This window comes from Gopherus evgoodei, chromosome 1, assembly GCF_007399415.2.
Source record: "Gopherus evgoodei ecotype Sinaloan lineage chromosome 1, rGopEvg1_v1.p, whole genome shotgun sequence".
In the NCBI taxonomy this organism is placed as follows: domain Eukaryota; kingdom Metazoa; phylum Chordata; order Testudines; family Testudinidae; genus Gopherus; species Gopherus evgoodei.
The window spans coordinates 174386781-174530959 of record NC_044322.1 but is presented as its reverse complement, the minus strand read 5'-3'; positions in this window follow the sequence as shown (position 1 = coordinate 174530959).

Here is a 144179-nt window from a genome sequence, read left to right as displayed (position 1 = left end):
ACGCCCATATGTTTGGGGACGGCGGTTCCAACTACAAACTGACCATGCTGCACTAAAGTGGTTCCATACTGCCAAGGGGAACAACAAGAAACTTCTTCTTTGGAGTTTAGCTCTCCAAGATTTTGATTTTGAAATTCAGCACATCACAGGAGCTTCTAACATAGTAGCGGATGCACTCTCCCGTGAGAGTTTCCCGGAATCTAGTAGTTAAAAAGTGTTCTTAAAATGTAGAAGTCTGTTAGTTATATACTTAGTAGTATATGTAAAGGTGCATGTGTTGTAGTAATCTGTTTATTTTTAAGTTCTAGAAGGAAATCGCCGCCAGTGAGCTTCCCCACTGTCTGCAATTTGGGGGGCGTGTCATAAACAGATGCTAAGGGTTAATGTCTCTTTCCCCTGAAAAAAAAATAACCTGAAGCGCCTGACCAGAGGACCAATCAGGAAACCGGATTTTTTCAACTCTGGGTGGAGGGAAGGTTGTGTCTGAGTCTTTGTCTTCTGCCTGTCCCTCTCAGCTTTGGGAAGGATTTTCTATTTCCTGCTTTCTAATCTTCTGTTTCCAAGTTGTAAGTACAAAATTTAGTAAGGCAGTAAGATTTCTATTGTTTTTCTTTTGTATTTACATGAATATAGTTGCTGGAGTGCTTTGCTTTGTATTCTCTTTGAATAAGGCTGTTTATTCAATATTCTTTTAAGCAATTGACCCTGTATTTGTCACCTTAATACAGAGAGACCATTTTTATGTATTTTTCTTTCTTTTTATATAAAGCTTTCTTTTTAAGACCTGTTGGAGTTTTTCTTTTCTGGGAAACTTCAGGGAAATTGACTCTGTACTCACCAGGGAATTGGTGGGAGGAAGAAGTCAGAGGGAGATCTGTGTGTGTTAGATTTATTCGCCTCACTTTGCATTCCCTCTGGGTGAAGAGGAAAGTGCTTTTGTTTCCAGGATTGGAATTACAGAGGGTGGACTCCCTCTGTTTAGATTCACAGAGCTTGTGTCTGTGTATCTCTCCAGGAGCACCTGGAGGGGGGAAGGGAAAAGATTTATTTCCCTTTGTTGTGAGACTCAAGGGTTTGGGTCTTGGGGTCCCCAGGGAAGGGTTTTGGGGGGACCAGAGTGCCCCAAAACACTCTAATTTTTTGGGTGGTGGCAGCAAGTACCAGGTCCAAGCTGGTAACTAAGCTTGGAGGTTTTCATGCTAACCCCCATATTTTGGACGCTAAGGTCCAAATCTGCGACTAAGGTTACAGGAAGTAAATAAAAATAAGTTTTTGCCAAGAGGGTATTGACCCATCACCAACACTGACCCAAAGATGTGAACTGGGTCCAAAATGTTCAAATGTGGAGGACTAAATTAGGTGCATAAAACCATATTTAGGCATCTGAATAAGTGGCCTGCTTTTACAAAGATTCTAATTACTTCTGAACTTCATCTTACATCAGTAAGAGTTGTGGATGCTCCATACCTCTGAAAACCAAGCATCTTATATAGGTGTGTAAATATACACTTGGACTTAGGCCCAGATTTTTAAGGGCATTTAGGCATTACTCTGCTCTCTGTTGCAAAGCCTAATACAAGTGACAAAGGAGCCTAAGTCGCATTATCAGAAGTGACAGGCTCAGATCTATGGTTGTTAACTTTGTAATATTTAAAAAATGGACATTCCAGAAAAAGTCCCAGAACCTCCCCCACCCCAACTCACCTTTTTCTTTCAAGGCCCCATCCCACCTGGCCTCATCCATTGAGGCCCTGTCCCTAACATAACATTCCACACTGCCTCTTCCCATGAGGCCCTATCTGCTTTATCCTTCCCCCAAGGCAATGTGTCTGTTCTGCTTCTTTCCCCAAGGTGCCATGCCCCATTCATTCCTTCCCCCCCACTTTCCCTCACCACTTGCTGCTTTTCCCCTCTCCCCTACCTCCTCTCTGCCTAGCTTAGGAGGGACTTGCAAGAGGAGTTAGGGCTGGGAGCAGCAGCCACCCAACACAAGCAGTTGGTGCAAGTGATGACCCAGCATGTCCCCACCTCCCCCTCCCAGCAGCATACAGACTTTGGGTGTCTGGTCTGTACTACTGACACTGTCACGTCGCCTGTTGGATTGGACTTTCTGATTGAAAACAGGGCACCTGGGCACTTTACTCAGATCTTCAAAGATATTTAAGTATTTAACTCCCATTGATTTTAATTGGGCCTAATTAGACTCCTAAGTGCTACGTCACTTTTGAATATTAGACTTGGGTGCCTCAATCAGTTAAGCTTTGTAAAAATCTGGGCCTAAGTGACTAACTTTAGGCACCCAAAGGTGAAAATTTTGGCCTGGTAAGAAGGCAATGTTGTCATCCAATGAAAGCATACAACACTCTCACTTAATTCTTCTCAAATTTAACTGTATTATTATTTATGATTACCACTGTCATGGTATAATTCCCCAATCTGAACCTTAGAGTCCAAAAGATGGGGGTAACAGCATGAATTTTAAGCTTAATTACCAGCTTAGCTCTGATAAGCTGCCACCACCCAAAAATATAGTGTTTTGGGGCACTCTGGTCCCCCCAAAAACCTTCCCTGGGGACCCCAAGACCCAAATTCCTTGAATCTACAACAAAGGGGAATAAACCATTTCCCCTCCTTCTTCTTTCTTCCTCCCAGATCTTTCCAGCCCTGGGTACACTAGGAGATCACCGTGATTCAAACTTTTTGAATCACAACACAGTGAAATCAGGTTTTCCCCCCACCCCCACTCTCCCCCTCCCAGGCGTTCCCTCCCTGGGCTATCCTGGAGAGATAGACAGATTCAAGCTCCGTGAATCTAAACAAAGGTATTCCCCCTTTCCCCTCTCCCTTCTTTCTCCTTGTCTCCCACCAATTTCCCGGTAAGTACAGACTCAATTCCCTTGAGTCTCAACAAGGGGAAAAAATCAAACAGGTCTTAAAAAGCAAAACTTTTAATTAAAAGAAAGAAAAAAGTAAAAATTGTCTCTGTAATTTAGATGGTAAAAGTTACAGGGTCTTTCAGCTTATAGACGCTAGAGAGAAGCCTCCCCCCAGCAAAATACAATTTAAAATACTTCCAGCAAAATACACATTTGCAAATACAGAAAACAAGCAAAAGACTAAACTCGCCTTTTCCCTAGTACTTACTAAAATTAGAACAGAAGAGATTTTTTTCAGAAAGATTGGAGGAATCTGCTTACATGTCTGGTCCCTCTCAGAACCCAGAGAGAACACGGACAAAGAAAGAACACACAAACAAAGACTTCCCTCCACCGAGATTTTAAAGTATCTTGTCTCCTGATTGGTCCTCTGGTCAGGTATTGCAGGTTCACTGTTAACCCTTTACAGGTGAAAGAGACATTAACCCTTAACTATCTGTTTATGACAACCACACTCAAAGGTGTTCCAGAGAACACACAGATGGCAAGGTCCCTTTCCCAGAGAATTAACAATCTAAATCAGGGATCTCAAACTCAAATCACCACGAGGGCCACATGAGGACTAATATATTGGCCCAAGGGCCGCATCACTGCTTCTCCCCCATCCCTCCTGGAAAGTCCTAAGCACCGCCCAACAGCTGTTGAATGGCGGGAAGCACTGGGAGGTAGGCGGAGGAGTGGGGACACAGTGTACTGACGGGGAAAATGGGAAAGCAGGGGGTGAGGGGAGCTTGAACATAAGAATGGCCGTACCGGGTCAGACCAAAGGTCCCTCTAGCTCAGTATCTGTCTACCGACAGTGGCCAATGCCAGGTGCCCCAGAGGGAGTGAACCTAACAGGCAGTGATCAAGTGATCACTCTCCTGCCATCCATCTCCATCCTCTGACAAACAGAGGCTAGGGGCACCATTCTTTACCCATCCTGGCTAATAGCCATTTATGGACTTAACCACCTTTAATTTATCCAGTTCCCTTTTAAACGCTGTTATAGTCCTAGCCTTCACAACCTCCTCAGGTAAGGAGTTCCACAAGTTGACTGTGCACTGCGTGAAGAACTTCCTTTCATTTGTTTTAAACCTGCTGCCTATTAATTTCATTTGATGACCCCTAGTTATTGTATTATGGGAATAAGTAAATAACTTTTCCTTATCCACTTTCTCAACATCACTCATGATTTTATATACCTCTATCATATCCCCCCTTAATCTCCTCTTTTCCAAGCTGAAGAGTCCTAGCCTCTTTAATCTTTCCTCATATGGGACCCTCTTCAACCCCCTAATCATTTTAGTTGCCCTTTTCTGAACCTTTTCTAGTGCCAGTATATCTTTTTTGAGGTGAGGAGACCACATCTGTACACAGTATTTGAGATATAGGTGTACCATGGATTTATATAAGGGCAATAATATATTCTCAGCCTTATTCTCTATCCCCTTTTTAATGAGTCCTAACATCCTGTTTGCTTTTTTGACCACCTCTGCACACCGCGTGGACATCTTCAGAGAACTGTCCACGATGACTCCAAGATCTTTTTCCTGACTCTTTGTAGCTAAATTAGCCCCCATCATATTGTATGTATAGTTGGGGTTATTTTTTCCAATGTGCATTACTTTACATTTATCCACATTAAATTTCATTTGCCATTTTGTTGGCCAATCGCTTAGTTTTGTGAGATCTTTTTGAAGTTCGCCACTGTCTGCTTTGGTCTTCACTATCTTGAGCAGTTTAATAACATCTGCAAACTTTGCCACCTCATTGTTTACCCCTTTCTCCAGATCAACTACCAGTGGAGTTGGCACCTATGGCGGGCCGCAGGAAATAACTTTGCAGGCTGCATGTGGTCCGCAGGCCAAGTGTTTGAGACCCCAATCTAGACTAAGACATAACATACAAATGAGGATATTTACAACAAAAGAGGATAAATGGCTTAGAACATGACAAATTTATGAAAATACAATTAATTAAAAATATTTAGGTTCGTCATTAATGTTTCTGTACTAATTCATTTTGTTTTGTCTCCTATTATTGTCCATCCCATTGCAACCTTACTACAACTTCAAGGATTTAATCTAATGGATCTGTTATTCACTCAGTTGACCACATGTAACCCACGTGCCTAGTAGGGAGATATCTCTTTAAGAGATCTGGGGGTGAGGAGTAGGAATACATTGCATTTGGGTCATTGTTGCTAGGCTGATGTACCATTAGCACTCCACACCTAGAAGTTTCTGGAACTGGGTGTGGTAGTTTTGGTTATGCTCAATAGGTTCCCTGTAGCTCAAGTCATACTTCATAGGGGCGACTGGCAAGCAGTCAGGGCAGCTGCTTTAGAAAAGGCCATGTATCCTGTGTGGGCTAGGAGAAGCTGAGCTACAGGCTTTCCCCTCCTAGCTCTTAAGCATGTTGCAGCAGGTTAGTGATATTGTTAAACCCTCAACCAGAAAAGCCCTGGCAATGTTAATTATAGAAAGGGGAAACTGGGAGGGAAAACTAATTTATTTTATTATAATTGTATACTTAGAATGTTGTTTGATTTAAGCCAGACTGTTTTAGTTAAATTGTCTCAAGAAGTATGATTTGCCCACTTTTCTCTTATCTAAATGTGATGACGGAGAAAGAGTCATTTATATTTTGCTATTCTCGGTTTTATATTTTTTCTTGTAGCAATTTTTGAAAATCTATACATTTAATCTAGTTAGTTAATTGAGTGATTTCAGAATAGAAGTAGGAATAGTTTACATGGATTCCAGCTGAAGATTTCTATAAGCAAGTGAAAGGAAGATATTGTTGCAGTGCCTTTGACTGTATAGATTTTGGAGATCAAAGACTGTAGCTGAGACTCAGGTGAACTAAACCTAAGTTTCTGGGAACTCTGATTTTCTTCTTACTGTTTTTCTGTGGTGATTAACCTGTTCAGACTTAATTAGTTTTTTTTAATGTATGTATACTATGAAGACAGTATATGTGGATTATAAAGTAGCCATGTTATGTTGTTGAACTTTAGTTATTATTTATAATGTTGCTTTATCCTAATGTCAGTAGCTAAGAATTAAGCTCTTTTTTTTTTTTTTGGACTTGATTATGGGGAGGTGGACCTGTGCAATCCTTGATGAAAATCCTCTGTGACTGAATTCTGAGTCTTTCCTCTTCTAAGGAGGCTGGGTTTTTTTGTAGGCACTGGAGAACAGCAGTGAAGTATAATCCAGCCCACCCAAAGATTACATGTAGTCAGGAGGCAATGTGGATATACTTTCCTTTCAAATATTCTTGTTATACAATCAATGATCTGCTATCTACAGCATATCCTATAGACTGTAATTCACTTATTGACTCAGCAGTGATTGGATTTGTGTAAAATGCATTATTTTCTGGGAGTTCTGTAGTTGCAGGTCACATCATAAACTACTACAGTTAATTTCATTTACTCTATTAGTGGGCATCATTCTTCCACTCAACCACATCTTACACACAGAAATTTTCCTTGTTCTATCATTTATAAGGGGAAGAAAGACTTGTCAATTTTGCTCCATAAACTTTACTGTTTAATTCAAAATAACCCAGTGAATGACAGCTCTGAGGTTTCACTGTAATGTGTTTAGTTAGCTGAACATGGTTATGATGTTAAATATACCATAACAGTAACAATAAACTTCAACACCATCTTGCTTAGAGCAAGTACTTCCAGTTTACATCATTGAGTATCACTTTAGTTTTAAGCAGCAAAGAGTCCTGTGGCACCTTATAAACTAACAGACGTATTGGAGCATGAGCTTTCGTGGGTGAATAACCACTTCGCTGGATGCATGCATCATGCTCCAATACATCTGTTAGTCTATAAGGTGCCACAGGACTCTTTGCTGCTTTTACAGATCCAGACTCACACAGCTATCTCTCTGATACTTTAGTTTTAAGAAGTCCCATTGACCAATATCTGCATAGCTTTACAAGCTTAACTGGATTCTTTGGAAGACACAGCCACACAAGGGAAACTTTCAGCTGTTATGCTGCCCTTAGAGACAGGCACATAATGGCAGGCTAAACTTCTACTCCATCATGACCCCCAATTGCCATAACACAGAGAATGAACACACTCAGGAAATTAGCAGTAAAGGGGAAGAGTCAACAGTGGAGGTGTTTCCTCGCTTGCCTTCTTTGGGCTTCAAGTAATCTCTAGGTCAGCCTACACAGTTTGGTTACACTTTGGACCTAGTCTTCATGTTGGATCCCGGCATAGAGGATATCACAATCCAGTCCCTATTTTGGTTAGACCACCACTCTCGTTACACCAGTAGTCAATGGTCTCCAGGCAACAAGAACACTGGTTCATCCATGAAGGCCTATTGATGCCATCAAATTCAAAAGCCTGCTAAAGGACATTGTCTTAAAACTCTAGCCATGACTATTGTCTTCCTGGTTCACAAACAACCCCTCACTCCCCCATGTCCATACAGATAGCTTTGTTTTTTTTTCTAATCCCAGGGCCAGATGAAGGCAGGGATGGAAACATAATTACTGGTGATAGGAAAACAAAAGATGAAACACACAGATTGAAAAACAAAAAAAATCATCCAAAATTATGCTAATGCTATACTGCAGGCCAAGACAATCTTCCTGTCAGCCTTCACTAAAGTAGCCAAATCCCACCCTAAGAAGTCATCCATTCTTCATTGTAATCCCCAAAACCTCAAAGGCATTGTGTGGCCTAGCAGGAAAACAAAGTGTAATGGCTCCTTTAAGTAGAAAAAGATCCCTTCCCAGAAGTGGGGAGAGAGGAGTGGCTGGAGGGAGGAAAAGACATCACCTGAGCTGACAGACTGTCTGGTGGGGTTCAGATAAGCTATTTGCCCTGGCACAATCGAAGAAGGGTATAAAAGCCCTGTCCCTCCAGCCTGAGCCTGCTCTGCTGAAACAGAGGCAGGTATCTCTACTCATTGTTAATAAATAAGGGTGATTGCAGGAGTTGGCTAGGAGGGCTGGGGCATCCAGGCTTATTACTTTGCATGAACTATAAATTTCAGCTTTACACCCTGGGTTTTGCCCTTTGGATAGGCAATTTGCATGTTGTAGTCAGCTGCCTTCTCAGTCATTGCCAGGCTCAATTTTTTGTTAAGGAAAAATTAAGAGATGGTGGTTTTACTGTATGTTGGACAATCAGTGCACTAGAGTTTCCTTGAAGGGTGGATTGGATGCAAGACTTTGGATTTGAAAGTTGACTTGAATGCATTGGAGGGCATTGGTATGGGGTTTCCACCTGGACATATTGTATTTGGGAGGGGATAAGGACATAACTCTTTCCCATCCTAGTAGCACCATCTGCAAGAATGAAGTCAGGGGCAAGTGAGGTGATTCTCAATTTAAAATGTTACTTTGAGGATATTGGGCAGAATGTAAGAGTTGGTGTTTGGAGCCAATGAAGAGCATATGTGTGCACAGCTAGACTTCTAGAACCTTGGATCTTGACCAGGTTTGTCTTAGGTGCAAAACAACTAATATCTTGAAGATTCAAATGTATATTGGAGGAATACATTCAGCTTCACTTGAGGGCATGAGTGATCCCTTTCAGAATTTGACATTACAATCCATGAAGGGACAGTATCTACCAGGGCTATTAAAGGGTTCAGCAAGGAAGTGGCGCTTTGGGTGTTAGAGATCTGTAAGGGATGTGCAAAGAGAGGTGACACCTTGGCTCTGAGTATCAAAAATACAGTTGAAGGATGATGAGTGAGTTAGAATACTAAAGGAGTGTGGCAACAGAAAATACAGGCAGGGGGTGGGGTCAAGCACCTTTAGCGGTGACACAGGAAGGCATAGTTATTGATTATATTATCAGTGTCTATGTCAAACATATCTTTTTATAATGTTACTGAAAGTGACACACACAAGATAGGATTACAGTGCTCACACATTGTGCAATCAAATATTTTCTTTGTGATTAAAGGCATTAAGTTAAGAATTATGTTTAGTAGTGTCTAATGGTAACGATGAATTATTTTGTTACTGATTTTTCAAAGGGTGTACTGCATAAAATTACAAATTCTTTCTTACAGGATCCTCACATTTATAAAAGTCATTCCATTAATTAGAGATATCACCATTTCTAGTGGTACTCCCTATGTTACTATCAGGAATATCATAAATCCATAAAGTCTTTCAAATCAGAATTGACTGTTTCAAATCAGAATTGTATGTGAATACAAGTGGTCTTTACTAAATGGGACACAACATTCTGCTTTAAATTACACCCACATGCCTAAAATTCATGTTTGTGTAAATGATTTGACACAGGTGTAAATCCAAAATGGGTCTTTTTTTTCTATTTTGTCCTATTTGTGTGCATAATGTAATAGAGTCCTATTTAAGTGAAAGTTTTGTGTCTGTTACTCTGTACCAGCTTATGTAAAGCATCCTAAAGGATACATATTTGCTCTAAGTAACCAGTCAAATATATTCATTTGGATTATACTTCGTCCTTGTAAATTAGGCCAGGTTTACATTGGTGGGGTGGTCATAGTCATCTGTATGGCCACATTACAAACTGAGATTTCAATAGCACTCACATATTTAACATGTTAGTTTTGATCTCATTCAATAGTAACTGTATTTGTGTTTAGCTATATGTATGCATTTAGATTGAAAAAACGGATAAGTTTCAAAGAGCTCTTAGTGAAAACTAACAGTTGTAGAAATAATGGGAGATAAACTGTGTGCACTGAAGACAAAGGTGAATAGATACAGTGTTGGATTGAAATTGTACATTGAGAAAAGGAGACTGGAGAATTTAAAAGAACTGGGTTTTGTGAAACGAAAAGGTTGTGATGGTGGTGATAAGATAGATTGGTAAGAAGGAAGACAATGAGTTATAATATATTTAATTGGGAACATAGTAATTGGGTGCACATTTGTGAAAAATAAATGAAGATATGATCTTGGTGAGCTGTGATCATTCAGATTCCACCTACTACCAATATCAGAAGACTCAGAGGCCAGGGTTTTCCAAGGAGCATCAAAAGTAGTAGGCACAAATTCAATGTGATTTTGGGTATCTACAAGTCCCTTAGACTCCTTGAAAAATCCTGGCCAAAACTGGCATATCTACCAATACATACCTCCTAGAGTCAGATCATGAAATTTATTAAGTTTACATAAAGACTAAAATTAGAAAACTTCTAGAAAATCACATCAGTTTTGGTGATGTGCCATTAACTAGATGATGATGATGATGATTGATGATTAATAAAGTCCTCTGGTGACCATTTTTTGATCTTTCACTCACCAGATTTCAATATTTTCAGGTGACTGGAATTCTTCTAAAAGTATTAAACTAATGGTTGTTTTGATTACTTCAATGTTCTTGCAAGTTTTAACTTTTCACTTACTAATATGTGTTCTCAACTTTAACTTCAGTTTAACAAAATGGTGTATCTGTGAAATATGCATCTGACAAGTGCTGTCAATAAGCCATATTCTTAAATTCAAGGGTAGGACTTATGGTTAATATGAAATACTATATGAATTTCTTTAGATAATGGATGCATACTGTGCAAATGGGAATGACAACATGAGGGATAGATTTAAAAGGGGGACTTTGCACCACCTGTGTCAAGGTTTTTCCCCCCACTTTGAACTTTAGTGTCCAAAAAGTTACAGCAAACAGAGGTAAAAATCCTTCCAACAAAAGGAAAATCATTCACAAGCATAAGACTAATCCGCCTTGCCTTGCTATACTTACAATTTTGAAACATGAAAGACTGATTCAGAAAGATTTGGAGAGCCTAGTTGTACGTCTGGTCCCTCTTTGTCCCATGAGCGAACAACGAACAAAACAAACAACACAAACAAAGACTTCCCTCCGCCAAGATTTGAAAGTATTTTGTTCCCCCATTGGCCCTCTTGTCAGGTGTCAGCCAGGTTCACTGAGCTTCTTAACCCATTACAGGTAAAAGAGACATTAACACTTAACCATCTGTTTATGACAACCTAACTTTTAGGTGCCCTTCCACTTAGTGGAATTCACAACCCCAAGTTAAGTGCCCAGGCTCCTTATAAAATGCATACAGACAGTTATTTCTTTCTTTCCCTCAACCTCAGATGCATAAGATATCTACCTATTTCTCCCACTTATTTTGATTTTGTGTTGATCCATTTAGGCTTCTGACTGTGATGCAGATTAATTATTGATCTGTGTAATGTTTCTCTAGGTTGCCCTTTTTTGTTCTTTCCAGGTGGTGTGCATATTATCACTTGTCATGGAAGTTGTTGGTGGCATCCTTAAAGCATGTCCTAAATATGTACATCACCATCTTCTTACCATGTTTGATGCTTTAGATTGTGCTACTTAAAATTTCTGATGTTTCAAGAAACCCTTTCCAGTGGATTCTGAAGATCTTCCAAGACGTTTTCTTTGAATGAATCCATCTTCTTATCAGTTTCTGTTGTAGACTTTCATGACTCTGTTCCATAATGAAGAACAGACATGATGCTGGTGTTAAAAAAATTATTTTGTATTAGTGCCAGTCATGGTACTTCTCTAAATCTCTTATGAAACTTGTTTGCTGTTTTGATTCCCCTCAAAAGAAATGAGGTGCCTATCTCCAGGCTAGAGGGAGGCACCTACCGCCACTCTAAATTCACAGCTGTGAACTCTCTCCTCAGCCAGGTCAGTCTGGGGGAGCAGTGGTAGAACCTTTATATCTAGTGAACACATCCAATATGTGGAAGATCCATCTTTAAATCCTCCCTCTGCTGGATTTAGAGCAAGGACTAGAACTTTGATCACTCCTTTTCCAGATGAGTGTGCTAACCACTTGGCTATAGAGTCATTCTCTTGTCTAATGATTATTTATTCAAAGTTGAATGGTTTTCAACAGTAGGGATTGAGAACCCTACCCCAGCAGTTCAGGAGGGAAGAGAGCTGGGTTCATGTGTCTGCTTCAAATCCTTCAGAGAGAGGCTTTGGGTTTCCTGCATCTTTGTCAGTGCTCTAATCGCTGGTATATTAGGGGGGCACCTCCTTCTCTGCAGTCTTTTGCCCAACAGGTAAGGAAACACCTAACATGTGAATCCCTCTGGATCTTAGGCATGAGCTAGTCACCAAGCTAACTGGAAGTGTCAGAACTTGGGCTGTTGCACATATGCCCTCTTGCAGAAACATAGGTACTATGCGGGCTTTACTGCTGGCAATGTGGGAGCTGTGATGGCATATATACTCCATCCTGGCTCTGAAAGCGGGGCTGGCTCCAGGCACCAGCGCAGAAAGCTGGTGCTTGGGGCAGCCCATGGAAGGGATCGGCACATCTGGGTCTTCGGTGGCTATTTGGTGGCAGGTCCCTCAGTCCCTCTCGGAGGGAAGGACCGGCCATCGAACTGCCGCCAAAGAATGAAGTGGCGCATAGAGTAGCCGCCGAAGTGGCGCCGATCTCAGCTCTTTTTTTTTTCTCTTCACCGTTTGGGCTGGCAAAAAAGCTGAAGCCGGCCCTGTCTGAAAGTGTCTATATTGTGAGCTTGAGAGGCCAGTTAACACATCTGGCTGCATCTGAAGGGTAATCAAATAAAGGCATTTAAAGATGAAGCCCAGCTGTGAAGGAACTGAGGGTGCTGACCATAAAGAGAGGACATCTGGAGCCCAGGGTTGCTGCAGAGAGACAAGTAGGAAATTTGCAATTGCTGTCTGGGTAGAGAAATAAAAGACCAGGAGAGTAAAAGAGGAAGCTCATGGGTATAGTCACTATGGGATGCTCTCCCAAATTGACATATCTGGCAGGAGTCCAGGAGAAATGTGGTGTAGGCTTTGGTGGTGAGGAGCCCTGATAAAAGGGGAGCATATGAACTTTCAGGGAAAGAATCCTCAGAGGCGTTCAGTGGCGGAACAGAGCAAGGGAAACTCAAGAAGTATGAAAGCTCAAGACCCAGGAGGGAAGAAGTTGGTTTAAATTAATACTATTGACTTAGGATTTATTAGGGGGATTCCAGGGGACATCCTATAGGCCCCAGCCCTGAAAGACAGGAGAACTGAGAGCAGCTGTGATAGAGGTCTGCTGGAAGGCTATCATATGAAGTCCAGGAGGCAACAGCTAAGAATCTGATAGAGGAGAACTTGACTGCTGGTTATAAGGTCCCTGGACTGTAAACCAATGTAGTGAGAGGGCTGGGAAGGTGGCATGAATGCCATTAAAACGGGGATGAGGACAAATGAGTGCTCTAAGCCAATGTGCTAAAGATCATGTGGCCTGGACCTGGGGCTGAAGATTTTTTGTAAGGATATTGGACTTTGTTACCCCACAAGGGGTGGTGCAGGAGAACCTGTTACTTCATGCCTAGCTCTGAGGGAGGGGAGGCACCAGTAGTGAGTCAACCCTTCCACAGGTGCCTAATGACTTTAGGTGTCTACAGAGCTAGGTGGCTGCTGAGTGAGGGTGTTGTGGATGGATAGCAGTGGTGCCTGAATATTATACTTAGGTGCCTCAATGGGCAGATAGGCACCTATATCCCCCTTGTTAAACTAACCCATTTTTAATTCTACCACTCTCTCTCTCTTTTTTTTTTAATCAATTCAAAAATTCAAAGCCATGTGTGGTCTATATCTTCTGATTTTTAAATATCATTTCACTTAGACTGAGACAGTCATTTACTAGCCCCATTTTATCCCTTCTGTGTTATGTAGTGGAACAACGATGTAAGGTTAAGTGCCAGATTGCCTTATGTGGATGATTTAGAAATGTAACCTACTCAAACTGCTTGCTGTATGACAATGATTGCTAAAGCATGTATGAAGTTATTTTGAGCATTTATTTCAATCACATTTCAGTGTTTCAGAGCATGGTGGAGATACTTATAATAAAAGTGCTTATTCAATTAATTTTAGTGAGAGGTTGGCTTACTTGGGAAGCTGACATGCCCCTTAAAGTATGTGTGGAACAATTGTGTAGCATATGTCTAGCTCTCTGATCTTAAAAGATCTGAGCAGACCACTGGAGGATGACATTGATTTATATGTAGTTACAGTCCAGATGAGGCACTTTTGCTAGTCATTTGAAAAAAGGTGGGTTATGTGATATACTACATGCTGTTCCTTGTGCACAGAAGATTTTAAATAGGTAGCTCGTGGTTCAGGAAGACCAAGTTATCTATCATTGAATGGAACAGAAAGCTCTTCTGGGATATTCAGAATTTACTCAAAGATATTGTCTACTCTGACTTATGCTTCCTACTTGCTATGATTCCCCCCCCCCCAGTTTAGGGAACTCAGAATATCTGCAGTATAATTTTCCTTCCAAAATCATGACTACTTTTTCAGTTGTTTCAAACCCTCCCCCACCCCCTTTTTTACTTGGTCTTCAGGGAAAGGGTAGCATAGCAGCACAACTCCACTTGAACTATCTTTGTACTGCATGAGGATCTCTGAACTGTGTATTTCAATTATGGTGAACAGCTGCACCAGATTTCCAATCACTTCATATTTATGCATCTGCATCAGCTTCCCTTTGGGCTTAAAATGTAATTGTAACTTTGCAAAGTGATTATGTAAAATGTGAACCTTCTTAACTTGTCAGATCAGCTCCCTGTCTGACACATTTTGCATCTACTGCATTTTGCTCCTGTTCTCCTTGCAAACAGCTAGAAGACAGTCATCTGTTCCAATAAGTTACACCTGTGTAACCCCATTCAAAGCACTGGCATTGTACTGGTGTCAATGACAACCTAAAACAGTCGGGGGTATATGTGAATCAAACTGCCTCCGGTGATAAGTCATGAAAAGAACCCTGCCTGAGTTTCAGAACCCAGGCCGAGCTTACTGTCTAGTAATTATGGGGGGAAATGTTTAAAAATAATAAGCAAATATCTGACAGGCCCTTTGTTAAACATATTCTTTGTGCTGGCTATGGAAAGCTTAGCAGGGACAATCTAAATCAATGCAAACCTTATTCCGTTACAATGTATAACATATCAATTACTCCATGCTGACGATAATTTATTTACGAACAAACTTGATGCATCGTCTCCTAGTATCTTTCATGAATAGCAGCATTTTCATAGTATCAGAGGGGTAGCCATGTTAGTCTGGATCTGTAAAAAGTGACAAAGAGTCCTGTGGCACCCTATAGACTAACAGACATATTGGAGCATAATCTTTCCTGGGTGAATACCATGAAAGCGTATGCTCCAAAATGTCTGTTAGTCTATAAGGTGCCACAGGGCTCTTTGTAGCATTTTTATAATGTCTCTAATTTTTCAGTACAAATTCTAATACAGCAGATAGGTTATAAGATTTGCACAAGAGCTTTGTATATATTTACTACTGAATTACATTCTCCCAAATATCGTGCTGAGATATATGCATCATCCATTTTAAAATTTAAATGTATCATCCCTTGACAAACAAGATTTAAGAAGATTTTGCAAACTAGAATTTTATCCTGGTTTTCCAGATTAACTGATATTAAAGATGAATCTTCTCCCTATCTTAATTACTTTTATCAGGTCTTCTCTGTCTGAGTACCCTGGAGTTAGCTGAAAGTGCAAAGTGATTTATTAAGATTGGTTATAGTAGGGAGAAAATAATAAAATATAAACAGTACTGTATAGTATAAACAGTTCAAAAGAAAATGTATGATTATCTACCATCCCTGCAGTATCCGAATGAATCACCAGTATTGGAATAACAGAAATAACAATTAGGACTTCTAACTGCTCTTTATAAGAGGTGTAAATTGTTTTTTTGTTTTTTTAGATTATAGAATTTTTAATGTTTATGGACTTCTCTACATGCTGCATTAGTCTTCACAAGAGGGGTGTAAATTCTAGTGTGCACTAGCATTTTGCTAACTGGCTCATGGGTATCCTTTTAGTGCATGGTAAAATTTTCCAAGTGAGCATTAACCTACTACTGTTTGAAGCTGGACTTTAATGCTCAATAGGATGTATTAGTGCTTGCTGGCAAGGTGCACATTGGCTAATTATTGCTCTACATGCTAATGTAGACTAAAGGAACTATAGAGACAAGCTCTTCGTGTAAAGAATTTATTGTGAAGAAGCTAAACCAAAAAGATGTCAGGGTTTTTTTTTTAATTTGTTTTTCCATTTACTCTTTGTAATCCATGGTCCTTCTTAACTCTTGTGGGAGTGAGTTCAATTAACTTGGTCAGCTTCTGTGAGTTCTGCCTCCTGCAGTCAGAGGCTTTCCCCTATTAATTAACAGCTCTACTGATCCAGTGGATGGGCAGCTGATGTGGGAAATGATGGATTTAGTTAAGGTCAATCACACTGTAAGAAAGATAGGTCTAAAACAGACCTTAGTTAAATAACAGATTACCTGTACCAACTTTCTCAGGAGTCTTTTAATTTTGATTGCTTCATCAAAGAAAAAAGACTTGAGAGTTGATTTAGTTGTATAGAGTTTATTAAAAATCCATAACACCAACTAATAATATAAGATAGAAGATTAAAATAGAATTTTCTAACACACAAAAAAGTCATAATAACCATTTAGCTCTTCAGAATCAAATTACACAACCATAGAAAATAACACATACTTAAAGTGACTTTTAGTTTTGTTGGGTTTTTTTGACTGGGTCCCTCAGAACAGGTCCTCATTTGGGAAAAATGATTATTAACTCTGGTGTTGCTAACACAGAGGAAAAATGATCCAAAATAGATTATAATCAATTTGGTCAGTTACTTACCTGTAGTTAACTGGTCACCTTCTGAACGGATCTGAATTAGTCAACTCTTTTAACATATTTTCCAATGAATTATATTAGATAGTCCCTCCACATTCCTTGATGCTCTTAATTTAAATTTAAACAGTCCATTATACACTGCAAAGTAATTTCAAGAATCTCCACTAGGCTGGAACAGCTGTATAAATCTTCCATTTCTGTTCTCCTTGTTCTAACAACAATGGTGGAACATGGGTATATATGGCTTAGTTGAGTCTATGCAGTATCAGCCAGACCATTACATTTCTGATTGTTCCACTCTGTGATCAATGATTCTTATAAACGAGTGTTCTTAATACACTATTTATTTCAGAGCCTTTTATTTACTGCATCTTTCAGCACAGGAGTATTTCACTAACTTGATAGAATAAACATGCTTCACTACAAATATTAGTCTGACTGCTTTACTTTGTCACTTAAAGTAAATGAAATCACTGTGAACCCAACTCCTTTCTTTCTCTAACAAGATTGTTCAGGAGGTAAGCCCTGTCATTAATGCTTACAATATTTTGTCCAAAGGTGCATCATTTATAATCAACTTTCCTTTTATACACATTTTAATAATATTAGATTCCATCATATTCCCTATTTTCACTTGGTATTCAGCATATAACATCTTAATGTTTGATTAGCTTAATGTTTGTTTATTCTTAATTCATTCACAGATGGAAAAGGGGGGGAAATATCTCTTTTTGCACCAGTGATACTTTCTTGTGAAAGGCTGCAGCAATCTAAGTTTCCTCAGATTGTTGAAGAAATCTATCTGTAAATCACTCACATCAATATTGCGCATATCATCATGCGTCAACACTGTCTCTAGTGCCATACATTGCTGGTATAGGACTTCTTCAGGTATAGTGAGGAGATTTGGAATATCATACAACATCCCAAATATACTGCTGTGTTCCTTGAGCTGCATCAAATGTTCTTCAACTGACTTGTATTGCACACTCTAGCACCTGGTTAAAGAATTCAACTTTGAATTGCTGTTTGGGGTCACTTATGGGATTTGCTGTTTGGGGTCACTTATGGGATTATTCCATGCCTCGTAATCAAAATGTTGTCATCTTTGGTGACTCTTGTATTCTTGAATGGGTGAGAAAATAGCTTCAGTGTGAAGTTCCTCTGCCAACTTCTGTGCACTTTTCAGAAAGTTTTGAAATATCTCAGCTAACCGGTAAAACTATAGGTATGACTTTGTTTATCCAGTTGTTCCATTGCTCCAGATATATCAAGGTCAACACCTTGGAGTCTCTTGCTTACAACATTTATTTCAAACAGTATGTCATGCCACAACACTAAGCCACACAGAAATTTGACGTTAGACTCACAGACTCATAGGTCAGAAGGGACCAATCTGATCATCTAGTCTGACCTCCTGCACAAGGCAGGCCACAGAACCCCACCCATCCAATTTTATAACAACCCCTATCCCAGGACCGAGTTATTGAAATCCTCAAAATTGGTTTGAAGACCTCAAGCTGCAGAGAAACCACCAGCAAGCGACCCGTGCCCCACGCTGCAGGGGAAGGCGAAAAACCTCCAGGGCCCCTGCCAATCCACCCTGGAGGAAAATTCCTTCCCGACCCCAAATATGGCGATCAGCTAAACCCTGAGCATGTGGGCAAGAGTCACCAGCCAGCACCCAAGAAGGAATTCTCTGCAGTAACTCAGTTCCCATTCCATCCAACATCTCCCCGCAGACCATTGAGCAGACCTATCTGGTGGTAATCCAAGATCAATTGCCCAAATTAACGATCCTATCATAACATCCCCTCCATATACTTATCAAGCTTTGTCTTAAAGCCAGGAAAGTCTTTTGCCCCCACTACTTCCCTCGGAAGGCTGTTCCAGAACTTCGCTCCCCTAATGGTTAGAAACCTTCGTCTAATTTCAAGTCTAAACTTCCTAATATCCAGTTTATACCCATTCGTCCTCGTGCTTACATTAGCACTAAACTTAAATAATTCCTCTCCCTCCCTAACGTTAACCCCCCTGATATATTTATATAGAGCAAGCATATCCCCCCGCAGCCTTCTTTTGGCCAGGCTAAACAAGCCAAGCTCTTTGAGTCTCCTTTCATAAGGCAGTTTTTCCATTCCTCGGATCATCCTTGTAGCCCGTCTCTGAACCTGTTCCAGTTTGAATTCATCCTTCTTGAACATGGGACACCAGAACTGCACACAGTATTCCAGACGGGGTCTCACCAACGCCTTGTATAACAGTACTAACACCTCCTTATCCTTGCAGGAAATACCCCGCCTGATGCATCCCAAAATCGCATTTGCTTTTTTAACGGCCGTATCACATTGGTGACTCATAGTCATCCTGCTATCAACCAGTACCCCAAGGTCCTTCTCCTCCTCCGTCGCTTCCAACTGATGCGCCCCCAACGTATATCCAAAATTCTTATTATTAATTCCTAAATGCATAACCTTGCACTTTTCACTATTGTATTTCATCCTGTTTCTATTACTCCAGTTTACAAGGTGGTTCAGATCTTCCTGAATAGTATCCCTGTCCTTCTCCGTGTTAGCAATACCCCCCAGCTTCATGTCATCCGCAAACTTTATTAGCACATTCCCGCTCTTTGTGCCAAGGTCAGTAATAAAAAGGTTAAATAAGATCGGTCCCAAAACCGATCCTTGAGGGACTCCACTAGTGACCTCCTTCCAGCCTGACAGTTCACCTTTCAATACGACCCTCTGGAGTCTCCCCTTTAACCAGTTCCTTATCCACCTTACAACTTTCATATTCATTCCCATCTTTTCCAATTTGACTAACAGTTCCCCGTGCGGAACTGTGTCGAACGCCTTACTGAAATCTAGGTAAATTATATCTACCGCATTTCCTTTATCTTAGTAATCCGTAATCTTCTCAAAGAAGGAAATCAGATTGGTTTGACACGATCTACCTTTACTAAATCCGTGTTGCAATTCGTCCCAATTACCATTATGTTATGTATGTTTCTGGTGATTCCATTTCCCTCTGCCACTGTTCTCCCACAAACAGTTCCTGTCATAGCATTATCCTCCATAATGGCAACTATGGCATCATCTATCTTCCCAACTCGGTGTTTGATAGGCTTTATCGCCTCCACTTGACTTTCCCATTGTGTGGCACTCAGTGGTTTCAGTGTCAGAGAGGATGTTCCCAGATGTTGCTTCAAAATTTGCCATTGATGAGTTGATGAGGAGAAAAATACACAGATGCTTTGAATTATATTAAAAAATTCAGCAGGCTCACTAGATGCTGCATCACTTACCACCAAATTCAATGAATGAGAACTGCATGGGACAAAAAGCTTGAGGATTTAACTCTCAGATCCGTGTCTGCACTCCTCTGTTCTTTCCTCTCATGTTGGCACCATTATCATAGCCAGACCTCTCATGTCAGCTATCGCAATTCCTGTATCTTCCAGCTTTTTAAGAAGCACATTTGTCGTACCAGCTCCTGTAGAATCATCAATGTCAATAATTTCTAGAAAATGCTCTCTGACAGTCACCATTGCAGGGACATTTTCACTAGGTTCTGTTGTCGTTACAAAACGCACCATTAAAGTCCTTTGTTTCGTTTGGCTGATGTCAGGTGTGCAGTCCAGAGTAACAGAGTAATATCTTGCTGACTTCAGATCTGCCACAATCTTCTGTTTGACTTTTGTTGCCAGTAACTGTATGATCTCATTTTGATTTGTTTTTCCAAGGTAGTGTTGTGTGTGCACATTTCTTGGGTGGTGACTTTTCTTACACGCTCCTGGAGTACAGCATCAAACTCAGCCATCAGCTCCACAGTTTTAAGGAAGTTTCCATTGTTTGCCATATACAACTGATCTGAAGTGCCACACAGTGCTAGGTTTTGGGTAACTTGACACAATGACAATGAGCCTTTTCAGAACATTTTGCCAGTAAAAAGACTCTGATGCAATAGTCCCTGGATGCTGATCATCTATGGTGGCCTTTAACCTTAGTCTCATCTCAAGCTCTTTCCACCTATGGAATGCTCTCTGGTGGTTTGCTGCGCCTCATGGCATGCCAGATTTCTAGCCAGATTTTTCCAGTCCTTTGTTCCTGTAGAACCCAATGTGGCTGGAACATTAGACTGGAAGAATTTGCAACAAAAACAGTATGCAGCATTCTGGGTTTTTGAGTACATAAACCATGGCCTCTCCATGTTGTCACCATTGGGGATTTCATGCCAGTAATGTGTTGGATGGAAACTTCTATTTTCATTGTCTTTGGGGAACATGAAGTTTTTCACTTGCTGTAGCCCATGCAGTACAAAGAAGTCCCTCAGGCTGCTTCTCAAGTGGGTCCACAGTCCTGGATCATCTAGACTTAAGGAACTAAACTCAGCAGCAGCTGTTTCTTGAACCTCCAGCACACACTTCTCTGATCTACACTTTTCTTCAGAAATGTGCATGTTACATCCATTTGAGATGTAGATGCAGTAGCTGCCAGGTCACCTGCACTCTGACTAACTGGAAGATCAGGCATCTCCTCACCACTCACATCCTCACTGGGGCCGGAAGGCTCACCGTGAACATTTGTGTCTATGTATCTCAGGAAAGCATCTTCCTGCTTAGTTACAAAAGCTTCCTTTGCTTGCTTGCTTTTTCTGAATGCTGCCCCAGAGGGGTGTTTTCTTCTTTCACTCGTGACTGCTGTTCGGTGCCAGCTATAGTGGCTCTCAACACTCAATTGAAGGGGACAAATAAGCAGGCTGGTAGCAGGGCCTGAGTGAGGGAAGATATCAGCATCTTAAGGGCCTAACTGGCTCCTACTACTTCAGTTGACTGCCTGTTCTCCTCAGATGGGTCCAGGGAAGCAGCTGGAAACAGGAAGTTCCTTGAGAAGCTGGTGTTAATCTGTCCAGTCTCCTGGAGGTGCTCGAGAGGTACATAAGAGGCTCTTCTTCCTCCTCTCTCTCTTCAGCTCCTGCTGCTTTCTGTTATTCCCTTTCACCTTTTCTCCTGCCTGCCTGTTATGTCTCTTGAGCCTTTCTTCCTCCAACACAGCACTCCACTGTCTCTGTACATCTAGAGCAGAGAGAATACATATGCACCGGTAGCAGACACAATTTACTACACCCTGGGTCCTAGTGGTGCCCCTCTACAGTCTGGCACCTGAGGTGGCCGTCTCTGTTCGCCTCATGGTAAGGCCAGCCCTGATCCCAAGGCTACAAATCAACAATCATCTGAAGGTATGTTTCTGCTCTACAATATGCCCCTGATCATGGACAAGTCCTTTGCAGTATTTTTCTCTTCCCACAGATAATTATCTTTCTTACTTGGGTTTGGTTTCAGCCAGTTGCTGTTTGCAGCAAGATGTTAAGAAATGTGGAAGATAGTGCTGTTTAGTGTGTGTGTGTGTGTGTGTGTGGGTGGGTGTGTGTGTGTGTGGGGGTGGTGGTGGGGGTGGGGGGGGGGGTTCTTAATACAAAGGAGATGTGTGGCTAGGTAATGTCCTTGCAGTGCTAGCACTTCCACTCAAGTGGTATCACTGTCTTCCTAAGTGGTTTCATATAGAGGCCTCACTAAACTCCCTCAGTTGATTTGCTACATTGAGAGAGTATTGAATGCTGTGTGATTTCTGTAGGTGACAGCTCTGGAGATGGAGGCTCATTAATGACTCTCTGTGTTTGCTTTGAGAAAGACCCAAGTAGTTTAGGGTGTTTCATAGTTTCATAGATTCATAGACTCTAGGTCTGGAAGGGACCTCAACTGGTCATTGAGTCCAGTCCCCTGCCCTCATGGCATGACAAAATACTGTCCAGACCATCCCTGATAGACATTTATCTAACCTACTCTTAAATATCTCCAGAGATGGAGATTCCACAACCTCCCTAGGCAATTTATTCCAGTGTTTAACTACCTTGAGAGTTAGGAACTTTTTCCTAATGTCCAACCTAAATCTCCCTTGCTGCAGTTTAAGCCCATTGCTTCTTGTTCTATCCTTAGAGGCTAAGGTGAACCAGTTTTCTCCCTCCTCCTGATGATACTCTTTTAGATACCTGAAAACTGCTATCATGTCCCCTCTCAGTCTTCTCTTTTCCAAACTAAAAAAACCCAATTCTTTCAACCTTCCTTCATAGGTCATGTTCTCAAGACCTTTAATCATTCTTGTTGCTCTTCTCTGGACCTTCTCCAATTTCTCCACATCTTTCTTGAAATGCAGTGCCCAGAACTGGACACAATACTCCAGTTGAGGCCTAACCAGCGCAGAGTAGAGTGGAAGAATGACTTATTGTATCTGGCTCACAACACACCTGTTAATGCATCCCAGAATCACATTTGCTTTTTTTGCAACAGCATTACACTGTTGACTCATATTTAGCTTGTGGTCCACTATAACCCTTAGATCCCTTTCTGCCCTACTCCTTCCTAGACAGTCTCTTCCTATTCTGTATGTGTGAAACTGATTGTTCCTTCCTAAGTGGAGCACTTTGCATTTGTCTTTATTAAACTTCATCTGGTTTACCTCAGACCATTTCTCCAATTTGTCCAGATTATTTTGAATTATGACCCTGTCCTCCAAAGCAGTTGCAATCCCTCCCAGTTTGATATCATTTGCAAACTTAATCTGCAAACTTCCCCCCACACACACACCTCTGCAGTCTGTTGAAGATGGAACAAGAGTATTTTCTGATCAACAATATCAAATTACAGTTCTAGCAGGGTGAGTATAGATGAACATCTGTTCTTGCATTGGTCACTACCTCCTATCCATGAACAAGTGTCATGTCCCAAGATTTCTCTGTATCTGTTCTTTTCTGTGGTGTAAGATGCTGGAAGCAGCTAATAAAGTGTATAGGGTTTAGGCACATATCTACCATTAAGTTAATTTTCATGTACTACAATTATAAACTATGGAACACCCATTTAAGGTCCAGATCAGGGATCTCAAACTCAAATGACCATGAGGGGCACATGAGGGCTAGTTCATTGGCCCGAGGGCTGCATCACTGACCCCCCCCCTCGCTGCCCCCAGCCCTGCCCCCACTCCACCCCTTCCATGGTGCCGCACCTCTTCCCACCCCTTCCCGGCACCCATTCCAACCCCTTTCCTGAAGTCCCCTCCCCAACTCTGCCCCCTCCCTTTCCCCAGAGGCTGCATGAAGGGTGTGGCGGGGGCTCAGGACAGGGAGTTGAGGTGCAGCAGGGGCTTAACGTTCAGGCAGGGGGCTCAGGGCAGGGGATTGGGGTGCAGAAGGGATGTGGGATGCAGCAGGGGGCTCAGGGCAGGGGATTGGGGTGCAGAAGGGGTGTGGGATGTAGCAGGGGGCTCAGGGAATGGGGTTGGGATGTGGGGTGCAGCAGGGGGTTGAGGTGCAGGCAGGGGGCTCAGGGCAGAGGGTTGGGGGGCAGGGTGCAGGAGGGCTTTGAGCTCTGGGGTGGCAGCAGCGCACACCGGGGCCAAGGTGAGCAGCCTGCCCTGGCCCTGGCCACGGCCCTGGCCCCACTGTGATCTGCTCTGCTCCGGGAAGTAACTGGAACCATGTCCCTGCAGCCCCTGAGGGAGGGGGATGCAGGACTCCGCACGCTGCATGTAGTACCTCTAGGTACCTTTCCCAAAGCTCCCATTGGCCGTGGTTCCCCATTTCCGACCAATGGGAACGGGGGAGGGGGTGGTGCCTAGAAGCCAGGGCAGCAAAGGGATGGAACCCTCTGCTTCTCTTCCCTCCCACCCCCCGGCCACAGGGACGTGATACCAGCCGCTTCAGGGAGCAGCACAGGGCTTCAGGGGGCAGGTGCGTGCCACAGGAAATGGCCCTGTGGGCCGCATGTTTGAGACCCCTGGTCCAGATGTTGATTTTGTCAGAAACTCTTTGTAGGGGGTATTGGTAGCTACACCAACCCAGACTAACTCAGAGACTCATGCTTTCCTCTCAGCTTCAAGTGGAGGGGTCAAGTAAGAGTATGAATTTAATTAACTAGACCAGCAGCAAATTACTACAGTCCCCATACCAGCTCATTTGCACTGTCTAGTGCATTGTGGATGCAGAGCCAAGTTTTCTGCCATTTCCTATCGTTTCCCCTCATCTGCTCCAGAGTAGATCTGTATGACCCATACCGCAGTGGAAGGACAAATGACGAGCCTCAAATTAAGAAGGAAGAGTGAAAAGCTCAATTTGGTTGAGCACATTAGAGACCCAAGACACAAGGTAAGTAAGGTAATACCTCTTATTGGACTAAATTCTGTTGGAGAGAGAGGCAAGCTTTCAAGCTTATACAGAGTTGAAGAGCTCCGTGTAAGCTTGAAGACTTGTCTCTCTCACAAACAGAATTTGGTCCTGTCAAGATATTTTTCCCACTTTGAACTTTAGCGTCCAAAAAGTGGGGACCTGCATGCACCCTTCTAAGCTTAATTTCTAGCTTAGATCTCATAACGCTGCCGCCAGCCAAAATATAGTGTTTGGCACACTTTCTGTTCCCCCAAAACCTTACCTGGGGGACCCAAGACCCAAACCCCCTTGTCATGGTATAATTCCCCACTCTGAACCTTAGCGTCCAAAAGATGGGGTACCAGCATGAATTCCTCTAAGCTCAATTACCAGCTTAGTACTTGTAGCGCTGCCACCAACCAGGAATTCCAGTGCCTGGTACACTCTGGTCCCCCCAAAACCTTGCCCGGGGACCCCCAAGACCCAGTCCCTCTGGATCTTAACACAAGGAAAGTAAACCCTTTCCCTCACCGTTGCCTCTCCCAGGCTTCCCCTCCCTGGGTTACCCTGGAAGATCACTGTGATTTGAACTCCTTGAATCTTAAAACAGAGAGGAAAATTCACCTCCCCTCCTTCACTCTCCCCCTCCCAGACTCTCCCTGAGAGAGAAAGTAATCCTAACACAGAGAGAAAATAACTTTTCTCTCCCCCTTCCCTCCTTTCTCCCCACTAATTCCCTTGTGGAGCCAGACCCAGTCCCCTGGGGTCTCACCAGAATTAAAAAAACAATCAGGTTCTTAAACAAGAAAAGCTTTTAATTAAAGAAAGAAAAACAGTAAAAATTATCTTTGTAAATTTAAAATGGAATAGGTACAAGGTCTTTCAGCTATAGACACTGGGAATACCCTCCCAGCCTCAGTATTCAAGTACAAATTAAAATCCTTTCAGCAAAATATAAATTTGAACTCCTTCCAGCCAAATACACATTTGAACTCCTCCCAGCCAAATACACATTTGCAAATAAAGAAAACAACCATAAGCATAACTCGCTTTATCAACCTAGTACTCACTATTCTGACCTTATAAGAGCCTGTATCAGAGAGATTGGAGAAAAACCTGGTTGCACATCTGGTCACTCAGAACCCAGAGAGAACAACCACCAAACACTAACAGCACACACAAAAACTTCCCTCCCTCAAGATTTGAAAGCCCCAGATTGGTCCTCTGGTCAGGTGACAGCCAGGCTCACTGATTTTGTTAACCCTTTACAGGCAAAAGAGATATAAAGTACTTCTGTTCTATTAACTCCTACTATCTGTTTATGACACCTTGGGTCTTAAAACTAGGAGAAATAAACCATCCCTCCTCCTTTCCTCCTCCCAGACTTTCCCCTCCCTGGGTTACCCTGAGAGGCTACACTGATCCAAACTCCTTTGATCTTAAAACAAAGGGGAATTAACCTTCCCCCTTCTCCTTTCCCCCCACCAATCCCTGGTGAGTTCAGACCCAATCCCCTTGGGTCTTAGACAAGAAAAAAAATCAATCAGATTCTTAAAAAAGAAAGCTTTTAATTAAAGAAAGAAAAAGTAAAAATTATCTCTGTAAAATTAGGATGGAAAATGTTTACAGGGTAGTTAGATTTATATAGCCTAGAGGGACTCCCTCTCCCCTAGCTTGATATTCCAAGTTACAGCAAACAGAGGTAAAACTCCTTCCAGCAAAATACATATTTGCAAGTTAAGAAAACAAACACAAGACTAATCCACCTTTTCTAGGTAGTACTTACTATTTTGAACATGAGAGACTGTTTCAGAAAGATTGGAGAAAGACCTGGTTGCACATCTGGCCCCTCTTAGCCCCAAGAGCGAACAATGAACAACACAAACAGCACAAACAAAGACTTCCCTCCACCATGATTTGAAAGTATCTTGTCCCCCCATTGGTCCTCTGGTCAGGTGTCAGCCAGGTTCACTGAGCTTCTTAACCCTTTACAGGTAAAAGAAAAATTAACCCTTAACCATCTGTTTATGACAGGTCCAAAAGATATTACCTCACGCACCTTGTGTCTCTAATATCCAGGGACTGACAGTGCTACAACAACTCTGCATACATTAGATCTGTTTGCCAGGAATTTTACCTTCTCTTGCAATGCACTGACAGATTTCTTCGTCTAAAAGCTAACAAAGAAAATCACATCATTCAAGGGCTATTTATTTATTTTTTATGTTTGAACAATTTCCCCCATGCTTGAGTAAAGGAGGAATGTTTCCTCTACATCACAGCTACTGTAGCTGGAGTAGCTTAATTGTGGTATATCAAATAACCAAATTAGCTCAGTAACAAGCTGCCAGTACATGTCTGACATGTTTAATTTTTTTCCCACTTGTGCCATTGTACCCTGTAAATCCCTGAGTCAGCAAAGCACTTCTGCTATTTAGCAAAACACATAAGTAACTGTTTGTGTTTAGTCCATTCTTAGTTAACAAAACAGACGTTTAAGTGCTTTGTTGAATTGGGGACCTTGGGAAAGATCTTTACTTTGTTCCTTCTTTAAGTTAATTATTTTCTTTGGCCTTGATTTCCCATGTTACATCTACCATCCTTCTGGCTGAAGAAGACAAGAAAGGACATCCTTTGGAGTCTCAAGGCAGCTCCTTAATCAACTGGAATGGCTGCTTTTCAATGACATGAGGCATCCTCCACACTCACCCAGAGGATGAATGTATTGCCTCCGAAATGCTCTCTTTTTTTCCCTGAGGCCTGGGGGGTGCAGGGGAGAGAGATTAAGACTGGCAATTGAACTCAGTTTTCTGACCTGGGGATATAGAACACTACCATGAAGATGCTAGACTGGGATTTGCATGCGTTCTTCTCTGTTCTAAGCCTTCGTGAAGTGTCCTCAAAACCTCACCCGTTTTCATTTGGTTATAATGTTGAGAAATTTTCACCTTTCATGCAGATATTTTCCAGACTTGGTGTCTGGTTGAAGATTAAATTCTATACAAAGTTTTAGCAAAAACAATTTAATCCATTTGCACATAAGGGAAGTGGTGAAAAAATATACTTTTCACATTATAAAAAAATCTTCTTGCAACCACCCCCGAACCCTTTTGTTTTTGAATGGTTATCTAGATGAAACAACAATGGGTAGAAAGATGAAATTTTACTTGAACTAGTCAGTGAAGTTTAGTTTTGATGGGCCAAACTGGGGCCCTATGAAAAGAAGTGCATGGGAAATTCCTCATGCATGGGCTTTTTACTAAGGTCGTAGAAGTCAACAGGACTTAAGCATACACTGGATGGTAAGCAGTGCTTAAGCGCTGTGCTGAATTAGGGGCCTAAATTCCTAAGGTGAGCAGCTAAGGAAAGCTGAGCTGTACCTGTGGCCATAGCTTGCTTAGCTGTTTGGATGAAGATGGACTTGGGCTTGAGGAAAAGGCTTCAGAGGAACCCTTGGTTTAGTCCCTGGGGAGGTACAAGGGAGGGAGAGAGGGATGTTGTGAAATTTGTAAGATGCACAGAATGGAGCCCTGCTGGGAGATACCTTTAGTAACTTCACGTCTCTTAAAGTACACATGATAGAGAGCAGATCTCCTATACTTGGAGTGTGGAAATCGGACACAGTGTTCTGTTCTGCCAGCGAGATATCCAGAGTGTGAAATGTATTATTAATTTGAAAAATGAATTTCCTTTTATGGTGCATGTTCTTCATCTTTGTTCTCTCTTCACTTAGAAAAAAACAACAAAAAAACTCAAGTCAGGAAATAAGTTATTGTTGTACACCTTAACACTGCTCTGTTATGAATATGCATTATGACATAAGATCAGATCTTCAGCTGGTATAAATCTGCAGACTTTTACCTGAGGATCCTACCTATAATCTTTAAGTATATGATCATACATTAGTATGTAACACATCCTGTAGTTTGTTTTTACAATTCTAGAAACACGTGTATCATCTTGTAATAATGCATACTGATCTCTTATGTCAACTAGAATCCATGAAAGTCATTTTTTAACGAAAAATAGGTAGCAAATCATACTTGCAAAGTATAGTGCAAATTAAAGTTAAGAATTTCAAAGGACCTAAGGGAGTTGGGGCCAGATTTTTTAAAGGTATTTAGGTGCCTGAAGATGCAGATGCCTTTGAAAAAAATCCCACTAGACATCTTCTGCCTTTTTAGGAGCTTAAATACTTTTAAAATCTGCCCCTTAGAGCCCAACTCCAATGGACTTCACTGGCAGATGGGCAACAGACTCCCAACGGTTCCTAGATAATTGAACCTAAGAATTTTCCTCTTATATCTGGGATACCTAAATTTCCAGCTAAATTAGTTTTATAGTTAAATGTTGCCCAAAAAACTGCAGTTAAAGGAGTCTGATCTCTGCATATATGTCTACCTCAGTCAACTTTCTAGCTAATCTCGTCACCACCTCAATTTCATCTAAGGGAGAGTGGCACTATTTGGAAATAAATTGAGGCGTCTTTGGATTCTGTATAAATTGTTAGCTACATGTTGTAAAGAGATGTTTGTAGAAGATTATAACTTAGAGACACTTACTCATAAGGGACAGTATTATGAACATAAGAACTGTGCCCTAAAGGCTGGAGTTGGGAACATGCATGGCCATGTGCAGCACTTGACCAAAAAAGCTCTCCAGTTCGTTTTGTTAAAGTTTTATTCCTTTCTCATTCATTGGTTGGCTAATAAAGGAACCTCAAGATCATTACACGTCTTAGAAGAATTGTCCATTTTCCCTTTACTGAAATATATATATACACTAATTTCTTTGTAAGAATATATATATATTTCTGATTTACACTAATTTCTTACAAAGAAATATATATATATATAGTCTTACAAAGAATATATATATATTCTTACAAAGACATTAGTGTAAATCAGAAAGAATAAAGAAATTACACAATGTTACATGCATATGTAGAGTTATAGAATTATTGTTTAAGGAATAGTAAATCAGTTAAAATGCAATGCATAAGAGTGCAGAGTTAAAGTTGCACATGTGTTTCCTGATTTATTTATTTTTAAATGTTTAACCAGTGGAATTTTAAAGTTACTATTCATAACCATAGAGGTAATGAAAGGTATTATACTGTGGAGTTTAGTCAATGTTTTTTTATGAAATATTATTTTAATTTAATTTTCTGGCCCAAATGCACTGATTGGGAAATACACATGTAATTATGCCTGGAAAAAATGTGTTAAATCAATTGTACATATATTTCTTTTATACTATTTTAAGTTGTATTTAAAAAAAAAGTTGTAATCAAAATATTTTTAAAAGAAAAAATAAACATCAATTTGCTCTATAACACCAGGTAAAAATATGCAAGTATGATTAATGCCTTTTGTTCGTAGTCCTGAATTAACGTGATTTCTAAAACCACATTCATCATTTTTCTCCCATTTGTCAGTACAGGGAGGAGCTAAGGCTGATTGGGTGCCCTAACTGTATGTTTCCATTGTTTTAATATGTTTGTTTGGATTTATTTATGTCAAGGTTCCTTCCCTACTCTGAACTTTAGGGTACAGATGTGGGGGACCTGCATGAGAAGCTCTAAGCTTAACTATCAGCTTAGATCTGGTCTTGCTGCCACCGTCCAGATTTCTCAGTGTCTGGAACACCCTCTTTTCCCCCCAAAACCTTCCCCTCCCTGGGTAGCCTTGAGAGACTTCACCAATTTCCTGGTGAACACAAATCCAAACCCCTTGGATCTTAAAACAATTAGAAATTAACCATCCCCCCTCCTTTCTCCCACCAACTCCTGGTGGATGCAGATCCAACCCCTTTGGATCTAAAAACAAGGAAAAAATCAATTAGGTATTAAGAAAAAGGCTTTTAATTAAAGAAAAGAAAAGTAAAAGAAAACCCTCTGGGAGAGATTAGCATACCAACTACTCTCACAGACAACAGATTCAAAACACAGAGGATGTTCCCCTGCACAAAAACTTAGTTTCACAAAAATACCCAAATACCCAATCTGATTGTTCCTCTAATTGCACAAGACAGGTTACAAAGAAATAAACATAAACCCATGTATTCCTTTCTAAAACTTACTACTCTGATAAGAGGCTGGTTCTTTGATCTTTTTTTCTCCTGCTGAAACTGAAACTGACTAAACAAAGGAAACTTCCTTCCTTCCTTTTGAAACATCTTGTTCCCCCATTGTTTCCTCTGGTCAGGTGTCAGCTAGGCTAGGTGAACTTCTTAACCCTTTACAGGTAAAAGAGGCATTAACCCTTAACTATCTGTTTATAACAATTTAAAATGTAACTAACTTTAATTTCCTGGATTTGTAATACCTGTGGGCTTTTTGGAGGGTGGAGGGAAAGATGAGTGAATTGTAACAATTTTGTTTTAGCCACTCTATTGCTGATTCTACCACTAGTTAAGGTGAGAGGATGTATGTGGGAATTTCCTTTTTAACTATTTAAAATCTTATACATCAACATGATGTATGAAACCCCAGAAAGAATGTTGCCATTTGTTGTTTCTAATCAGTTACATAATTTTTAACATCCACCTTAAAAAAAAAAGACATTCACCAGTTGAAGTAGGTCAAAGAAGACAGTGCATACCAACCAGGTTTTCCACTTGTGCTGTCCCTCATATTTCCCTATTCCCATTGCCCAACCCAATTTTTACTCTGCTCCTGATGCCAACATTCTGTTGCATGACTTCCTGTATTTCTCCTTTCTAGTTTTCCCTCTCATTCCCCTGCATGCACACATCCTGATCAGTTTCTTCCTCACTCCTAAGCAGAAATTCCCTGCTTGCCACCTTCAAATATTTTCCTTTTTCCCTTTCTCACTGAGTAGATTTAGCACAATAGGTAGAAGTGAGAAATTTCAAGATTAATGGTCATTTGGGTTGTTCTAGGAACTACTGCCCTCTCTCAAAATGTCTTCTATCTTCTGTTGTTCTCAGTGATGAACATATTACAGAGCGAGTATTAGCCACATGTCTTTCAAACTTGCCATCACCTTCTATTGTTCCCAAATGAAGTGAAGTCAAACTGCTAATAGTGTCACCCATGCTAAAACACCTGGTCCCACGGGGGAAAGGGGAAGAGAGTCCCTTCTCAAAATGGTCATCAAACAAATGGTCGCTGTGGCTGCAATCCTGATAAGAACAATGGGAAATGGCAGCCATTTTGAAAGAGCTGCATGGAACTCTTCATAAATATTATTTATCTATCCCTTTCTGTTATGAAGAATAATGGCCTGAAAAAAATAATGGACATCCTAAAACAATTATTTGAAATGTTGCCTATGCACAGATTTCAGTGAATTTTAACTATATGGGAAGTTTGAAGGGTCTGTCTTCCATTAATATCATTTGGGATCTAATAATGTCTGACACAGGATGCTAACTTTTAATGACCTGCTTTTAAATTAATTTTAACTCAAATTAATTAACAGAATTACTTGTAATATTCAGAAGAATCATTCTGTGCTCAAAGAGTAAATCGTTTCATTTTGTGATGGAAACAGTGTGTTTTTCATATATAACTATTTAAATTCCTGATGTAAGTGTTCCAACTCCACCCTAAGTATTGAACCACAAGTGGCATCTCCATAAATATAAACAAGAAATTGTCAAATATCTGCTGATAAAATAACAGTTCATATTCAGGGGAAAATTACAATTAGCATTGGCATGTCCATTTAATTTAATTTTAAGAAATTCCAGGGTACTGACACAAACCGATCTCTTACATAAAGTTAATCGTGTCCACATCTTTATTGTGAGTAGTAAAGCAGTTGAGTACAGTGCTAATATAAAGTGTTTATATAAAATAAGGAAAATAGGGAGTTATTTTGATTTTGTAGAGATTGTTTTCCTTGAAATAACTTCTGTTTATGAAAAAATAATAATCTGAGAGCACAGCAGCTCAGCATGCTAGGAGCTAATTTAACTGATGACTGCAGCTCAATTCCTGACATGCTGGTTTGCAGAGTAAGGTAGCTGTGGTTAGCTCTGATTTTGTAGGTGATGATGTACATGGAAAGAGGCAGGGGAGTTTTCTCCTACAGTTTGTGAAAGAATGAATGACTTCTACTCATTGATCATGTATACAAAACTGTTCTGCTACTTGGCACATTATCTCATGAGAATGTAACCATAATATGTCACAGCATAACATTAGCAGCAATGGCCGTTAGAAATGTAGAGAAAGACAAATAGAAATACCATTAACAACATTATGTGTTTGGAACTTTTTGTTTCAGGTCTAGGAAAGTCCACAAATTGTGACTGAAAAAATATATATATTTAGGTTGGAATTGGGGGCTTGCATGGATATCCAAGAAAGTGATAAGGCCTTCCAAACAAAGAGAGAGAGAGAGAGACTAAAAGTTATTACTGCCAGTTGTAAACACTTTCACTCTTCTAGGCCCCAATCCTGCATCATTGTACACTAGTGTAAATTCACTGACTTCTGTGGGTCTCTGCTACAGTTTCTCAAAACTCAATCTTTGGTTTGTGGGAAATTCTGACATTTTTCAAATTTGGTTTTGTCCCAATTTGGAACAAAAGCAAATATTTTTGTTTACATTTCCTTTTAAACAAACTCTGAAAAAAATTCATCCTGGAAATATTTGGAATTTGTTTTGGAAAAGTAAAAAAAAAATGTTTTTTTATTAGTCTTTATGTTTATATTATTTATGATATGTCATCTGGTAGTACATAATTGTGTACTATATTATAGATAGGTTACAATATCTGAAAGGATCTTTGTAATCATCACAGGCCATAGGAATCCCCTGCATTAATTCCTGGTTGAACTAGAGCATATCTTTCAAGCAGAAAAAACATCAAATCATTATTTTAAAATGATCAAGGATGGAGAATCCATCCAAACCCTTGGTAAGTTGCTTGGATGGTTAATTATCGGCACTATTAACATTTGCACCCTATTTTTAATCTGAATTAGTCTAGCTTTCACTTCCAGCCATTGGATCTCACTATACTTTTTGTCTGATACACTGAAAAGCCCATTATCAAAGTTTTGCTCCTCTTGTAGACAGTTATATGCTATCATTGAGTCACCCCCTCTTCTCTTTGTTAAGCAAAACAGATTGAACTCTTTAACATAATTGCAACATGTTTTCCAATCCATTAATAATTTTCATGGCTTTTCTCTGAATCTTCTCCAATTTAGGAACATCATTCTTGAATTGCAAACACCAGAACTAGACACACTATTCCAGAAGTGGTCACCCAACTGATAAATACAAATGTAAAATAACCTCTCTACTTCTACTCAATATTCCAATATACACATCTGAGGATCACATTAACCCTTTTGGCTATGGTGTGACACTGAGAACTGATGTTCAGTCCAGCATGACTCTCTAATCTTTTTCACAGTCACTGATTCCCAGAGTAGTCACCTATCCTGTAAGTATGGCCTATGTTCTTTGTTCCTAGATGTTTTATTTTCTATTTGGTCATATAGAAATGCATATTGTTAGCTTGCACCCCACTTACCAGATAATTCTACATCAGTGATGTGTCCCCTTTATTATTTACCACTTCCCTCAATTTTTGTGTCTGCATATTTCCTGTGATTTTTGTTTTCTTTCAGGTCATTGATAAGTGTTAAATAGCACAGGGCCAAAAATGAATCCTTGAAGGAGCCTACTAGAAACATGCCCACTCTCTCAGTCCCAATTTACATTTACAATTTGTTACTAGTCAGTTAGCCAGTTTTTGATCTATTTAATGTGCACCATGTTAATTTTGAATTGTTCTAGTTTCTTCATCAAAATGTTGTATGGCACTGAATCAAATATCTTGTAGAAGTCACATATATTACATTAACGCTACCTTTATCAAACAAAGTAGTAATCTCATGACCATATTATCTTGACAGGATCTATTTTGATCAATCCATATTGACAGGTATATTTTACCTTTCTTTAATTCTTTATTAATCGAGTCCTTATCAGCCGTTCCATTATTTTGCCTGCGATTGATATCGGACTGATAGGTCTAGAATAGGGGTAGGCAACTTTTCCGAAGTAGTGTGCCAAGTCTTCATTTATTCATTCTGATTTAAGGTTTCGCGTTCCAGTAATTCATTTTAATGTTTTTAGGAGGTGTCTTTATATAAGTCTATAATATATAACTAAACTATTGTTGTATGTAAAGTAAATAAGGTTTTTAAAAAGTTTAAGAACCTTCATTTAAAATTAAATTAAAATGCAGATCCCCCCAGATCGGTGGCCAGGACTTGGGCAGTATGAGTGCCACTGAAAATCAGCTCACGTGCTGCAAGTTGCCTACTCCTGGTCTAGAATTACTCAGGTCATTCTGATTACCATATTTGGATACTGGTTTAACACAAGCTTTCTTCCAATCCTCTGGAACTCTCCCAATGTTTTTCCAGACATTGAAAATCAGCATTAACAATTCAGTGAGTGTCTCTGTCAGTTCTTTTAAAATGCTTGGATGCAAATTAATCTGGATTTGCTGACTTTAGATGCTTAACTTTAGCAGCTTCTGCTTAACATCCTCCGGAGTTACTATTGGATTGGAAAGTATTTCCTAATCATTACATGAAATGACAAAATCATCTGGCATTGTTCCCAAATACAGCCCTGAAATACTTAGTGTTTGTTCTCCATTATTATTGACAATTCATTACATGTCCTACTGTGAACTACTACTACTGACATTCTAGACAAACTAGTCTAATATACTGATTAGAAAAGCAGCTGTTTCCAATAACTATTACCCTGAAATCATTTTCTTTTGAGAGAGAGAGAAATAAATATATACGTTAATACATTGAGTCCTTATTTTTATTTCAAGTGTCAGTGTTTCCTTACAACATAAACAGGAGAAATTTTGATCTGGAAAATATAATGTTCCAATCTGTACTATATAGTGGTTACCCTTCATGATTTGAAACATAAAATAAAAATATATATTCCAACTATTGTCATTTGAATCATGTCACATTATGTAGTCTAGTGCATAATGATGGCTCTTGTCATCTTCATTTGATGTGATGACTCGACATGTTATGCACTGCTATTACTGATATGCCACAAAATATAAAATAAAAATAGCAAAAAAAAAATAATTTTGAAACACAATTTTTGATTTTTTTTCACCTTCCCAAAAATGAATTTTTTCAAAAACATGTTTCGAGGACACTTTAGCAAAATTTTTATAGAAAAGTTGGTTTTGTCAGAAGGGCATTTTCCAATGGAAAAACGGTTTGGATGAATATTCTCCAACTAGCACTAGTCTCTGTGCAGGGACAGAGTTCATGGTAGCAGAAGATTGTGGTTTTAGGGTAAGTGAATGTTTGATAGATTAAACAGGCTTTTATTTAATAAAAATACTGTATCCCTTTTCACATTTCGTTTAATAATAAATCACTTTATTTTGTTTAAAAAAATGTAAGGGAAAGAAACGAGAGAAAATGTCCTCACTGTTTGTTGGTTTGTCTGTTTTTGTACTTAAATATTTTCTGCATGTAGCGTGGCAACACTCACCCTGCGGTGCCTCCTGCTGGGCATCCAGTGAATTAGCTCACCAGCCTCCGGAGTGCCCTCTGCAAGCCAGTGTCTCACCCTGCTGTCCCTCCCAGACCCTGGTGCCCCTTTGCTAGGGGGCAGAACTCCTAGGTAATACTCCCACATCTCTGGGTCTCCCCTCCCCAGGGAACCCCCAACCCTGTATCCCCCACCTTGCCTCAGTCTGTGCCTACTGCCAGTCACCATCTAGCCCCTGTTCACTGGAGCAGACTGCAGTGTACAAGTCATTCATAATCAGCATGGAGGGTTTGCCTTTGCCTACCCTGGGCTGCCCCTCTGCAACCCCAGTACCTTTCCTGCCTTTATCAAGGCCTGTAGCCTGGGGAGTTTCCAGCCTGTGCTCCCCAGCTCCTCTAGCCTTTCCCCAGCCATGCTCCACTTAGATACCCTCATCAGCTCTGGTACTCTCTGTCTGAACTCCAACGTAGCAGCCCCTTTATAGGGCCAGCTGCGGACTGATTGGGGCGTGGCCCCAGCGAAGGCTGCTTCTCCAATGAACCTTTCCCCAGCCACAGCCCGCTCCAGGGCTGTTTTTAAGCCCTCCGGGCAGCAGTGGGGTGATTAAACCACTACACTGCAGCATTTAAGCTTTCACCAAAAAAAGTTTCTAAATTAAGCAATAATAAAATATTTATTACTTTCCTGCTCTACTGATTTTTAGTGCAGAGCCATTTATGCTGTTTAGTGAGAAATATTTACTTTCTAATTACACTTAGTGTTGTCATTCTGGTTGGAAAAATGTCCTTCCAAATGTAACTAGATACTATATTCTCTTTGTGATTCTACAGAGACTGACAAGAAGTACTGAGAGGCATGCACTGACTTTCTGTATTATTATTTAGTGAAACACTGTCTGATAGAGTTATACAGTAAAGATATTTAAAGTATCTAGGTTGCACTGTATGTTTAATCAATCTGAAAATTATTCACTATAACTAAACCTGTGGGGAAGAGGATGCTCTTACTAAATATAAACTACATTCTTTTACCCAGTTCTTAGTCAGACAGTACTAACAGTTTATTGCATGAGGGAAGCCACTCAATGGATTCTCAATACTTAGGGTATGTTTTAGGGCTTTACTGCGCACTGTCTGGTATGGTATCTGTGTACTCCCAGGCAAAATTTTACAAGCCTTTGTTATCCCTTATAAAGATTCCCACCAGATACAGAGGTGGTGGGAGTGGCAGCTTTATGCATGCAAATATTATGAAGAAAATCAGGCTAGTGGATAGAATTAAATGAATATTAAGAGCTTTAAATTTGATTTCAGATTATGACTTCCTTTTCTGTTCCTCCTCAGAACATGGCCTCTGCCTAAAATGTGTCAATTCTTCTGTCATCTGCCTTACTTTATGTTGACCAAAATAGTGAAATCATTAACCCATCTAATCAAAGGCGTTATGAATTGTTGACAAAGACAAAGCAGCTACTGCCCTATGATTTGGGATTGAATCATTATTTATTGGAATTCTTATTATAAAATGTAACATTAATATATATATATATTTGCCAATTTAGTTATTTTGATCAGCTTCTTCACTCAGTGGTCTACCTACAACTCACTGATAGAGGACATACTGTGTATGTAAATTTTTCTTTTAGGACATATATAGTTTTAGTAGGAATGTTCCACTTTAACTACATAAGACTCGGTCTTCATAGTTTCATTCTGTCTTGCCTGCTCTTTACTGGGAAGAAAGCTTGTCTTTTATCTTTGTTCCAAATTTAAAAAAAAAATTCTCCAAAGACAATGTCTGCCAATCTGTGTACACACACATTAATACCTGCCATTTTGAGTTTTTAAAAGTATTTTTTTATGTTTTTAATATAATAGATTTTAATATCAAACCACTTTAGGGGTATTAATATGGCTAAAGCCTGATATTTGAATCAAACAAAAAATATTTTTGTTAACTTTAACTTTTAAATGCAAATTCCTTCAGCACAATCTCTATGGCATGGATACATACCAAGGATCTGAATGTGAAGGAGCCTTGGAATTAGTTTCTGCAACTTTGACTTACGGTATCTAAAGCCTGCATCCCAAGCTAGGGGAAAAATAGGAAAAGGTTGCTGACCAAGCTGGATGAGCAAGCATCTCAAACAGGTGATTAAGAGAGAGCAGAAAGCCTACAACGAATGGAAGATGGAATGGATCTGAAAGGAAAGCTACCTCTTTGCAGTCAGAAAGTGTAGGGATAAAGTAAGAACTGCCAAAAGCCAAGTAGAGATGGATTGTGCAAAGGAAATTATAACAAATAGTAAAAGCTTTCATAGACATATAAATAAAAAAGAAAACAAAAAAAGAAGTGGGATGCTAAGTGCTGAGGATAGGGTGGAGATTAAAGATACTCTAGGCATGGCCCAACATCTAAACAAATACTTTGCTTCAGTTTTTAATAAGGCTAATGAAGAGCTTAGGGGTAGTGGCATGGTAGCTAATTGTCCCACTCAACTTCCCATGCTCCCAAAAACCCTCTCTCTCTCTCTCATACCTCTTGAATTTAATTTTCCTGGCTCCTCTGGATCCCTGTGAAGAGAAGAACAAATAACAGGAAGGCAGGCAAGTGATAGAACTCACTGGAAATTATTAGTAGAATGTTCTAGTTCTGTTATCTTGATTTCTGAAGGATAATGGTCTCCAATGATCCTCTGAGATGACATGCTTTTGCTCTGCCACTTACTCTAGGCTATGCTTAACTTGCATGAGCTATTCCTAAATTATTTTGTTACTTGGTTGTTTTAGAAGGGAAATGACAAGGAAAGGGACAGATGGCAGTTGAGGGGATGTTTTCTTCAATCTTTTCTCTTTTTGACAAGTTGAGCAACTGTTCCCTTCTCATTCTGTTAGTGAATTACATATTGTGCTGTTATCTTCATGTATAAATCTGATAGTATTGCTCGAGTTTGCTAAAAATGTAATGGACAGCAACTCCATTGAGGGTTGAGGGCTAGCCCTTCATAAAAGTACTAAGCCTTTCAACTGTACTATGTAACGAATTAGGAGCACCACCGTAAATAACTGTTTTTTGTCGTCATATGAACCTGCTGATAGGAAAGAAATGCTTCCACACTTTTGCAATGAGTAATGCATTCATGGCTAATGAGCCTACTTTATAATTACCAACTCTATCCTGTGCATAGGACCCTACCTTTATTCAGCATACCTTTACCAACCCACTGACTCTGAGAATGATCATGTTCAGGTTCTAAAGCAAGAGACCAATTTTTCAGTGTTGTACATCAGTATAAGTCTCCATCATAACTCTTACACAATTCAATTGTGTTTTGTTAGTGGGAACTATAATGATGGAGAAGCAGTTTGAAATAGCTTTTTAATAGTGTCTATACAAATATAATATGTGCTATTGTAAATGCACACTAAATTTAATCAGAGCCATCCACACAACATCTAATACATTTTTCCATTGTTATTTGGAGTTGCTGTCCATTACATTTTTAGCAAACTCGAGCAATACTATCAGATTTATACATGAAGATAACAGCACAATATGTAATTCACTAACAGAATGAGAAGGGGAACAGTTGCTCAACTTGTCAAAAAGAGAAAAGATTGAAGAAAACACTGTGCCTTTTCCTTCCCTCTCCAACACCAGCAGACCGGTTGTTCACTGCACCTTGGTAGGTGCATTTCTAATGAGCATACAAAGAAAACTTATCTTCTTATTGGGTGATATCTCTGGGCCTGCTTCTTCTGCCCTTACTTAAGTAAAGCCAGCTATATTGGAAACATTGCCAGGTTGACTGGAGAGTGGAAACTGTACAACCCAAATGCAACTGTGAAAGATAGAAGGTGGTGGTTGACAACCTTTGTGTCGGAGATGTCACTTGAAGGAGTCCCTTAACCCTGAAATTAACTGAAGGGTATTAGTAGGAATGACTGCAGAGTGAGCTGCTATTCAGCATGAGCGAAGGTGTCAGAATCTGGCTCTAAATGATTACTATTCAAGAGCAGGCTGCAAGGAGAACCCTACATTGTAATTCTGTTTGACACTTAACACTCTGCTCTGATTTTCATCACCACTAACAATTTAGAGTAGCCCAGGGGGCCTGTGTCCTCACTTCAAAATGTTTGTTTGTCTGCAGAAAATATGCACCAAATCTATGCAGAAACACACGCACATGCACACATGCACACATACACAGTAAAATCAAGACAGCAGGAGGGGGAATCTGCAGTGCTGCTAATTATAATGCTACTCCTCATCAGTATCTTGCCACTGCTGATTGGCAAAGCGCACCACAGCAGTGTTCTGACTGGCTTGTAACTGTAGAATACCTTCTCAAGTTTTCACATTTAGTCTTATTGAACCTACAGTATTTGTTCTCCATGGCTTTAAACAACAGCAGCACAATTTTGACAGAGTGGTGCTGCACTCAAGAATGCTAAGATTTTCCCAGTTCCACTCTCCAAACCATTTATCAGCTTTCCTCCATTCACTTTTGCCTTTTTATGAAAATATTCCCCTCTTTACTTTGTATTATTTTGCTACAGTTGGGAAATCACAGGCACTGAACCTACCAGGCTGCAAACTGTCAGTGAGGAATAGAAGCAGTGTCAAAGGAGAGACATTTGAAGAGTTCCCTTTGCCTGACTGCAACTTGCAAAGAACCCTCATGAAATGTTGATAAACCCTGTATATTATGCATCTGACTAATCTCTGCATTTTTTTATTTAATCAGAAGCAAGTTTCAGACAAAAGGAAACAAGGTGTAGGAAAAATGACAAAGGGGAATGAAAATGTAAATTGACAAAGCTGGTAGGAATGGAAATGGAATGGAAAAATGAGTTATTTTGAAGTTCATTCGATTTCTCCTACCAGCTACTTCATAGAGATGTCTATGATATCATGACTACAGTTATACGGTGCATAAAACAGGATGAGTTTCTATCGAAGAGGGTAGGAAATGAGAATTAATGAGCTTTATTTGACTAGTTTTTGTCTTATCCTTTAGGAAAAAAGGAAACATCAAAGACATTCATTTGTATTTTGTTCTCGCTTTTTGTTCAAAAAATACTTTTTTTAGGAATATGATTCTGCTTTCATGATGGGATTGGTATTTGGGATGAAATTGAAGTACTGAATCAGAAGACAAGGTTATGATTTATTAAACTTTAACATTTCTCCACTCTATCAAATAAAGCTGTATTTCAGCATACAATCAGTTAGAAATTTGCTTTCTTATTCTTGAGTAAAATGCAGAGATTTTGTCTGATGATACCTAGTATTTAGTATTAAGGAAAAATCCATTGATAGATTCTAAAGATTATATTTAAATTTAAATCTCTGTCCAAAAATGTAAATAACTTGAGGTTAGTTTGCTGTATATTAAACCACAAATCTACATTCAAATAATATTAAGGGGCTGATAAAAGCAAGGACACTCACAATACAGAGCTCAGCTGGAGTGTGACACTTGGAATTAATTTATGGTATTATAGAAGAGACAATAAATAAACCATTCTCTAAAAATAAAAACCAAACCAAGGGACAATGGCATCAGCTCTTGGATAAAAGGCTAACCTGGATTTTCTACATTTAAACCAGTTCCTGGACCATAGTATTACACTGAGAGCTTTGTGAAAACTACTGCAAGTATTCTTTAGACCAAAATGAAAACAAACTCGATGATGAGTATGGTTCCGTGTCCCTTAAGACCGTATGTCATATCACTTTAACAAGAATTTGAACATTTATTTTACTATATATGCAGCAGAACTCCACGGAGATGCGGAGCAGTTGGCCCTGATGCACGTAAGGTGCCCCTTAACATCCTGTGTAGACTCCCCCGCATTTCCACCCAGGCTGGTGGGGGGGTAAAACTCTGCAGATAAACTCTTGAATTCTGGGGTGGCACTGACCAGCGACTTTTGGGTTGTTGGGCTTTGGGATAATTGAACTTAAGACCTTAAGGGGAAAAGGACAGTGCCAAATGTACTTGGAGGTGGGTTTTTGTCTATGGTTTGTGTTATAATCCTGTTTGTGGTGTTTCTCCAATGGGATGCCGCATTGTTTCCTTCCTTTATTAAAAGGATTTTGCTATACTCAGACTCCGTGCTTGTAAGAGGGGAAGTATTGCCTCCTGGAGGCGCCCAGGAGGGTGTAAGTGTCCCAGGTCACTGGGTGGAGGCTCGAGCTGGTTATGCATGGTGTTATTAAAATGGAACCGCTGGATACTGAACCCGGACCTTGTTGCTGCCAACTCAGAGGGGCAGAAGGTTTACATTTTTGGGGGCTTCTCTGGGATCTCTGGGTCAGTACCCCTCACAAGCACCTGTTGAATGTCCCACTGTATTGGGAAATAATTGTGTTTATATTTTGAGGAAATTACTGTTTGTATAATGGCTAATATGTCAGGTTTGTTGGGCCCCAGTCCTGCAGCCTCTAGCTCAGGGCAGCCGACGCAGCCTATGATTGGGCAAAAGCACTGAGGCATATATTGGAAAAGATTGTGCTGGCCTATGCTATGTCAAACTCTTGTCGTAAGTTAAGGTTATTTGCTGAGGAAGAGGAGTTTGAACCCTGGTTGGAGCATACCACTGAAATGCTGCGAGAGTGGGCCGTACCCGATGTAGAAAAGCGAAGATGTCTAATAGAGAGCCTTAGTGGCCCAGCATTAGACATAATTCGCACTCTAAAGCTCATTGACCCTGGGGTCAGTGTGAAGGACTGCCTAGAGGCCCTTGATAATACCTTTGGGAGCGTAGAGGGCCCTGAGAACAGTTACTGTAAATTCCTTAATTCCCGACAGCAAAGGGGTGAGAAAATTTCAGCCTATATACAGAGGCTGGAGAGATTGCTTCAGAGAGCTGTTATGAGGGGAGCAGTGACTGCTGAGCAGATGGATCAGACCAGACTGGCTCAAGTTGTAAGAGGGGCTCAGTATCAGAACCCGATTCTACTTCATCTCCGACTAAGAGAATGGCAGGAACATCCCCCAAGTTACTCACAGCTGGTAAAGGAGGTCAGGGAAGAGGAATAAAGGGAGGCGGCCAGTGAGTGTTAGGAAGCCCAAACACTGGAACCAGCCAGCACAACCCCACTGCCAATGGCCAGTGTACTGATGGTGAGCACCACAGAGGAACTTGTCCAACAAATGCAGGTCCTGACGGAACGGATAGCTGAGCTGCAAAGCATCATTAACAAAACTAAGATTTCCAGGAATAAGGAGCCTCAGACTGTGACGAGGGAGAAGTCAGTATCTAGAGCCACCATCCCACCTTGGCGAAGGGGGGAAGGACAATTCTTTTGCTACCGGTGTGGTCATTATGGGCACAGTGCTGCTAACTGCCATAAGGAAGAGAACCCCTCCTTAGTGTATGAAAAGCTGAGGATCAGTTGGGAGAGATCCAGTAGCTGCCAGAAGGTCTGGGAATGGAGACCACCCAGGCCTACAGGATTTGAAGATTCCCCCAAAAGAGACCATCCAGCTGGGATCCCTGCAGGACTGATAGGGCCTCGAGCAGAGGTCATGGTGAGGATTGAAGGGGCGGAGTGTAAAGCCTTGCTTGACGCTGAATCTCAAGTGACTATTATATTTCAGTCATTCTACCAACAGATGCTTAGGCACCTGCCTATACAGCCACTGACTGGCATTGGTCTGTGTGGCCTCAGCATGGATGAATACCCCTATCAAGGGTATGTCATAGTGCACCTGGAATTCCCAGAGGAGGTTGCTGGGGTAAAGCAAGAGGTAGACACAGCTGCCTTAATATGCCCTGACCCAAAAGGGACCTCTGATGTGTCTGTGCTGATAGGGACCAACTCCACTCTCTTCAAGGTGTTCACGGATTACTGCAGACGACGGGCTGGGGATCAATACCTGAGTACCCTGATGATCCATACGCTTTGTGCTGAAGCCTATAGGAAAATTGAGAGCACCAAAAATGAGACATCTGAGCTACCAAGTGGGGCACTGAAGTACATGGGTACAACTCCCTTAGTAGTGGCTGCAAGGACGGAGCAAGAAGTACTTGTCATGAGTACCAGACTGAAAGGCAGTAAAGGGGCATTAGCAATGATAGAGCAGCCGGTTGAAGGACAGCTCCCGGAAGGAGTGCTGGTCCCCAGTGGGGTCATAACCCTACCTGCTGAAGCCCAGGAAAAGGTGACTATACTGATTGCTAATGAAACAAGTAGAGATGTTGTGAGGCAAGGACAAAAGACAGCAGACCTCTTCGAGCCTGGATCAGTTGTAAAACCCCACTGTGAGACTCAAGTGCCAACAATAGACCCAGCAAAGTTTGACTTTGGAGATTCACCATTGTCCGAGGAGTGAAAAGATCGCCTGAGGAGGAAACTTTGTGAAAGATCCAAGGTGTTCTCATTGCATGAGTGGGATGTGGGATGTGCAAAAAGAGTAGAGCACAACATCAGACTACTTGGCTCTCAAACTTTGAGAGAGATCTAGGAGGCTTGCTCTCTCTGAGATGGAAGATGTGCGACAACATCTTCAAGAGCTGGCTGCAAATGGCATCATTACAGAGTCCCGCAGCTCATACGCCTCACCCATTGTGGTGGTCCGTAAAAAGAATGGGAAAATCTGGATGTGTATTGACTAGCGCACCCTAAACTGCCGTACTGTGGTTGACCAGTACACAATGCCTCGAGTCCAAGATGCCTTAGACTGTTTGCTGGGAAGCCAGTGGTTCTCTGTGTTGGATCTTCGGAGTGGATACTACCAGATCCCTCTGGGTGAAGAAGATAAGAAGAAGACAGCCTTCATCTGCCCATTAGGGTTTTATCAGTTCGAACGCATGCCCCAAGGGATTTCTGGAGCACCTGCCACATTTCAACGTCTTACGGAGAAAGTTGTGGGAGACATGAATTTACTGCAAGTGTTAGTTTATTTGGATGACCTGATTTTGTTTGGAATAACTTTGAAGGAGCATGAAGAAAGACTTCTTAAAGTGCTTGATAGGTTGGAGGATTATGGTTTGAAGCTTTCAACTGACAAATGCCAGTTCTGCAGGACTTCAGTGAAGTATGTGGGTCACATCGTGTCCCAAGAGTGTGTGAGTACTGATCCTGATAAAATAGAAGCGCTCACTACATGGCCACGTCCAAGCAACTACAGAGAACTCAAGACCTTCCTTGGGTTTAGTGGCTACTTCTGCAGATTTGTGAAAAACTATGCTATAATTGTAAAACCCCTCCATGATCTTACCAGAGGATATCAGTCCAGCAAGAACAAATCTAAGACCAAGAAAAAAGGGCCTTCCGTGCAGAGACACTATGGCCCCTTTGAACCCTTTGGGCCACGGTGGGATGAGAGGGCTTTTCAAGAAATCGTTACTTGCCTAACTCATGCCCCAGTCCTAGTCTTTGCTGACCCAGGCAAGCCATTTATCCTGCATACCGATGCCAGTTTGGAGGGTCTAGAGGCAGTACTGTACCAGGAGGTGGAAGGCAAGCTTAAACCTGTAGCCTTTGTCAGCCGAGGACTGTCTGATAGTGAAACCCGCTATCCCACTCACAAGCTGGAGTTCTTGGCCTTGAAATGGGCCATCACTGAGAAATTTTGAGACTACTTGTATGGGGCTCAGTTCCAGGTGTGGACAGACAACAACCCACTGACTTATGTGTTAACAAGTGCTAAACTGGATGCTACAGGGCAAAGATGGGTGACCGCTTTGGCTAGCTATGACTTCAGCATTCAATACTGATCAGGGAGAAGCAATGTAGATGCAGATGCATTGTGCAGGCGTCCACACCCGGAGTTGCTGTGATACCCACGGATGGAGTGAGAGCTATTTGCAGTGTGAGTCGCCAAGAGCCGGAGGCCCATGAGAGCCTTCATGGATGTGTTGCTGAAACTTTGGGCCTACCCCCTGAATGCGTGCCTTCTGCTTCAGTGAACTATAATGCTTTGGACCAATCTCCTTTGCCCATGCTCAATGTGGCTGACTGGCAAGAAGCCCAGCTGCAAGATATTGACATTCGTGATACACTACTTGCCAAAAGGGAGAGGAGAGGCCCAGCTGCGGTTGTCCCACCTACACCGGAGGGCAAACTACTATTGAGAGAATGGACCAAACTAAAACTGATTCAGGGAGTGCTACACCGCATGACCACAGACCCTCTACAAAAGCAACAGAATCAACTAGTGCTGCCAAAAGAGTACAGAGCCCTGGCCATGAGGGCCCTGTATGATGACTTTGGACATTTAGGGATGGAGAGGACCCTGGAACTCATCCGCAGTAGATTCTATTGGCCCCAGATGGCTGAAGATGTTCGCAGAAAATGTGGGACCTGCGCGCGATGTGTTCAAAGGAAAACTCTGCCCACGAGGGCTGCATATCTGAAGAACATCACCAGCAACAAACCTCTGGAGCTGGTTTGCATTGATTTCTTGTCTTTAGAAGTGGACAAGAGGAATATTGGGAACATTCTAGTACTGACTGACCATTATACGCAATATGCGCAGGCGTATTTCACACGTGATCAGAGGGCCACCACTGTCACTCAAGTACTGTGGGAAAAATATTTCTCAGTTTATGGATTCCCAGCCTGGATACACTCGGATCAGGGACGAGACTTTGAGAGTCACCTTCTGAAGGAGGTGCTGAGGATAGCAGGAATTAAAAAGTCAAGGATAACGCTTTATCACCCGCAAGGTGACCCTCAGCCAGAGAGGTTCAACTGAACCCTATTAGATATGTTAGGGACTTTGCGGCCAGAGCAGAAGGCAACCTGGAGCCAACATGTTGCATTTCTGGTGCACGCCTACAACGCTACGAAGAATGATGCTACAGGAGTCACCCCATATCTCTTGATGTTTGGGCGAGAACCACGATTACCCATAGATCTGTGCTTTGGTGTATCAGAGGATGGCAATAGCTATGAAACCCATCAGCAATATGTATCCCGACTATGAGAAAAGCTGCAGGATGCTTATCACTTAGCTACGTCTGCAGCTCGGAAGAGCGCAGACCGCAACAAGCATCGATATGATGCTAGGGTGCGTCTGCAAGAGCTCCAGCCAGGGGACAGAGTCCTGCTGTGAAATTTGGGTATTGCTGGCAAACACAAGATAGCTGACAGATGGAAGTCAATACCTTACTTGGTGATGGAAAAGCTAGGAGACCTGCCGGTCTACAAGGTCAAACCTGAAGAGGGTCCAGGGCAGACCAAAACCGTGCATAGAAACCTTTTGCTCCCTGTGGAGGAATTGGTAGGCCGCCCTTATGAGATGGGCCACAACAGGGCAACTGGACAGAACAAAGGTACTGTACTGAAGCCGCCCTCCAACGTGGACAGCCGGCCTTCTGCAGCTAACTTACCCCTACTCAGCACATCTGACAGTGAGTCTAAGGAGGAAGACACAACCATGGTGTATCCTGGGATGAAGACAAGATTCCAGTCTCAATCAACTGAATCAAAAAAGAGTACCTTCTCGTCCGCCCTAAACCCTATGGCAGAAGTATTTAGGCCCATTCCTGACACTCCTGAGCCACTGGTGGAAGCCCCATGGGATGACATACACAGGTTATTAGACAGTGGCAACATACAGATGGAGGATGTCCTGACCACCTTCGACCCTCCACTGTTAGAATTAGAAATGCAGGTGCCTATTCCAGTATCCAAGGAGAACTCACAGGAAACCTCCCCATCCATCACTCAAGAGGATGTCCCCCCTACCATAGCAACAGAGACTCTCAATAGGCGAGACAAGGTAATAAGACCAGTGAAACGTTTAACTTATGATGCACCTGGGGTGACTACTGAGGAGCCAATACATTTAGCACACAGGTTTGTGGAAGCTAAAGTGGGCTATCTGAGGCCATTTGGAGGGGACCAGTGAGTTGGTATAGTAGGGAATGTGATTTGTTGGGACGACAAATTTTCGGCTGGGGGGAGGATGTAAGCAGAGTCAGGATGAGTGCTACCCTGACATCTGGTGGTGAACTGTAGGGAGTGTGGAAAGAATTTCAAGAATTTCAAAGAGTGTGGAAAGAGATTTCAAGCATTTGCATTGGCACCCACCCCCCACTTAGCATAAGCCCACATCAGACTGGGATGGTTATTTTAACAGCTCTGGGATCCCCAATTTCTTTGTTATTGGGGCAGGAGGAAAAAAAAGTTTGTCATCCTGATTGTGTGAATGGGGAGCTGTGGGACTGCTTTGTGACAGAGATGACTCAAGCTCAGTTGGATGGTACTTGCTAAACATGGGACTTGGGTTCCAAAACCCTGTGAGTGGGGACTGGAGTGTGTACCTGATGGTATGGGCCCCTTTTGAGGGCCTGGAACACCAATTGCACATCCTCCTCTCTCCAATGTTAAAGAGTAGAGCTAATTTTTAATTCTATTAGGAGTCTATCTAGAGACTGCTGAGCTGAATTCATGTTGGTCCAATGGTGCACGAGCACCAGGGCTCCCCTACTAAGAGCTGAAATCACTGAGTGCTGTGTTAACCAGTTGGGGAGCCTGAAGACCTATCGTTAAGCAGCTGGCAGAGTGGAACAGTTTGCAGCATGTTGGAGCAGCCCATGGAACAGGGAGCAGAGTGAAGTGGTTTGCAGGGACAGCTAGAGGAGTGGCACAGCTGGTGTGGTGGAGTGGGTTGGCTGCAGAAGGCTGCAGAAGGCTGCAGAAGAACTCCACTGAGAGGTGGAGCAGTTGGCCCTGGTCTATGTAAGGTGACCCTTAACATCCAGCAATGTATGCTGCATAACAGTGTCAGAAACATTGCTGTTCAGAAGATAGTTGTTTAGAAGGCCTCATGAAATGCTTAAAGATTTCCGCAGAAGAACCATGCTTTAGAAGTGGTGTACAGGGCATCCATGAGCCAACAATTGCAAAGGCATTTTTTTGACTCGAACAAGCCCTTAGAGTATAAGATAGTCAGCAGTGTGAACTATTGTATAAAGTCACGTTCAGAATATTGAATGTAAGAATGTCAAAGTACCCTGGGAATAGGCTGATGAAATTCTGCTTAAGGAATGCTGTAAAATGTTTGACTACACAGTTCTTTTTGAGGGATGCGCTGTTCTCAAATCCTTTTGTGAATGCTCATTCATGGAAAAAACAAGGCAATATAAATCATGTAGTAATGTTTACTTTAATCGACACTGTTTTTACATTTTAAAGTTCATGGAATCTTTTTATAGAGCTTTGTGACTTCTTATCTTACTCTTCCATATCTCACTGTGAAAATGTTTTAATCTTTATGGAGAAAACAAAATACTGATTATGGTAGGGCTTTGTAGGGGAGAGAATTCCCATCAGGCTGGTAGCTTCCTTTCTCTTATTCTTTTAGGGCAATTCTCCAAGGCAGATGTGAGAACTGTGCCTCTAACTGAATCAGAACATACATGGTATCCATTTTAGGATTTTAAAGGGTCTAGACTCCTCCAAGATAGAGGGTCCTGTGACTGAGTCCTTTGAAGAATAGTTGCTTCAGGTAGGAGCTGTGGCTATAAAACAGCCTCACTTTTGTTCTAGCAGTACTGGGAGAATTACAGCAATGATTTCAAACCCACTATAAAATCCACAAAGGGAGAATTTTTTTCTTTGTTATATATCTGAATGACCTGTGAATATTTCATTGTATCCATGTTGCGCTCCCAGTCCCCCTTTTTCTCCCCACCCCCCACAGAATGGGTATGATCCAAAGCCCAGGAAGAGTTTTTTCCACTCACTATGATGGACTTTGGAACAGCCACTCTAACTGCTGATTTAAATAATTTTCTGGTGCTGAATAGCTAATTCTGCATAGAACGATGAACACAGAGTAAAGGAACTGATTAGTTTGAAAAAAATATACTTTCTCAACTCATGTTCATTTTGAGGTTCTCTGATGCATCTGTAGAAATAAAAATATTTGCTGTTACAGAAGTTGATTGATTGCTCTTATTGAACAATGAATGGGAAAGCTTAACTGCAAACTCACATTATGCAATTCAATAATCTATCTGAAATCAGTTTGTCTTAGTAATGACCTTGGATGGCTATAGATAGGAGCTAGAGCAGTGGATCTCAAACTGTGGGTTGCGACTGCAAAGTGGGTCACCACCCCATTTTAATGGTGTCTCCAGGCCAGCATTAGACTTGCTGGGACCCAAGGCTGAAGCCTGAGCTCCACCCCCACTGACGGTGGTGGAGCTCAGGTCTCAACCCGCTTTGCCACAGCTGGGGTGGCAAGGCTTAGGCTCTAGCTGCCCTAGTATCATGTATTTAACTTTGTTGTCAGAAGGGGGTCATGATGCAATGAAGTTTGAGAACCCCTGAACTAGAGAATGTTCAGAGTGTCTGAGATGTATCTCTTTATAAATTGCTGGATATTTACTGAAAATAATTTGATTTTAATTTTCCACACATTATGTTTCATACAAGCACATACTTAGTTTGGAAATATAAAAGACTATTTACAAACTGAGTGCTGTATGTTATTTTAATCTAATGGATCCAAATATGTGAAAGTGAGAGAGAGAACCCTAGTGTGCAACTTTTCTAAGTGTAAAGCATTTGAAATTCTGAATAGAATAAGCTCCAAAGAATGGTGGTTGGAAGTGAAGAAATTTAAATAATAAGTATGCAGGTAATTGTTGGATATATTCATTAAACCTAAATAAAAGGTCTGTTTCAACTGCTTGAGATGGCTAATCATTTGGGACTCCCCACATGATCCTTGCATACACAGGACATAACGCTGTGAAAGGATATGAACCTATTCAGTAGAATGTCAGCTGATTCTAGTGACTTTGTTTGGCTAGTTCGAAGAGTGGGCTAGGTCCCCTGAGATTGAGAAACTGTTAGGTAGAGATTTCATTATTACTCTTCTCACTATCTTTCTACTATTAGACTACTTTGTATCTGGCTCTGAATTTATCAACTATTTTATTATGACCACAAACATTTTAATTCTTATTTTGGAGAATGTAATCCAACACGAATATTAGGAAATATCTAGCCTCTGAATAGTGACACATGGTGCACATTCTTAGCTACATATGTGCTAGGGCAGTGGACTCTGTCTGTACTCCCAGGCCAGCATATTGTGTCATCTAGAGGCAATTGAATCAAGTGATTGTATACAGTTTTGTGTTGTACTATCAAATGTATGGAGTAAGGTCTTTAATGAAAGCCACTAATACACTAGTGAGTAATATCATTATGAAATGCATGTAATACTTCTACATGAGGAATTATTGATACTCACTGATAATATATTTTTAAAGTCTGTGACCAAACAAAGGGAGAAACAGGTTTTATCCCAGACAGGAGGAAAGGCAGATAACTACCTATCTCCAATGTAAATTAAGTATTATGAAATAAAAAACAGAACCCCAGAAGCCTCATTTACAGGAGGGGGTGAGAAATCAACAGGAAGGGAAGAGCAGCAATAGGTCATCATGACTATGGGGGAAAAATGAGTTTTGGATAATGTAAGCAGAAGCAAAAAAGCCATTTTGGCATCCATTACTTAGGGGACATAGGGAACTAAACCCTTTGAGCCTGTGAAAGCAGGCTCCCCTAGTCTGAGGTGCTAGGGATGCTGGTAGCTTGATGAAAATAAGAAAACTGCTTAGACAAAGATTATAGCTCACTAAAATTAAGTCGTAGTCACCAGAAAGTATATTATTTTGTTTTGTATGGAACTTTACGCCCCCCCCAGCCCCCTCAGTTGGAATCACTTAAATGTCTGTTTTTTGTTTAATCACCTGGTTCTTAGGTTATTCCAAAACCTTCTCAGTGATGTGTATTAAAGTGAATTGTAAATCTTCAGTTAACCTAACAGGCTGAATGTGTTCTGTCTCTTTGGAGACAACTTGATGATTTTCTGTGAGTCTCCAGTAAGAGGGAGTGGTCAAGTCAGTGAGGCATCTGTGGGGAATTTAGAAGCTGGGGTTCACTGGCTGTTACCAGAAAGACAAGGTTTTGACTAGCAGAGTCTTGAAGGGTTTCCTGGCAAGGCAGACAGTTTCCTGCTACACCAGTCTGCCTCACAGTTTAGCTTCAATAGAACTCTCATTCTTGCTGAGGCAGAGTGGTGGCTCACACCTCTGGGTGCTTTGAACACTCCAGAAGAGGCCAGAAACTCATTTTCCTTCAAGGATGTGCTGCAGTAAATACTCCTCCAAAAAGAGGGTTTGTAAGTAGTCTTATTTAAAAACACAATTCATCAAAGGCAGAGAGGGAAATCATAATGAAAGGTATAAAATACATGCTTTGATCTAAAATTCTTCAAGAGTTTTGAGTTGGTTTAATCTGGGCTGAAGTTGAAGAACTGAACTCAGAAATGATAATACTTGCATGTCTAGAGAATGCATTCTCTCCCCATAGCTATTTCATTCATTCATTGACATTTACCAGGCAATTTCAGAGACTGAACCTTTAGTTTTAAGGTCCTCAGGTTGAGGCTTGCCCTCCCTGGAGTCAAGAGCCTTTGTAGTCTGTGACCACTTGATGCTCAATTTGTGCCACTATTCATTATCTCTCCCACCCTGACATTTTCCATGGGCCACAATAGTAGTCTGCAGATGCTGAGTCTGGAGAGCTGGATGTAATGGATGCCATAGGCAGGGAATATTTACAGAGCCTTAGAATTTAATGAAATTCATAAAAGAAGCTTTCCTCACTGACACTTTCTGTTAGAAATGCACACTTTGAAATTTGCACTCCACTTACAAAAACCAGGAAAGAGATAGACACCACTTGTTTTCCCACTAGAGAAAGGGTGTTTGTGCTGTGCAGCTGTTTGATGTAGTTTCATACACAGTGCAATGACTTGATTCAACTGAATTGCAAAATCATTAAATTATTTTCTGGAGGGTTGGAGGGGGAGAGGGGAAGTAATCTTTTTTTTCAATGGAGAGAATCACTACCGATTAATTTAGTAGCTCTGTTGGTTTAGGAAGTATGATCTAACCTGATTAAAGAATCTGGATTGTATTGCAGCATCTTAAAAGACAATAGACAATTAAGAAATGCTTCAAAGTCTAAAGATGTTTGTAAAAAGATACCTCAACCTGCTGATATGTACACATCCAATGCCTCTCAATTATTTTTATATATATTTTAAACTACTCAACTCTTGTTCAAAGTCAGGATAGCTACTCACTGAGCAATTAAAATCCTGTTTTTATATAAATGCCCTTGTTTTGCCAGACATTGGGTCAATCAGCATTTTGAAAGAGTGCTACAAAGACACACTTGACCAAACATGTGAAGACCTCCAGTCCTGCAGAAACTTAATCTAGCTTCTGGCTGAAGTGTAGCTTTACTAGAGTAGAGCCAGGACACCAAAGAGCGATTCTAAGGCCAATTCTTCATTACAAGCTATCCAAGTTAAATGATCATATATTAGCCAATGTGCAGTTGCTTAACCAGTGAGACCACAACTACATTGTCAATATAAACAGGCTGCTGTCATGCCCTGTGTCTACACTCGATCTATAAGACTATGACAAGCAATACACTTATCCGGGCTTGTATTCTGCGACTCAGTGCCACAACTAACTGTCTTGCTTTATATTTGCATTCTGGGATGTTGTGGGACAACTCATCTTCCGTGACTGCGTGCTGAAAGATGGATTTATACCTGGGCATTGTTCAGCTGCATGAAAGACTGGGGATGCATGATGCTGGAGAAACTGACATCAGGCAAGCAGTGTGGCATTTAGGATACTGAGTAGAGTCCTATGAAGATAGACTACTTGGGTCATGGATCAGAGCACAGACAGATAGCAAGATACTACACAAGTATGGGTGCCCAGGGGCTTGTGGGACCATCATGTATCAATTCTTGTGCATGGTCATGGCTGTGCATTTTCATAGCAGTTAACTTTTGTGTTATCAGTATGTAGGGTAAGTTAAGTTGGGTTCTAATCTATGCCTCAGGGAATAGTGGCTGCCACACCTCATGGTACAAAGAGAGGCATATGGTGTGCAAATGCAGAGTGTGTTCAGAGGAAAACCTGTGGTGGAACCCAATTTAAGTTTGAAGTGAAGACCAGGCCAAAGTGAACCAGCATGGGAAACAGCTGGCAGCCATAAGAAATGACTCCACAGTGTTGTGTCAGTAGCTTTTAATATTATTATTCATCCTAACATATAAATGTTGTCAAATTACATAAGCATTTTAGGTCCAATTGTGATACCCTTACATGTGCTGGGCAGTCCTATTATATTCCATGGATGTGGTTGCTAAGAAAGGTACGATTCAGTGTGAATTAGGACATCCCATTTTACCCCTCTATACAATTCTCAATTGTCTTGTTTGTTTTTAGTGCTGTTCTTCTATATTAACAATCTAAACAGGTCCCAAACTCTGCCCTGACTCATCTTCATTGCCTTCAGCGAGTTTGTTACATGTAGTATGGGACAGTACTGAGGTGAATCTGGACAATTCAACACTTTGTTTTGTTTCATAATTAAGTGTGGTGGAGTCATTTTCATATTTAGAATTAGTCAAAATGTTTTCATTGACATATTTTAAAGTTTTGACCAAGATCAAATTTAATAGAAAGATATTGAGTTTGTTCAAAGTTGTTGGATATTTGATGAAAAGACAAACTGAATGGTTTTGGTAACTTTTGTTCTTTTGTTAAAAAGTAAAATTAGTGGGGTTAGTTTTGTTTTTTATGGAAAACTTTTCATTGTTTGAAAGCCATCTTTTTTTTACCTAAATTATTTTTTTTAATCCAAAAGAGTTTTTAAGAATGGCAGATTTGGAGTCTTGGTTTTGGGATTTTGTTGAAAAACTGAATTCTTTATGGAATTTATTGGAAACTTCCCGCACAAAATAATTGTTGTTGTTTTTTTTCTTTTTTTCCCAACCAGTTCTCCTCTTCGTAACTAATGGCAGATGACAAAATTCTGTTGGTAATGTTTGTGTGTTCTTTACTCCAATGGAACAGATGAAAAGGAACCCTCCTGAGAAACAAAAATACTATAATAAAAACCCATTTTACTAATCCTGGAAAGCATCCAGGACTTCGCATGGGCCTGTGATATACTGAAGACACTTATGATCTGATTCCATGCCTACTGAAATCCAGCAAATGCTAAATAAGTAAAAAACAGGTTTAAACTATTATTATAGACTTCACACAGAGGTTTGCACTATTTTTAAACCTATTTAAATTAAATTGATGTAACTTTTGTATGTAGAAATAAAGACATATTCTGTGCCTGAATGATTTTCTGGCATTCGTGAGAACTGAGCAAGTCTGAAAAGGGAAAGCATCTCAGTTTAACTGAAGAAAGAATATTCTGGTTTGCTTAACAGTTCTGGCAAGGTTTCCTGGGACCAGGTCAAGTGTGCTGTAGTTAAACCTATACAATGTGTTTTTTTCCTCTGTTATACAGTAGACTTATTTGCATATTTAAAACCTATTTCAGTATAGTTATTTTTTGGTGTCCATGACAATTATACGTTATTTAAGATGCAGCTTAAAAACATAGGAATGGTTTGACTCAATATGGCCAGTGCTTCATCTAGCCCAGTGTACTGTCTTCCATCAGTGGTCAGAGGCTTCAGAGGGAATAAACAAAACAGGGCAATTATTGAGGGATTCATCCCTTGTCTTCCAGTCCCAGCTTTGACAGTCAGAGGTTTAAGGACACCCTGAGCATTGGGTTGCATTCCTGCTCATCTTGGCTAGTACCTAGCCTCCATGAACTTTTCTCATTCTTTTTTGAACCCAGTTATACTTTTGACCTTCACAACATTCTCTAGCATCGAGTTCCACAGATTAACTGTGTGTTGTGTAATAAATACTTCCTTGTATTTGTTTTAAACCTGCTGCCATTAATTTCATTGGGTGATCCCTGTTTCCCGTATTATGTAAATATATATGCACTCACACGTTTACCATATGGTAAACAGGCTACATTTTGTGTGTAATTTAAAAAAATGTTGCTAGTTTACTGTATGGAAAATGTGATTGCATATAAGCTACTATTTGGATAATATACTCATGTATAACCATTTTCTCTCTCTCTCTCTCTCTCTCTCTCTCTCTCTCTCTCTCTCACACACACACACACACACACACACACACACACACACACACCTACCTTTTCATTTTGGTATGGCATGTTAGCTGCAGTCAGAACAAAGAGCTAATAAAGTTTCACATATAAAAATAGTCCAATTCAATGTACATGATTTTAAAGAGGTAACATGGTACAAAACAAATCCACACATTAGCTGTTTTGCCTTTGTTTCATCAACAGGGACAGGCAGATTTGTTTTGTGTCAGAATAATGCTCTAATACAGGGGTCAGCAACTTTTCAGAAGTGCTGTGCCGAGTTTTCATTTATTCACTCTAATTCAAGGTTTCGTGTGCCAGTAATACATTTTAATATTTTTAGAAGGTCTCCTTCTATAAGTCTATAATATATAACTAAACTATTGTTGTATGTAAAGTAAATAAGGTTTTTAAAATGTTTAAGAAACTTCATTTAAAATTAAATTAAAATGCAGAGCTCCCGGACTGGTGGCCAGGCCCCAGGCAGTGAGAGTGCCACTGAAAATCAGCTCATGTGCTGCCTTCGGCACGCGTGCCATAGGTTACCTACCCTTGCTCTAATATGAATGCAGTAATGAACGTCAGTGGTTAATGGGAAGATCATTGGCATTGCATGACTCAGAATTGTAAAAGTGAATTTAAGGCTTTTTGTATCATTGAGTCTGGGTCTGATCCCCTGGTATTAGTTAGAGCAGCTGAGCTGCCTAGTACCTTGTTTAGCCATTTATATCTGTTCTTCAAAGTACATAATGTTATCACTGTGACTTGGTCTAAATTACTTACTGAAGGCAATGGAAAATCAGGCCTCAAGTGTTTGACTTCAAATGATTTCAGAAGTCCTAGTTTCCATATGCATGCTTTGTCTCACCTAAATTTCTGAGCATTTATTCTTCTTAAGACCATATTCCAAGCTGGAAGTGTAGGAAGAGAAGAGGTCCGGTATTACCAAAGGAGTTGTCTCTCTGTGAAGTGAACCCAAAGGAATCGGTCATATGTCTCCTCCATCTGAAACCACCACATTACTCAGGACTTTAGTTTATCACCAGCTCTTATTGCTTTGTTCTCCTTTTAAATCTCACTCTCAATCCTCCTCACTTTTCCTTTCCTTCTCTTTTTTCTTTCCTACTCCTCCTTTCCCTGTGTTTCCCCTTGCCCTCTTATTCCTTTATCTGTTCAAACTTCTTTCCTTTCTCCTGTGTTTGAGCGTAGGGAGCATATGACTGAAAATATGAGAGTTAGAAGTACATTTTGGCTGTAAGTAGAGATATCCATAATCTGTACTACAATATAATTCACCAACACCACAAATTATTTCAGGCCACTCAAACAATCTTAGCACTTAGCCTGCTATGTGTAATATCATCAGAGAATTTTTCTTGCCCATGTGTGCACTTAATCTCCAGCAAAATAAGCAATACAAGACATGTAGCACATTTTGTGGTTACTGAAGAAGAGAAGGCAGGTAAGCAAATTGTCATTCAAAAGAAGACAGCCAAGATCTGTCTTTTATTACTTTTGTTGCTCCAGTTCTTTATGCTCACTGAAGGATAAGAGCACTTAAAAATACAATAGGAATCTGGCCTACAATTAACAATAGTACATTTATGTAGCATTTTGTGTTTATTGTCTATTTCTTCCTGCTACTCTATTCTTTGCAAACTTTTCCCCACCAAAAATTACAATATGTTTTAGAGTAAGCACTGACAGAGTTTATTATTTCCCTGCTTCTGAAAACAATGGTTATTGCTTGGGGCTAAGTAATTTTATCATATTCTGCAGAAAATGTTTAATTAACATGAATTAAAAATAAGCAGGGAAAAAGGCATATGATTTATCTCTTAGATGTTGCATGTGCATGTGCTGTAATGTTTTCTACTCTGGAGCCAAATTGGCAGTGAATCCTATAAAAATAGACAAAGAAACAAAAAAAGGAGCTGCTAGATAGAACAGAATAAAAATGGCGTGCTGTGTAAATGTTTGTCTAAATGTATGAATTATGGCATATTTCTTCCATTGTACAATGTGGGTATAATCCAACTGCCATTAAAGTAAATAGATTCACTCCCTTTAATTTAACTGGCAGTGGGATTAGGCCCTGCATTAAATATGTTTCATGGATAGTCTCATATTTTATATGACTGGGTTGAATGTTGCCATCTTCAGAAATTTAATTTTTAAATATCCGTTCTTTTATTATGACTATGTATAAATGACAATCTCTTGCCATAGTTTCTCTTCCATCATACAAAACAATTTACAAAACAAATTGTGTTCATATCTGTGTACATTCCTGCTAGTGTTTATTAATGCTGATCCAGAGAGAGAAAAATAAATAAGTAAAAATTATACCTGATACCACATTACAGGAAGCCCCTAACTTTAATCATGACATCGGAGTTACGTCCTTACTGTATTTTGATTATAATTCCATCAATGAATTAATACATTCTTTGAGGCATTGTCTACTTACTTTACTCTAAGATAGTATCAATACTAGGACTTTTTAGAGTAGAAGTTTCTCATGGTGCACTTCTACTAATGGTGGTAGCACTGAAAGCTGTAAAGTAAACAAAGCTCAGATATTTTATTCCTGTCATCTAATCCCTGCTGCCAGTCTATGGTGTATGGCTGGATCAAAGAATATGGTCTCTTGCATCTAACTAACCTGTTTTTGGTTTTGGACATTGATACTTCGAGCAGTCTTCAGGCTGTTTTTGTTGATCCCTGTAGCACGGACCAGCAGATAGTTGGACCCAGAATTGGAAAGGTATAAAGGGTGAAGTTTACCTCATCTCTGCACTGCACATTTTTCCAGGTGCAGGCAAAGATATAGCTCAGATGATAAGTATTGTGCAGCTGCTTGGCTCAAAACAATGAACTACATGATATGAACATGAGTACTTGTGGCATCTTTGAGACTAACAATTTAATTGAGCATAACCTTTTGTGGGCTACAGCCCACTTCATAGGATGCATGCAGTGGAAAATACAGTAGGAGGATACATATATCACAGAGAACATGACACACTGGGTGCTACCATACACATTCTAACGAGAGTAATCAGTTACTCCCAGTCTTTATTCAAGCCTAATTTTGCAAATTTTAATTCCAATTCAGCAGTCTCTCATTGGAGTCTGTTTTTGAAGTTTTTTTGTTGTAATATTGCGACTTTTAGGCCTGTAATCGAGTGACCAGGGAGATTGAAGTGTTCTCCAACTGGTTTTTGAATGTTATAATTCTTGACATCTGATTTGTGTTCATTTATTCTTTTGCGTAGAGACTGTTCAGTCCGGCCAATGTACATGATGGCATATATCACATTGGTAGATGTGCAGATGAACAAGCCTCTGATAGTGTAGCTGATGTGATTAGATCCTATGATGGTGTCCCCTGAATAGATATGTGGACAGAGTTGGCAAAGGACTTTGTTGCAAGGATAGGTTCCTGGATTAGTGTTTTTGTTGTGTGGTCTGTGGTTGCTGGTGAGTATTTGCTTTAGGTTAGGGGGGCTGTCTGTAAGCAAGGACTGGCCTGTCTCCCAAGATCTGTGAGAGTGATAAATCATCCTTTGGGATAGGTTGTAGATCCCTGAAGATGCGCTGGAAAGGTTTTAGTTGGGGGCTGAAGGTGACGGCTAGTGGCGTTCCGTTACTTTCTTTTTTGGGTCTGTCCTATAGTAGGTGACTTCTGGGTACTCTTCTGACTCTGTTGATCTGTTTCTTCACTTCAGCAGGTGGGTATTGTAGTTGTAAGAATGCTTGATAGAGATCTTGTAGGTGTTTGTCTCTGTCTGAGGGGTTGGAGCAAATGCGATTGTATGGTAGAGCTTGGCTGTAGACAGTGGATCATGTGGTGTGGTCTGGATGAAAGCTGGAGGCATATGGGTGAGTATAGCGGTCAGTAGGTTTCAGATATAGGGGGGTGTTTATGTGATCATTGCTTATTAGCACTGTAATGTCCAGGAAGCGGATCTTTTGTGTAGACTGGTCCAGGCTGAGGCTAATGGGCAGGGGAGTGGAAATTGTTAAAATCAGGGTGAAATTCCTCAAGGGCTTCTTTTCCATGGGATTTGCATGTTTTATTTTGCTTGGTGATTTACTTTGTTCTGTCTGTTACTGCTTGGAACCACTTAAATCTTACTTTCTGTATTTAATAAATTACTTTTTACTTATTAATTGACCCAGAGTATGTATTAATACCTGGGGGAGCAAACAGCTGTGCATCTCTCTCTATCAGTATTATAGAGGGTGAACAATTTATGAGTTTACCCTGCATAAACTTTATACAGGGTAAAATGGATTTATTTGGGTTTAGACATCTGAGTGCTAAAGACAAGCACGCTTCTGTGAGCTGTTTTCAGGTAAGTTTGCAGCTTTGGGGCAAGTAATTCAGACCCTGGGTCTTTGTTGGAGCAGACTGGAATATATAATAAGAACTATATTGTGTGACTTTGATAACATGCCCAGACTGGAGAGTAAGAGCCTTCTGTAGACAAATGCTAGGGCTACCTAGACTTTGCTTGTGGATGCCCAATATAGATGCATGATTGATTATTCCCCTACTAGAGCAAGTGAGTAGGGAGTAGTGAACTCTAGTCTCTTGCTCACTGTCCCACATATGTTGACCAGTGCAAATGAGCCAACACAAAAGGTGTCAGTTTTTTGTTGGTATAGGCCGCAAAGAAATTACTATAATCTCCCCATAATGCAAGGAAAGAAAGCAGAATTTGAATTGTGCCTTGAAGAGACAAGGCCTCCTGCAGTGGGGTACTGCAGTTTACATGCTACCTGTTGCTCTCAGTTGTCTCTAAAAAGCACGTTAGTGCTAAATGGTGAAATTTTCATTCCAATGATGTCAATGAGAATTTTGCCATTGACCTATAAGAAAATTTGAGAAGTTGTAGGTACATGATTAGGAATATTAAAAATGAGACCACATTAATGTGGAAATTAAATAGGAAGAGTAGTCTGTGAGGTATAAGGGGGTACATGCAGATTTCTTCGTGTGTGTGTGGGTGTATATATATATATATATATATATATATATAAATAAAATAAAGGAAGAAATCTGCATGTATATATATATTTATACACATACACACACACACACACACACACTGAAATTACAACTGTTAAACCCACATCTAGGTGGGAAATGTGTGACGATGGTCTCATGTTTTCCTAAGGTAGTTCCTGTATGATCATTCTTGGAGAATGAAACTATTTGGGGAAAAATGGGGACAGAGAAATGGCTGAATACAATTTAACAAGAGAAAGCCATTATGATAGGGCTATCAATGTTAATGGCTTATGCAAAGTTAGAAACTTTAGCAGAAGTACAAGGCAAGTTGTACTTTTAACAATATTAATTGGTCAACATAAGCCCAAGTCCTGACCCTAGGTTTTATGTTGAATAGCTAGCACATTTTAAAACTACCATTAATTGTCTACTCTAGGATTATAACGTGTTAGTTAATGTATTAATAAACACATCACTTTTCTAATATAAACATGATTTTACATATTAGTTTAAGAACATCATGGTTAGTGTTTCTCAGAATGAAAGTATCAGATTCCTAAGTGTGAGGTGCTGCTCAACTATACAAGCAATTACAAATTTTATCCAAATCTGGCCCAATATTAGGGAGCAGAAAACTAGTTCAGATAAAATAAAAGCTACCTCAAAACATTAAACTTTTTTTCTGAGCTTTAAACAAATTTGATGAATTATAGATAACTTTTTACTCACGTTACCACATTCTTGTTTTGAGGAGCATATGTGAAAATGCCATGATATTGTGTCTGAAGAGAGATACTGTGTCTGTTCTTGCCATGTTTTTTGGTCTTGCAGAATTTTACAATGTACATGATCTTTCATGAAAAGGACTGATTTCACAGTATATCTGTGGACAAAATGGATCTGGATAAACTTAATGAGCCATCTCATCATTTGGATCCATATCCAAATGAAACTTGCATCCACTTAGAGATTCGTTCATCGGTAGTACTAAAAGTAAAGCAAAAATGTTAAATAGGGGGCTTAATTAGCACTAATACTGTAATATTTAAGGACTCTTTGGGGGTATAGGAAAATTCAATTTTCATCTGAAAGTTGAACAGAGCCTTGATTTTTTTTTGACTTCTTTAAAAATCATCATTCAAACACATGCAGCCATTTCTCATAGCAAAGATAATGGTCAATGGCAAACACTCTCAGCAATGTATTTTTGTTAAAGATAGAAAGGGTATGTTCTCCTCTTGATATTTGGATTTACATACAATGCTGTAACCTGAGCTTGCAGTGTTACGGTCCTCACTGATTGCTGAAGCTGAATGTTGACCCAAATGCAGTACTAAAGCTACACATTTCAGTAGTGTCCAGAAGTGCCAACAATATGCTGAGTAGAAGCACATAGCTAACAGTCTCCTATTTAGGAAGTGGGGTACATTTTACAATACCTTTTATTTTACATTTACAGATTTAATAAACTTTTTTTAATAGCAGTGGTTCTAAACCAGGGATATGAATACTCCGGGGTATGCAAAAGTCTTCCAGGAGGTATATCAACTTATCTAAATATTTGCCTAATTTTATAACAGGCTACATAAAAAGCATTAGCAAAGTCAGTACAAACTAAAATTTCATACAGACAATGACTTCTTTATACTGTTGTATATACTACACATTGAAATGTAAGTATATGTATATTCTAATTGATTTTATTATTACAGCATGTGGTGAAAATGAGAAAATAAGCATTTTTTCAGTAACAGTGTGCTGTGACCCTTTTGTATTTCTATGTCTGGTGTAACTTGTGAGTACATAAGACAAATCAGACTCCTGAAAGGGACACAGAAGTCTGAAAAGCCACTGCTTTATAGAATCTACCTAGCTCTGCCTCAGTCTAAAATAAATGTATCCAACATCAACAAAAATTAGAGTACCTGACACTTGTGTCATCCCAAATGTTATTTTTGGCTTAATACAACTGTGGAGATGTGAAATGCCAGCCATCCTACAAAAGATTTCCTACCCTGGCTAGGGAATTTAATTGAATGATAATTAAACTTCTGTTAAACACTCACACCTCAATATCAATATCAATACCAAACCAGCAACAGAAACATCACTTATTTTCTGCAGGGCAGGTGTGATTTTAAGACATCAGGGCTCTTCATCTAGCCCAATAATACTTCATATCCTCTTTTTGTGGTATTTTATTTTAAAAGATTTTTGAGAAGTTTCTCGGAAAGCAATGTAAATATTGCTTGTGAGAGATGATAATAAGACAATGCAATAAAAAAATCCAACATAAGTCATAAGCAGATAATTACAATGTCAACAAGATGTTTAATGTTCTTCAGAAATTGGATTATTCATTGAATGGGAAATAATATGTTGCCATCAAAATAAGAAATTGAGGGTGGGAGAAGAAAAGCAAGCTAGCACAGGTGTATACCATATCAGGAATTCAGTCAGGTTCTTTTAAATGTGCTTTCACTCATATATGCACATGCAAGTCTACATAATGCTGGATATTATTCTACAGAATGTAGGGCTCTAGCCATTCAGATAGATTTATGGTCTTACAGAATGAAAAGAACATACAAGTGACTACAATATAACCTATTGATTAACGAACTCATTTTGGCCACCTAGAAAAATAGGTGGTGTTTGTAAGTGTAACCATGGCCAGCTAACTTATTTTTAAACTGTTAACACTAGTGTAGACAGGTCAATTTTCAAATGTGTTGGCTTACACATTTTAAAACCCTATCTTCCTAGCCTACATATATTCTTAGTTTATAAAAAAAAAACTGTGTAAGTTCTTGGGTTGCATTCAGCACAGTGGTACCATTGGGTTCGGACTTCAGTGACTAAGCCATTGAATCACCTAAAACCTAAAGATTGGTATATGAAAGAGTTGGCAAATCTACTGAATAAGAGCTTGTATGTTTCAAAAATGCATCTATGGAAATGAAGGATCAGAGATGATGTTCTACAACACAAAGTCACAGTGCATAATCTTGCTCTCTGTTGTAAGAATGCAATAGGCTGAAGCTTTTGGTTTCTCCTATGAGGTAAGAGGTTTCTGAGGAGAAAACTACCAAGCACAGGCAGGAAGAGGCAAGAAGAACATGTGCTATAAGCAAGACTGAAGGAAAACCTTTTTTGGTAACAGTGCTTAATTCACTTTTAGCTGAGGTTTCTGCAAATGTTTCAGGTTTGGTCACTTATGTCCTGGGTGAACAGAACTTGTATACATTTTGTAAGTAAATATCTTATGGTAAAAAAATACCCTAATCAGTGTCACTAAATTTCTTTTGAACAATAAACTGACTCACTGCAAAGATCCCAGATCTTTAACTGCTCAGGAAAGGATCAACATGTGCATCTGTTATATCTTTTTGTGAACATATCTTTTGCAGTCTCCTCATCTGAATCTGAGAGGTTTACATCTATGAACAAAACCTGAAACTGGTGTATTGGAAAACTGTCAGCATTTGAAGTGATACCTAAAAATTTTAATTTTGATTTTGTTTTTTCTGGTTTTCCTTGTCAGATAGGACTCTGTAGGAAAGCATGTGCTCTTGGGCAAGCAGCAGACAGTTTTCAACCAGCCAGCCTGGAGTAAGGTGGAATGAGTTGTGTGCCTCTGTATTATTGCTTTGTTTCTCTCTGTTTTTTGGGTTCTTGTGTGTTATAATTCTGAATTCTAGGAAATTAAAGTAACATTCTTTGCAATCTTTGCAAGAGTATTTTATGTTATCTAACTTTTGTTCTATAGTGTGAAACATAATGGAAACTGGTAGAAAATACTTTTACTCTCGCTATGTTGAAGCATAGACCATGTTTTTGGCTGCAAATCTTTCAGCAAAGTGGGGCTAAGTTTTGAGTGACACAAGCTTTGCTCCCAAACCAAGACAAAATATGATGGTTATGAGCCTTGTTGAGTTGTTGTATTTTGTTTTGATTTTTTTTTAACCTGAACACAGGGAGGAAAACACATTGGGTTGAAACAGACAAGTTTTCCAAAGCTGTAATTTCAAACGCATATTTTCCTACCAGATCTGTCAATAATATAACACAACTGGTGCTATCCACTGCACTGCTATTTCCTTTCTTACTATAATACCACACACTTAGAAAAAGTAAAATCTTTGGGGTTAAGGAATGGTCAGTAATATCATTTGTTTATTCAGTAAATTATGTGCCTTTTCTGTCTGCTTTAATTCCTGATAGGTCTTCAGCTGTCTCTATACAGAGGGTTTTAAAATAGATAATTTGGATCATTTTTAACATATTCCAAGCTGCACATTCAATTAAAATTAAACGGAAGCAATAAAGTAGCATCTGTTCAACTGCCTGAAATAAAAAAAACCTAGAAAATTACTGAGCTGGAGTTGTTCACATTTAGGAGATGCATGTGTAAACAGTGGAATCATCTCTGCTCTTCTTGAATGTTGATATATCTTTAGTATTCACTCGGGTCGGTGGATGATGATATAATTTTTATAATGATAATAATTCGCGTATATCAAACATGTTCTTAATACTCCTGAAAAGGTAAGAATTAAAAAAAAAAAAAAAAAGAATGTTAGGTATCATATACTTCCAACTTCCTGACTTATATGTTAATCTGTTTTTTTAAAAAGAACAACAAAACCCAAAACAAAAACAAATACCTCTAGTTTTGTTTGATTGGCTTTGGTGTACTGGGCCTGTGGACAAATTTAAAACAAAGACAGTCACCGTAAAATTTTCAGAAGTGGTCAAGTCACTGGCACAAAATTCTGAAAAAATACTTGCAGCGCAGCAGTAGCTGGCCTGGATCAGTTGACATGGGCTCATGGGGCTATAAAGCGACTGTGAAGATAGTTGGGCTTGTGCTGAAGCTCTGAGATTCATGATAGGGGAAGATTTCATTGTGCACTGTACTCACCGTTGGGTGAAGCCCCTTTCTGAAAATTAGGTCATGCAGTTCAGTGCCCCCTTTCTTCTCTTCTCTTCTCTACCATTTCCTCTCTCCAGGCTTTATAGAAGCCCTGCTTTTTCTCTCAGGTGAACTTCCTTTTAGTTAGCACCCTCCAGTCAGCCTAAATCTTCCTGGTTTGCAGCTTAATTGGATGATTGGTCCAGCCTAACCTAATTCAACTCTTTCAGGGTCTGTGTGGGGAGTATACCATCACACACACCCTCACCCTCAAGACTGCAACCCAGAGGAGGACAGCTATCTTCTTCTCTGCATCTGTTTTAGCTGCGCTTGCAGATCATCTCTCTTCTGGTCTAAATTACCCACTGGCAGATGCATAGCATCTTGGAATTTTTTCCACTGGAACTCCAGATCTTACCCTGCCTCTTGCAATGCCTGCTCTGCAGCTACCAGTTCTTCTTCAGCTGGTTCATCTGCTCCTCTGAGTTACTTTCCTCACTGGGGCTCTTTTCTCCCCTCAGTATCACCTCACCTTTTATTTTTTACCCACCTCTTGGCTTTCTCCACAACATTAATGGATTCATTATAGGCCTCTGGTTCTTCTTTCTTCTCTGACTCTTGTTCTTCCTCTCTTTTCTTTGAGGGCAAGGTCTCTTTATATGACTCTTTTTTCCCCATGCACGAAAGAAGTTCCTCCTTTGTGCGATCTCCTATTAGGTGGGACTTCCTAGGGCCTTGCCTCAGTCCTTGCTAAGGTTCTTTGCCTTTACATAAATAGGGATGCTCACTCTTCAGGTGTTCCCTGCACCCACAGCATTAACATCTTCTGGGTTGGACCTCTGGCTTCCTAGTTCCGGCACATCTTTTCCATTCCTAGCCCTTATGACCTATTCTCCTTCTCTCTTCTAGGATTTTATACAACTATTGCTGTTGATCAGCTATGCTCACCAAATACTTCTGTGGGTATATATGTGCCCCCCACAATCTTTGCTAACTTTTCCAGTATCTATCCTACTATGGCATGAACCGACCTATGTTGCTTATCATCTCCCCTCTTTGAGAGCAGCAACTTCAGCATCCACGCTGGTAGGGGATAGCTTTCCTCAGCAAAACAAAACAAACAAAAAAACAAAACCTGTACTGTAGGCATCTCCATTTTCATTTTCCCTTAGGGGTTCTTTGTCAGTTTTGGACAATCTCTCTCTCTCTCTCTCTCTCTCTCCTTTGTCAAAATTTTACCACCTTACAGTCTCTCTTTAACTCACTGATCCCTTGTATCAGGGCTGACTGTCATGCCTGTGTTCTTCACTGTGTTGTCATGGCGTGCTCTGGTCACTGCTGGATGAAGCCCCCTTCTTGTGATTTGAGGGATTAGCTGTGCTCAGCGTAGTGCCCCTTTTCTTCTGTTCCACTGTTGCAGCTCTCTTAGTTTTATAGAAGCGCCACCTATTTCCTCATAGGTGAGCTTCCTTCTAATTCGTGCATACATTCAGCCAGCCTAAATCTGTCTGGTTTGCAACTTAATTGGCTAATGAACCCACCAGTCTTAATTCACCTCTTTCAGGACATCACACAGGGTTTCAGGGCTCAGGCTGGAAGTTCAGCCCAAATGTCTACACTGCAATTTTTAGCCACATATCCTGAGCCCACTGAATCTGAGTCAGCTGACCCAGGCTATGCGACTCAATGCTGTGTTTTGTTTTGTTTATCACAATGTATGTAGATTTAGTCTCCTAAGTCCCATTAATTTATAATGAGATTTGAGCTCCCAATTACATGTCATTTTTGAAAATGCTATGTAGACATCTTTGAATTTTTTATCCACAGTTCCTAGAGTAATGACTAGATCTCCATAACCAACTTCACACTTGTAAATAGAAACATAACCTCAGTATTCCAATGCTCAAACAATTCCCCTTGGTCTCCATTATTTTTATGATCCAGTTGAAAATTGCTTTGTTTCTTAACCTCCATGGGCTTCCAGCACATAAAGACTTTGTCTTTCACTTTCCTGGCATTAGTCCCAGGCAGCTAGCAATATCTCATGTCTGTGTCTTCAGACAGCCTGAACAGAAAGCCAGTTTTAGCCACTTACTTCCTTTACTACTGCTATGTCATTTCAGGAACTCTTTATTTTAAAATTAGATGGAGAAAGTATTCACCTTACTTTTTACCAAACTGTTCCATGGTAATGTTTGATTATATCTAATTTACAAGCAATATATACTAGACTTGCAGACTTCAGATTTTCAAAATCACACAGCACTGGCTTGACTCTGTTCCCACTGAAAACAATAGATGCTTCAGTAGGAGCAGAGTTAGGCTAACATTAAGAACTTTTTGAAAACCCACCCACAATGCCTGTGTGTGCAGCTTTCATCAGACACTATGGAAACAGGTTTCTGTAAAGTTGCCTCTTTCTCCTATGCTTGTTTGCCAAAATAGATATAGCTAGATGAATTGAAATTGACTTGCTAAAAAGTTTTAAAAAGTGATAATGTTCAATTGACATAACACTTCTTATAGAAGTCTGGTTTCTGATCTAACGGCACCAGATACATATGAAAAGCCTGACGTGAAAGAGTGGTGTACTGCAAAAAATAAATTGGTTTGAAAGCTCACAAATAGGACAAAACTTTTTTTGTTGATGTTTTTAAATACTTCCTTTGCTTCTCACTTTCAATTAGCCTTGTTTTTCTACAGGCTTACAGTGTCACCAATATTATGCACTGGGAATTTTCAAAAATATTCTGTCAGTTGCGTCTTTAGGAATCATCAGTTAGGTTTTCTCTTGCAGTTAAATAGATTGAAACACATTAACACCTGCACCTGATGTTTTTTAAACACTGCATGGATAAATAACTCACAGAGTAAAAGGCAATTCACAGCAAAACTAAAAGATAGGCTTGGCAATTAATTCTGACATCCCTGGGGAATGCTCTAGTATCTTTCAACATTAGTTATTGTAATAAGGCTTTGAGTCACAAGCATGTTGCAGGAGACTTCATTCTGTTTGATCTGAGTTACAGGAGGCTATTGCCATATAAAATGACAAGGTCAGCATCTACCAACTCCAGTAACCACAGGTGCCGGCTTCCTCTGAGCCCTGGGGTTACTCATATTACTGCTCTGCCACAGGCCCTGCCCCTACCCTCACCCTGCCTCTTCCCACCCCTTGCTCCATTGCAGACCCTACCCCCCCACCTGAACTTTCCCCGCCAAGTCCCTGCCCCACCTCTTCCCACCCTCGCTCCTCCCCTCCCTCCCAGCACCTCCTGCACACCACGGAACAGTTGATCATGGTGAGTGAGAGGTGCTGGGGAGGAGGGAGAGGAGTTGAGCAGCAGGGCCTCTGGTGGACAGGAGAAGAGCTTACTGTTCAATGTTTGTACAGCATCTGACACAGTGAGGTCCTTGTCCATGATTGGAGCTCCTAGCTGTTACGATAAGACATATAATAAATAACATCCATAAACATTTAGCTTGATCATGCATTTCTTTTAAATACAATATGCAGACTGAGGTCCATAGCAGTTTTGGGCATGCAAGAAGTGCAGGATCAGCCCTCATAGGTGCTTGTTTAGATAAATACCAAGAATTAAGGTAGGAAGGGGATTCGATTTTCAGAGTTCCACAAAACTTTTGATTCTAATTTGTGAGTAAAACTACTGTGAGAGTCCATTACGAGTGCCTCAATGTGCAAAACCCAATTTGAACATTTGAATGAATGTGCATGTATAGCTGTCCATTCACATTTGCAAAAATCTTGCTCCAAAATATTAATTTGAAAGTTTATAATGCAAGAATATTTCTATTATGGTGTAAGCAGGTCAGGATGAGCTCTATCCTGACATCTGGTGGTGAATTGTGGCGAGTTGTGGGAAAGAACTTCAAGGGCTGATCTTGTTTGCATAGGCATACCCACACCACCTAGCATGAGCCCGAATGGTCACTTTGGCTGCTGTGAGATCTCCAGTTTCTCAGTTGTTGGGGCAGGAAGAATGAAGTGTTGTTACCCTGATTATGAGAATCAAGGACAATGAAACTGTTTTATGACAGAAGGGCTTTCCATCAACTAAGTAGCACTTGCTAGACAAGGGACCTGTGAATTGAGAGAGACTGGGGACAGGTATTTATACCTGATTGTATGGGCCCTTTTGAGGGCCTGAAATACCAATTGTTCCTCCTTTTCTCTATACTGTGGAATATCAGAGGCAATTTTAATTCCATTAGGAGTCTAGTTACAGGCTGCTGAGCTGAATTCACTTTTGGCCAACAGTACACCAGCACTGAGGCTCTCTTGCTACAAATTGAAATCACTAAAGAGCTAAAATTACTGAGAGCTGAAATGAGTGAGTGCTGGCAGGGGGGCTGAAGATATGTTGCTGAGCAGCTGGCAGAGCAGTTTGTGGGATGACTGGAGCAGCTTGCGGGACAGCTGGTGGAGTGGAACAGTTTGAGGAATGACTGGAGCTGCTTGCGGGACAGCTGGTGGAGCAGAGTGGTTGGTGGCATGGCTCACAGTGAAGAGTGCAGCAGAACCCCATAGAGAGGTGGGGCCATCGGCCTCGGACCACTTAAGGTGCCCCTTAACACTGCTGTGCTCCCCTTCCCACCCCCCAAGGCTGGGAGGTAAAACTCTGCAGATAAACTTTTGAACTCTGGTGCTGCACTGACCAGGGACAGAAACTTTTGGGGGGGTTGTTAGACTTTTGGTTGGGTGATTTTGTGGTTGCTGGACTTAAGACCTTGAGGGGAAAAGGATACTGCCAAACTTACTTGAGGGAGGGGGTCTTTTGCTCATGATTTGTGTTATGAATCCTGTTTGTGGTGTTTCCCCAACATAATGTTGCATTGTTTACTTCCGTATTAAATGGATTTTGCTACACTCAGGGGGGTGGTATGTAATTGTCCCAGGTCACTGGGTGAGGGTTTGAGCTGGTTTTGCATTGTGTTATTGAAACAGAACCCCTAGATATTGAACTCAGCCCTTGTTGCTGCCAACTGAGGTGGGCAGAAGGGTTACAATGGTATTGTCTCAAAGCCCTGATGATGATTGAGTTCCCATTGTGCTGGGTGGTGTACAAACATAAAAAGTTAGTACCTGCCCCCAAACAGTCTATTTGATCACATTTCTCTCACTTCCTCTGTTTTGGTTTAAATTATTTTCTTTGTGTGACATAGACAAATTTTTATTTTCAAGTACTTCAGAGTAAGCTTCTCAGATATTTTTTAATCAAATTATTTACATTATTTGAAATGTTGCAGTTTTAACAAAACCTAGGCACAGATTTCCAGCTTACTATTGTTTGTATTGTTGTAGTGTTGATGAGCTCACTGTACCAGTATGAGCACAGAACAAAAAGTTGGTCCCTGCTCCAAGAAGCTTACAATCTTTGTGTAAGACTAGCAATAAAAGTGGATACAGACAGATGGGAGAGTACAAGAAAACCTATGAGACAATATGGTGATAGGCAGCGGCCACAGCACCATGACAGCTTAGCTATTGTGGTTTATTCTTTAAGGCATCTTGAAGGCGGATTATGAGGTAGTTTTGCAGAAGTATATAGAGACTTCTTTGCAAGTTTGTGGGGCAACATGGGAGAAAGCATGAAGGTGCTTATTTGAAAACTTAACAAGTGGGTGATGGAAGTTGGGCTGAACTGGAGATGTGCTCCCAATATTTTAACAGAGGGCTTCCACAGATATACTCCCTTTGCCTGTAATGAATCACAGGAAGCTAATATGCATATAGGAAAGAGGAGTGAAGGACTGAGCAATCTGATCAATTGTTTCCCTCCATCTAAACACAAATGTTTCTCTCCCAGAACCAGGAAAAGAGGCACCACTTTTTGTACTTAACATTAGGTTTCACTTTGACAGGAATTTTTAAACTTTTAAAGCATGCATTTCAAAATTTTAAATATTAAATTTGATACTTTGTTTCTGAAAACTATACTGAGTCTATGTTTGGATACCTCAGTCTTCACCTGATATAAATTTGAGAGGAAGGTCTTGTGAAAGAGCAGTTTGCCCCTGGGAAACATTTGGAAAATAGCTGCCATCCAGTGCATTACAAAAGCAAATAATTGGTTCCTCAGCAACATTTTTTGAGATAAATCACAGGGACAAGCCATTTCTGGCAGCAATTACTTAGCAATATCCAGAGAGGAAGCTGATGAAGCAGAGAAATGATTCCAAATTTCTCTTTAATTTTAGTGCTAATAGTGGGATATTTTATAGTAAACTATTTAAATATATGACAGGAGTAGAAAATACCAAAGAGATATGGCACTGAAAATAAATAATCCCAATAATACATGTCTTGTTTTAGCTTCTCGTTCATGTTCTTCTCTGAGAGGAAAAGTCTTGTGGTTAAGGCACTGAGTGAAGTCTGTGGAGAGTTGGGTTCATGACTTACTCTTTGGCTTCAGTTCCCCATGATAGGAATGATATTTTCTCCCATCATTTGTGGGGTTTTTTTGCCCAGTTTGACCTTAAGTTTCTCTTATAGATATTGTGCAATGCTGACACAATGGAACAGTGCTACAGTAAGGCAAATAATAAATAATGTGATTGTGAGACCAGTTGAGGTTAATCTTCATTGGAACTGAAATTACTGTCATTTTTCATGCATTTAAGCTATGCGAATGTCACCTTTGCCCATTCTTTAAAAACATATTCACACAGGTATCAGTTGAGGAACTGATGTTTATTTAGCCCTGGTCTACACTACAGGGTTAGGTGGAATTTAGCCACGTTAGGTCGATTTTTGTAAGAATGCATCTACACAGGCAACTCCATTCCTTCGACATAAAAGGCTCTTAAAATCGACTTCTGTACTCCTCCCCAGTGAGTGGAGTAGCACTAAAATTGACCTTGTTGGGTCGAATTTGGGGTAGTGCAGACACAAATCGACGTTATTGGCCTCCGGGAGCTATCCCGCAGTGCTCCATTGTGACCGATCTGGACAGCACTTTCAACTCTGATGCACTAGCCAGGTACACAGGAAAAGCCCCGGGAACTTTTGAATTTAATTTCCCTGGTTGGTCAGCGTGGCAAGCTCAGCAGCACAGGTGACCCAGATGCATTCCCCCCAGAATCGCAAACAAGCTCCAGCATGGAGTGAACATTGGATCTGATTGCTGTATGGGGAGAAGAATCTATGCAGTCAGAACTCCAATCAAAAAGAAGCAAAGAATCCTGTGGCACCTTATAGACTAACAGACGTTTTGGAGCATGAGCTTTCGTGGGTGAATACCCACTTCTTCAGATGCATGTGGTGGAAATTTCCAGGGGCAGATATATATATATGCTAGCAAGCAAGCTAGAGATAACGAGGTCAGTTCAATCAGGGAGGATGAGGCCCTGTTCTAGCAGTTGAGGTGTGAAAACCAAGAGAGGAGAAACTGGTTCTGTAGTTGGCAAGCCATTCACAGTCTTTGTTCAATCCTGAGCTTCAGTTCATCTGCAAATTTGACACCATCAGCTCAGGATTGAACAAAGACTGTGAATGGCTTGCCAACTACAGAACCAGTTTCTCCTCTCTTGGTTTTCACACCTCAACTGCTAGAACAGGGCCTCATCCTCCCTGATTGAACTGACCTCGTTATCTCTAGCTTGCTTGCTAGCATATATATAGCTGCCCCTGGAAATTTCCACCACATGCATCTGAAGAAGTGGGTATTCACCCACGAAAGCTCATGCTCCAAAACATCCGTTAGTCTATAAGGTGCCACAGGATTCTTTGCTGCTTTTACAGATCCAGACTAACACGGCTACCCCTCTGATACAATCAAAAAGAAGAAATTCTAATATATATTCCAAAATCGCACAGGGCATGATGGACAGGGGCTACGACAGGGACACACAGCAGTGCCACGTGAAAGTCAAGGAGCTCAGGCAAGTCTACTAAAACACAAAGGAGGCAAAAGATTGCTCTGGGTCAGAGCCCCATACAGGCCGCTTCTATAATCAGCTGCATGGTATTCTAGGGGGGCCCCTACCACTACCCCACCACTGACACCTGCAAGGGGGGGAGTCTCAGGCAACATGGAGGAGGACTCTGTGGAGGAGGAGAAGGAGGAAGAAAATGCACAGTAAGCAAGCTGTGAATCCGTTCTCCGCAGCAGCCAGGACCTTTTCATCACCCTGGAGCCAATACCCTCCCAAGGCAGGAACCCAACCCTGAAGGTTGAGAAGGCACCTCTGCTGAGTGCACATTTGTGGCTACAGTACAGGGTTTAAAAGCAACAGTGTTTAATGTTTGATTTGCCTTGAAGACTTGGGATGCATTCGTGGCCAGTACAGCTACTGAAAAAAAAAGTATGTTAACGTGTGTGTGGGGATGGAGTGGAATCCTTCAGGGATATCTCCATGAAGCTATCCTGGAGGTACGCTGAAAGCCTTTGCAGAAGGTTTCTGGGGAGGGCTGCCTTATTTCATCCTCCACGGTAGGACACTTTACCACGCCAAGCCAGTAGCAAGTAGTCTGGAATCATTGCAGCAGAAAGCATGGCAGCAAATGGTTCTGAGTTTTGATCGGATTCAAGCAACATTCGATCTATATCTTTCTGTGTTAGCCTCAGGAAACTGATATCATTCATGGTCACCTGGTTGAAATAAGGGAATTTTTGTAAGGGAACAGTAAAAGAACCCTGTTCATGCTGGGCTGTTTGTGCTTGCTTAAACAGGATCATCCCTGAGAATAGTCACATGGCAGGGGGTGGGGTGAAGGGATCATCCCAAATAGCCACACGGAGGGGTAGGAGAAGGTGTGTGCTGCACATTCACCTGAAAACCACAGACCATCCTTTTAAATGGCAAACCCAACCAGCATTGCTTGCTATGGGAAAGGAGGATGCTGCAGTTTGAAAATATTCCCACTTGTTATTAAGGCATTAGAAGCCAAACCCGCATACCCTTTGGCTTACTGTGGCTGCCTGGAAAACAAATTCTGTTGCCCAGTCTTGTGTGATGTGTCACCATGCCAGCAGGCACTCAATATAAAATGCAAAATGTGACCTTGTTCCTAAAGCACATGTGTTGTCTGCTGTGAGTTGCTTGATTCACTGTGACAGAATCACCCTTTTGTTCTCAGAAATGTATCATCTTAAATTTTACTCTCCCTTTTTATCGCCCCACGGGGGGAAATGTTTCTATGCACCCGCTATCATCTCCATCTCTGAGGTTATCGCAGATTAGAAGGCAAAAAAAACGCACTCACGATGACATGTTTTCTGAGGTAATGCAGTCCTCCCATATTGATAGGGCACAGCTGAATGCATGGAGGCATTTAGTGGCAGAGACCAGGAAAGCATTAAGTGAGCACAATGAGAAGAGGCAGGAGGCAATGCTGAGGCTAATGGGGGAGCAAATAGACATGCTCACACATCTGGTGGGGCTGCAGGAAAGCCAACAAGAGCACAGTCCGCTGCTGCACCCATTGTACAACCACCTGCCCTGCTCCCCAACTTCCATATTATCCTCACCCAGATACCCAAGTCTCCAGGCACCAGCCAGTCCACTACAGAGGATGGCCCAAGCAACAGAAGGCTGTCATTAAAACAGTTTGATTTCTGGTGTGGCTACAATGAGCAATGTGGCCTTCTCCTTCCCTTCTTTCCCACCTCACCCTACCCCACCTGGGCTATCTTATCAGTTATCTCCCTTTTTTATTAATAAAGAAAGAATGCATGGTTTCAAAACAATAGTGACTTTATTTCCTTTGCCAGCAGTGATCAGAGGGGGGAGGGTGGTTGGCTTGCAGGGAATTAACATCAACAAAGGAGCAGGTTTGCATCAAGGAGAAACACCCACAACTGTAACACTGTAGCCTGGCCAGTCATGAAACTGGTTTTCAAAGCCTCTCTGATGCGCAGTACACCTACCTGTGCTCTTTTAATCACCTTGGTATCTGGCTGTTCAAAATTGACAGCCAGGAGTTTTGCCTCAACCTCCGACCCTGCCATAAATGTCTCCCCCTTACTCTTACAGATATTATGGAGCACACAGCAAACAGTAATAACCATGGGAATATTGGTTGCGCTGAGGTCTAACCTAGTAGCCAAACAGCGCTAGCGAGCTTTTAAATGTTCAAAGGCATATTCTACCACCATTCTGCACTTGCTCAGACTATAGTTGAACTGCTCCTTACTACTGTCCAGTCTGCATGTGTATGGCTGGGAGCCATGGAAGCAAGGGGTAGGCTGGGCCTCCAAGGATAACTATCGGCATTTCAACATCTCAATAGCAATTTTCTGGTCTGGGAAGTAAGTCCTTTCTTGCAGCTGCTCAAAAAGCCTAGAATTCCTAAAGATGCAAGTAGTATGCACTTTTCCAAGCCATCCCACGTTGATGTCAGTGAAATGTCCCTTGTGATCCACTAGTGTTTGCAGCACCATTGAGAAGTGTGGTTTATGTACTAGTTGGCAAGGTGGTCCGGTGACAAGATAGGGATATGCGTTTCATCTATCACCCCACCACAGTTAGGGAAACCCATTGTAGCAAAGCCATCCACTATGACCTGCATATTTCCCAGAGGCGCTACCCTTGATAGAAGAACATCAGTGATTGCATTGGCTGCTTGAATTACAGCAGTCCCCACAGTAGATTTGCCCACTCCAAATTGATTCCTGACTGACCAGTAGCAGTCAGGTGTTCCAAGTTTCCACAGAGCTATTGCCACTCACTTCTCAACTGTCAGGGCAGCTCTCATCTTGGTATTCCTGAGCTTCAGGGCAAGGGGAAGCAAATCACAGAGTTCCAGGAAAGTGGACTTATGCATGCAAAAGTTTCACAGCCACTGGGAATCATCCCATACCCGCAACACTATGTAGTCCCACCAGTCTGTGCTTGTTTGCTGGGCCCAGAATTGGCATTCCACTCTGTCAGCCAGCCCCACTGCCGCCATGATGACCCAATTGCCACAGCCCATGCTTTCAGGAACATATGTGTCCATGTCTTCCTCACAATCGTACTCGTGCTGCCGTCTCTTAGCCAGGTTCTGCACATACTGAAGTATAATGTGCAAGGTGTTTACAATGCTCGCAACAGCAGCAGTGAGTTGAGTGGGCTCCATGCTTGCTGTGGTATGGCGTCTGCATGGATATCCCAGGAAAAAAGGTGCGAAATGATTTGTCTGCAGTTGCTTTCATGGAGGGATAGAGGGAGAGGAGACAGACGACATGCACCTAAAACCACTCGCGACAATGTTTTTGCCCCATCAGGCATTGGGAGCTTCACCCAGAATTCCAAGGGGCAGTGGAGACTCTGGGAACTCTGGGATAGCTTCCCACAGAGCACCACTCCATGAGTCGATGCTAGCCAGTCGATGCTAGTGAGGACACACTCCACCGACTTAATGTGCTTAGTGGGGACATACAAAATTGACTGTATAAAATTGATTTCTAGAAATTGACTTCTATAAAATTGACCTAATTTCATATTGTAGACATACCCTGAATGTCTATAAAATTTTCCAATCATTGTTGATGGCTTTAAACCAATGTTAGTGAAAAGAAGTGATCAGCCTCAGGATCCCTGCTGTTATACTCAGCTAATGTATTGCTCATGGCTAGAGCAGGTGTTTCTGTATGTTAATTTGCTCCATATTTCCTGGTTCAGAAATAATGAAAGTATTGGATGCTAAGGTATTTTGCCTGGAGCTGTAGTTAAGTCACAAAAGGAAACATGAGTCAGTTCTCTTCCCTTAAATGAAAATGTGATTTCAGAAATATCAGCACTACCAAAATCCAGAAATAGCCCCCAGACCCAAAATAAGTGTTTCTTGTACACACCTACTGGACATAAACAATTGGATACATTTAACATTCTGTGGGCCAGCTCCTGAGCTGGTATATATTGATGTAACTATTGACTAAAGCTGGTTGGGAATTTTCAGACAAAATATTTTTTTAAATTAGACAGGGTTGTTTCACTGAAAGCAAAACTGTTCATGGGGAAAGGGACAGTTTGGGTGAATCTCTTGTTTCAAAAAATTTTTGAAAGATTTTTGAACTGATCAAAACACTCCATTTTGAAGTTTGCAAATCAAAGCTTAATTTTTGGCTCAAATGACAGTTTCTTTCAAAATGATTAATTTATGCTAAAAAACAGTTTTTAAAATATAAAAAAGGTCAAAATCTCAACCGGGGTAGGCAACCTATGGCATGCGAGCTGATTTTCAGCCGCACTCACACTGCCCGGGTCCTGACCACCAGCCCGGGGGCTGTGCATTTTAACGTAATTTTAAAATGAAGCTTCTTAAACATTTTAAAAACCTTATTTACTTTACATACAACAGTAGTTTAGTTATATATTATAGAATTATAGAAAGAGATCTTCAAAAATGTTAAAATGTATTACTGGCACGCAAAACCTTAAATTAGAGTGAATAAATGAAGACTCAGCACATCACTTCCAAAAGGTTGCTGACCCCTGATCTAAACAAAACCCTTCTCTGAAAATTTTGGATTAGAGGTGCAAGAAAATTTTCAAGATTTTAACATGCCCCACATCCAGTTTCGGATGTTAAACATTTTCAATAACTCAAAACTGATTGTGGGAAAGGAAAGCAATTTCCCACACAGCTCCACTATTGAATAGAATGGAGCTCATTTGCACTAGGTGAGGCTCTGGCTCTGTCCTAAATCACCGATGAAACAGTCCATTTGAAGCAATATGTTAGCAAAGTTTAGTGTTTGCTTTTGAAAATACTTAGAGAGAAGCAATTCAGGGCAGATAGTGATTATTTTATGGTACCTGCTGCACTGTCTTCAATGATAATGTGATTCAATTTGAAAGCATATTATACATGTGCTAGTGGTTGCAGAAAATGTAATTTAATTTTGATTAGTGAGCATAAAAACATACATCTCTGTTATTGCTTTTTGTGGGAAGCTTTTGTAGAAGTGGTAGTTTTACTAAATTTTAGTTAACTGTGCTTGGGTAGATATGGCCTTTCATTTTTTAAAACAGCTGGGAAATACACATGGCTGTAGTCAGTGCATGGTAAAGAATTGTTTAATCTGCAATCAGAAAACTGGGGTATTATGTCAACAAGGTACCTCAAGGGAAATATTATCCAGGTTATTATTACTACTTGATGTATATTAACAGAAGCCAGTCTTGTCAAGTACTATTACCAGTGAACATAACTACTTATACTGAGAGGGTCTGAAATAATTGTAATGATCTTATTATTTGTTAATGACTGATACATCTTTTTAACTACCTAAGAGATATTGAAGGCAGCTGCTGATTTAAAGGTAGTATATGCATATGTATGTATGTATGATAAGTCCGTAAGTGTATTCCCTGATCCTGCAAATTGTTGCTTGGGACAGACCTCTAAACACAGGGAGACACAATCCCACTGTATCATATGAGCTCTGAGTCGGGGCAGGGCCTTAGTAGTGAAACTAACAAAAGGGAATGACTTGAAAACAAACTTACCTCCCAGATATTTTGATTATTTAGAAATATCTTTTTTTAAGATCTGATGGTCATCATTAAAAGGTGAACGTTTGTCAATAGTTACTACATAATGTCATTCTGTTACTAAATAGTAACATTCTCTCCCCTTCTTCCCACAGAAAATAAATAAATAAAACATCTGGGAATAGGAAATTAATCTCTTCTGAAATACCTCTGGGTGGCAAAGACTGACTTTTTAAATGGTGACCTGATAAATATAACCTCATAATTTCTTTTTCTCTGAATACGTTAGGAAATTTGGTATTTTTCCCCTTGATTCTTTCCGTTTTGCAATTTTTTTAAAATAAAAACAATTTGAAACAATTTAGTTTGCTAAAATAGATTTTCATGTACTCATTTTAGATACTTCCTTTAAAGATACTCAAAAATGGCATGAAATACACATGGGAATTAGTAATGTACTGTCTAATTTAAAAGAGAGGGAAAACTCTTCGGTATAGCCATTTGAAGTGGTATACTCCATTTCCAAAGAATGATGGTTTGCAAATACATTTAAATAAGTAGAATAACCTTTTCAGATAACAGCTACACATTCATTTTGTGTAATAAGTTACAACAAAATAAATCTGTAGCCTATAGATGAAAACTTCTTTTGATGCAAAGCACTTGTAGTATTTGGGGCAGAGGGAAACTACCTTCACTCATCTCATTGTCATACCACTGCTTCTTGTTTTACTATCAACTTTCCCATGCTGAACTAATCCCTGGGCTGGATTAATATGATACCATATTGACATCTGTGTAGTTCTTCTTATCTTTAAAGCACTTAGCCAAGAACTAAGCAGTATAATAGTTGGAGGTACAATGGCTAAGGAACACTTATGGCAGGTGCTCCCAGAAACCGTGCTTTCAGTGGAGCCAGTATTTAACCAATTTCTAGCGATAGTCTTAAAGGGCACCAGGCTGTTCAGAACCTTATTCAAATAGGATGTAAACTGAGGGCTCTACCTTTTGTTTCCATTGGGTGCTCTGTCCTGACCAAATTTGATTGTGGGTGATAACATTTTGCCAGCCTTAACTCCTGTAATGTCAACTGGATGCTTTGCAATTTTCATTTCCTCTCACTGATTTGTATGTAGTTTTACTGTGTACTATTGAATAGCTTCTGTCTCCCAACCCAAGCAGCTGCATGTCAATGATGGGTATAATGTTCACTGCTTGTTTTGTTACCATTTTGGGATCCTTGAGGATGACAGGTGATTTTGTAGCTTGCTCTGCGTGTGTGTACAATATAGTATAAATGGGCACATATAAGGGCCTGTTCCAGTCCCCACTGAAGACAATGGGAATCTTTCCATTGGCTTCATTGGATGTTGGAACAGGCTTTAAATGAAGCAGTGAGAAATCATTGCTAGTACATTGTTTGTATAAAAGTAAAAAAAAAAAAACCTCCTTTATATCTAGAATGCAAAGGCTGAATAAGTGATTTCCAATACTTTAGTGAAGGAGACCTGCTGGTGATCTAGATTTAATATATGGATTTGAAGTAAGTAACAGACTCATAAGAATGGCCATACTAAGTCAGACTAATTGTCCATCTAGCCCAGTATCCTGTCTTCTGACAGTGGCCAAACCTGTGTCTGACATCTATTTAGATAGTATTGTCTACTTGTTTCCTTGTACTCATCCATCTGTCTGTATCTATCTGTGGTTTTCTGCCTTATAGTTAGATTTGTTTTTTGTTGTGTGTTTGTACAGCACCTAGCACCTGGGGACAAGGACCCCATTGTGTTATGGTGATAAAATAATTAATGATGCTAATACAGTGATCAAATGTGACAATTAGAAACAACATTAACTAACGCTCAAAATAAAAATTAGTCCAAAAGGTGGTCAGTTGATTTAAGTGACAGCAAACGGCATTTGTATATATTCTCATTTGCATTGTGGTCCACTTTTGTTATCTTTGATTTACTCTGTGGCAAACTTTAAACTTCTAAAGACTTTTCAAAGTTGACACAAACAAATTATATCCAAATTGCTATTCTTTTAAAAAAGCAGAAGTGTTTGCCATTTTACTCTGACATCATTACTTAAGGGACAAAGAGATTCAGATGCTCAGGGTCTAAGATCGACCCTATACACCAATGGCCTGACCACTAGCTTTACGTGATAGAGAAGGTCTTTGCACTGGCATCAAATAGGTCTGTGTGTTCTCAGCATTATGGATCTATAGTTATATGGATCTAGTGGTTGGGAACACCTGCAAAGGAGCTGTTGCCACTACTCCTACTCAGAGTTGGGTAACAACCATGGAGGAGCTGCAAAGAGGCTTCTGTCATAGTATCTTTCCCCAATCTGAACCTTAGAGTCCAAAAGTTGGGGTACTAGCATGAATTCCTCTAAGCTTAATTACCTGCTTAGATCTGATAAGCTGCCACCAATCAGAGTGCCTGATACACTCTGGTCCCCCCAAAAACCTTCCCTGGGGACCCCAAGACCCAAATTCCTTGAGTCTCACAACAAAGGGGAATAAACCATTTCCCTTCCCCCTCCCTCCTCCCTCCCAGCTCTTTCCTGCCCTGGGTACACCAGGAGATCACCGTGATTCAAACTCCTTGAATCACCACACAGAGAGGAATGTTACCTTCCCCCCGCCTCCTCTTTTTCCTTTACCCAGAGGCAAAACAGATTCAAACTCCGTGAATCTAAAACAAAGGGATTCCACCCTTCTCCCTCCCTGTTTAGTACAGACTCAATTTCCTTGAGCCTCAACAAGGGGAAAAATAAGACAAGTCTTAAAAGCAAAACTTTTAATAAAAAGAAAGAAAAATGGTAAAAGTTATCTCCGCAATTTAGATGGTAAAAGTTACAGGGTCTGTCAGCTTATAGAAACTGGAGAAAAAGCTTCCTCCAGCAGAAATACAATTTAAAATACTTTCAGCCAAATGCACATTAGAACTCTGCCACCCAAATACACATTCAATTTCTACCAGCCAGATACACATCTGCAAATAAAGAAAAAACAATCAAAAAGACTAAACTGACTTTCTACCTTTTGTACTTACTAAATTTGAACAGAAGATTAGAGAGCCTGTAGGTACGTGTGGTTACTCTCAGAACCCAGAGAGAACAAAGCAAAACCCAAAAAACACAAACAAAGGCTTCCCTCCACCGAGATTTGAAAGTATCTTGTCTCCTGATTGGTCCCCTGGTCAAGTGTTTGGTTCCCTGTTTGTTAATGCTTTACAGGTAAAAGAGACATTGACCTTTAACTATCTGTTTATGACAGCTTCGCTATGTGGTGTGGGATGAGCAGGCAATACATTTCTATTACTGGTAGTAGTTCCAATAGAAGAGTTCAAAAGGTAGTATGCTAGCAAAAGAGATTGAGGAGTGAAAAAATTCATTGTACAGCTTAATAGGAATCTTTCCACTAACACCAATGAGCTATGATCAGACCCTATATGCTTTTGGGGGAGAGAGAAGAAACACTTTTCAATTGGCACTGTGAAGAGCTGACTCTTGATTCTGCATCACTCATCTGATCTATTTACCACTAGAATGTAAATGGCATCCTCATTTAAATGGAGTCAATCTAAAACAGAGATTTCACAAATTCTAGCATCCTTATGCAGTGTCTAGTGAGGCATCTTTCAACAATTTATTTTAGATATAGACAAAATTATCATGGCTTAAAATGTGGCAGACGTTTATAATTCCTATTTACAGATTAAAAGCAGCTGTTCCATTACTACTGCTTACAGAGCTTTTAAATCATTTTTTGCTGACATCGTTTATCTAGCTAATTTTACACTGTATCTTGAGTTCTTAAAAATGCCTATAGGGTTGTTTTACTTGCTAAATTCACAAATGCTTATTCATTTTGCTAAAATTCTGTTATTACTGATTGATTTTACAATAATCCAAATTGTATTCCCTGTTAAAATCTCTTATTTCTTATGCCAGATGCTATAGTGAAGATGTAATCAACTCCAATAGAGAAGAAAAGTCTTACATCTCTTTTGATAAAGCAATTTCTGTTGACCGGTCAATATTAATGAGTTGGAAAGGGATATTGGCCTGAACATAATGCCAATATCCATGTGCACATGTGAAAGTAAGAGATATTGCTCCTAGAGGGAAGGATATGTCCACTCATCCAGGACTGATCTTCAGTGGGTGGAAGTTAAATGGGGATAAACAGTATCCTCTAGGGAGAAATATACAGCTACCCTTTGTGATTCCTCTGGATATGGATCGAGATATTACAAAGTAATAGGTTTGGCATGACTCTGGTTGAGAGTGACTTGTTTGTTGTGACAGCATTTTCATCTGATCCCACTGCCAAAAGACATTTTGCTTGAAAATTTACAAAAGATGGGAGGAATGAAAAATTCCTGATAAAGCTCTCATCAATCTCGTGGTGGTGGTGGTGATTATTATTTCTTTTTTTTTTTTTTGGTAGGGTTGAGAAAGAAGACAATGGGGGCAGGGGTGTATATTGCGACATAGAATAATATAGCAAGCAGAAAGATTTACAGGTTCTCAAACTTTTGATAAATGGCACTGGCACGCTGCTTGGAGTGGTTCACGACTGTGAGTGTCTACCTAGGGGCAGACACCCCAAACTGGCAGTATGTTCTGTATTTAGATTTCAATTCAGTAACAAATGTGAATTTGATCATTGTAACTGTCTTACTGGAATGCCCAAGATGTCTATCTTTTCACCCAGGCAAACTGGAATTAGCGATAAATGGTCCTTTACACCAAAAATTACAAAATACTCAGATTGTTCCCAGTCCCAAGAGACCAGTCACTTATCACAGATCAATTTGTACCTTAGATCTCACACCAAAACAATGATGGTTTACAATTCTGTAGTAAACTAATTAAAGATGTGTTAACTTGGCTGTTTGACCAGCCCCTGCACAGGAGGGCTACAACTAAGCCAACACCCAGCTCCCCAGGCACGCACAACCTCTGGAGTATAAACCCAAAATTATACTGTCTTGAACTGCACAGCATAAGCTCATAAAACTTGTCTCTCTCCCTCAATGTGGAGAAGAATATGCAGCAACCTTTGCCCGTGAGTTATGCGTCCCACACACTTCACTCCAACTCGTTGGTTTAGATAAAGCAAAAACAAGTTTATTAATTATAAAAGATAGATTTTAAGTTATTATAAGTGATCGCAACCAGATCAAAACAGATTACCTAGCAGATACACACACAAAAAATGCAATACTAAATAGTGTGACAAAGTTCCTCCTCTACCTTGGTGGGTCCTGCGCTTATTGGCGGATTTGCTCGCCTCACAGATTCACCCTGTGGGTCGGGAAACAGCCCAGACACCTTCCCTTCTGCTAGAAGCCACAGTCCAGGTCAATTCCTCCTGCATTTGATCAAGAGTTGGGAGGTTTGAGGGGAACCCGGGCCTGCCCTCTACTCTGGTTTCCAGCCCGGGGCCCTGTGGACTGCAGTTGTCTAGAGTGCCTCCTGGTACAGTTGCATGACAGCTACAACTCCCTGGGCTATTTCCCCATGGCCTCCTCCAAGCACCTTCTTTGTCCTCACCACGGGATCTTCATCCTGATGTCTGATAATGCTTTTACTTCTCAGTCCTGCAGCAGTATGCCTGTTCACTCTCAGTTTCTTGCACACCTCTTGCTCCCAGTTCTTCGCACACACTTCCTCTCCCCTGGATCCCTCTGGCCTGACTGGAGTGAGCCCTTTTATAGCATCAGAGGGGCCTTAATTAGAGTCAGGTGCTTAACAGCCTCACGTGACTCTTAGCAGGTTAAATGGAGTCAGGTGTTCTCATTAGCCTGGAGCAGCCCTTACTCCGGTCACTCAGGGAACAGACAACTGCTTATCCAGTGGCCAGTATATCTCCCTTCTACTACTCTGCTGTTCCCAACTGGCCTGGGTCTATCACAATAGGTTGGATATGAATAGCAGATTCTCTCCCTAAGAGATGATCTAAGCAGGCTGAAGATTCTTAAGGAGCAAGCTGCACATGCTTTACAGCTTGGAAACCCCAGGTGTTTCATTCACAGATTAAAAATCCCATTAGCCTGGTTCCAGCACTTTCCTCAGTTCAGTCTTTGTTCCTCAGATGTTTCAGAAGTCTTCTTGGGTGGGAAGTGAAGAACACAAGATGATGTCACTCCCTGCCTTATATAGCTTTTTGCATATGGCGGGAACTCTTTTTTCTGAAAGCTTGGTTCCCAGACTGACATCCCAAGATGGAGTCTAGAGACATGTGGTCTCATCACATGTTCTTGAGAGTCACAGCAGTCATTAGTGTTTTCAGAAAGGCTCCCCAGATGGGAGATAATCTTCTCCTAAGGCCTACTGTTTTTTCCTAATAGCTCATTTCCCTGAATAGGCCCGCCCTCACCCACTATGTAGACTGAAAGCATCTTGTCTAGTGGGCCTTACTCAGGTGTAACTACATTTGAAATACAGATGAATATTGATTATCTATAATTTTAGATACAAAAATGATACATGCATACAATTAGGATACTCATATTCAGCAAATCATATCTTTTCCGATGACACCTCACATGACTTATCTTGCATAAAATACATTATAATGTATGCCATAATCATAGTATAATATCACTGCGAAGAATATGGGGTGCAGTGTCACAGATATGTCTTGCAACTCTTAGGAGTATTGTTTGGACAACACTCCCACTTTGTGAGCCTAAAGACACTTAGCAATTGCCTCCCCCCCACTCATGGCCCTCTGAGCCTTCTGGTGGAAAATGGTCTGTTATTCTGTTGACCATCCAGTCATGTGATCAGGATATTACACTTTAAACTTCCTCTGCAAGAAAAGGAGCTAAAAAATTGTTTTTCTGACTGAAAGCTTAAATCAGCAGGACCAGAGGTCAGCTACATTAAGCGCAATACAGCTAATGTTCCCTCTTGATGTTAGTAAAGAAAGTGTTAATAATTTTAGTCTTTTTACTTTAATCAACTACTGATATTAAGTGCCAGGGGCTTAATCCTGTAATGTCAATAGAAGTCTTTGGAATTACCTTATTAGGCTTTGGAAGAGGCCTTAGATCTCTGCTCGGAGAGTATTTTTCATTTGTTTTTTTCATGTTTATGCTTGCATATGGCAAAATATGTAAGAAGAAGGTTTTGCAATTGTGTCGAACTGCTCTGTTTTTAAGGTATCATAAGTAACAAAATACTGTCTGAATCACCTTCGAGTTTCTAGAAAAAATTTGCCTTGGTCTCAGAACTAGGTTACTAATTTTTAGACCGAGATTAACTTTGTAGAGGAGAGCTCAAAATCTGATTTATAATGGAAACAGTATTGTCAAAGAACTTAACCAGCAGAGGGTCAACCTATGGTCAACTTTCTTGTAGGTGAAAGGCTAATTCTTATTAATTAGTGAAATTATGAGGTAGATACTCAGAATTTTGTAAATCCTCACAGCTCTATTGAGGGTGCAATGAGAATCACTGACCTGCACTTTAAGCAGGGTGTGTGGTGGAGGGAGGTTGGTGTTATCTGGCTGTCTGGGAGAAGAGGGCAATGCTTTCTGGCTTGTGGAAGGAGGAGACATAAAACTGCAGGAAAAGCAGTCAGTGTGCTGGATGACTCACCACCTAGGAATGAGGGGTTTAAAAAGGTCAGCCTGGGCCTGGCCCATTCATTCAGAACAGGATGGTCAGCACCCATCCTCCTACCCTCTTTGGGTCACAAATATGCCAGGCGTTTATCTATATCTGCAGTGAGCATTATACTAGCTGCCCCGATAAGGAGTGCTGGGCAGGAATTTTTCTCTTACCTCCATATTGGCCAGGTGCAGGGGGGTTTTTTGTTTTGTTTTTCACATTCCTCACAGCAGGTTCAGGTGGGTTCTGTTCATGCATAGCATGATGGGCGGTAAGCCATATGTCGCAACGCTTTATTTAAGTGTATAGTGGATGTTCAGTGCAGGTACTCCATAAATAAAGGCACAAAAGAACGGAAAAATGGCTTGGAAAAGGAATTAAGGAGAATGCTTGGTAATTGAGCAAGCCGGGGGCAGTTGGGGACTCCTCTGACTGGTACAGCAGGGAGCCAACCCCCCATCATTAAAATCCACCCTAACCCCTCCTATGGGGGGAGGGGCGGGGAGTCGGTAAGGTTCCGGCAAGGGAATTGCTAGAGGGACCTGGAGGAAAAGGGGGGAGCTGGTGGAAGCCCCCCCTGCCCCCTGGAATAGGCTGGAATTGGCAGTGCCTGGCAGTGGATCTGCTGGAGGGACATGAATGGAAAGGGGGAAGGGGGTGCTGAAAAAAACACTCACTCCCCACCTTCGGGGAATTGTGGGGGTTTTCACCTGCACTGCACATTTTATCCACCAGGTTAGTCCCAGACATCTAATAATAAAGTTGCCGCTTGATTAAACCCATATCTAATGTCTCCTCTCATTCTTTCGGCATAACCAGACAATTTACACCAGCTGAGGATGTGTGCCTCCATGTTTAGGGTTTGCGGGTATTTTCTACTGTTCTATGTACACACCAAATATGTATATACTGTTACATCCATCTCTGATTGTCATGGTCTCTTTCCCACTTTGAACTTTAGCATCCAGAAAGTGGGGACCTGCCTGTTCCCTTCTAAGCTTAATTCCCAGCTTAGATCTTATCACGCTGCCACCAACCCAAAATATAGTGTTGGCTACACTCCCGGTCCCCCAAAACCTTTCCTGGGGGACTCAAGACCCAAACTCCCTGTATCTCAAAACAAAGAGAAATAAACCATTCCCCCCTCCTTTCTTCCTCCCAGATTTTCCCTTCCCTGGATTACACTGGGAGATCACTGTGATTCAACCTCCTTGAATCTTAAAACAGAGAGGAAATTCACCTTTCTCCCCCCTTCTCTCCCCCTCTCAGACTCTCCCTGAGAGAGAGACAGAGAGAAATTAACCTTTCCCTTCCCCTTCTCTCCTTTCCCCCCACCAATCCCTAGTGAGTCCAGACCCTGTCCCCTGGGGTCTCACACAAGAATAAAAAAAAATCAATCAGGTTCTTAAAAGAAAAAGCTTTTAATTAAAGAAATAAAAAAGTAAAAATTATTTCTGTAAAATCAAGATGGAATATGTTACAGGGTCTTTCAGCTTCACCTAGACCAGAGGGACTCCCCCTCCCAGCCTAAGTATACAAGTTACAGCAAACAGAGTTAAAATCCTTCCAGCAAAATACACATTTGCAGTAAAGAAAACAAACAAATGCCTAATCCACCTGTTATCCAGTACTTACAGTATTGAATAGAAGAGACTTTTTCAGAAAGATTGGAGAGCCTGTATACATGTCTGGTCCTTCTCAGACCCCAGAGAGAACAGAGAACAAAGAAAACAGCACAAAACAAAGACTTCCCTCCACCCAGATTTGAAAGTATCTTGTCTCCCGATTGGTTCTTTGGTCAGGTGTCAGCCAGGTTTACTGAGCTTGTTAACCCTTTACAGGTACAAGAGACGTTTAACCTTTTATCATCTGTTTATGACACTGATATTCTAATAAATAAATATAGCTGTGGCTTTTCTTAAGACTGTGTATGTCTATCTTTCCCATATTGTTTTATCTCCAAATATATTGGAAATACCAGGTCAGATATATGTATTTATTGTTGTATTTGTTTTAAAACAATAGAAAAGCTAGTGTATCCCAAGTTAAGTACTTTATTTTTATTAGTCAGATTCAGAGATGCCAGCAATTTTTTTGAACAGATGGAATACTAAAAGCAATTGTTGCTATTTGATAATTCTTTAAAGATTTTTGCTTCAGGAAATAGAAAAGAAGCTAATGATAGTCTCACTAGCTTGGAATCCTCACTCTAATCAATATTAGTGTCCTGCCTTGGGCTTTGGAAACAACACCAAAAAAAAAGTCAACATTCAGACTATCCCATCTAAACCTGAACATAATTGAATTTGTTTCAGTACAGAAATGCAATAATAATGTTTGCAATATATGTACAATCTTTTCCACAGCTACTCAAGAAAGGAAATGTAGTGCCCATCTTTGGAAAAAGGAAGAAGGAATGCCTGGGGAACTACAGACCAGTTAGCCTCACCTCAGTCCCTGGAAAAATCATGGAGCAGGTCCTCAAGGAAACCATTTTGAAGCACTTGGAGGAGAGGAAGGTGATCAGGAACAATCAGCATGGATTCACCAAGGGCAAGTCATGCCGGATCAACATGATTACCTTCTATGATGAGATAACTGGCTCTGTAGATATGGGGAAAGCAGTGGACATGATATATCTGGACTTTTAGCAAAGCTTTTGATTCATCCAATTCACACTTTTAAAATTTGTTATATGGTCTATAAGGTGGATAGAAAACTGGCTAGATTGTCAGGCTCAGTCAGTAGTGATCAATGTCTAGTTGGCTTCAGTATCAAGGTGAGTGCCCCAGGGGTCGGTCCTGAGGTCAGTTTTATTCAACATCTTTATTAATGTTCTGGATGATGGTATGGATTGCACCCTCAGCAAGTTTGCAGATGATGCTAAGGTGGGGAGAGAGGGAGATATACTGGAGGGTCCAGAGTGACTTAGACATATTGGAGGATTGGGCCAAAAGAAATCTGACGAGGTTCAACAAGGACAACTTAAGAGTCCTGCACTTAAAATGGAAGAATCCCAGGCACTGCTACAGGCTGGGGACCGACTGTCTAAGTGGCAGTTCTGCAGAAAAGGACCTGGGGACTACAGTGGACGAGAAGCTAGATATGAGTCAGCAGTGTGCCCTTGTTGCCAAGAAGGCTAACAGCATATTGGGCTGCATTATTAGGAGCACTGCCAGCAGATCGAGGGAAATGATTATTCCTCTCTATTTGGTACTGGTCAGGCCACACCTGGAGATTGCATCCTGTTTTGAGCCCCCCCCCCCCATTATAGAAAGTTTGTGGACAAATTGGAGCGAGTCCAGTGAAGGCAACGGAAATGATCAGAGGGCTGGGACACATGAGTTATAAGGAGAGGCTTAGGGAACTGGGCTTGTTTAGTCTGCAGAAGAGAAGAGTGAGGGGGGGATTTGATAGCAGTCTTCAACTATCTTAAGGGGGTTTTCAATGAGGATGGAACTCGTCTGTTCAGAGTGGTGACAAATGACAGAACTAGAAGCAACGGACTCAAGTTGCAGTGCGGAAGGTCTAGGTTGGATATTGGAAAATACTATTTCGCTAGGAGGGTGGTGAAGCACTGGAATGGGTTGCCTAGGGATGTGGTGGAATCTCCATCCTTAGAGGTTTTTAGGGCCCAGCTTGACAAATCCCTGGCTAGTATGATTTAGTTGGTGTTGGTCCTGCTTTGAGCAAGGGGTTGGACTAGATGACCTCCTGAGGATTCTTCCAACCCAAATCTTCTATGATTCTAAACATTTGTGATGGATAGTAATTTCATAGGGCTGATTCTACAGGCTGAGTAACTGTGATACTTTCCAGGTTTCTCTGCAAGGGGAACAAATATTCAGCCCACCAAGCTGGGAAGTGGCAATGGAGCTGTTGTGTTTGTGGTTGCTATCATAGTCTTGCAGGGCTTCTGTAGCACCATCAGCCCTTTTGTACCCAATCCATAGGACATTCATGGAGACTCAGATCCACCTGTCTCCCTCATTTCCATCAAAACAGGGGTTAAGTGGGAATAAATGCTGTATATGTCATTTTCTGCCCCTATGTGTAGGGTGAATTTCACCCCATGTGCTGGGGATCAATGAGCCCCTGTGAAGTATAACTCCTCTGGCCTGCATGGTATGACAATTGGCTACATACGGTGCTGGCCTCTGATTGTCTTCTGCAGTGGAACTGCACAAGTTCTGCTGAGTCAGGGCTCTTCAGAGTCATGAGGGCAAATTTGTTTTATTACTGTTGCATGATCTATTACAGAAAAATATCACTATCTCATGATGATCTTCGTTAATCAGAGACATCAATATTTTTCCAACTCTTTTTTTTGGTACTGTACTATGCTATGTTGTTCTTGTTCCCATTTATGACTAAGACTGTAAGCTCTTAGGGAAGCAGCTTGTTAGTTTGGCACATTACCTACCCATTTTACAGTGTGGTGTAATAAATTGTTACCTAATATCAAGAGATCTTATAGTATATCTTGAAACATTTCCCCCACAGAAACTGTGAAATTACAGCATGTCATGTACTTTGCAATCGTTTCACAGCAAACTGTTTCAGTCAGTTGACTGTAGACATCTTTTTAAAATACAGCAATAAAGCACTGCAAACTTAAAAAAAGAAAGCATAACTAAAAAAAGAAATCTTCTCAAGATTAAAGGGGGAGGGGAGACTGATTTCTAATGCAAACATTTCTACTCAGAGTACTTTTTTTTTTTTGAGGTTGCTGCTTATATGTCCAGATTCCTCACTCTGAATTCATCCCATTAGTAAGTGCACAATTTGTCAAAATCCTGTTGCTACCAGCCCTGGCAGGGAGAGGAGATGGGAGAAAAAAATTAAAAGGTGGAAAAAATGGCTTGATTTTCAGTGTAATCTAAACACATCACTTTCATGCAAACGTACCTGCCCTGTGAGAATTTGGTGAGCTATTTCTCTCTCAAAAGATTTTTCCTCTAATTGTTGTATCTGCCACTTACTAAATCTGTTTGCTAAATTACAAAGTCAGTCTTCGCTGCGGGTGTACTGCCAGCCACTTCTTTCACAAAAGAGCTTCAGTCTAATTGTTTTATCTGTTGCTTGCTAAATCTGTTTGCTAAATTATACCTTTCATTGAACTTACACCAAAACCTTCTCAGGAAACAATTAATAGGTACTGACATATTATATAGCAAAGCTAATGTGCTTTAGATTGTGTGGGAAGGTCTGAAGGATGGATGTACAAATAATATGCCAATCAAGAGACTATACCAACACCAGGCCAGGGCTTTCATAAGGACATAGTGTTATTGGACAAATGATATTTCATGCTTATGTTCCTTAAGACTGACTCAGTTTAGTTGCCTTACCTTACTTTATAATTCTTTAAACTTGCCTTTCAAGGGCAGTTTGTGCCACCTCTGGTCATGCTGAGATCTACCTTACTCTGAAAATAACCCCAGTGAGCCAGTGTTTGTTTTTCTTGCTTATGTTTAATAGTACCTCACTCCACAAGTAGATCCTTTGAAATCAGTGTGATTGCTCCCAGTACAAGGTGGGCAGAATCCGACCCTAGATAATTACCAATGTTTTGTCGCTAGTTTTGGCTCTTTGAGATTGAATACAAAATGGAAAACAAAATTAAACCTTTAAATCTAATGTAGGCAGTGTTGGTTGATATGTTTTTAAGGCAAATAGTTTGCTGCTGCAAATCTCCCCTTCCTTCATCACCTCATGCCTCAAAGGACAGGGCTACACCTTGAAGTGGGACTTTCCTTTTATTCCTCGTGTGTGAGTAAAGATATCAGGATCCAGGCCTTTATTGCTGGCATCTTCCATTTTCTCACCTTGAAACAATTATAATAAAAATTAATCTACTGCATTTAAAACTAAGGAAGCCATGCACGAGCATGGAGAGCAGGTGGCACGAGACTGTCTTACAGGTGAATGCTTTGCTAATATATTTGCCACTACTTAGTGGTTTCATGGACAATGGACACTGTGCTTAACAAATACTGCAATAAAACACAGAAAAAATGTAGATGCTGTTGGTGATCCACACTGATAACCCAAATGATAACATTATAAATTAGCTCTAGTTTGCTTCCTTTTTTCTGGGAAGTCGAGGTGTTTGTATGTCCCCCCAAAATAAAATAGGGCAGTTGCTATAAAGACAGGAAAAAGCAGGCTCAGTTTCCAAAGTTGTGGTGTTAGTTCCAAGTTTGATGTGTAGCATCAGTACGCTTATGATATTCACTGCACGTCTGTCAGTGAATGTACCCTTCACCTCTGTGCAATAGAACTGAGCCCTGATTTCAGTCTTCAGTAGGTTGTGATAAAGGGCTAGATTTGGCTCAGTTTCTAGGAAGATGCACAGTGGAGAGTAAGGAACTTTTCTCTACCTCATATGGTCCATCAAAGTGCTGGCCCTGTGCTGCACAGTGAAGGGAAGAGCAATAAGTAAGACTTCCTTAATTAAAAAAAAAACCTATGGAAATATGCTGCACCCTCGGCGGTGTTTAGCAATGTACACATGGTTGACAAGAGAGGGAGGGAAAGGGGAGACAACTGTATAGGAGCCCTGAGCTCAGGTAGCCCCTCGCCAAAAAAAATATGTATCATCTGCATAAATAAAGTAAAATAGGATGAGGTAAGGCCCAGCAAACGTGGTGTTCTGGAGCTTCAGGAAGGCATTCTATCTGAGGCAGAATGCCTCGCTGTGCTCTCCAAGGCAGTGTAACTCTGGGCTAGATTCAACATAAGGCTGTGCCTAAATGGTACTGTGGAGCCTGTAAGGCTTGCTTTTGCTCCCAATGAAATCATTGTGAAAAGTCCCATTGTCTTCAGCTGGATTTGGATCACGTCCTTCATGAGTGATGTCGTACCATGAAATATAAGAGGCCCAGCAGTGCCAGGAGGTAGAGACTTGTGTCATGGGAGAACTAGCACCAGGAATGAGGTATGGGCTGGTGGGGGGAATTCTTTCTGTTTAGATCCAGGATGCCATTTTATAGTAACTATCCACCATCTTTGATCTGAATGTAATGCACAGCACTCATGCCTTAAATTTTGGCTCAAGTTATGTTTATTTTGTCTAACACAGAGGATAAACCTTTAGTGGAATTAATTGCTTAGGGCAAAAATCAATTACTCCCTGCTTGGTCTGAAGGATTTATGGGTAACACATAGGCATATAAATAATGGAGCATTAAGTTAGACATAAATGAATAGAATGTTAAGTTTTCAGTTATTTATGAGAATTTATTTTGTCCTTTTTAACTATTCCTGTCTAAAACCATATTTTATTTCAGACTATGCCTACAGTCCCACAGCTGCAGCATGGCAACTGTGCCGTTCTAGCGCTTCAGTATAGACATGGGCTGCAGTGATGGGAGGGGTTTTCCCATCCCTGCAAGAAATCTACCTCCCCAAGTGGCAGTAGCTAGGTCAACAGAATAATTATTTTGTCAACTTAGCATTGTTCACACCAGGGATTAGGTTGGCTTAACTCCATCTCTCAAGGGTGTGGATTTTTCACCCCTCTGAGAGACTGAGGGTATGTCTACACTACGAAATTAGGTTGAATTTATAGAAGTCGTTTTTCCAAAGATCGCTTTTATACAATCTATTGTGTGTGTCCCCCACAAAAAATGCTCTAAGTGCATTAAGTCGGCGGACTGCATCCACAGTACTGAGGCCAGTGTCGACTTCCAGAGAGTTGCACTGTGAGTAGCTGTGGGTAGCTATCCCACAGTTCCCGCAGTTTCCGCTGCCCATTGGAATTCTGGATTGAGATCCCAATGCCTGATGGGGCAAAAACAGTGTTGCGGGTGATTCTGGGTACATGTCATCAGCCCCCCACTTCTTGAAAGCAACAGCAGATAATCGTTTCGCACCTTTTTTCCTGGGTTACCTGTGCAGATGCCATACCACAGCAAGCATGGAGCCCACACAGCTGACCGTCACTGTAGTCTCCTGGGTGCTGGCAGACGTGGGACTACATTGCTACACAGCAGCAGCTCATTGCCTTTTGGCAGCAGATGGTGTGTTATGACTGGTAGCCATCATCGTCGTATTCCTGGGTGCTCTTTTATCTGACCTCAGTGAGGTCAGTCAGGGCGACTAGGCAGACATGGGAGTGACTCAGCCAGGTCATACCTATCTTCTGCCGAGCACCCAGGAGATGACGATGGCTAGTAGTCCTACTGCACCATCTTCTGGCAAGCAGCCAGGAGATGATGATGGCTAGCAGTCGTAATGCAGCATCATCTGCCAAGCACCCAGGAGATGACGATGGCTAGCAGTTGAGCTGAACCGTCTGCTGCCACCCTAAAGAGTAAAAGATAGATGGAGTGGATCAAAACAAGAAATAGACCCAATTTTTTGTATTCATTTGCTTCCTCCCTCCCTCCCTCCATGAAATCAACAGTTTGCTAAACCCAGGGTTTTGAGTGCGATCCTTGAGGGGGCCATTCTGTGTGATAGTTTTTTGTGTTTCTTGTTGATGCAAAACCACCCCCTTTGTGGACTGTAATTCCCTGTAAGCCATGTCCTCAGTCGCCCCTCATTCCGTCAGAGCAGACAATTGTTTCACGCCTTTTTTCAACCCAGACACCATAGCTTTGGGATCATGCAGCCCTCTCAGATCATCGCAGCAATAATGAGCACTGTAAACACCACGTGCATTATCCTGCAGTATATACAGAACCAGAACCTGCCAAAGCAAAACCAGACGAGGAGGCGACGGCAGCATGGTAACAAGTGATGAGGACATAGACATGGACATAGACTTCTTGCAAAGTACGGGCCCTGGCAATGTGCACATCATGGTGTTAATGGGGCAGGTTCATGCTGTGGAATGCTGTTTCTGGGCCCGGGAAACAAGCAGACTGGTGGGACTGCATAGTGTTGCAGGTCTGGGATGATTCCCAGTGGCTGCGAAACTTTTGCATGCTTAAGGGCACTTTCATGGAACTTTGTGACTTGCTTTCCCCTGCCCTGAAGAGCCAGAATACCAAGATGAGAGCAGCCCTCACAGTTCACAAGCGAGTGGTGATAGCCCGGTGGAAGCTTGCAACGACAAACAGCTACCGGTCAGTCGGGCATCAATTTGGAGTGCGTAAATCTACTGTGGGGGCTGCTGTGATTCAAGTAGCCAGCGCAGTCAAAGAGCTGCTGATATGAAGGGTAGTGACTCTGGAAAATGTGCAAGTCATAGTGGATGGCTTTGCTGCAAAGGGATTCCCTAACTGTGGTGGGGCAATAGACGGAACCCATATCCCTATCTTGTCACCGGACCACCAAGCCAGTGAGTACATAAACTGAAAGGGGTACTTTTCAATGGTGCTACAAGCACTGGTGTCTTACAAGGGATGTTTCACCAACATCAATGTGGGATGACCGGGAAAGGTACATGACACTCGTGTCTTCTGTTTCAAAAGATGCAGGAAGGGACTTTCTTCCCAGACCAGAAAATAACCTTTAGGGATGTTGAAATACCTATAGTTATCCTTGGGGACCCAGCCTACCCCTTAATGCCATGGCTCATGAGGCCATACACAGACAGCCTGGACAGTAGTCAGGACCTGTTCAACTATAGGCTAAGCAAATGCAGAATGGTGGTAGAATGTGCATTTGGACATTTAAAGGCTTGCTGGTACTGACTTGGATAGACCTCAGCAAAACCAACATTCCCATTGTTATTACAGCTTGCTGTTAGCACCATAATATCTGTAAGAGTAAGGGGGAGACTTTTATGGCGGGGTGGGAGGTTGAGACAAATCACCTGGTCACTGATTACGCACACCAGGGCACTTAGAAGAGCACAGGAGGGCACGGTGCGCATCACAGAAACTTTGAAAACCAGTTTCATGACTGGCCAGGCAACGGTGTGAAAGTTCTGTTCGTTTCTCCTTATTGAATCCCCGCCACACCCTGGTTTACTCTACTTCCCTGTAAGATAGCCACCCTCCTCTTCCCCTTTCGATCATCACTTGCAGAGGCAATAAAGTCATTGTTGCTTCACATTCATGCATTCTTTATTAATTTATCATACAAATAGGGGGAAAACTGCCAAGGTATCTCGGAAGGGGTGGTGGAGGAGGGAAGCACCTGGTGTGGTGGGGTGGTGAATGAGGGAATGAGAGAAGGATAAGGACACACTGCACTTTAAAACTTTAAAACTTTAAAACTTATTGAAGGCCAGCCTTCTGTTGCTTGGGCAATCCTCTGGGATGGAGTGGCTGGGTGGCCAGAGGCCCTCCCATCGCTTTCTTGGGTGTCTGGGTGAGGAGGCTATGGAACTTAGGGAACAGGGTGGTTTGTTACAGAGGGGCTATAGCGGTGGTCTGTGCTCCTGCTGCCTTTTCTGCAGCTCAGCCATACACTGGAGCATATGAGTTTGATCTTCCAGAAGCCTGAGCATCGACTCTTGCCTTCGGTTAGCAAGCTGATGTCACCTATCATCTTCAGCCCACTACTTACTCTCTTCAGCCCGCCACCTCTCCTTGTGTTCATATTGTGCTTTCCTGCACTCTGACATTGTCTGCCTCCACTCATTCTGCTGTGCTGTCAGTGTGGAAGGACAGCATGAGCTCAGAGAACATTTCATCCAGAGTGCACTTTTTCACCTTCTAATCGTCACTAGCCTCTGTGAAGGAGAAACATTTGTAGCTGTTGGAGGAAAAGGGAGAGTGGTTAAAAAGACACATTTTAGAGAAAAATGGGTACACTTTTTCACGTTAAACCTTGCTGTTCACATTACACAGCACATGTGCTTTCATTACAAGGTCGCATTTTGCCTCTTGTATTGAGGGCCAGCTGGTTTGGTGTGAGAGATCACTCACGCTTCACCCCTTCCCCCACCGTGTCTAACAGCGGGGAACATTTCTGTTCAGCCACAGGCAAACAGCTCAGCAGGAACAGGCACCTCTGAATGTCCCCTTAATAAAAGCACCCTATTTTAACCAGATGGCCATGAATGATATCACTCTCCTGAGGATAACACAGCAAGATAAAGAACGGGTGTTGTTTGAATGCCAGCAAACACCGGGACCATATGCTGCCATGCTTTGTTATGCAATGATTCCTGACTATGTGCTACTGGCTTGTATAATACTTATGGAGATGTCCATGGAGGATTTCCACTCCATCCCCAGACACATTAACAGACTTTTCCAGTAGCTGTACTGGCCACGTATGCCAGGGCAAATGGATCATTAAATACGCTTGCTTTTAAACCATGTGTAATATTTACAAAGATACACTCAGCAGAGGTCCCTTCTTTGCCTTCAGGGTCCGGGAGCCCACCTTGAGTGGGTTCGGGGGTTACTGGCTCAAGGTCCAGGGTGAAAAACATATCTTGGCTGGTGGGGAAACCAGTTTCTCCACTTCCTTGCTGTGAGCTGTCTTCAATCTCTTCATCATCATCTTCCTCATCCCCAAAACCCGCTTCCGTGTCGTGTGATTCTTCATTGACAGAGTCAAAGCACAGGGTTGGGGTAGTGCTGGCTACACCCCCTACCGTGGCATACAGGTTATCATAGAAACGGCATGTTCAGGGCTCTGATCCAGAGCGGCCATTTGCCTCTCAGGTTTTGTGGTAGGCTTGCCTTAGCTCCTTAATTTTCTGTGTGTCCCTGTTATAGCCTCTGTCTTTCATGCCCTTTGAGACTTTTTCTAATGTTTTGGCATTTTGTTTACTGGAACGGAGTTCAGCTAGCATGGATTCGTCTCTCCATAGGGAGAGCAGATCCCATACCTCCCATTCGGACCATGCTAGAGCTCTTTTGCGATCCTGGGACTCCATCATGGTCACCTCTGCTGAGGAGATCTGATGAAATCTGCACTCACCTGCACCTTGCCACGCGGGCCAAACAGGAAATGAGATTCAAAAAGTTCACTCGCCTTTTCCTGTCTACCTGGCCAGTGCATCTGAGTTGAGAGCGCTGTCCAGAGCGGTCACAATGGAGCACTCTGGTATATCTCCCGGAGGGCAATATTGTCAAATTGCATCCACACTACCCCAAATTTGACCCGACAAGGCCAATTTCAGCGCTAATCCCCTGGTCGAAGGTAGAGTAAAGAAATTGATTTAAAGAGCCCTTGAAGTAGAAAAAAAAGGCTTTGTCATGTGGATGGGTCCAGGCTTACATCAAGATAATGCTGCTAAATTCGACCTAAAATCGTAGTGTGGACCAGGGCTTAGCAATGCGGATATAACTTTTCAGTATAGGCCAGCTCTCAGAAATGAACTAAATTATTTATCAGCTGCTATATACTGGGAATATCAACTACTTCATGACTATACCAATTTCAGCTCAGTACCTATATAACAAATAGAATAAAACTAAGCTGAAAATTGAACATTTTAGCCTGTTTCTTTTAATCTTTATTATTTTGTCAACCTTGTATATAGATGTTGCTTCTAATTTTATATTCATTTTAAGAAATTTTAATGAAAAACACTTTACCACCTGCACATGGATCTTTGTATTTAGATTTCACCTTTGCTTATTCTGACTTCATCCCGGTTGTAATTTTTGGAGGTGTTCTCTGCAGCTCCTGCTCACAAGAGTGAAGGTCTGGACTCTGATACTTCCCTGTTTCTGCCTTTCATGAAGTCAGAAGATAGGCTTTTTATCTTGAGGGGTGTCTGGCCAACACTACTGACAAATTCAGTTTGTCTTAGCAAAACAAAGAAAACATGGGATGAAATCTGGGACCCATTGAAGTCAGTGGACATTTTAACATTGAAATCCTGTCTCCACTGGAAAAATAATCACACTAAATGGTAAGCAGCAGAAAGTTAGACAAAAATGTTGTGCAGAATCAAAGCTAATAGGACTGGAATCTATCCTGAACCATTTGTAATGGGAGGGCTGGGGTGGGACCGAACAGTATATTTAAAGACAAAACGGAGTAATTAACAATCAACGCTCCTTTTGGTGTTTTACTTTGCTTCATTTACATGGTATAGCATTCATTATTGTCTTAATTTGAGGAGGAAAGGGGGTGTACAGGACCACAGAGATAGCTGGACTCTCCTTCAGGATGGGAGGAGTGAGATCTGGGAGCCAGTATCATCATCGTTGTCTATACTGCAGAAGCACCCCGGACTCTTAGTCATAGATCAGTTCCCCACTGTGCCAGACATTGCACAAACACAACAATATCTGGCCATAAATAATCACAGGGTTAAACCTTATATGAGCAGATGAACTTTCCAATATGCTAATATATTTTAACCTCTGTGGTAATAAAATGCTGTATTTTTGAATACAAATACATTTAAGCATAGTTTTCAATGTTTATTAAGTAATGCATGAAATTAAATTTCATGGTAAAAGATTTTAATTTTTCAGTGTCAGTAAACCACAAATATTAATATTTAAATACAAAACAAAGCAGCAAGATAGTGTTTAAAGTTCGAAATGAAACCCTGAGAGTAGGGACTGTTTCATGTTTATGCCTTAAGAGAAATATGTCAGGGAAGGTAATATTTGTTTTTAATTTTTTTTAAAGAAAAAAAAACACCCTGCGGGACTAATAGCACTGGCCTGAGCCAAATTCTAAGCAAACTTTCACAAACTTGCAATTCAATTCTCACCTATAATCTTTGCCAACTATGCCAAACTCAGCAGAGGTTTTATAATAGGAATAAATATCCACAGGGAGTATATTAAGAGAACCAATTTCTGGTTCACTTGTAACCAAGCCCAGGATTTAGCTTACTGCTTCTGAAGTAAAAGGCTAGTTCACTAACCCATTATACCATGTAGCTACCTCCCTCATTATTCTTTTCAACACTGTCATCATCTCCTTGATCCCAAAATATGAATGTGACAGAAAGTTTGGATGGATTCCATTTTGTTTTTGCTTTTGTTTCCTTTCCTTCCAGAAAACCACTACGTCATTGAGTCACAGTAATAGCTATCAAACTAACATTTGTGCCTGACAGAGTTCCAAATCATCAAGCCATCAGTTTTTAGTACACATACAAAATTCCCAATGATTTTCTTTTTCTGCCAATAGCACATTGCTGTTGCAACCTACAGTATGAACCAAAATTTTTTGGAAACATGCAAAAGCAACTAATGTTGATTGCTTTTGGCTTACATAGAAATGGAGCGAGATGTCCTCCTTGAATGATGATCCATCATAAAAACATCTGTGTTGACTTTACCAAACAGGAGTCAGTTGAATATTGAATTAATACAATGATTTCATTTATATGTATGTTTTGCTTCCCAGACATCAGTCCATAGTTTAGATATATTTTAGTTTGGTATTAAATGTGACCAGAAGAACACCATAATTTTTCCACATGGTTTCTTCCAGATAGTTTTCTTTAAGCATATTTCCAATTCCTACCTAAATAAATAATTCAAATATTCAAAGTGCACAAAGTTGAATCCCTTTTATTTTTAGATACCGTATAGGGATGATTTTGGATAGTGGTTGCCATTTAAAAAAAAAATAACAGTTACTGCCCTGTGTTTATAATCGTTGTTAAATGTCAACCCTAGAAGAGAAGGATGACCCTGTGATTACAGCACTCATCTAGGAGTCGGAAGACTTGGGTTGAAATCCCTGCTCTACCACAGAATTCCTGTGTGAGCCTGGGTAAGTCACTTACTCCTAGATCCCAAATGTAGTTAGGTGCCTAAATACTTTTTGAGGATCTGCGGCTTAATCCCTCCTATGCCTCAGTCCCCCATCTGTAAAATTGGGATAATAGCATTTCCCTACTTCATGTGTCTTCCCTGAGGATAAAATCTTCAATGATTATGAGGTGTTTATATACTATGACACTGGGCTCAATAAGTACCCATGGTAAATAGACTTCAAAATTTTGACTCTACTAGTTTTCAGTGTTCCTGTTCAGTCATGCAAATTAACAAAAAGAGAATACATGGAGGCATTGCTACACTATTTTTTCCTCCTTGCAATGGATGAAGGATAAAAATGAGCTACCACTGCATTAAAAAGACTGACTGAAACCTATCCAACTTTGCCTTATACTAGAGTTTCTACCTCAGTAACAAGTCTGAGAATACTTAGTGATTTTCCTTAAAGCCACAGCTCCTAAAGTGATGTGATTGTCAGGATATCATCTTTCATTTTTTCCAAAAAAGAAAATTCCCAGATCACCTGGCTATGGAAAAAACCATGAAACCAAAGAGTTCAGAAGCCAAAAGGCAAACAAAATGAATCTCAATTTTTATTGGTTTTTAAAAAAAACTATTGATTTTTAAGCCAATGTCATGATTTTGAGGCTTGACAGGTGACTTTTTCAATGCTCAGCATTGGTGATATAGTTATACACCAATGCATCTTCTTACCCCAAAAAGAAGTGTACTGAGCAAACAGTACCCTAGTAGATCCTAGCTCAATGTATGAAACCAGGTCAATGCCAGACATGACAAACATCAGGAAAGGTCTCATACTGTATATTTGTATGCAGACATTAAGGCTTTGGTCCTACAAATACTTGTGCATGTTGATCAGTTTATACACATGAATAATTCCACTGAAAATCCTGAATAAATTTTCCCATGTGTTTGTGGGATTGGGCGTCTTATGGGGTAGCACCAAAAATAGCAGGGGTGAGTATTGCTTTAAGTACATTGACAGGGAAATTGATTGAATGATATAATCGGTCTCTTCCATCTCTAAATGTTATGATTCAGTCAAGTTTTCTTGGTAAAACAGTTCATTCCATCCCATAAAATAAAACACAATGTATGTAATTATATTCATGGGGGGAAAGTAGAAAGAGAAATTGCTCTGTAAAGACTAACATTTGCATCGGAGCCTTCAATTATGCTATCTTAAAATGTAGTGGTTGCATAGTAATTATCAGGGACAGACACTTGGGAAACATTCTTTAATCAAAGAATTTTGATTAGTCTAATCACTCCTCTACAATGACTATGTAAATGTTAAATCTGGTGGTGTTTTAATTTGAAACCATAGGGTTTTTTTATTAAGGAAGACAAAAACGTTACTGGTGCTAATGACACTGTTGTGGCTACAGCATGAAATCTGCAAAACAAAATATGAAGGGAATATAAAATAGCAAAATGCTTTTAGCATAAAAAGCAATATTTCAGATATTTGGCCAAGGACAAAATATGTTTTCCATTACTAACAGATGTTGAGCAGAGCAAAGCTGTCTCCAGTTTCATTTTCTATTTCTAGGAGAAGCGAGTCTTTTTTTATAGGCCAATTACTTTCAGTTGTTGTGTTGCAGGGGGAATCATTTTTTGTATGTTTGTATGAATATGTGGTACTTAAGTGGCAAACTGGTGAGAATCTGAATATATCTGCTTCCAAAAGATTTCTTTGGTGTTTTTTTGTTTGATTTTTTTTTTTGAAAGATTTCTGCTTGAGTTGAGGTGATGGAGGGTTTTGTGGTTAAGGCATGAGACTAAAACTAGGAGATATGAGTCCTATTCGCTCTGCCACAGAGATTATTTGTATGACAAGACACTTAGGCTCCCATCCTCTAAGAAGAACTGTCTAGGCAGACCCCTATACCAACACAGGACTCTATATGAGAACAAGGGTCCATCCACACAGTTCTCTTTGCGGCAGGACAGTTGAAGGGACATGAACGTTCACAGATGCTGAGCACTTGCAGCTCTCATTGAAGACAAGTGAAATTGTGGTTCCTCAGTACCAGTGAAAATCAGGCCCTTAGTCTCTTTCTGCTTCAGAATCCCATCTGTACAAAAGAGATAATAATACAAACCTTATGCCAACTGACGGGTGGCACAGGGGATGTACAGGGATCCCCTGGATGGGATATCAGCCTAATATTTCACCAAAGCATAGCATGCAAGGTCTTTAGCAAAAGCCAGTAGCCCACTGATCATCATAATCATTGTGAAATGTAAGAATGGATAATACCTGAAGACTTATGCATCTATAGGAAAAAATATGCTCTTAAGGTCTTGGAGATAAGAGATGCCACCAGGAGGTGATATATCTCCTACCTAAAAGTTATATTTCGGAGGTAACAGCCACTTATCTCTCTGTCTGGCCATTTGGTTATTGTATGCTTCCCACTGTTTACCTATTTACAAGCTGTGTCAGGCCTGACCTGAGAGACTGCAAAATCTACAAAACAGGAAATCTGCAGAATGAAACAAGCAGCAAGATTGTCCATTTTATGGATAAAGACAATGGATTGTTCTTCTTTATCTTAGCATGCAATGAGAGACACTGATTCCTTCAAACTGACAGCATGAAAGGAACATGGCTATAAAGTGCTGCAAGGATTTTGGGTGAACAATACTCTTAAAAGACATGAGTTTCTAGTTAATTAAATCTGGGCTCTAGAATGCATATCATGATTTTATATGTAACCATTTGTTTCCAATATTTCCACTTGCTACTACTTGAAGCTCTATGATTTGTTAAATAAACTTACACTCAATTTCACTATAAACATATCTCAGTGCTGTGTGTTAAGTGGCGTGGTGATCTGAGGTTGAACTGGTAAGCTAGGGTGTACTATTTCTTTGGAAACAGTGAATCTGTGAATACAGTGAGTGTTCAGGAGCTGGACACTCCAGGGAGACCCTACAGAGGCTTGATGATTGGTGTGTACCAACCTGTAAAGTGACAGTGGGATCTGTGAGGCCTAGAGGGACGTGCTTGTGTTGCCTATGGCTGGTGGAGTTGAGGAGCTGACTACTGACAGGCACAGACAAAGCTTCCTCATGCTATGGGCAGGTGGTTGCAAGGTGCCTCACAACCGTGGATAACCCTGGCAAGCATCACAACTAGTAAAAGCCTTTTGACATTTGCAGCTGGAAGGCAGTATGGCCCAGAGCCTGCAAATACTTACACATATGCCTGACTTTGTTCATACTAGTAAAATTATCTTTGTGCCTACATATTTGCAGGAGCTGTGCTCATATAGCTGTTTGTTGTAATTATTGCTGTTTATAATTTTAGTCAAGTATCAAGTATTGTTGTAATTATTGCTGCTTATAATTTTGGTCAAGTATTTGATGGTGTCAAATTTGCAAATTGTAAATCAGATCAGGATTAAACAAACACTGTGAATGGCTAGCCAACTACAAAAGCGATTTCTCCTCCCTTGGTGTTCACACCTCAGTTGTTAGCAGAGGACCTCACCCTTACTGACTGAACTAACCTCATTATCTCCAGACTGATTCTTGCCTGCACATTTATACTTGCCTCTGGAAATTTCCATTACATGCATCTGATGAAGTCGGTATTCACCCATGAAAGCTTATACTCCAATACACCTGTTAGTCTTAAAGGTGCCACAGGACTCTCTGTTGCTTTATAATTTTAGTGTTTGTTTCATTATCAATTGTCCAAAAAACGAACATCTGGCTGTAAAAAGTTATACTCTTAGATCCACTATTAGTAGAGCTCTTCAAAAATTGGAATTTTCATCCTGTGGGAATTTTCTGTCTTTCAACATTTGTTTTCATCCTGAATTATGATGACTGGAAAGTTGAAATACCTATTTTTTTTTCTTTTGTGAAACAGAAAGTTCTGAAAAACTTTGATTCATAAATGTCCCATTTCAACTTAATTTAACATTGAACTTCATTTGCTGGAGCTTCTGTGGTGACACATGGTAGTTCAGATGCCTCATAACTGTATTCTCCTCTTTAGTCCAGCACCTGATCAGACTACCCCTGCATAAAGCGCCATGGTCATGTGAAAAATGATGCATTGCAGTAGTCCAATAAGAGGAGAGACCACAATGCATCATGGGAGATACAGTTCAGCCTGGGAGCCTGGCCAACAGAAGAAAAGGAGGTATAAGGCATCTGAATTACAACTTCCAATGAGGCACTGCAGCATCCCAGGCAGGCATAGATAAATGTTGACCTCACCAGAAATTAAATATTTTGTTTCAGTTTTCCAAGTGGGAAATAAAAAAGAATCAGCAAAATTTAAAAATTTCCTATGCCCCTTTTCCTAGCACAGATCTGAGGTTCCTTGCCCTTACATATCTCAGGGTGGAATCTCACAAGTCTTCCACTGTTAGGCTATGTCTATGCTTGGAGCTGTGGGTGTGATTCCAGATTGAGTAGACACACTTGTGCTAGTTCTAATGAAGCTTGCATGCTAAAAAATAATGTAGCTGGGGTATCACAAGCAGCGGCAAATGGTGGCATGGGCTAGCTGCCTGAGTACATACCCACAGGGTCCGGGTGGGTTTCCACTCAGAGTGGCTAACCTGTGTTGCTGTTCACTACTGCCCTTGCTACCATGGCTACACTTTGTAATGTACTGGCTTGATAAGAGCTAGTGCAAATTATGAATATGTGAGCTGAAAATCATACCCCTAGCTCCAGACATAGCTGTAGTCTGGGACCTGGATACACTTCCCCAAAAGTACCAACAGCTTATCACCCTAGGTCTGACTGGATTTTGTACACATGAGTTCCCTATGGGAACCCCCTAACCAATGACTGTGACCAACAGCCTTTTTAAAGGAGTCGTTTTATTTAGCAGTTGGAACAAAGTATAAGAGAGGAAAAATAAGATTTCAAAACAACAAACAGCTGGCACACATTTAGTTACATCTTATCTTACATTTCACTTTAAGTTGTTAGATTTTCCTCTTAAATTGCAGAAATAGAACCACTACAGTTTCCTAGCCATTCTAGATCCTTCTGTGATCCATTCTGGTCATAGACCTCATATTCTGCAATTTTTTCTTTTCTCCTTGCTAGTCTGCAATGGTCTGTGAGCCTATCAGGAAGGTGGCCTTTAACTCCCATTGTTGAAACTGTTGTCCTCTCCCTCACTGAGTTAGCAGGAGCATCAATCAGGTCTTAACATGGAGAATATTTCCAGGATGGCTGCTCCATATTTTGGGCAGTTATGTCAATTTGGTTTCACTGAGTTGTAGACTGTGTCTGCTGTAGGCGGAGGTTTTGATACTGTCTGATCCCGATTTTTAGAAATTAAGCAAACAAATCAATGTTTTAGGGCTACAGATTGAGATATGCAATTAACATTGATATTTATGATCCTATTACATCACCACTTAAAAACACCAACAAGATTTTGATGGAAAAGTCCCGGCCAACTCCAATATGTAGGCACCTTAATAAAAATGGCCTGATTTTCAGAAAAAAACTGAGTACTCAAAAGTCCTTTTGATTTCATTGGATCTCTAGAACCTTCCAGAATCAGTTCTATATTTATATGCTCAGTCTTGAATAATTTAATACTATCTTTTTTTTTTGTACCCAAATGGGGTTTTCTTTGTACATGTAAAAAGATCCATGCATTGTTGCTTTAAAATGATTTATTCTTGTAGCCTGCTGGGCATAGAGGTTCTGCTTTTTAATCCAGAAAACTACACTCCATTAGAGTAATATTATTCACCTTTTTTCTGTTAAAATGTTAAATGACTAATGTAAAATGCTGGCACTATTGAAGTCAATAAAAAAATTGCCATATTACTTCAATGGAGCCAAGATTTTTACCCCTCATTTGCAATCAGATAATGGAGTACTTGGAAATAAATTCTTGTCACAAGAAATATTTGACAGTATTTTCCACTCTTCATTCTTACTGTTTTGAACATAAATATTTGAAGGTACATTGCCCAATAATTTAAAGATAAACACATACACAGTGAATATAATTTATAAAATAACAATAATTTAAAAAGAGATTTTAAAAATATAAAGCAAATCAGACTATGGCGCATGTATGGACATATGTAACTTTACTCACAAGAGTAATTGTATAAATAAAGAGTTGCAGTTTCATTACCCAAACTGATTGGAAGGCAAACAGGTACCACTCAATAAATTAATTTTTTTTAATAAAATGTTTTGTTTATTAAAGACTTTCCATGTTTACTAAAATTAGACCAAAATGCAAATATAAAAGAGAACTCCTATCACCAACAGCATATGGCACACAGTCCTACACAGACTTCTTCAATTAACCAGTGCATTAATAACTAGGAACATCAACAACATATCTCTTTTCATCAATCCACAAATCAAAAACTTGACCCTATTGTGCTGGTACTTGGGGCACTCATGAGAGAGAGTTTTTCTTGTGGTAGCTGGGTATCAGCTCTCCAACACCACCAGCCTGTTGGCCACTCAACATCTCTCATCTGGGCTAGGTGAGCCCTAACTTCATCTTTCAAGTTAACAATAGGTGTACCTTGTAACAGAGTCCTTGGCAATTCCTCCCTCTTAGTGTGGGTTAATCTGATCACATCCAGTTATCTTCACTGCATGGTCACAACTCAGGCCCCACTTCCCTATTATTTGCCCCACTTCAGGGGCCTTCTTACATCTCTCCAGCTGCAGGAGTCAAAATGAAAGCCAGAAACCCCACACATCCAGGATATTCCCTCCATGCAGTCTCAGCAAAAAGGGGTGTGCGGCAAGTCTATAATTTTGCCAATGATGCATCCGCAGCATAATGGGTTTGGAGAAATCACTCTGGCTGGGTGTCTGAGACAGGCTCTGAGAGTCTGCTGTACTCTCTCAATGGCTACAGTGAATGTTTCCTCTCTAGATGTTCCCTCAACAGGTTTAATAGTCACTCCTGCAGTCTACTGCTTAGGACAATCCCACTTCTGCCACCATCACAACTACTCGACTCCCCCCCCCACTGCCTGCAGTTTCCTCCCTTTTAAAGGCTCCCTCCCTATGGTACACGATTGATAGGGTCAGTGGAGTTGGGCCAGTGCTGCTGCCAGGGCCTTTCTGACCCCTTTCTCATCCATGTGGGGACTATACACCCTCTTACACACCCCATCCTGGAGTTTCTTTCAAACATTCACCTGTGTTATCCAGCCTTTGACACTGGCTACTCACAGAAATTCCAGGTCATCTGCACCCAAAGGTGCAGTGTACCACCATTTACCAGTTTTACCTTAAAGCAGTGGTTCTCAATCAGAGGTCTGGGACCCCCTGCGGGGGCTGCAAGCAGGTTTCATGGGGTCTGTAAAGCAGGACAAGCATCAGACTCACTGGGGCCCTGGGCAGAAAGTCAAAGCCCCACTGCATGGGGCTGAAGTCCAGGGCCCTGAGCCCTACCACCTGGTGCTGGAGCCGAAGCTTGAGTGGCTTAGGTTCATGGGGCCCTAAGCAGTTGCTCCATTTGCTACCCCCTAACTCTGGCCCTGGCTTTTATATGCATAAAATCAGTTGTTGTGGCACAGTTGGGCCATGGAGGTTTTAAAGCTGGCTTGGAGGCCTCAGAAAGAAAAAGTTTGAGAACCCCTGCCTTAAACCATCTCTCTTGTAAACCATACAGCATTTGTAAGCACTTATGATAAAACAAAAGTATTTTTTTTCAAGAAAGAATAAAGATTTAACTAGAAATGAGGGCACATGATGGAAACAACTAGTTTACAACATAAAACAAAATCAGGAAAATGAAAATCTGGGTCTACACATGGTAGTTTACTTTCCTGTCTAATCAAGTAGATTTCTCTCCCTCCCCTCAAAGTTGTCTATTGCAGAATTGGTTAGTTCCACAACAGCCAGGATCCATTCAGGATCCATTTCATGTTTATGAAAACCCCCTGCTCCTCTGTGAATGGATCCAGAGTGCCTTTCCCTATACTTTACTATATCTAAACAGTCTTTTGTCTTTTATTCATAGCCAAGGCATCTCCTGCCTGTTTCTCTTCAGCTCCAAGTGGTTTTGATTGTTTGCAATTGTCTTGAATGTTTTCCCATTGACTATTCTGGGATGTGGAAAGGGTAGACAACAGAACTTTGCACCACCACACTAGGGACAGGTGACAACTCCCTCTTGCTTGAATGAATCATCAACAAGGCATGCTATCATTGGTGACTAATTTCTACTCCATGTCAATAAAGCATACTTTCAATATAAATTCAAGATTCCTTAAATATTACCCGTCCATACATATCACAATGATTGAGTCTTAACAGCTTTTAGATACTTTACATGTTACTCTTTATGTTACTCTTTATGGATAAATATCCTGTAAGAAGTGTTTGGTGTAGTGAGTTTGTCAGGTCAGAGTCATTTGCAAAGAACAGGGGATTCTTTGCTAAGAGGTGTCTGTCACATCTACCCTATCCCTGAAATCATCACATTTTATTCTCTGTATAGAGTTCATAAACAACATTGTTGCCCACCTATTATACAGCTATGTACCATATTCTGCTATCCTTACTCATGCTGATTAGTTAATTGAAATCATTCTCACTTGTCAATGATTTCAAAATATTGATAATGATGTCATGAACATGTCAATAGTTTATGGGTAAGTGGAAGTAGAGCTAAGATTGATTTTTAGAATATATAGTGGGATTGTGACTTTATTTATGGGGTTGTATGAACTGGGAGAGCATTTAAATATTTATCCACCTTTTCTTAACTGTTAATTTCCATACCTTTAAATTCTTAAGGTTTTTAAAAAATCCTAATGGCCGCTGTTAGATAATTTAACAAAGATTTTTTTCTATTTACTTGTTTTTAAAATTAAGATAGGGCCAGGGCAGATTTTTGGATCTTGATAGGGTTTCCCTATACCCTGCCCCTCTCCTGAAATGCAGAGTTTGGGAGGGTACCTGGTGGGACCTTTGTAGTTTAGGAACTGTTGGGGTTCAGATCTTTTCAACTCACTCTGTCCTTATTAACAGTAGTTGCAACTAAGGTTTTATCCACACTGGGGAAATGAGATGTTGTTTATTATTATTTGCATTGCAGAAGTACCCAGGAGTCCTAGTCATGGATAAGGACTCCATTGTGCTATGTGCTGTAAAAATAGAACAAAAAGATGGTCTCAAGGAGCTTATAATCTAATGTATTAGATTTTAACACTGGGCATGGTTAACCCTAGGGTTCTTCCTAGGGTTAATCACAACAGGCTAACCATTTTAAACACAACTGTCTGTCTACATTAGTTCCTAAAGTAGTGTTCAATATGTTAATTTAAAAGTGTTAATTAGCACACCTTGTGTTCCCTATGCAGACTCAGCTTTTGTTAATGTCACCCTTTTTTGTGATAAATATAGGGGGGTGTCACAAAATATTAAACTGATAGGTAAAGTACCAGTCACAGCAGGGAAATAGAATCCTAGCAATATGTTTCAAATGCTGTGGTCAAAAAGATATCTTCCAGATTTTCATTTGTATGCAAATATTTTGGAATTTATTTGTAGGTATTCCAAATAAACTGCAGATATTTGAACTATGGAAACGAATCTTCATTTTGGATGGCTATATGCCCCATCTGAGGGCCTTAGATGCTGAACATTTAATATGACAATTTTTGATTACACAAAATCTCAATTATCACAATAATACCACACTTCTCTTTAAACTAAGAGCCTAGTGCTGTTACTTTGGACTTTTTTATTTGCTTCATGTTCAGCCTTCACAGAACCAGTTTAGCAAGGCCCACAATTTCACCTACTGTACTTTTTGCTGTATTCTTCTTGTTTAAAAATCCATGTAAAGTAATTTACATTTTTTCCAAATCTCTTGAGCTCACTTTTTTTTCTTCTTTAAAGGCTAGAGGCTCAGCATTTACTATGAGCAACCCTACAATGAAAAACCCATTCCCTGTGTGACAAGGAGACTCATTTCTACGCTCACAGATTACGGCTTCAAGGTTCCCTCATAAACTATGCTTAAGAAAAAAAAGGCTTAACATTTCAAAGAACTATTTCAACTGTGCTATGTTTTAATGTAAAAAGGTCAGACTAAACAAGTATTGTGTGTAAGTGTGTTTTTTAAGGTAGGAAAGAAATTAGATAGGAAAAAAGTAAGTTTTATAGTTTTACTTTGTGCTTTTGACAGCCCAGGGGCCAGATCTTCAGCTACTGTAAATCAGAGCAGTTATATTGATGCCAATGGAGAGTCCGCTTCTACCCTCTGAGGATCTTTCTGCATAGGCTGTTTCAGCTTCCCTATATACTGAGGCCTCAACCCTGCAATGAACTCTGCTCAGGTAGACCTCCTGTGACAGATGATTCTAGCCAGGGCCGGCTCCAGGCACCAGCTCAGCAAGCAGATGCGTGGGGTGGCCAAGGGGAAGGGGCAGCACTTTGGGCTCTTCAGCGGCAATTCAGCGGCGGGTCCCTTGGTCCCTCTCAGAGGGAAGGACCTGCCACTGAATTGCCACTGAAGAAGAAAGCGGCGCAGTGGAGCTTTATTTTTTTCCCGCCACCGCTGGAGCTGGCCCTGCTTCTAGCAATTCTGCTTGTCAATTCATGAGCATCTAGTTCATGGTCCAAAATGTTAATACCTATGTATTTTCCTACCATTATTCTTGGCTCATAGAGATTGTTACCAAATCAGTTTCTATCTGTTACTACTAAAAGAAGCTAATAGAATCAGAAGTCCATTTAATACTTTTTTTCTTCTTTAAGAGTGTAAGCTTCAATGAGACGACTGTATTTTCCTGTCTGAGCAGTGCTTAACACATCTGAGTTACTAATGTAATACAAAGAATAATTATAATCTACAGACTTTCTCAAGATACTCAGATGATCTAAAAATATACATATAAACTGTCTTTCTGGTGACAGTTACAACTTTCTTGTGTGTTACAATTTGTAACCAACTAATTAATGAATTTTGGCATCTACAAATCAGGCAGAATACAAGCAGAATCAGGAAGGAATTTTCCTCTGGTCAGATCAGGAGGGACCTTGTTTTGTTTTTTGCCTTTGTCAGAAGTATAGGGCACAAGTTGCTTGCTAGGATCACCTGATTATACCTCACCAAAATAATTCCCTGCCATTTCAGGGTCTAGAGGCATTGGTGCACCATCATCTCTTTTTATTTTCTGTCTGGGGTACACAGAGGGCTGCAATATTTTAATCTAATCCAGATTGCTGGGCTTCATTCAGAATTAATGTGTTGGTGTTTAGTGGCCTGTGGTATACAGTGGGTCAGACTAGATGATCTGGTGGTCACTTCTGGCCTTAAAGTATGTGACTCTTTTAACTTTCAGTATATGCTAAAATTGAACCTTGCTGAACTGGGACTAATGTGGCATCAGAATCAGCCCCAATACAGTTAGCAGCTGCTAGGAATTTCTTTACTTATCTTACATTAATTCTATATATGAGGTAGAGAAATCATAAAGGGTATTTGTTAATTGTGATTTGTGCATGAAGATTTGGCTGAATAACTCATTAATAATGAGAATTACACAGTTAATTCCCTGGATACTTTATTGAAAATGTACCCAACTACACTGAATACAGTGCCTTCAGATTTAGCATTCATTTTAAGATGGCTTTTTCAGGGACTACTGCATTCTAAAATTATCACTGATTTTTCTTGACTAGCAATTTATTTTAAAATGAATATCAAATTTTAGTTACACTTGCAGGATTTAGTTTAATCTTAAATTGTTTTCTTAATCTCCACACGATTTAAATTGCTTCTATTCAGCACAGTTTATGTAATTTACTATGTCATGTGGGTTACATAATAATAAAATGGCTTAAGTTATTACTGTAAAAAAGTGGTGCTTTGGGACAAAACTAAATAAAAGAAGGAAGACCAAAAAAAAAGGAGGGAGGGGTTCATATGAGACATTACAAGTAATTTAAATGGAAAAAGGTTTAAAGATCAAGTCTTTGAACCAGGCTGTGTTGGTTACTTAGTAACTGAATCCCTAATGCTTTATCAATAACTCTATCACACTACACACTCCCAGACAAAGAGGTGGCCTTCTGTGACACAAGATTTGACAGCTGCTATGAGCTGCCATCCACTTTAGTTTTGACAAGTCTTGTTACACTCTGTCACACTTATTTCTCAAAACATGGGCTGCTGTCTCTTTCTATTATGAATGGCATTTTAACCTTACCCATTAAGGGTCATATGAATTTATCAGCTTTGTACAGTAGAGCTCAGCAGTGTGACTTTGTTCATATAGTTAAGGGACTGCCCCCAAAGTCTACACCTAATTTAAGATCTGCTGATAAAGATTTTTCAAACTGAACAGTTCTCCAAATTTGACATTTTTCACACTTGTTAAACAAGTTGGGAAAACCTTCAAATCAAAAAACCACAATCACATTATATTAGTGGCAAAAGGCAGATGTACAGGGAAAATTTTGATTGGAAGCTAATGCTGAACTTAGCTGGAATAACCTGTAGCTCAGCATTCAGTATTCTCAGCTGAGCAGTCAAGCGGTCACTAGGGAGTATTCTGGCTTCTTGTAATTTTATTCATCTGTCAGCTAAATCAGAGATCCAAATGCAAACCTTTATCCTCAGGGATATTGTGTGGATTATTCCCTGAAGGACTTCAGAGTCATAAACCTGGACTACTCTGATACAAAGAATAGTTCTTGTTTTTTTCAAATAATTCCTTCTGTGACAGATAAACACTTCAGCATTATACATGTTACATAAAGGAAAACTACCAGATTTATTTAGACATAAGCTTTCGCGGGTAAAAAAACCTCACTTCTTCAGATGCATGCACTCCATGCATCTGAAGAAGTGAAGTTTTTTACCCATGCATGGAGGTTTGATCTCTTTTCATGATGCAACCTAGCTGAATCAACCTGACACTCACTCACTGACATCATAGCGAACAAAAGTGCTGTTACAAGGACCTTACAGAGATTTATCGCTTAATTTCAGATTAGCAAGTGAGGTTTCACTCCGTGCATCTGAAGAAATCGGTCTTTTACCCATGAAAGCTTATGCCCAAATAAATCTATTAGTCTTTAAGGTGCCACCAGACTCCTTGTTGTTTGTGTGGATACAGAGTAACATGGCTACACCCAATAAAGGAAAACTGTGTCCCCCTTTTTTCCCCATATAGACAAGAGCTCTGAGATTGCAAAAGATACAATCTTTAAGTATGAAAAACCACATATGGCATGATTATTGATGCTTTATTATCTATCAAAACTTCATTCTTCAAGTATGAGTTAATGGTATTTAGGTTTTGTAATAGATTTTCAACACCCTGGCAAATAGTCTGGAATAGAAACTGCTTGTGCAAAATGTGAGATATGATTGCAACAGCATTTCATAGCATATCAGGGATGGAAATGGAATGAGAGATGTCACAGACATTATCTTAGTCTCAGAAGTATATCAATGTGATTGGAACCCAAAGGTTCAAAGCATCCCACTCTCTCTCTCACACACAGAGCATGCATTCAAGAGCAGGCTATTTTGTATCCAGAATTATTCAGACAAAATACACCCTCATTCACCATTACTGGCTGCTTCCCACTCTTTCAAAATCCACTCTCCCCTTCTTTTTATGGGTCCTGTTCACATCCACCATCCTCATTCTTCCAGAAGCTTCTCTCTCCTCCTCTTATTTCCATATGGACTCACATTTGTCATCATTCTTTCCGTTATGGGATCCTCAACCATTCCTTTGGGTTTTCTTCTCTGAAGTAAGGTTTAAGAGGTTGTCCAAGTGAGTGAAACTGTCTCACAAGCTCCAGTGATGGGGAAGAGAACTGGTTGCTGATTCCTCACAAGTGCTTGTTCCCACAGTTGATTGGACTGGGGCTGTCAAGGGAGCTGAGGCAGAGAAGAATAGAAATTGGTGGCCATCTAGATGCTTCTGAAGAATGCCCCCAGATATTTAGTCATTTTTTTTCCAGTAGAAGCACAGTCTAGTTCACAGATCTCCTTACCTTGTCAAAGGGAAGTAGTTTGATCTCTTCTCATGATGCAACATGGCTGAATCAACCTGACACTCACTCACTGACATCATAGCAAACAGATGTGCTGTTACAAGGACCTAATTTATCCCTTAATTTCAAATTAGCAAAATAGGGGCTCTGGGTCTGTGGTTTAAATCAGCCCAGCAAGCTAGAACTTATGAGTCACTGACATCACAGAAATGTGTACCACCGTATTTGCTCTTCCTCCCTGGATGCCTTCTAGGCTACAGCTATTATGAACCCAAGGTGTGCAGTCATGTAATGAGGAACAGAAAGACAAATTTTAATTCCACTTACCTGACTATTTGCTTTCCGTGATTGCGTCATGGCAACAGAGGAGCACACACACAAGAGGAATTTGGCTCAGGGGAAGTGTATTAATACTTCAGTCTGGTTATTCATGCAAACCTGTTCCAGATAAAAGGTCTGCAAAGTCTTGGCCAAATCATATTATCAGGCATGTGGGATTAAAATGTCATTTATTTAGAAAAGCTATTGTTTATGGTGTTAATACAAAACTCTTCCAAACAATAAGCAAATGTAGTGGGAGGGAGGTCACAATCTTTTCTGAGTCTCATTTTCTGTTTTCAGTGTTATATTGCCAGCACTGTGTGCTTTCAGATTGAGTGCCTCCCTTCCTGTTTACAGATAACATAAAAAAATATATAAGCAACACCAGAAATTTATCAATTAATACCTCTGCTGGCTATAATTCAAAATTGTTTTGAATAAATATATTAGATTTAAACATGAAAATGACAATATTATTTGAGAATATATATAACTTCTTGATAGTACACAATTTTCTGTCATTTGTTTTGTAGTTACCATTACTAGGACACTCCCACCACCTCCTATCTCACATGAATTCTAGTCTTAGCTCTTCTGCTTACTTCTGGTTATATTTCTGTGCACTTCACCACCCTTATTACTGAGTAAAAGCTCATGTTCTGACCTTAGGAAGCAGACCAGTATCATTATCACTGTAGAGAACATGGAGTTGATCTGTAATAATAATGTTACGAATGTGTTACCTAGCTAATGAGAGGCCATGTTGGGTTAGTCACAGTGGAATGTATGAATGTATACTGGTTCAGTTAATAGTGGGCTGTTGGGAAAATTGAAGAATGATAACTCAAAAGCCTGAGATAAATAACAGTCCAGTAAACACTTTCAAGAAAATAGGCAAGCTAGTAATTCTAAAGTGGATGTGATGTCTTCCAGGCATCCACCTGAGAGCCCAGAAGTCAAAAGGGTCAATTAATGGTTAAAAGGGAGGGAGATGAGTTGTTAGAAAGTCTTTGAGGGGAGATGCTGACAGAGGAAGAGACTGCAGTAGAGTAATCTGTCCCTCCCAGCCCAGAGTTGAGGGTTCCTGAGTTAAGTGGAACCTACCTAATGCTGCAAGGAAAAAATAAGTTTTAGGTAAGATCAAATGCATATAGGCATTTGTTGTTTTAACCCTTTTCTCTGATTGCCATGTAACCTTTGGGTTTAACCTGCAAGTGACTGTGCTCCATAATGCAGAGGAACGTGAAAAAACCTCCAGGGTCTCTGCCAATCTGACCCTGGGAAAAAATCCTTCCTGACTGCAGATATGGCTATACAGTCTTTATTCACTTGACCACATTCTTCTTCCACAGACAGGGACAGAACCCAGAAATCCTGGCTCCTAACTGACATCTGACACATATTTGGGTAAGCCACTGGCAAAGCATGTGGCTTACACAAACCACCCTTCTAGTGGTTGGTGAATATACAGGATAAGGCCTATTACTTCTACCATTTATAGGTTTGAACCGCGCTGATGAGTCATGCAAGGGGGAAATATAGGTGACAGAATTTCTCATTTTCTTTTCTAGAGGGAAAAAATCCCACAGGACATTGCATACAAAGATTAAATGTGGTATGAGGCAATTGTGAATAACATAATCACACAATACTTACTCTACATGACTCCTGGCAAAGGAGGCAGGAAAAGAAAAGCTATTGTGTTCAATGCACAAGGATGGGTCCCTGATGAAGTAGGTTCTATTCCTGACTTTGCCAAAGACCCCCTCTGGGATATTAGGGAAGACTCAAGGAAACCAAATTAAGGGGGAACTTTAGCATTAACATTTCCTAGTTTTTAAATGCTTGATTTTGCAAACTTCAATGTTCTAATGCTCTTGTAATGTTGTTTTTATATGTAGTTTGATATATCTATGTCTGTATATAACAAATATATACACCTCTACCCTGATATAATGCTGTCCTCGGGAGCCAAAAAATCTTACTGCGTTGTAGGTGAAATCACGTTATATCAAACTTGCTTTGATCTGCTGGAGTGCACAGCCTCACCCACCCCGAGCACTGCTTTACCGCATTATATCCGAATTTGTGTTATATCGGATCGCATTATTTCGGGATAGAGGTGTGTAACAACAAAAAATTTCACAGGGCCAATTTTGTTCTATCCTATATTTATTTTAATGGATTTATGCCTAGAATGATTTGGCTTATGTTATGTAATGGCCATCAAACTCATACTTCTTGTTTCACACAGGTAATGTACTCGATAAGAGTTTTGACACATTGATTTGTACAATAAATCATGTAGAAGCATGGGCTATCCTGTGATTATTAAGAAAGTTTCATTTTAATATACTGTGTGTTACTGTGAGAAACTATACTCATAATTTGGTGGCTCCTATTGAGGGCCTCATAGCCATGATGCATCCCACTCACCGCAGTCTAGAGTTAAAAACCATCATGCCAAACACAGATATGGGTCTTTCAAGGTAAAATTCCAGTTTCTTGTATGCACTTGAAGTAATTGAGTGCAACTGCACCTAGGTATTATCAGAGTTTTAAAATAAGGCTGGGATCTTGTAAGGAAAGAACAAAGGTTGGAGGTGTTTTGCTCACTAATAGTCAGGTCATAGAGCTTAAAAGCATTGAGTCACCCTAATTATATTGTTATGTTTGGGATTTCTTTTATTTGGTTGGAGTTTTTCAGACTATTAAATTGCAGGAAGGGAATGCAGATGCACTATGAACTTTTTCTTCAGCTGCTTGGACCCTGCCCCTGCCATTCTTATATTTTACTTACACTTACCTACAAACAAATCCAGTGTTTCTGCATTTATATTTTTATTAAGAGCATTGGAATATGCTTATGCATTATGGTGTTACAATTGTAAGGACTCACAAAAATCACTTCTGTTTTTTTTTTCTCTATTGGTACTCCTGAAGAATTGTGCAGAAAACAGCGAAATCAAAGAGACCTTTTGTTTGTGAAACTGCAAGAGAAGGATAGAAAAGGGAGCTGTAAAAAAGGATTTGTCCCATTGTTAAAGGGAACATCCCTTATTCTTTTTGTCATAACAATGTAATGCTCTATGGCATTTATTTTAATAGACCAATATGTGTAAGTGAATTAGGCTCTAATAAAAAGACATTTTGTTCTTATTTTTCCTGTTGGTGTCTTAATAAGAACACATCTCTTTTACTCTTATTCTATAAGTATTATGCAGCAAGCTACAAGGTGTCTAGATAAAGACAGCAATGAATATAGCTATTGTTGAGAAGTAAGGCAACATCATTCAAGACCTGCTGTCCTGGCAGATAAAACATCATTTGAGACTCATTCGAGTTCTAGGCCATGAAGACCTTATTAGCCCAAGGAAATGTAAACTACAAGAGATAGTTGACTGTACATGTGGCTGAAATAGACAAACCCATTTTCTGCATCTTTCTTGAAGGGCAATTTTGACGTTAGGCCCATATCCCTTTTCTTAAGTAATAATTCTTTTAATCTGTTTTGTAAATGGATCTCAGTTACTGTACAAGCAAGCAAATCCTATTGTAGATGACACTTTTACTCTGGCTGGAGAAGGTTGCAGTGTGCTGCAGTCCAAAGATCTCAAAAAATGACTTCTCACATTGGAATGATAGTCCAGAAACAAATATTGCATTTATTTAATACATGTAAGGGTATATGTGATATCTCTGTACATGTTTATATATTAGATCTGGGTGGGAATTTTCCATCAAAATTATTTTTTGATGAAAAGCATAGTTTCCACAAAAGGGGTATTTTCCCTGAAAATTTTGAAATGTTTTTCATTGAGAAAACTAAATAGAATATATTATTTTTGATCCATTTGACCAAAATAAAATATTTTGATTTATGGAACTGAAGTGAAACATTTCATTTTGAATCAGTAGGAGATTAAATTATATTTGCCAATAAGGTAGCATCGTTTCATGGGAGTTGTAGTATGAATGCTTCATGTCCCCATTCTCTCCTATGGGCTGGGTTCTTTGGCTGGACTATATTTGCCATAATATACCACGGACAGGAGTGCACCATCATGTGACATATCTTGCCAGTGAGCCCTGTCTATAGGGAGGAATAAGGGGAGGAAGCACTTCAACTACAACTCCCATAAAAGAACTTCCATTAAACATTGAAACAAATTAAAAAGTAATTTTTAATGTTGATTACAACACACACGTTACTTTTTTTTTCTTTATTGACTGAATATGTTAAAATAAAGTGCTTCAGCATTTCCAAATAGAAATGTTTCAGAAATGTGTTGTGGAAAAAAATAATATTTTGACTTCTTGTATGTATTTTGGACAAATGTGTATACTGAACCCAAGTAAATCTGAACGTTAAATTGCATTTGATTCTGTTCATTCACTGAGATTTTCACCAATTATGAGAGTCTTTTAACTGCAAGTCTAATTCATGCCCAATTCACCATGCAAGGGTATTTTAATTCAGACACAGTAATTGTATAAAACTTTTAGATTCTTAATGATTACCAGTTATAAACCTGTTTGTACTGTCTCTAGCCTAGAGTCCCCTGCTGGTGGCTTCTTGAGACTAGGCCAGAGATCTTCAAATGATTTCTCTGTAAACCTCAGATAATATTAGGAAATAATTTAAGGCACTTCTGGTGAGACAAGGACCTTTTTGCCAAATAAGACTGAATTCTTTAAACACATTTCGGTCCCCTCTCTCAGTCTGATGTATTACCATATCCTTTAAGTTTGTGAACTAATTTTACATTATTAACATCAGTTGCCTGGTGATTGATTACCATTTACTGCAACATGAATGGGACTGTTACTTAGAATTTTAGTATGGAAAAAATCCACAAAGCCCATATGCGATAAGCCTATCTTTATTCACAGGGAACACTTTCATTTCAATTTTAGAGGTACCGTAAGTTTCAGAGAAAATAATGCATCTCATCTGCTTCATTCTGCAATAGCTTATATATAGGCATGTTTTTTGAGACGGCCAAAACATTTGTGAGCTAGTAAACTTGTAAACTCTCAAGGATAAAATAACCTTTCTATCCCACCATGCCATCAGGTATGTTTTTTGTATGTGCCACATGTATTATGTTAACTTAGTGTTTTGGTATACTACTCTACATATCCCTCCACTTATCATGCTCGGTGCCTTAATGCTATAATTACAACTACAGAAACTGCTATGGGAAAGAGAAATGATGACTATTAAATGTTAAACTTCACATCAAATATATTTTAAGGTCCAGAACCTTTTATGGTTGGAATCAAATCTGAAACTTGGTATCTCTACTCTCCAATGTCATACACCTTCTATTTCTATGCATCTTGAATTATTGGATCTTAAATCTTGTACTAATATAGGGCACAATGTTGCTGAAACTCAAACCAGTGTAATTTTGGGAAAAAGTTCCAGATTTGAGGTAAAGAAGGAAAATATTTTTATGCTTGCTGAATTTTAAAACTATGGTAGCTGTTTGAAGTTCCCCAATGTTCTCAATTGTTAGAAACATTTCTAGGCTCTGATCCTGCAATAAGCACCATTTAGGAAGTCCCCCTGAACCAACAAGGAGCCCTATTCAAGGCAGTGGAGCTCTGCACAGGTCATGGGGTCTGACCATGTAGAACTCATTCTAGGATGGATATCCTATTGGAGATGGTTGAGGGGGCAGAATAGAAAGGAGGTAATCAAAAGTGTAGTTTATTAGCTATTGCCTCTATACAGAAAGGAGAAGGGCAGGGGGATGAGTTCTCCCTAACTTTCTAACTATTAATGAAATAGAAAATCTTGCTCCACAGTTGTAGTTTTTTATTTCTCCTGTTTTGTTTTTAGACAGAATTATCCTGTTTGTCTAACGTGCCATAGCCCAAGTGTGATATTCCTTATCAACCTTCTACAACTGGAGCCATAAATTTTTTTCTTCTTTTTACATGCAAAGATCAGTAGCCTATACTTTGATCCAATTTCCTCTAGGGTGTATCTTGTCAGGGGCAAAAGTAAATTATCTTTTGATTACCATTTTAGTTACATTTACAGAAACGTGTGCTGTCATGTGGAGAACAAGGCTGTGACCAATGATTCAGGAGGATACTACCTGAAAATGACTGTTTCAGATTTAAACTATTCCCCCAAATTTCTCTGCAGCATTCTGTAAGGTAATGTTAAAGATGTGGTTTGCTTAGTTTTATACCATGAGCTTGCAAGAATCATTAAGTTGAAGTAATTTGTAGAGGAGAAAGTGCAGGAATGCAATGAGACATGCAAACCTACTACCAAATCTTAAAAAAAACTGGTTAAAATAGAGTTTTGAACCCAATATTTTATTTTGGATTGTACAGAAAGAAAAGCTAATCTTTCTGACAGAAAGATCTAGGGGAAAATAGAGTAAATGCTAATAAATAAAATAACTAAATAATAATATTACAAACACATAGCTTGACAGATAAATGCACATAATTAAGGAAACTGAAGTTTGCCTCTCCATCCATAACTTATTCTGTTATGATGGACAGGCATTGGAGGAGGCTCTGAATGCCATACCTATTACAATATAATGGAGAGATTGTATCCAGATTTTATGCATTCATTTATTTTATTCATTTCTGTGTTTATGCAAAACATTTCAATGGACCTTTTCAAACCTCTACATGTCTCTGACATTTACTAAAATACAAATAAATGAAAAGTATAGGAGTCGTCCCACAATTACTTCATCCACCGATCACAGCCCTCAGCACAAGCTTCCTTCACCTAAAGCTTGGGAGAAGGGATCGGCTTTGCAGCATGCCTTGCACACGTAGTTTTGGGTTATTTGGCTGAGGGCATCTCCCAGCCAAGAGGTCCTTCCCTCCCATGTCAGCCGCAGCCTTGGTTTCTGAAGAATTTCCACCCTCTTAAATCTAAGAAGCATAGAGCAAGTTCTCAGAAGAATGCCTGGATTAGGACTCTTCTCCACTGCATGCACTATTCACCAGCACTTCATAAGGGAGAGCCTGCAAATTTTGCTTTCTAACTTCTGCCCTAATCTCATACTCTGACACCATGAAGAAGAGTTGAGAAGATCTGTAGGATCATCTGCTTTAGACTCTTTTAAAGCCCTCATTTTGGAGGAGGCTTTTATCTGGTTTATAACAACACATATATTCCAACTTGAGGGGAAAAAAAAGACCCTGTATTACTGACCAATAGTTTATTGTGATACTGTGGTTGCATGGGGTATGAATGTTAGACTTTCACCAACTGGAGTGACAATTGGGAAACTTAGAAATCTTGCTGAAGGTGAGTCTCCTGTTCTTGGCTAAAACTGTCAGTCCTGATGCAGGGTTAGGCTCACTGCCTAAGTGCTAGTGACAAGGTTGACAGAATATTACAGATGATACAAGTGAACAAGGTTTTTCCTAAACTGTTTGAGTGCTTTAATTGGAGCAATTCAGCCCTTTTAGGGCAAAGTTATACTGAAGTGGTGGTGAGGAGTGGGGACATTTCTAAATACATGGATGGGACGATGGCAACTCCCAAGCTTAGAAGACAGTAATTTAAGTCAATGCTGTCTTCAGCTCTTAACTTCTCTTGGGAACTGGCCCATCTTCTGCCTTCTAAAGCAGGATAATTTCCCCAGCATAGGGTGCTGAAAGAGATAAGCAGGTCTTACTTGCTGATCTATAAATATTCACAGCCCTTTTGATATACAAATTTCCATAAAGGTGTCCGTCAGTTCTTTTAAATGCTGGTGGAGACTTCATAATGAATATTCTCTAATGATAACTATTTTCAGATACTCAGCATAAACAAATTAATTGTGCTAGGTTTTTACTCTCTTAATGTGTCATTTCAAAAATCATGCACACTGAAAAATGAAATGTTATATCAAAATATTTGCTGCTAAGCATATGTTTTGATCACTGAAATCCTTTATTTTCCTAGACAGACTATGTAGATTATCATTGACCTATTTTTATCTGATGTTTCTTAGATTACTGTTGAAAAATTTCATTTTTTTTATATATAGGTACAACCTGTTGCATAAACCTAGCTCAGATCTTGATAGTGTTCTTAAAAAATAAAAGTATACAGATGTTTGTACTGTTTACAATCAAACCACACAACAAAGAGAAAATAGGCCATGTATCAATAATAACTGAAATATCTTTTCTTTGATGAATCCCCTTTGCAGGTACTCTACGTACAAGAGTCACTAGCATTCAGAGTGAGTCAGAGATCACATTATAAACCTGCATTTTTAGACATTTACAATCATGTTGTATAGTGGCATATCATTTGGCAAAATCTTTAGATTTTTATCTGATGGGATTTTTGCTAAAATGCACTTTGAAAAAAAATCTTAATGACAGTAGATAATTAACCACTGAACAACCAATTTAGTATTTCAGATTATTGATGTAGCAACTGTTTTGTTAGTCTTTACATTTCTTGTTACGGTAACACTTTTTTTTTCAAAGAAGTGTTTAGAATCTTACATTCACACATAAGTCTACGTGGTTTCAGGAGACAAGATGAAGTGGATTTATTTTGCCAATTAATTACATGACTGTAGATTCATAGACTCATACTCATAGACTTTAGGGTCAGAAGGGACCAATATGATAAATCTAGTCTGACCTCCTGCACAAAGCAGGCCACAGAACCCTACCCATCCATTTCTATAACAAACCCCTAATCTATGTCCGAGTTATTGAAGTCTTCAAATTGTGGTTTGAAGACCTCAAGCTGCAGAGAATCCACCAGCAAGTGACCCATGCCCCACGCTGCAGAGGAAGGCGAAAAACCTCCAGGGCCTCTGCCAATCTGCCCTGGAGGAAAATTCCTTTCCGACCCCAAATATGGCGATCAGCTAAACCCTGAGCATGTGGGCAGGACTCACCAGCCAGCACTCAGGAAAGAATTCTCTGCAGTAACTCAGATCCCACATCCCATCACCCATCCCACATCCCATCACCGACCACTGGGCATACTTATCTGCTGGTAATCAAAGATCAATTGCCAAAATTAAGCTATCCCATCATACCATCCCTTCCATAAACGTATCAAGCTTAGTCTTAAAGCCAGATATGTCTTTTGCCCCCACTACTCCCCTTGGAAGGCTGTTCCAGAACTTCACTCCTCTAATGGTTAGAAACCTTCATCTAATTTCAAGTCTAAACTTCCTAGTGTCCAGTTAATACCCATTCATTCTTGTGTCTACATTGGTAATAAGCTTAAATAATTCCTCTCCCTCCCTAATATTAATCCCTCTGATATATTTATAAAGAACAAGCATATCCCTCCTCAGCCTTCTTCTGGCTAGACTAAACAAGTCAAGCTCTTTCAATCTCCTTTCATATGACAAGTTTTCCATTCCTTGGATCATCCTAGTAGCCCGTCTCTGAACCTGTTCCAATTTGAATTCATCCTTCTTAAATATGGGAGACCAGAACTGCACACAGTATTCCAGGTGAGGTCTAACCAGTGCCTTATATAACAGTACTAACACCTCCTTATCTTTGCTGGAAATACCTCGCCTGATGCATCCTAAAACTGCATTAGCTTTTTTAACGGCCATATCACATTGGCGGCTCATAGTCATCCTATGATCAACCAATACTCCAAGGTCCCTCTCCTCCTCTGTTGCTTCCAACTGATGTGTCCCCATTGTATATCTAAAATTATTATTATTAATCCCTAAGTGCATGACCTTGCACTTTTCACTATTAAATTTCATCCTATTACTATTACTTCAGTTTACAAGGTCATCCAGATCTTCCTGTATGATATCCTGGTCCTTCTCCGTGTTAGCAATACATCCCAGCTTTGTGTCATCCGCCATCTTTATTAGCACATTCCCGCTTTTTGTGCCAAGATCAGTAATAAAAAGGTTAAATAAGATTGGTCCCAAAACCGATCCTTGAGGAACTCCACTAGTAACCTCCTTCCAGCCTGACAGTTCACCCTTCAGTACGACCCGTTGTAGTCTCCCCTTTAACCAGTTCCTTATCCACCTTTCAATTTTCATATTGATCCCCATCTTTTCCAATTTGACTAATAATTCCCCATGAGGAACCGTGTCAAATGCCTTACTGAAATCGAGGTAAATTAGGTCTACTGCATTTCCTTTGTCTAAATAATCTGTCACCTTCTCAAAGAAGGAGATCAGGTTGGTTTGGCACTATCTACCTTTAGTAAAACCATGTTGTAATTTGTCCCAATTACCATTGACCTCAATGTCCTTAACTACTTTCTCCTTCAAAATTTTTTCCAAGACCTTACATACTACAGATGTCAAACTAACAGGCCTATAGTTACTCGGATCACTTTTTTTCCCTTTCTTAAAGATAGGAACTATGTTAGCAATTCTCCAGTTGTACGGTACAACCCCTGAGTTTATCGATTCATTAAAAATTCTCGCTAATGGGCTTGCAATTTTATGTGCCAGTTCCTTTAATATTCTTGGATGAAGATTGTCTGGGCCCTCCGATTTTGTCCCATTAAGCTGTTCAAGTTTGGCTTCTACCTCAGATGTGGTAATATCCACCTCCATATCCTCATTCCCATTTGTCATCCTTCCATTATCCCTAAGCTCCTCATTAGCCTTATTAAAGACTGAGGCAAAGTACTTATTTAGATATTGGGCCATGCCTAGGTTATCCTTAACCTCCTTTCCATCCTCAGTGTTTAGCAGTCCCACTTCTTCTTTCTTTGTTTTCTTCTTATTTATATGGCTATAGAATCTTTTACTATTGGTTTTAATTCCCTTTGCAAGGTCCAACTCTACTTGGCTTTTAGCCTTTCTCACTTTATCCCTACATGTTCTGACCTCACTAAGGTAGCTTTCCTTGCTAATCTCACCCTTCTTCCACTCCTTATAGGCTTTCTGCTTTTTCTTAATCACCTCTCTGAGATGCTTGCTCATCCAGCTTGGTCTACAACTCCTGCCTGTGGTTTTTTTCCCCTTTTTTGGGATGAAGGCTTCCGATAGTTTCTGCAGCTGCGACTTAAAGTAATTTCAAGCCTCCTCTGCATTTAGATCCACAAGTTCTTCAGTCCAATCCACTTCTCTAACTAATTTCCTTAATTCTTTAAAGTTATCCCTCAAGAAGTCAAAAACCCTAGTCCTAGATCTATTTTTATTTATCCTTCCATCTAGTTTGAACTGAATTAGCTCATGATCACTTGAACCAAGGTTGTCCCCTACAACTATTTCTTCTATGAGGTCCTCACTACTCACCAAAACCAAATCTAAAATGGCATCCCCTCTTGTTGTTTCTTCAACTACTTGGTGAAGAAATCCATCTGCTATCATATCCAGAAAAATCTGAGCCCTATTATTCTTGCTAGCACTTGTCTTCCAGTCTATATCTGGGAAGTTAAAGTCTCCCATGATCACACATTTCCCATTAGTGTTTACTTCATTAAAAACATTAAAGAGGTCTCTATCCATAGCCAAATCAGATCCCTGCGGTCTGTAGCACACCCCAAGCACTATCTCAGGGAAGGCGCTAGTAGCTTTCTTTCCCAGTGTGATTTTTGCCCAGACAGACTCTGTCTTGTCCATTCCATCACTTCTTATTTCTTTACAGTTAACCTCCTCATTGATGTACAATGCTACTCCACCACCTTTGCCTTTATTTCTGTCTTTCCTAAACAGCACATAGCCTTCAATACTGTACTCCAGTCATGACTACTATTCCACTATGTTTCTGTTATCCCTATAATATCCGGTTTCATTTCCTGCACCAGTAGCTCTAGTTCCTCCATTTTGTTCCCTAGGCTCCTCGCATTAGTGTACAGACATCTTAGTTTTTGCCGTTTGGCTTCACTGACATTCTTTACCCTGTTAGGCACAGACATTCTACCACCAGCATCACCTGTTAGTCTGCTATCTACACTACCCTTCCTCCTTATGCCAATTCTTCTGTCCATGACTGTATCCCCTCTTACTTTGTTTACTTCCCTCTCAAGGTTAAATTCTGGCCTGTAGATCTCCTGGATATCTCCCAACCATCTCCCCCAAATTCCTAGTTTAAAGCTCTCTTAATCAGTTTGGCGAGCCTCCATCCTAGAAGTCTATTCCCCTCCTTACTCAGGTGAAGTCCATCCCGAGAGAACAGTCTTCTGTCTGTAAATGCTTCCCAATGGCCGTACATCACAAAGCCCTCCTTATAGCACCACTGCCTGAGCCATCTGTTGATCGCCATAATCTTGTTACACCTTTGTCGCCCTTCTCTAGGAACCGGCAGAATCCCACTGAAGATCACCTGAGCCTCAATTTCCTTAAGCGTCTTCCCCAGTCTGGCATTGTCTCCCTTGATACATTCCAGAGAGTATCTAGCTGTATCATTCGTTCCTACATGAAGGACAATCAACGGATTCTTTCCCGCTCCCGCCAGGATCCTTTTCAGCCTCAGGTCCACATCCTGTATCTTAGCACCCGGCAGACAGCACACCCTTCTTTTCTCCCGATCAGCTCTAGTTACAGGCCTGTCTATTCTTCTCAGTAAGGAGTCTCCAATCACGTAGACCTGCCTTTTCCTGGTGACAGTGTGATTCTCCGGTCTATCCCCTGCACCCATTGGCTGCAAGTCCTCTCGATTCCTATTCACCCTTGCAATCCTCCAGGGGCTTATATTTGGTGTTGCCTCCATTGACTCCTCCCCTCCTCTTGTAGAACTATCAGCTCTTCTCTTTTTCCTTGCCCTCTCTCCTTCAGCGACCACCTGCTGTGCCCCTTCTTCATTTTCCAACTCTGCAAACCTGTTCCTGAGTTCTATTTCTCCTTCACTGGTCCGTCTTTTCCTCTGCCTGGTTCTCTTAGTCACATGCTTCCACTGCCCACTTTCTTCACCCAGCAGTCTCTCCTCTGAATTCTTTGGTCCTGCTTCCATCTGCACGTCTGAGCTTATCCCTTCAGCCCCCTCGTGTCTGTGCTCCATCATCTGCTCAAACCCACTTCTAAACTCAACCAGAGTTTCCATCTGCATCTCCAGTCCTTGGATCTTTTCTTCCATCAGCTCTATCAGGCGGCACTTCATGCAGACAAAACTCTTTTCAGGTACCCCCACCAGGATCATGTACATGCCGCAGCTTCCACATCCAGTCATTCTCATTGTGTCTTTCACTGCTACCTCTGTATCAGTCATAGCCATCTCACCTAAAGCCTGGTAGTCCACGGAACACAACACAACACAACACAAACCCCCAGCAGGCACCAGACCACCACCCACTCCTTTACCTAGTCTGTCAGTCCCTCTGTCCTAGTCTCCCCTGCAACCTCCCCTTGTCAACTCGCTCTGAAACTCCCCTGTTTACAGCTCTGTTTGCTGGCTGCTGTGCTGCTGCAGCTGTCTGTGCCGCTGCCTGACTGGCTGGCTACTTTTATAGGACCCCTAATCAGGGCTCTGCTGCTCTCCCAGCACACTGCCCCTAGCAGCCTCCACACACACACACTACACAATACAATCCATAAACTACAAAAACCTGCTCCTCCAACAGAACTCCCTCTGAAACTCCCTTGTTTACAGCTCTGTTTGCTGGCTGCTGTAAAGCTCCTTTAATAATCTGTCTTTTGAACATGCGAGACAAGATGTTTGTTACACAAAATTCTCGTCAGATAGACAAGTTTACAAGAAAATCATGGTCTTCAGAGATTCACTGGAACAACTGAGAAGAATTATGATTTTTTGTTTGCAATGCAAATATCTTCTTAAACATTAGTGCACTGCAAATAAATCTTTCGTAAATAACAATTAAATTGATAATATTGGGCCTGATTACATTGGCTTCCATTTATAACTGGTGAAGATCTGATTTAGTATTTCTAGCTCATTTTCTTACCTCATATTCCTGTTGTGTGAATGTCTTTCAAAAATTCACAGTGCATTTTTTTCAGATTAAAAATTTAACTTTCATCAGCACTGTTCATTTCCATTTTGTGTTCAGTTTCCACAAATATTTGCATGAGTGAGGAATGTTTATAGAAATATATTCACTAAACGTGAATATTCATAAAACCTAAATAAAAGTTATACTCATCCAATCAAGGAACTGAAGCATGACATGCAATCAATATATCCAAGTAAGTATCACTGGCCAACGCTACTAGTATTCTGAACACTATATGTGCTATACCCGCTTCCAATCAGTAGACTAAGTATTATTCAGAGAAAGTGTTCTTTGACTCTTTTCAATAAGAAACAAATCCAAGCTGTTCAGACAATTCACAGAACTCATTGGTTGAATAAATTATTCACTATTTATTATTATTTGAACTACAGTAGCATCTAGAGGCCCCCAGTGAGAGTGGTACCAACACCTGGTAGGAGACAATCCCTGCCTTTAAGAGTTTACGGCCTACATAGGCAAGACAGACAAAAGGTAGGAGGGAAAACAGAGAGGCTCAGAAAGGCAAAGTAGCTTGTGCAAGTTCACACACAAGACAGATAGCAGAGCTGGGAACAGAAAGTAATTTGCTCATTACAATGGAACCTCAGAGTTACAAACACCTCGGGACTGGATGTTGTTTGTAACTTAAATGTTCATAACTCTGAACAAAACATGATTCTTTCAAAAGTTTACAACTGAACATTGACTTAATACAGCTTTGAAACTACCGTGGAGTAGACAAATGCTGCTTTTACCCGTCATAATTTAAATGAAACAAGCACAGAAAGTTTCATTACTTTGTCAAACCTTTTTTTAACTTTCTCTTTATTTTTCAGTAGTTTACTCTTAACACAGTACTTCAATATATTTGCTTTTTATTTTTAATGTTTAAAATTTCTTTGGTCTTTGCTGTTGCCTGATTGCATACTTCCGGTTACAAAGAAGTGTGTGATTGATCAGTTAGTTCATAACTCTGAGTTTCTACTGTACTTGATATCACTGAACTACAAAGACAAGTAGAACTGAGTGGCAATATGAGTGTTAGACTGCATGTTACCCCTGGGTGAAAGATAGTTACTATAGCATCTGTGAGATTACATGGCTGTCTCCAGTATAAGAGTAGAAATTGCCACAGCAAGTGCTGTGTGAAGAATTGTAGTTATGTTGGTCACAAGATATTAGCGACACACTGTGGGTGAGGTATTATCTTTTATTGGACCAACTTCTGGTCATGAGAAAGTCAAGCTTTCAAGCTTATACAGAAATCTTTTTCAGGTTTAGGAAACACACTCAGCGTCAGAGCTAAAAACAAGGTAGAATAGATTGTTTAGCGTAAGTAGTTGAGACACATTTCAAGGGACTAGTCAAGTTGATGAGGCCCATTAGCACCCCTCCAGTCACAGAGGGAAAAGGAAGTTTGTGTGGGTGGGTAGGTGAGGGTGAGGGTATTAGTAGGTAATAGATTACTGCAATAAGCCATAAATCTAGAGTCTATATTAAGTCCATGATTTTATTGTCTAGCAAAGTTGTGAATTTGAGTTTCCAAGCTTGTCTTCTGAAGCTATTGTGCAGGTTTCCTTTGAGGATGGGGACTGAGAGGTCAGATATAGAGTGAATGCTTTGTGAAAAGAATTAAACCATAAGTGATGGTGTTTTTGCCTTTTATCATTTTTCTGTAAGTGTTCATTTGATAGTGTAGTGATTGTCTCATTTCAAGCATATACTTGTTGGGGCATTTAGTGCACAAAATGAGATATGCCCTATGTTGTGATAGGCATATGTAGGAGTCATGGATCTTGAAAGGTGTGTTGTGGGAGGTGTTGGTCCTCTTAGCAGTGGAGATATGTCTGCAGGCTTTTAATCTGCTGTTCTGGTAGGGTCTGGTGTCGCTTTGAGTTGGTGTGTCCTGCTCAATCAACCCTCAATTGACTCATGCAATTTCATTGATGGCAAAGGGGTTGAATGAATGGATTGACAGCAGGCCTTTGTGCTGTTGTGTTCTGTGATGTCAGTAGCAAACTTGTTGTTACTTGTTATAGTTGTATGGTTTCTGTGTAAAATATATGGTTTAATTATAACTACCTCTTGTATAGTGCTACCCATCCTTGGACAACACACTCAGGATGCAGTTCAACAAAATAGACAATGGATTGATAAATTTAGCCCCAAGGATAATAAATGAAAAAGCTGTTCTTTATTTTTTTTTTTTTGAAAGTGGAGAAAAACAAATTTCACATTGTATTGCTACAACAAAAGTATAATCACCTCCTGTCTTCAGACACAAAGCTAGTGGGGTAGGGGTATACATACATGAATAAAGAGCTTAAGGATTCTGTGTCAAATATATTCAGGGCCAACACAAGAGCTTTAAAAACACTACTGTCAAGTTAAAGCGATTTCACTAATTTATATAGAAACTAGGGCTGTTAAGTGATTTAAAAGATGAATCACTATTTAAAAAATGAATCATGCGATTACTCACCTGATTATTTTTTTAATCATGATTAATCACAGTGTTAATAACAGAATACCATTTATATAAATATTTTGGATGTTTTCCACATTTTCAAAATATTGATTTCAATTGCAACTATCATAACCTTAGTCCCAGATTTGGACCTTAGCGTCCAAAATATGAGGGTTAGCATGAAAACCTCCAAGCTTAGTCACCAGCTTGGACCTGGTACTTGCTGCCACCACCCAAAAAATTAGAGTGTTTTGGGGCACTCTGGTCCCCCCGAAAAACCTTCCCTGGGGACTCCAAGACCCAAATCCCTTGAGTCTCACAACAAAGGGAAATAATCCTTTTTCCCTTCCCCCCTCCAGGTGCTCCTGGAGAGATACACAGACACAAGCTCTGTGAATCCCAACAGAGTGACTCCCCCTCTCTGTTCCCAGTCCTGGAACAAAAAGTACTTTCCTCTTCACCCAGAGGGAATGCAAAATCAGGCTAGCCACTTCAACACACACAGATCTCCCCTGATTTCTTCCTCCCCACCAATTCCCTGGTGAGTACAGACTCAATTTCCCTGAAGTAAAGAAAAACTCCAACAGGTCTTAAAAGAAAGCTTTATATAAAAAAGAAAGAAAAAATACAAATGGTCTCTCTGTATTAAGATGACACAATACAGGGCAATTTCTTAAAAGAATATTGAATAAACAGCCTTATTCAAAAAGAATACAAATCAAAGCACTCCAGCACTTATATTCATGCAAATACCAAAGAAAAGAAACCATATAACTTACTATCTGATCTCTTTGTCCTTACACTTAGAAACAGAAGATTAGAAAACAGAACTACTTCTCCAAAGCTCAGAGAAAGCAGGCAGCCAGAAAACAAAGACCTCAGACACAAACTTCCCTCCACCCAAAGTTGAAAAAATCCGGTTTCCTGATTGGTCCTCTGGTCAGGTGCTCCAGGTGAAAGAGACATTAACCCTTAGCTATCTGTTTATGACAACAACACAGAATGCAAAATGTACAGTGCTCATTTTATTTTTATTTTAATTATAAATATTTGCAATGTAAAAATAAAAGAAATAGTATTTTTGAATTCACTTAAAACAAGTACTGTACTGAAATCTCTTTATCATGAAAGTTGAACTTACAAATGTAGAGTTATCTACAAAAAACAACTTATTTTCGAATGCAATGTAAAACTTTAGAGCCTACACATCCACTCAGTCCTACTTCTTGTTCAGCCAATCGCTCAGACATAATGCTACCTGCTTCTAGTTTATAATGTCAGCTGAAAGTGAGAACAGGCATTCGCAGTGCACTGTTGTAACCGCCGTTGCAAGATAGTTACGTGCCAGATGTGCTAAAGATTCATATGTCCCTTCATGCTTCAACTACCATTCCAGAGAACTTGAGTCCATGCTGATGATGAGTCCTGCCTGATAATGATCCAAGCAATCCAGACCAGTGCATGTTCATTTTCATCATTGAAGTCCAATGTCAACAGCAGAAGGTTGATTCTTTTTTTCTTTGGTGGTTTGGGTTCTGTAGTTTCCACATGGGAGTGTTGCTCTTTTGAGATTTCTGAAAGCATGCTCCATACCAGATCCCTCTCAGATTTTGGAAGGCACATCAGATTTTTAAATCTTGAGTTGAGTGCTGTAGCTATCTTTAGAAATCTCAGATTGGTGCCTTCTTCGTGTTTTGTCAAATCTGAAAGTGAAAGTGTTCTTAAAATGAACAACATGCTGGGTCATCATCTGAGACTGCTATAACATGAAATATATGGCAGAAATATATGGCAGAAGGTAAAACACAGAGCAGGAGACATACAATTATCCCCCAAGGACTTCAGTCACAAATTTAATTAATGCATTATTTTTTAACGAACGTCATCGGCATGGAAGCATGTCCTCTGGAATGGTGGCCAAAGCATGAAGTGGCATATGAATGTTTAGCATATCTGGCAAATATCTACCTTGAAATGCCAGCTACAAAAGTGCCATGCAAAGGTCTGTTCTCATTTTCAGGTGACATTGTAAATAAGAAGCTGGCAGCATTATCTCCAGTAAATGTAAACAAACTTATTTCTCTTAGTGATTGGCTGCACAAAAAGTAGGACTGAATAGACTTGTCAGTTTTACTTCTTTTTTTTTTTTAGTGCCGTTATGTAACAAAAAATCTATATTTGTAAATTGCACTTTCACAATTGCACTATGGTGTTTGTATGAGATTAATAGTATTTTTCAATTTCTTATATCATTTTTACAAAGTGCAAATATTTGTAATAAAAATAATATAGAGTGAGCACTGTGTCCTTTGTATTCTGTGTTGTAATTGAAATCAATATATATCTGAAAATGCAGAAAAACATCCAGAATATTTAATAAATTTCAATTGGTATTCTATTGTTTAACAGTGCAATTAAAAGTGCGATTACTTACAATTAATATTTTAAATTTTAATTAATTTTTTTTTAGTTAATTTCATGAGTTAACTGTGATAAACTGACAGTCCTAACAGAAACATTGTAAAGAATCCTGGTGGGCAAACTACAGTCCGCGGGACCGTCCTGCCCAGCCTTTGGTTCCCAGCCAGGGAGGCTAGCCCCTTGTCCCTTCCCTGCTCTCCCCCGTCCCCTGCAGCCTGAGCTTGCTGTGCCGCCAGCACTCTGGGCAGCATGGTTGTGAGCTCCTGCCATGCGGCGACATGGCTTGCTCTGGCCAGGTGGCGCACTTGCCAGACATACTGCTCTGAGCAGCATGGTAAGGGGGTGGGGAGCATGGGGGTTGGATAAGGGGCAGGGGTCAGTCAGGGGACAGGGAGCGGGGGCAGTTGGATGGGGTGGACGTTTTGGAGGGGGCAGTCAGGGGATGGGGAACGGGGGGGTTGGATAGGCGTTGGAGTCCCAGGGGTCTTGCTGGGGCCGGGGGTATTGATAGGGGTCAGAGCACAGGGATCATGGGGGGTTAGATGGAGGAGGGAACCAGGGGGGAAGTTAGAGGTGGGGGGTCCCTGGAAGGGGCAGTCAGGGAACAAGGAGCAGGAGCGGTTGGCTGGGTCAGGAGTTCTGAGGGGGGCATTCAAGAGGCAGTAAGTGGGAGGGGGCAGATAAGGTGCGGGGGCAAGGCTGTGTGGGAAGGCACAGACTTCCCTATCCGGCTCTCCATACAGTTTCTCAATCCCGATGTGGCCCTCAGGCCAAAGTTTGCCCGCCCCTGGCATAGGTTGTGATTATGATTATTCCTTCCAGAGAGCAATAATGTAATACATTTAATATCCTTTTGGTCTAAATTCAGTATTTGAAGAACAATTGTATCTTAACTTTAGAAATACCACTTGATGGTCTCAACCAAAGCCCTCCGAAGTGAATAGAAAGACTCCCATTGAATTTAGTGGGCTTCTGGTTCAAGCTGCTGGTCTGCTGAATTTGTGCATATCCATGTTCCGGCACACACTTTCACTGTCACATCCCTCCTGCAAACCAGGTCCTTTAGTATCTTGAAGAGGAATCAGAGGTTGAATTTAAACATTATGACCCATTTCTCAGCTTCCTCATGAACTCTTGTTAGGATACATTGAATAATTTAGGATGTACTTTTAATTTAAAAAAAACTACAGAGTGTTGCCATTCCCAGTATGGATCACAGCTGAGAGGGCCAATTTCAGGTCACAGTGGACAGACATCCCCATGCTGGTAGTATATTCTATAATTAGATTTAACCAAACCAGCATCAAGTGTGTGCTCCACGATCTCTGTATAAGCTTAACTTAGAGCGACAGACCATCTCTTACACATTCCAGCCTATATTACCATCCAGACAAACTGGGCTTCCATGATGAAAGTTCACTAAAACACCCAAAGCACCACACATTAGGGTCTTCCAGCCCCTGGGGGGCAGTCACTTACTCAAGTCAATGGATGCTCCGGACCTTATACCAAAGATAACACTGTAGATAATCCTTTAGTAAACTAACTAAAGATTTATTAACTAAGAAAAAAAGAATTACTAAAAGATTAAAGCAAATAAAATGCATTACTTTTGGATCAAAGTATGTCGTTCAAAATGACAGCAGGAATATGAAATCCACTATTTTTCTATAAGTCTCTCGGTTGCCCAAATAGTTTTTGGGCACCTCAGTCCTTTTGTTTAAAATTTCCTCTGTCAAAATTCACCAGTCCAGAGATGGAGTAGAAAAGAGGTGGCCAGGGGCCTTTGTTCTTTCTTTCCATATCTTGATCTTTTTTGCTGGAAAAATCTTTGCTATGTCATGGGGTCAGGCAGTTCCATGGCATATGTGATTTGCCATCAGTTCTTCATATGAAGTATAAATTTTGCTTGCACATTCTTCATACATACCATTTGAGATGTTTTCAGGTCAGACATGCAAGGATTTTTGTTTACAGTTCTTTTGTTATTCCAGAAGAATTAGCCTTTGGACATTTCTGACACTCACAAACATGTTTGAGTTACAAACATATGGCAAACTTTTCATACTTCCACACACAAAGTTGATATGTACATTACAACGAGATTATCATACTCAGCAGAGTACACCTTTTCCAATGATACCTCATAAGGCATACTCTGTACAAAATTTATCACAGTTTTGTAAATATGGTGACTATATAGCGTAGACAGTCACTTTATCCTTCAGTTAGTATCATACAGATCATTAAGGAATAGAACTACAATTGTCCATTTTATTCAGCTCAACTGTGGACATATTTACTGTATGCACAGCTGCTCTGCTTAATTTAACCTGCAGGCAGTGTCATTGATCCCCTAAATTCCAAATGGTTACAAAAAATCCAAGAATTTTAATTCAAAGTTTTAAAAAGGCAAACATTTATTCAGTGAGGCAGTGTTGACTTTCCACTGAAAACTAAAGAGAAACAGCACCTCTATGAACTAGTGAGAATTGTAACAAATTGTTTTGGACAGTTACAGCCCTTCCTGAAAGACAACACAGTAGCATGAAAATAAGTGACTTATATCCCTCCTGCTTTTCTTTCAAAGACAATAAAAATGTATTCAGCTGAAATGTATTTTGAAAGCAGAATTTTCTCAAATCACAGTAGCCAAAGCACAATAGCCAAGGATTTCTCTTACATTAAAACGTTCCTGCCAACCCAAACCATGGTGAGCTACATTTAATAGGCTCAAGCATACAAATGACTAGGCTCTACAGCCTTAACTTAGGTTTCAGAGTAAGTGAAAAAGCATTTTATTGAAAGGAAAATCTTTTGTCTGAATTTAAGAAAAGAAAATTAAGATTAAAACTCTATAGCCAAAGTGTAATGGAGACAGGCAGAAAAACAAATAAGGGGCATGAAATGGAATGAAGATCACTGTTCAAGAGACTGTGAGGAAAAAAAACACAGTAAGACTGTAATACAACACTGCTCTACAGCCAAAGTGCTTCTGAAATAAATGTAGTCCAACTTTACTAATTCTGGGTCACTGAGAATGAAAATGATGCTTAAAATTGTTGATTGGCTCTAGTTTTCAAGATATGCTATTGGGTCAGTATATACAACCCTTGACTTGGGAATGGCGGAGGATAAGTGAGTTATAAAGGGAAGGGATCTCAATTTAAACCAGAAATTACTAAAATACATCTTTGACTGGATCTATGAATAAATCTATGACTGGGTTTGGACAGTACTTGCTTTTGAGGCAAAACAATGAATGATGCAATCTGAAGCTGGTATTGCGTCATACATGATATGAATTGCATCATGTTATTCCTAGAAGTCATGGATGATGCAATCATAACGAAGCTTACATCACTCTGCTGAACAAATTGCCCTATATCAGCTCTAGAAATCATACAGTGTCGTGCTCTCTTATTTGTCAGTGTTTGATTTTGCAAAGGGACACATTTCCGTTTAGCCAAAGTGAGCAGAGATGCCTCGTACTTGTGTGAACAGTGCAGATAACGTCTGCTATGTTTGTGGTGAAGTGACTTTTGCATCACAAAAGTGCAGTCTAACCACTATGGTTAAGAAAGCCTATCACCTTTCTTTTGGCTGCAAAATTGGAGATCAGGACAAGAGGTGGGCCCCACACATATGCTGCAACACTTGGGCAACAAATCTTCGCCAGTGGTTGAACAGGAAAAGGAGATCGATGCCTTTTGCAGTGTCAATGATTTGGAGAGAGCCAACAGATCATACCAGCTATTGTTACTTCTGCATGGTGCCTCAAGTTGGGAAAGGTGTGTCAAAAAAGAAAAAGCAGACTGTGCATTATCCAAACATTCCATCAGCTATACGCCCAGTACCCCATGGAGAAGGACTGCCGGTTCCTGATGCACCAGAATCATTCTCACTTGAGTCAGACAAGGAAGAGGAAGAGGATGAAACTTCTGGTCCTGGACCACCAATATCACAGAACCCACATTTTCTCCCATCTTCCTCCTCTGAACCACACCTCATAACACAAGGTGAACTGAATGACCTTGTCAGGGATTTGGAACTACCCAAGAGTAAGGCAGAGCTGTTGGGCTCCAGACTACAACAGTGGAATCTCCTAGCAGGTTATCAGGGCAAATGGAGCCCATCAACGCTTGCAGACTTTTGCTGGACAGTGACAAGAGATGCTCCATTGAATGAATACAAGAGACAAGCCAAGAAGTGCCGAGTAGACACTGAATAGGACTAAACTATGTACATCATAGTTTTTTGCCTTTTGTTTCATAATAAATTTTATTTATATAATCCTTTTGCTGATTTTTAAAGTGTTACAGAAACAGGACAGGTGAAATATTATCATGTAAAGCAACCATAAACACATGAAAAGACCTAGGCTTACAATTTATGATTAAAACTCTGCTATCTGCACAATATACATAGACATAAAATGTAAAAGCTTAAATATCTTAGAAACAATAGCCAATCAGTTGTTTTAATTGTCATTTTTGAATTCAGCACATCAAAATACATAATAAATATCACATTTTATCTCTGAAGCAGATGACTTCTCAAAAATTGTAGACCAGTATAATTTATCACATTTGTATATACAAAAGTTGTCATTAATTCAGTTTTCAATTCAAACATTGTATGTAGCTAGGTGCAAATAGCTACTCCAGTTTTTGGTTTATAAATTTGTTCCTAGGTAGCTTTGAGTCCAGGAACAACAATTCCCAGGATGCACCAGGAGAGGAGGAGGAGGAGGAGAAAGAAGAAAAGAAAGGAAGAACATGAGCTCTGTGAAAGAGTGAGAGGAATAAACCTTACCTTTGCTGTTATCAAACTCCCTGAGTCTTCCTCAGAAGGGTTAGGGGCAAAACAAACTGGCAATGAGCATAAAAGAACCATGAATTTTTGTTTATTGCTAGTGACCTGTCCATAACTTTTACTAAAAATACCAATGATTAAATTGTAGCCTTATTTATAGCTCATATTTGTCCTACAAATGAGGAAGGGGTAAAGGTCACAAAGATTAAAAAGCTTTTTTTCCAGATGTAATCTCTGATTATATTCAACTTCAGAATAAGCATAAAGTAGGAGATAAGTGAAGGAGGAGAAGAAATAGTGGAATACTCATCCAGTCAGATCAGCCTCACTTCCCAGCTCTTATCCTCTGAGGAGAGCTCCTTCAAATAGGAGAATAGGGTCCACCAGCCCTCTTTGAGTGGGCCTCAGGCCAACAATCCAAGCACAGAGAGGGATGCAGCTCTGCTTCATTACTCCCTGCTGCTGTGTTCTTTCTCCCTGTGTGCATGTGGTCATTAAAATAAAGTCTGGTGTTTCTGGCTCTTGAAGCCTCCCTTTTGAGCTCCAAAAGGCTAGTGCATCTTATTTCGTGTCCAATCCTGCAAAAATAGTCTCAACTGCACAAGTAGTTCTTACTCAAGTGAGTGCTTCCAATCATTTCTCTGCAGGGATTACTGGGTGAAGCTCTATGGCCTGTTTTATGCAGGAGGTCAGACTAGATGATCTAGTGGTCCCTTCTGGCCTTACAATCTATTCATCTGCTCTGTGAGTAAGGATTATTGACATAATGTTTCATGTGCCTTAAGTGAGAAAGATACAAGGTTGTATAAACACGCGGGGCGTTATTAATATAATTCATGACTATTACTAATGTGCTTCCTGCCAAGTGCCTGCCAGATGGCTTTTTAAGGAAATAGTGCATAATACTGACAATCAAGGAAAGGAGAATTAAGCATTAATGGGGACATTATTTCTGATTCAGACAAGAGATGCATACAATAGTATAATATGTTACAGAGTTGCCAACTCTTATTAAGAGTCTCATGATATTTGGGGGCTTTCTTAAAGCCTGAGCTCCTGAGGTCATGTGATTATGTGAGACTCTCAGATCTCTCTCTCTTTCTCATATAAAGTACATTTCTAGCCCTCAGAATTGCAAAAGAAACCTTGCAAACATGAACCTTAAAGCCTCAAAAAGCTAGAAGTCACATACCAATTACCTACAATTAATTTTAAAAATACCAACTCATGCTTTTTAACCCAATCTCATGATTTTGGATGGGACTGAGTCATGATTTTGGAATGCTTGGAGCTGGTAAGACTATTGATTAGTATTATTTAATATTCATGGCTGGGTAACAACACACACTCACATGGTTCCTAGATTCCTATTTTACTGGTGTTACTACAAACACTAGGTGATCATTATTATTGTGAACCAAGATTGGACCTTCAAAAATTGAAAGTTTTCAGGATGAATTACACCAAGCTATTTTTAACTGGGCTAAAACTTATCCAAAAATATGCACTTTACACACTTTAAGATCTAATAATATTTATAAGTTCACAAGGACATAATATGGAAATAAGTAATAGTAATAATTGGAGATATACCAATCTCCTAGAACTGGAAGGGACCTCAAAAGGTCATTGAGTCCAGCCCCCTGCCTTCACTAGCAGGACCAAGTACTGATTTTTGCCCCAGATCCCTAAGTGACCCCCTCAAGGCGGGAGCTCACAACCTTGGATTTAGCAGACCATTGCTCAAACCACTGAGCTATCCTTCCCTTTTCTCTATAAAACTAGTGTATGTTTGATTTACGGATCTGCTAATTTCAATAAACTATCCCTTAATTTGAATTAATGAAACTGATGGTAGTTTAAAACAGTAATGTATATAGAAATAAAATCTTCAAAAAGTCCTTCATGGAAATATTTGTTCAGTCATTAGTATGTGTCAGGAGTACACACCTGAAAAAAAACATCTTGTTTGATTGCTGTGCCCTGAATACGCATACCGTAGAACAAAACTCTAGTGGTTTAGTAATAACTCTTCCTTCCTTTCTCTCTTACGCTGGATAAATTATTCATTTGGCATTTATTATGCATATTTTATGGAGGTTTTTAAAGAATTAATTATTTTATGCAACTGAAATGTATATACTAGATTTAGATGACGTTTTTGCATAATGCAGTTTTAAGCAGTGTCGTGAAATATTGCAATAAACTATTGACTGTGTCTAAGAGAAGTTATAGAAGAATATTTTAGTACTTGTTCTGTTATGGGGACTTTTAACTGATTTAAGAAATTATTACAAACCATCCCACAAGCTGTTGTGCAGGGCAGATCCTCACACATGTGAAACCCCACTGACTTCAGTGGGGGATAGTGGAATCTTGAGAATCCACCTTGCAAGATCATGGCTTTGAATGCATAGTGACTGTGCATGGTTTCACCCCACATATCTCTTGTAAGATGCTGCATAAGGGTGAATCCTGTGCAACAGGGTGAATTTTATATGTAATACACAATGGATTAGGCAGGGTAAAAGTTTTAAACCTGGAACTGCATGAAATATTCACTGTGAAAGCTGAATCCATGTGAAACTTGCCTGATTTGGGGTTTAGTTGCTGTCAAGGTATGAACCCGCACTCTGAACCTTAGCGTCCAAAAGATGGGGTACCTTCATGAACCCCCCTAAGCTTAATTACTAGCTTAGAAATGGTAGAGCTGCCACCACCCAAAAATATAGTGTTTTGGGGCACTTTCTGGCCCCCAAACCCTTCCCTGGGGACTCCAAGACCCAAACCCCTTGGATCTCAAAACAAAGGGAAATAAACCATTCCCCTCCTTTCTTCCTCCCAGATTCTCCCCTCCCTGGGTAACACTGGGAGATCCCTGTGATTCAACTCCTTGAATCTTAAAACAGAGAGGAAATTCACCTCCCCCCCTTCTCTCCTCCTCCCAGACTCTCCCTGAGAGAGAGACAGTAATCCTAACACAGAGAGAAATCAGGTTTTTCCTCCCCCTTCTCTCCTTTCTCCCACCAATTTCCTGGTGAGTACAGACCCCCTCCCCTTGGGTCTTACATAAGATAACCAAAAAATCAGTCAGGTTCTTAAAAAGGAAAACTTTTAATAAAAGAAAGAAAAAAGTAAAAATTGTCTCTGTAAAATCAAGATGGAAAATGTTACAGGGTCTTTCAGCTTATAGATACTAGAGAGAATCTTCCCCCCAGCACAAATACAAGTTGCAGCCACAGAGATACAATCTTTCCAGCAAAATACACATTTGCAAATAAAGAAAACAAACAAAAAGACTAAACCACCTTTCTAACTGGTACTTACTAAATTGAACAGAAGAGGCTTTTTCAGAAAGATTGGAGAAATCTACTTACGTGTCTGGCCCCTCTCAGAACCCAGAGAGAACAAAGAAAAAACCCAAAAGCACAAACAAAGGCTTCCCTCCACCGAGATTTGAAAGTATCTTATCTCCTGATTGGTCCTCTGGTCAGGTGTTTCAGGTTTACTGAGCTAGTTAACCCTTTACAGGTAAAAGAGACATTAACCCTTAACCATCTGTTCATGACAGTTGCACAGGCAAGACTCAAGAATTTGGAACTGTTCACTATGAGACAAATGTCACAGAACAGAGATCTGAGTCCTAGCCCAGTGATTTATCCACATGACCATTCTTCCTTTTTGAGAGAATGTCAGCTGGGTTATATAGCATTTTAACTATTTGACAATGTTTCTTTACCAAGTCAAATCAATCTGCCAAATATTAAAACTAAGGACAAACAACTTTAAAGAAAGGCCTGAACTAAATCCCCATATCTTGACACTCCAATACATAGAAGAAATTAGGATGTGGTCCCTATCTTCATAATATTGATACAGAAAAATCCTGTACTGCTTCCAGGGTATAGAATATCAGAGTTGGAAGGGACCTCAGGAGGTCATCTAATTCAACCCCTTGCTCAAAACAGGACCACTCCCTAAACAGATTTGTGCTCCAGATCCCTAAATGGCCCCATCAAGTATTGAACTCGTAATCCTCAGTTTAAGCAGGCCAATGCCCAAATCACTGAGCTATCCCTCCTCCCCTTGAATTAGATAACCTAGTCTTCTCCAGACTTATCTATGATTTTTATTTAGTGGACATAATTACTGTTCCTTGAAGAGGAAAATTACAGTTGTGCCTTTGTAGAAATGTGTATGTTAAAATGACATGGCTAGCATGATTGGGGGGA